Source organism: Phalacrocorax aristotelis, chromosome 15 (genome assembly GCF_949628215.1).
Source record: "Phalacrocorax aristotelis chromosome 15, bGulAri2.1, whole genome shotgun sequence".
In the NCBI taxonomy this organism is placed as follows: Eukaryota; Metazoa; Chordata; class Aves; order Suliformes; family Phalacrocoracidae; genus Phalacrocorax; species Phalacrocorax aristotelis.
Genome location: NC_134290.1, coordinates 2,082,600 through 2,197,220, shown reverse-complemented (window position 1 = coordinate 2,197,220; position 114,621 = coordinate 2,082,600). Strand labels below are relative to the sequence as shown.

The 114,621-nt window shown below is 42.2% G+C and overlaps 3 protein-coding genes across 11 annotated transcripts; 2 read left to right on the top strand and 1 right to left on the bottom strand.

Annotated features, from left to right (window-relative positions):
* The first annotated feature begins 3,886 nt into the window (after positions 1-3,886).
* On the top strand, positions 3,887-20,998 carry TMEM233 (transmembrane protein 233). Its single transcript, XM_075110283.1, has 3 exons — positions 3,887-4,367; positions 11,353-11,487; positions 19,157-20,998. The coding sequence occupies exons 1-3, from the start codon at positions 4,179-4,181 to the stop codon at positions 19,166-19,168; spliced, it is 336 nt and encodes a 111-aa protein (XP_074966384.1). The 5' UTR covers positions 3,887-4,178; the 3' UTR covers positions 19,169-20,998.
* A 7,222-nt stretch (positions 20,999-28,220) lies between these two features.
* On the top strand, positions 28,221-37,415 carry PRKAB1 (protein kinase AMP-activated non-catalytic subunit beta 1). 2 transcript variants are annotated; one of them, XM_075110276.1, is made up of 8 exons: positions 28,221-28,310; positions 29,600-29,774; positions 30,645-30,811; positions 32,536-32,629; positions 33,650-33,764; positions 35,019-35,152; positions 35,653-35,721; positions 35,804-37,415. In XM_075110276.1, exons 2-8 carry the CDS (start codon positions 29,610-29,612, stop codon positions 35,879-35,881), a joined length of 822 nt encoding a protein of 273 aa, XP_074966377.1. In that variant the 5' UTR covers positions 28,221-28,310; positions 29,600-29,609; the 3' UTR covers positions 35,882-37,415. The 2 variants fall into 2 exon arrangements, with proteins under 2 accessions (XP_074966377.1, XP_074966378.1); XM_075110277.1 differs by lacking the exon at positions 28,221-28,310 and adding an exon at positions 28,374-28,392.
* A 3,760-nt stretch (positions 37,416-41,175) lies between these two features.
* Positions 41,176-114,095, bottom strand: CIT (citron rho-interacting serine/threonine kinase). Of its 8 annotated transcripts, none has more exons than XM_075110243.1 (48): positions 114,027-114,095; positions 113,610-113,735; positions 112,713-112,854; positions 111,268-111,443; positions 109,826-109,927; positions 109,478-109,620; positions 108,429-108,522; positions 106,883-107,086; positions 105,517-105,670; positions 97,920-98,100; positions 90,596-90,701; positions 89,581-89,724; positions 88,121-88,240; positions 84,446-84,616; positions 84,154-84,213; positions 83,505-83,558; positions 82,191-82,331; positions 81,682-81,807; positions 78,662-78,757; positions 76,791-76,907; positions 76,270-76,379; positions 73,186-73,360; positions 71,543-71,740; positions 69,273-69,326; positions 61,118-61,315; positions 60,452-60,645; positions 59,807-59,942; positions 59,278-59,382; positions 57,721-57,861; positions 57,464-57,571; positions 56,603-56,765; positions 56,191-56,355; positions 54,795-54,932; positions 54,337-54,517; positions 54,038-54,129; positions 53,643-53,747; positions 52,605-52,774; positions 51,556-51,636; positions 51,210-51,345; positions 49,745-49,884; positions 48,799-48,891; positions 46,967-47,075; positions 46,711-46,839; positions 45,790-45,870; positions 45,095-45,173; positions 44,796-44,978; positions 43,639-43,972; positions 41,176-43,138 (listed from the first exon to the last, which is right to left on the bottom strand). In XM_075110243.1, the coding sequence occupies exons 2-48, from the start codon at positions 113,703-113,705 to the stop codon at positions 43,115-43,117; spliced, it is 6,249 nt and encodes a 2,082-aa protein (XP_074966344.1). In that variant the 5' UTR covers positions 113,706-113,735; positions 114,027-114,095; the 3' UTR covers positions 41,176-43,114. The 8 variants fall into 8 exon arrangements, with proteins under 8 accessions (XP_074966344.1, XP_074966342.1, XP_074966346.1 ...); XM_075110241.1 differs by having other exon boundaries at positions 114,037-114,091; XM_075110245.1 differs by having other exon boundaries at positions 43,639-43,942; positions 114,037-114,091.
* Positions 114,096-114,621: the final 526 nt, after the last annotated feature.

The window sequence follows — 114,621 nt, the reverse complement described above, 5'->3', positions numbered from 1 at the left end:
TGAACCTGCCAGGGGAGGTGCCTCGCTTGACCTCCTTTTCACAAACAGAGAAGGACTGGTGGGAGAGATGGTGGTCGGAGCCCATCTTGGGCTTAGCAGCCATGGTATGACTGAGTTCTTAATCCATGGTGAAGTGAGAAGAGGGGTCAGCAGAACCACTACCATGGACTTCCAGAGGGCAGACTTTGGCCTGTTGAGGGCGCTGGTTGGGAGAGTCCCTTGGGAGGAAGTCCTGAAGGGCAAAGGAGTCCAGGAAGGCTGGGCTTTCTTCAAGAAGGAAGTCTTGCAGGCGCAGGAGCAGGCTGTCCCCAAGTGCCACAAGATGAACCGGCAGGGAAGACGACCGGCCTGGCTGAACAGGGAGCTTCTGCTGGCACTCGGGGAAAAAAAGGAGAGTCTACCGCTTTTGGAAGAAGGGGCAGGCAACACAACAAGAGTACAGAGACCTCGTTAGGTCTTGCAGAGAGAAAATTAGGCAAGCAAAAGCTCAGCTAGAACTCAACCTGGCCACTGCTCTAAGGGATAACAAAAAATGTTTTTACAAATACATTAACAACAGAGAGAGAACCAAAGAGAATCTCCACCCTCTATTGGATGTGGAGGGGAACATTGGCACCGAGGATGAGGAAAAGGCTGAGGTACTAAATGCCTCCTTTGCCTCAGTGTTTAACCACCAGACCAGTTATCCCTGGGGTATTCAGCCCCCGGAGCTGGAAGGCAGGGACGGATCACAGAATAAACCCCCCATAATCCAGGAGGACACAGTTTACGACCTGCTGCGCCACCTGGACACTCACAAGTCTATGGGGCTGGATGGGATCCACCCGAGAGTACGGAGGGAGCTGGCGGAGGAGCTTGCCAAGCCACTCTCCATCAGTTACCAGCAGTCCTGTTTAACAGGGGAGGCCCCAGATGGCTGGAGGCTTGCCGATGTGACACCCATCACCAAGAAGGGCTGGAAGGAGGATCTGGGGAACTACAGGCCTGTCAGCCTGACCTTGGTACCAGGGAAGATTACGGAGCGATACATCTTGAGTCAGCTCACCAAGCATGCGGAGGACAACCAGGGGATCAGGCCCAGCCAGCATGGCTTCATGAAAGGCAGGTCCTGCCTGACCAGCCTGATCTCCTTCTATAACCAGGTGACCCACCTAGTGGATGAGGGAAAGGCTGTCGATGTGTCTGCCTGGACTTCAGCAAAGCCTTTGACACTGTCTCCCACAGCATCCTCCTAGAGAAGCTGGCGGCTCATGGCTTGGGCAGGTGCACCCTTCGCTGGGTAAAAAGCTGGCTGGATGGGCGAGCCCAGAGAGTTGTGGTGAATGGAGCTAAATCCAGTTGGCGGCTGGTCACGAGCGGGGTTCCCCAGGGCTCGGTGTTGGGGCCAGCCTTGTTTAATATCCTTATCAATGATCTGGAGGAGGGGATCGAGGGCACCCTCAGTAAGTTTGCAGATGACACCAAGCTGGGCGGGAGCGTTGATCTGCTTGAGAGTAGGAAGGCTCTGCAGGCCGGATTGATGGGCTGAGGTCAACTGTATGAGGTTTAACAAGGCCAAGTGCTGGGTCCTGCCCTTGGGTCACACCAAACCCAGGCAACGCTCCAGGCCTGGGGCAGAGGGGCTGGGAAGTGCCCGGCGGAGAAGGCCCTGGGGGTGCTGGCTGACAGCCGTCTGGGCATGAGCCAGCAGTGCCCAGGTGGCCAAGGAGGCCACCAGCCCCCGGGCTTGTGTCAGCACTGCTGTGGCCAGCAGGAGCCGGGCAGGGATGGGGCCCCTGTACTCGGCCCTGGGGAGGCCCCACCTCGAATGCTGGGCTCAGGTTTGGGCCCCTCGGGACAAGAAGGGCCTTGAGGGGCTGGAGCGTGTCCAGAGAAGGGCAGCGGGGCTGGGGCAGGGTCTGGAGCACAAGTGTGCTGGGGGGCGGCTGAGGGAGCTGGAGGGGTTTAGCCTGGAGAAGGGGGGCTGAGGGGAGACCTTATGGCTCCCTATAACTGCCTGAAAGGATGTTGTAGTGAGGTGGGTGTTGGTCTCTTCTGCCAAGTAACAAGCGATAGAACGAGAGGAAATGGCCCCAAGCTGCATCAGGGGGGGTTTAGGTTGGATATTAGGAACAATTTCTTCACTGCAAGCGTGGTCAGGCCTCGGACCAGGCTGCCCAGAGAGGTGGGGGAGTCACCATCCCTGGAGGTATTTAAAAGATGTGTAGAGGTGGCACTTCAGGGCATGGTTTAGGAGACATGGTAGTGTTGGGTTGGTGGTTGGACTTGATGCTAGAGGTCTTCTGCAACCTTTATGATTCTATGATTCTATGTTAGACAGTAAGAATCTACATCCTTTCCTCATTATCCAGTTTCAAGTCTCCCTGGCTAATCTCTGCACACATCTTTGCCTTCTCTACAAAGTTGATGTACTTATTCACGCTTTCTTTTTAACACAGGTTCTTATTTACCTGTGAGTGTTGCAGCTACAAGCAGACAAACTCAAACTCATTAAGCCATTACAATGTTTCCCTGAAAGTGTTCTCATGGATTAAAGGCTGAGTGGCCCTGGAAGACGCTGATCCCTTGTAGAGGGTAAGGCCATGGCCTCCATCCCTACTGAAATAAATTCTAAAAGTAATTGTGTGGTGTGATGTGAACTGTGTTTTCTGAGCTTGTCCGGTAACTGTGTTTAAAGTCCCCAGAGAACAAAGATACCAGAGATCTTACAGCTACAAAGAGCCTGTGCCTGAACGCTAATGGGTACATTGGCAAGCAGATGTGACTCTGGCATTTTCCTAAAGACACAGAATCTTTTCTTTTGACATTTTGATAATCAGCAGATTCTCATTCCACGTTATATTCCAGGTGGGCAGCTGACAGATCATTAATGTAATGAAAGTAAAAATACTGCACTTATATTTCTTATGTCTTTACTGCATTGACTGCATTTTATCTTGTAGGATGACATCCAGAAACGCGAAACTGTGGCTCCATTCAAGTCTATTGTAAAACTCCCAGTAACCAAAGTAGTTCATTCATAAAGCTCTAAACATACATTGCTGTTTTCTTAACTTTAATTAATGAAATGCTCTCAGGAGGGGCAAGAGAGAGCAAAATCTGAACTCCAACCTTCATCTGATCAGAAATCTCTCCATTTTGCTGAAGCTGCATGCAGGTATAAAGTTCTTTTTTCCTATATCATGTGGCAGAAACAGACCCTGTTCCTTTCTGGGTGCAGGCTGGCATACTTTCCCTCACCAACTTCAAAACTATGATGGAAGCATATCTTTATTTGTTGGTTTTGGGGTTTGGTTTTGGTTTTGGTTTTTTTTCCATATGGTAGGTTTTGGAAATAATAAAGATTCCCTTCCTTGCTGTCCCTCCTGCATCCCCCCAAGTGGATTTCCCCTTACAGATGTTACATTCAGTAAGGACTGAATCGCTTGCTAAAAATTGGCCAAAACACTCTGGGCCTGAGCACCAAAATGCTTTAAGTCGGTTATTTCCTACCAGGGTTTTTTTGTGGTTTAGAAAGTCACTGGGGTTAGGGGATGACAAATTCAGCCCAGATCGAAGGAAATGTCTTTTCAGACTTTATGCCGCTGGCTGATGGAGCGCACTGACACCGGAGACGACCCAGAGAACGCAGCAAAGTTCTCCCGCGGTACTGCAAATTCGGTGCAAGTCACTTAACTGAACCGCCGCCGGGTCACTGTGCTCGGAACGCCGACGGTTTCCGTTTGGTTTGGGTTTGGTTTTTGGTTTGTGGGGTTTGGGTTTTTTTTTTCGGTTCCTCCCGTGCATAGCCTCCGGGGTTAAAAGCTTTGGCGCAAGAGGAGCCGTCGGCGGGCGGCCCCCACCCCTCCCCTCCCCGCCCCGCCGGGTCCTGTCCTCGTCCCGGGGAGGCGCCGAGCCGAGCCGTGCCGTGCCGTTCCGAGCCGAGCCGAGCCGAGCCCTGCCAAGCCGAGCCCTGCCGAGCCGTGCCGAGCCGTGCCGTGCCGAGCCGTGCCGAGCCGGGCCGTGCCGTGCCGAGCCGTGCCGAGCCGTGCCGAGCCTAGCCGTGCCGAGCCGAGCCGTGCCAAGGCGAGCCGAGCCGGGCGGCTCCCTTGGCTCGGCGCCGCGGCGGGGTCTCGCCTGCCCGGTGCGCGGCGCTGGGCTTTCCGAGCCGCCCGCCCGCCGCGCCGCACCGCAGCCCCATGTCCGCGCTCCCCGCCGGTGCCGACATCAAGAGGGCTCTGGAGAACAGCCCCGAGACCAACATCGAGGATGAGCTGCCCGACGGGCCGCCGCAGCCGCGGCCCAAGAACTACCTGCTCCTCAGCATCCTCGCCTGCTTCTGTCCCGCCTATCCCGTCAACATTGTCGCCTTCGTTTTCGCCGTCATGGTGAGTAGCACCCCGGCGGGTCCCCGAGCGACCTCGGGCTTGGGGCTGGCCGTGTGGCGGGCGACCTCCGGCTCTCCGCGCCGGCCCCGCCGTCAGGGTAGCGGGCTCCAGCCGCCTTTCACCGCTTCTCCCTGGCGTGGGCAAAGTTAGGTGAGGCAGCGAGCCTGAGAGCATCAGCGGCTCGGTCAGGGTGCCCGCTTAGCTGTCCCGGCAGCAGATCTGAAACGTGGAGCGAAAGGCAGTTCAAGTTTTCAATAGCAGGCTATATAAGGGAGGGAGATTTATCCCGGTTGGCGGGATTCGTTACATCTGCGAAGTTGCACACCGGCTCGGACACACTGTCTGTGTGCGAAAGTGGCGGTCAGGGAGCACAAAGCAGATTTGCAAAGGAACAGGTGAGGTTTCTACTTCATCTAATCGAATATGATAGAAAAACCTTTTCCCCACTAAACAGGTTCTGTAGCCTGATAGTATTTGCTAGAATAATGCACACAACAATGATTGTAGGTTGTTGACAAAAGCCCTTATAAAATTGAATATTGAGTACGCTGAGGGAGCAACCGTACTCCTACAAGCGATAACTGATTTGCATAGTCCTTAATAATCCAGCAATCCCATTAACTTCAAAGGCGTTGTTAAAACAGAGTCTTCTTTGAGTTAAAAGTTGCAGAGTCAGATCCAGACTTTTCTAATAGGATACACGACCAGCATAATCAGTAACACTGCAATGTATTTCTATCGTTTAGTGGCTGAAAAGGGTTCAAAACATGTTGCATATTTTCATCCTTTTCTCTCACAGCCAGGCTGAAAAGGTAAGTAAAAATAGAGTTGTTTCCTTCTGCAATTAAGTATAAAAATAATTACCTATATCAAAAATATACTGAAGTACACTATTTTAAAACTAGTAAGACTGATCAGAAATCACACCTAAATATTGGGATATATGTTTAAGCTTGAAAATTACTTAAAGGAGCTATTCCAAAGGCATCTTCACATCTTTTTTGTCCCGGTAAGTATTAGCTGCAATTTTTTTTCTACATGTTTATTATCTTTGTTCTTAACGTAACTGTGCAATGTGCTCTTTTCCTTGATTTGAGAAGATTGGGTTCTGCTGGTACCCAGCATCTTTTCTGTCTGTGGACACTACGGGTGCTATATAAAGTAATGAAAGCTGATGATCTGGGGCTTTGAGCATCTGTTCACTGTGACAGTGCTTTCACCAAAGCACCAGGGTTGCACAGAAGTTAACTGTCAAGGACAGAATTTGGCCTCTAAAGATTTTTGCACCCCATATGGAGATATCTTCACCCACGCCCTAGTTGAAGTTCACGCGGGCTTTTGGAGTCAGGCTTAAGTAACTGTCACCAGGGGATATGTAGAAACCAGGGTGGGAAGAGCACTTCCTGAATGCTAAACAGTCTGTGCAGGTCTCAGCTGCCCACTCCCTTGAAGGGGGGGAAACAAAAACCACACCACTCATCTCCACTGCGTGTGAATGGCTCCTGTTTCAACGTCGTTCTTACCTAAAACCTCTCCTTCTCCATGAAAATAACATGTCCAACTTCTTTTCCACAGCCCGATTCCCCTGCCTTTCAGAGCTGCAACCTGTAACTGCTCCATTAACCTCAACTCCAGGTTCTGCATTTTACCCTACGCTGGCTTTATTTCCACTTCTGGGATCTACATCCTCCCTCTCTTAGCTTTTCTCCTAGAGTTGCTGAGGGTTAACACTGACATACAAGAGGGGGGTATTTTCTTTTCTTACAGAATATACCTTCATAGTCTGCAGAGCTTGCCTGAGATCTTGTGTCAGAAGAGATATAGACCCGTAAAAGTGAAGTTCTTTATAAATTTCCATTTCCTAGAATGGGCCTGGAAGGGAAAGTCCTGTTGGCTTCCTGAGGGGCATGGTTCAGCATCCTCTTTGCCTGTGTCATGTCCTCTTTAAGTGCTCTCAATTCAGACAATGTTTTCACTCCAAAAGTAGAGTCTGGGCTCTAACACACCCCCAAATTAAATGACAGATTTGTCTTCAGTCTCTTCTGCTGCCCCATTTTCAACTCCAGCACTCTTTTCCTCACTTCTTTCTCACCTTTGGGGGCACAAGCCTTACCATTTGAGATCTTACCTCCTTGACTATATTTTTAGAATCAACCTGTCCCGAGTTCTCCCTATTGCAATAATAACCTTTTCTTGTTCCTTACCTCCTTTGTGAATCAAATCTAGTTCTCGTGACAGGGGTAAGAGGATAGCTCGTAGCATGGAAACTTAATGGCATCAGTGTGTCCATATATTTGCATTACAGGAGCAGCCTCTTCAAACTAGTTGCTGGTCACTTGCAGGGGTGAGGATTGCTTGGTAGTTTTAGCAAATGGAGATCTGTACAATTCTTGTTCTTGGCAGTACTCTGCATTTCCAGCCAGGTGCTGTCAGTTCTCCTGCTTCCTCTTGCTTCCAGCAGCTATATCATGTCGCTGTACAATTAGTTGCCCACTGCCTCGCTCAGACTTTCCTTATTCTTTCCCACATAGGTGAGATCACAGGCATCAGGGCAGGAGTGTGGGGTGCAGGTGCCAAATCAGGAGGCTCACATGACAGAAGACACCTCTCTGGTGCAAGGCTGTGGCTAGGCAGTGTGTCACAGAGCTCTTCAGCTCCTGTCTGCAGTTGTGTCTTTTCCCCCTATTGTGAGCCCAAAGAGCACTTAGCTGGCAGTGAACTGGCAGTTGTATCTGAGAACTGGCTCAGGTGGACTGGCTGTATCCGACTCACGGAATCAGAGCTAGAGGGAGGCTATGGGACAGCTCTGAAAAATGCGTCACTTAGATATTTCTGTTCCAGCACTGAGGTCTGATAGTTGAACAAACTTTACTGGCCTTTCTCAAGGCAACCTTCAGTTGTCTTTATTTCAAAGATCTGTTCATCAAGACTAGTCATCTAATTCCATAGAGCCTTAGATTTGTAGCCATTTCAAAACAGTCTCCCAAAAGCTATTTCTCCCTGATTGTTTGCTCCTAACACCCTCTTAATGTTGACACATTTCTGTTGAACCACTTGCATGTTTCAAACAATGTATGTGGCCATGCTGTGACAATCTGGGCTCATCTGCCTCTGATAGTAAGTTCTTTGGCTGCATTTGTTACCCTTGGATTTAGATGCCTTGTCTATAGATTAGTATCCCTAAGCAGAGACAATGGGCAAGAGGGTGGCAGAAGTCATGGGACAGCAAAGAATGGAACTTGCTTTCTGAGGGAGTCACCTCTTCTAATTGGGATCCTAACAAGCCACGTACAATGTGTGGGCTTTGGTCAGGTCAGCGACTAGCATAGTCACCAGTGTTCCTGTGCAGCTGTACTTCTCTTTACTTAGAAAGTTTATTATTTACACAGCTCTTTTTTAAGTAGCTTGTAAGTACCTGGACATCTAATACCATATGTACAGCCTGTACCTGCTTCAGGAGTATTAAACAAGAAGGGTCAGCAGCTGTTCTTAAGCATTTTTGCACAGCCCTTTTCTTTGCTAACTGGTAAGCTTTTCCGCTGCCACAACACTTTCGACCTGTCCCCAGAGACATGGAAGTTGAGTGTTTGTTGGCATGCTGCTATACAGCCTGCAGAGCAAACTCCCCTTTCATTGTGTCCTGCTCATCACCTGCCCGTTTCATTTGCCAAAAAGCAGAGATCAAGCCTGGTTCTGAATTGCTCCCCGAGTCCCTCCTCTTCTTTCTTCTTCCCTGTAAGTTGTTCTCGCGGCGAGGAGTCATACTGAGCCAGCACGTCTCATTCTTCCTTTGATCTGAACTAGAGTAAGTGTCTCATTTCCAGGCACAGCCAAATAAGGTTTGTTACAGCCTGGCTTATGGAAAGCACAGAAAATGTTGATCAGAGAACCTCAGTCTGGTGTGCCCATATTTGTAAGAGATATAGAGGAGGATTTCTGAAGTAATTCAGTATTCTCTCTGCTTTGCCATAAACGGTGCTCTGGGAATGTGGAACAGAAAATGCACATTAAAAGGAATTAATAGTTTGTAGCTAATCCAGCAAATTTCTGTTCATATGAGGTTAAGTTGCTTCATTGTTGAAGTGAGAATATCTTTTATAAATAGATGTGTTTGAACCTGGTGAAGTCACTGAGTTTGCTCAAGTAAATAAGCAGCTGCAGAACTGTGGCTTTAATTTAGTTTATGACTTCATAGTGAGCGAGGTAGAAGAAACATGAGAAATCATATGGTAAAAATATGATTAAAAAGCCAGGTTGAAAATGGATGAAATTTGTTTTAAAAGTTGAACAGACCAAATGTCACATGCAGATGCCCTATTCTGCATATATTGCCTAGCCCTTGGAAACAAACCGATGTAACATTTAAGGCTTTAACAGTTACTGTTGTCTATGGCTAGTGTTGAAAACTGGACGCTTGATCCAAGGGCCCTTTGAAGCTGATGGAAGTAAATTAATTCCAAAGAGCTTTGCATCAGACCCCAACCACTCCCCCAAACCTCTTATTTTTTCTTCAATGCTGTCTAAGTTATGCCATTTAATTTAAACCTCTTAATAAAGAAACTGTTGTCTCCTCCTCATCTCTCCCAAATCCTCCTTTTTATCATTAATGCTGTTTTCCTCCTCTTCATCATGGATTTGTATTAAAATGACATTATTTATTAAAGTGCACAGGGTGAATTATTTATGCGGCACCTGCAGAAATCAGATGGACGTTCTCCAGACTTCCTAAATACATTAGTAAAATTGCACAGTACTGCAAGCTGGTGCTGCCATGTCTCGCTTACAACTGTGTCTCAGTCTTGAGACCACATGTATGCGGAACTGAGTTTAGAGTGTTTGCGGGGCTGCTCTCTGGATGTCATGGAAAGTGAGTCCTTTGATGGGTGGGGAGAGCAACGTCAGGGCTGGGGTGTCAGTGATGCTTCCCCACGTTTCTCCCTTGTAGCCCCAGTCACATTCACAGTTGCTGACAGATGCAGGAGGAGTCAGCCTGCTCAAGACCAAGGCAAGCCATGTTTCTCCTGATGCTCTTTTTATTGACCTTTCTAATGTGTTTTGAGGAAACCTAAGAAAGCTTTTCTCCTGTAGACAAGACTGCTGAAAACAGTGGAGGAACTTAGGTGAGAGGAACTGTGCCAGCCCCCCTTCGTAACAGGAGGCACCATTGGTGGAGAATCAGAGGTGACATGTATTTGTCTCTGTCTCTCATTTCCCACCTCTTCACTCTTTCCCCACTATATCCTTTAAGTAAGTCCCCTAGCCAACCTCAATGAAATTTGAAAGCAGAGCAGAGGTATTAGTGATACTCTTCAGGGAAATAAAATAGAGAAATATTTAGGCATATGTAGGCTTCCAGGAAGAGGAAAAAATGTATCAGTGCTCTCTTTAAGGGCAAGAATGCATCAGCAGCTCAGCCTTTCTTAGACTCTAGAGAATAAGAACCTGCACTTATGCTTGAGATGCAATTCTAGGAATATAGGCTTCATTGCTTTAGGACTGTCTTGGCATGAGTGTTCTTACTGCAGTGCATCTAGCCCATTAACTGCTGTGTGCTCACTAATCGACAGAACACACACAGATAATGACCCTAATTATTTTTCTGCTTGGGGGAAAAAAGGCTCTGCAATGATGCTTGGTATCTTCTGAAGTTCATTCCTTTCCTGCTCTCCACAGTCTCAGATCTTCACTCTGTTGAATTAGCTGTTGTTCTGTCTTTGCTACAAAAAGTAATTCATAGCTAAAGCACTTTTGTAATAGCACTTGGTGGTACCTCAAGCAGTCATTTCCTAAAGACAGCCTGAATTATTTTGTCCACAGAACTATTCATTTGATCAGGTCCCCATATTTCTGCCCCCACAAAGTATCCCATTTCTGGGATACTTCGTAGAATACTCACAAGATACTGAAGAACAGGTTATGACTAACCTAATTCCCCAAGGAAGTATGCTGACATAGTTCAATACTGCAATTTCATAAAGAAATCTGGACTTAATGTCATGGTTTATGAACTCAAACTCTCCTGATCTTACAAAAGAATTCTTAGTAATAAGACTTGATCTTTCTTTGATAGCATCTTATTCTTGGGAAAAAATTACTATCAACTGTGTTAGACTCGTGTACTAGAATACTTCAGTGTCTTTCACTGAATCTTTTTAAAATATGGTCTGATTAAAATAAAAATTAATTCAGAAAATACTATAGACTGTCTCACAAAAGACAAGATCAGCAGTCCTATCACACCTTGCAATCTCTGCGTGTAATAATATAAAGCACCTGCTAGATCATGGCTGGATAACCTCAAGTCTGTTGAGAGAATATCCATGTGACTGATGCATACCTCAGGATGTATATGATAATAATCATCAGTGTGTTCTAAAATGGAAAAGGACAGAATTTCTAGCCCATGAAGATGGCACCAGATGGTGTATTCAGATGATCTATATTTCTCTGTTTTGTTTTGTTCTTCTACCACCAGAAAACTGCCTATTAACTCTTCAAACTGTCTTGAAAAATAAAACATTGGAAAAATAGAAAATTAGTCTGCTTTTTTTAAAGAAGTTTTCCTGTAAAAATGCAGCCTGCTAGCGAAGTGGCCAACTAACAGTTCACATACACTACAAAAATATATCCAGAGATAAAAGCCACTGATTTCTCTAAGTGGGTGGATTAGATTCGATTTGACAGCTCTTATGCTGGTGTGTACAAGAAAACTCATCATACAAATGTAGCTTCACCACTGAAAAGAAAAGAGCTGTAGTTGCAATGAAATGTACTGAAAATGAGTGGAACAGAAAACTGGACTCCCTGCTTGCCTTGCACTGCTGGCAGTGGATGTTTGTTTGCACAAAGCAAATCACCACTTTCTGAAGTCCTTTCTACAGTGCCAACGTGCACAGAACTCAGTGCTGGCTCAGAGCAGTCGCGTTGGTTTGCGTACGGATTTCTCTTTACAAGAAGTCACAAACTCTCTGCTTCTCTTCTGCAGGCTTTAAACAGTTATAATCAAGGAGATATAGAAGGGTCAAAAAGACTGGGTCGCAACGCACTCTGGGTTGCTGTCGCATCGATTATCATTGGCCTTGTCATCATTGGCATCTATTGCGTAGTTCATTTCACAACGGTAAGCAAAATGCTACTAGTTCCGATGCAAGCAGTTCTTCTCTGTGCATGCGCTTCAGAAGAAGAAACTAAAGATTGTCAGAACTATCTACTAATGTTAAAATTTAGAGATGCGTGCATTTTTTCCAAAAGAGCAATTTTTCTTACTTTGCAATTTAGGAAATTCAGTTGTCTGTTGTTAAATGCAAATGACTGTGTCTTAGCAGCGGTGGATTTTCTAGAAACTCTTGCAGCTCCCATAGGTTTTTCCAGTTTAGGCCAGTTGCTTTTTTTGCTTTTCTGCCCCTCAGTTTCACCACCTGCAAGGCCAAGTGCATAGAGATCCTTAGATTTCAGGTAATAGAGTTCCCAGGTGCTAATTTTCAGTCTCGTAATCTGTTTAACAAGTCTTTTACCTTTGCAAGAGGATGACGACAGTCAATTACTATTTTATTGTTTGATATTAAGGAGATGAAAACTGTATCAAAAGTGACCACAAATGTGATTTTGACTTGGCTTGCTGTGGGAGAAGGTCGTTCACTTTCAGTGCTGTGTAATTGCTCTCCCTTCATATACCTGGAACAACAGTGAAGAAGCTCAGCAGACGAATTTCTGTGGTTACCCAGATGGATTATTGGCTTATTTGGAAAACAGGACAAATGTAGTTAGGGTATTGATACCCTTTCTTAAGGTTGTGCAACAGTATGTTCTTTTCTCCAGTGATGTGTACTTCCCATTAAAATAACCAACTTAAATCAGTTCAGTATGGGCTGTTTCGGTTGGAGAGCCTTTCAAAGCACTATACAAGCTTATGTATAAACTATAAACAGAGATCACCTCATCCACCACTGAAATGCAAACATCTCTGGGCAGTGGAATGGAGTACCTGGCTAAACATGTACAACATTTTCAGACAAAAACTTGAAGGACAGGGTGCTGGGCCATCTTGTTTAGACTCTGCTCTTCCTAGAAAGGTTGGACTAGATGATCCCTGAGGTCCCTTCCAACCTGGGATTCTGTGATTCTGTGATATTGAACTGCAGGGGAGTTAGCGGAGATGGGGTCCATTTCTGTATGATATTAGTGGATGGTGCTGCAGAATCAGAAGCTTACTGAATATTCAGTAATTTACCATGCATTTTGCAAGAACAAATCTCTCTTTGGTTCAGCTTGTGTTTCGTTTGTTCAGCCTTCACAGTTTTAAAACCAAGTCACTTCAGGCTGGGTGTGCCAAGTTTTGTAATTGACAGCAGCAGTAAATTCCTCTCGTCGCTTCTACTACCTTACTCATCATTTCTCAGACAAGGATAGCAGCTCAATAAATTTTTTTTAAGTAGGAGGAGAGAAGGGCAGCATGAGGAGTGGTAGACAACACTGACCTGAAGCGTTCCCATTAACCTACCTACATCCAGTTGTAGTCAGCATTTCACTTCCACTACTGTAGGACCCTGTGTGCTGAATGTGTGAATGCTTCTTTGAGCCTGCTGCCAGATATTAGTGGTGGTTAGCATTTTACATCCAGCTAGTGTTTGTAAGCACCTCTCTCTCTCCTACCCTCAAGGAAATAAGCAGCAGTAAATCAGTATAATACAACTTTATGGCTTTTTCTTAAGTTTTGTCTTTTGAGGATTTTTCAAATTGGTTTGGGGTTTTTTTAAAGAGAAAAATCTCTGTGTTAGATGGAAGCATTGCCTGGGGACCCTCATCACAGTGCTGGGATATTAATTTCTGTATTCAGCGAATAGTTTCCATAAGGGTCTCTTGGCCAAATGGTACCTTGAGTTCCGCGAGGACTTGAGGTTTAATGGATTCACCCTGCTGTCTGGCTTTCCAGTCTTTTTGCTACTCCCCCTCTCCCTCTGACCTGTCACCCGCCAAAGAGCCCTTGCTTCTAAAAAAGTGTTTGATGGGAGCAGCAATCTTTATTCTTCTGATGTGAAAATCAGTGAACAGGACCACCCAACTGGCCTTTCCACCCTCCATGCTTAGCTGAGTCCCCTTTGTTGCCTTACTCTTGGACATTTATATTTTATACTAAATTGCCTAACTAATACTAAATAAATTAGGATTGACATGCCACTGGTGTGGATGACATTGTGTGCTCCATGCAGTTATCTCACATCCATTTGTACCTTGGTCATGATTATTTACTAACAGCAACTTTATCCACATGAAATTCATCAGCTACCATATTAGCCAGTTGCTCCTACTGACATTCCTTGTGATGCCTTTTGACCTTCAAAGGCTCATTACAGATTACCATTGGGCATACCCCCTTGTATTGTCCTTCCATATTCTTAGGTATCTCTCCCTAAAGCTTGTGGTTTCCCCTTCTACCGTCCCATTTCTAATCTGTGTTAGTACTTTATCTGTTCTCCCATGACTGCTAGAGCTTCTCACAGAGGGTGTTACCTGAGTATTCACAGACCCTCTGATAAACTTCACTAGCTCGTTCTGATTTATACATGGTTCTGCTGACAGCAGCAAAGATGCAAGGTGTAATGAGTCTGAGGGCTGGATGAGCCTCGGAAGTTCTTCCACAACATCCCAACTCTTTAATTCTGGAAAGCAACAAACCTGAGACATCCCACTCAGGTTGGCAGGAGGGAATCTCTATAAATTGTTACACAACTTTTCCTCTTGGTACAGAAACTTGGTTCAGGCTCAGCTGGCTCTGAAGTCTCCTTCAAAACGACTCCTCACCTTCCCCCAGGGGGCTGGCTACACACGTCCTGGAAATGCAGATCTGTGGGCCAAGAAGCAACCTTCCTTCTCCTGCCAGAAGTCACAAACTTCAGCCCTTCCCCATCGTGGAAGTCTCCATTCAGTTCTTGTTCAAGTGTAGTCTTTAGTTGTTCATCCTTTGCTTTGTGGAGCTCAGGCACTCCCCTCCCCAAAGTCTCTGTGAAGACCCTGTTGGTCTCCTGTTTGTACACCCTGATGATGTGCAGTCTGCTTACCTCCTCCTGAACCCTTTTCCCTGGAGATTCAGCACTTCAGTCAGAGTACAGCTCTGCAACCTGGACGCCCACATCCTCTTTCTGAAGCTCCACCTCGGTCAAGGCATCCAGCAGTTCTGGAGATGGTGCCCTGTGGCTTGTCACCACTGTTGCACAATCCCTAGCAGTCCCTTGCTATCGTCAACATCTGTCTTCTGTCTCCTGTGCAAACTCACAGCTCAATTGCTAAAAACCTTTGCTGCTCTTGAGCGTCTCTCATTGAAACCACTGTGAATTGAACACTCAAATACTTCTCCCTCTCTGGACCCAGATTCCTTCAGCATTCACTGGAAAGTAATTTCATCTCAATGAACGGCATTTCTAGAAAACCAGTTCAATGAGGTCAGTCCCTACTTGCCAAATTTCAGTACCCTCTGAGTATCAAAACCCACATGCTCTATTAAAAATTCCAACCAGTTATCCATTTGTTCTGACATCTCTTCTGTCTTTTCAGTACCCAAACCTACTATGTGTTCCATCTTGTTTAGGAAAGGGGCTAAGTCCTGTGCTTTAAGCAGAGCTGAGGAGGGCTCCCATGGTACTCCACATGCCTCAGTCAGGAAGAAGAACATCAGCCAGGGGTGTTGAGAGTAGAAATGGGAGAAGCTGCAGGGAGAGGAAGTGCAAGAAATTCCTGCTTTGAGCAGTGGCATTATTTCCCCAATAATCTGGTAAACTCGGGAAGAGGAAGACCCTTTCACCTTTCAAGAAAAGGGGACTCTGAGCCCCGAGCTTCCTTGCATGCCTTTGGTTTCTTCAGTTGCAGAGCAACAGTAGCACAGGATTAACAGGAGGCAACACCTACGTCTGCATGTAAGAAACAGCCTTGACTTTTCATTTTGAAGATTTACTCGGTGCTAAGCCAACACGGGGCTTCTACTGCTGCATTGGAGAGCCTCATTTGTCTTTAACACTGGCATGTTATCTTTAGCAAACATACATTAAGAGATATAGTGATACTTATATATATATATATAGCCTGGAACAGAGCCCACCCAACACTTGGGAACCACCTACCTTCTGCAGTCATGACCCTGAATGTAGACAAGGGGAAGCCGTCGCTTGCATCACTGGAGTTAACAGCCTAGCAATAAAACTCGTCTGTCTTGATCAATGTAAACTGGTGCTTTCCTCATTATGCTGAGGAGCCGCTGAGTGTTAAGCTGCGGTGTGTGCTGAATCAGGGCTGTCCCTCATTCCACACTAGGCCAAATTAATTCTTACTCCATTCTGTAACTTTTACCCTCTCCTGTCAGCTTCTCCCGCGCTCCTACCTTGCCAGGTCTGCACGCTGAATTACACTTCCACTGCTTGCTCAGATGTAACTTAAACCGATATTTGTGTTACCAGTGAGTCTAGCCCTGCATATGTGCCCATAGGCATGTTGCCCATCAAGAACTGCAGGGAGAAAAGGGACGTATTTGTCTTCCATCAGGAGACATCACTGTGGGCTGTGTGCCGTAGCCAGCATGGGGCCTTGATATGCCTGGTTAGAGAGTGAACGGCAAGGTACCCAACGACAGGCGACACTCAGCTGTGAACCACATCCTGAATCCTGCCTCTAGCTCTGAGGTTCTTGTCTTAAGGAAGATGTGGTACACAGGTGTGCATGCACACACACACAACGGAGAAGAGAGAGAGAAGGGCTGCACGGTATGAAAAAAACTCTGTATGTGGACAGACAAAATAGACACATTCTCTTCGGTTTGGGAAAGAAAGACTTAGGAATCAGTAGTTAAAGGCAGTGAAATAAACAGTGATTATTTGTTGTCTGTTATGAAGGAGGTGAAGGGGCATCAAAGGAATGCAGCTTAAAACAAGAAGGAGTAATTTTTTCCATGTGACATACAGTGCAGCTGTGGGACTTATTTCTTCTGGTTGCTGTGGATACAAAAAATACAAATTACTTGAAACAGCAACAAGTGAAGTTACCAAAAAAAGCTTAAATGCAAAGATGCAGATATAATATTGGGCTCAGGAATTTCTAAGCTGCAGATGGCCAGAGCTGGAAGGTACTAAAGGGAGAAATATCACCCTGGACATAGCCTTTCCTTATCTGTCCCTTTAGGCGTTTGTAACATATCACTGTCAGAGATGGGATGCTGCAAGGACGGCTGTCTGCTCTGACCCAGTACTGCTATTGTTATGCTCATGTTCATGTTCATGACGCCTGTTAGTAGACTTTCCGCTGACTTGAATGGATTTGGAGTCAGCCTTCCTGTCTCTTCATAAGTATTGTGATCAGCAAAAGCTAATCATTTTGTCAGTGAATGAGGGCTCTCCAGTAGTTCGCAATCTGTGTTTTCAGAGCAGCCTGCAAATATTTAGAGAAAATTCCAAATTCTGTTTTGTTTTGCTTTAATAACACAAGGTGCTTGGTGTCTTTGGATTTCATTTGAGTTCCACTGATGGGATTTAGGGAAACATATTCCTGGGCAATCCCAAACCCTTTTCTTAACTGGATCTCAGCATGTTGTATTCAACTTCACGCTACCATGGGAATCATGCGTTCTCATTCCATTGCTGGGTTTGCTGCATAGCCTGTTAGTAGTCTGAAACAATATGCAGCTTCTTACAGCACATGCTTTTAGACTATCTCTAGTGTCTGAGTGACGCTTGACAATTCTGCTTAGGGCAGAACTAGAGCTCATACGAGTTTTGCTTCCCAACTGAGCCAGAAAGCATATCATATAAAGCCCATGTCTTCTGTGTACCTCTCCAGTGGTTCTCTGCAGTCTGAGCAGGTGGGAGTGAGTCAAGAAGAATGTGGAGAACTACTAAGAGGTGTTAGAGTGAAGTAAAGGCACAAGCTTTTCTGTAGAGCTCTGACTGAGATAGCGACAGTTTTGGTGTGAGGAAGGGTAGTCAAAGTACTGAAGGAAAGGAATGCAACGAACTCCTGCCAATGGACCAGTGTCCAAGACTTTTAAATTCACATCAGATGTTCGTTGTCTTTGTTTATCTTGAACCCCAGGACCACAGGCAGGGTAGAATTATCTTCTGGTATGTGAGAAGGGTAGTGGTGTTCAGTGACTTTGGAATTTGATGCAAACCATTATGATATTTTAATGCTTTCGTAGAGGAGTGTGAACTTCTGACCCTTTCTTTAATCTCACTTGATCTAGAACTTCACCCCAAGGAAGTCATAGAAATACCACCTGTCAGCATGGCTTCGAAGGAAGACAGAGACACAGCCAGGCTGTGCAGAAAGTACTAGCTTATACTGTTTCGTAATCAGTAGGGTATTAAATCAAGTGTATGTGCAGTAATGCAACATTGGTCATTACTAGTAGAAGGAAAAGGAGTCAGCATTTAGACTCTGCACCAGGGACAGATGTATATGTATGTTTTTCTTACTAACTTAGAAATAATTCTTCAGGGGGAAAGGGCAGGCAAGATTATTTTTAATATCTCTGCTGTCCCCTGCCTGAGGCTCTCAAAAGCCTTTACAGCTATTTCACTGATTGCCTGTCTCTCTTTCAGAGACAGAATAAACTGAGGGCCAGCAAGATGACAGCCAGCCTCCAGATCTTTACATTGCCAATCCTGTTCTCTGAACCTTACTACAGGGAAAAAAAAAAGAGTCGAGGAAGACTACCTGCCTTTTGCTGCAGGGATTGACCTGCCAGTAACTGATAGAGCGCAAAGTCTGAAGTCGGGGCATTTCTATTGTCTTTTACCCATACTAATTCTTGGTGTCCACCTAGCCAGTGAGCTCATACCGCTGCTTTTCTATCAGTAAGGGCACTAACTGATTATCTCCTTGATACCCTACCTCTTTTTACTGGATTTGTAAAAATATAAGAGCTTAAAGTCCTCTACCTGTCTATCAAACATGTTCAGTCCACTCAGAGGCTGAGCAGTGAGCAGACACATGTAGATGCACAGATACAATGTGATTACATCAGCCTCATTTCCTCAGCAAACCACATTAAAAATTCTGGTCCAGTTGTTTCATCTGTGCATGGAGGAAATGCACAATAGACTCTGCCTGTTGGAGTCCTGAGTAGCATCCAAGAGACAATCAACAAAGGAGTTAATGCTGTCTGCAGGATATATTTACTGTTTAGTGCCTCATGTCCTAGATGTCTCTTTAAGGAGCTGCTAAAAGGTCGCTGCTTGATGAAGAAGAGCCCAGCATCCAGGGACAAGCCAGTGAGATCAGTACATCCATGGGTAATGTCTGAGACCTAACCCCAACACAAGAATTTGAGGAGACTTCTCAGATCTTTCCGCTCTTAATGCAGATACACAAGAGGGGTTACCCAGTCCTTTTAAAACGTCTGTCACGTATTTCTGTTGTATTCACCAAGTTGTCTGCTGCTGAAAATATTGTTCTTGCCTGACTGTTTTATGTACCACTTCAAGGAAGCAGAGATGCTGTTGACCTCATGAAACTTTGTCAAATAAGAGCCCTTTTTCCTGGCAATGAAAGATCCTAACTTGCATTGATTCAGGTAACCCAGTTTAAAAATTCAGTTCAGATTGACAGATGACCAGTGCCATTAGAAACTTAGCTCTTTGATTCAAAACTGTATTGAACCACTAATCTAGAGGGATGTTTGTTAAGAGAACAAGTGCCACTAATGTGGCATAATGTATCCATTAGATCTGTAGAATTAATAATTTAAACTCAGAAGGCAAACTCTGTCTTTTCCTCCTTTAAAAATATGTATTTTTCTGTCCTTGCAGCATGCTATCTGAAGACCAGGACTGCACTTAGGGGATATCATCATGCAAACCTCAAGAGGGGAAAAAGAAGAAGAGAGGGAAACCCTTCATTCCAGACTGTTAGGTTTGACCCTGCAAGTCTGCAGAGGCATGTTGCTGGTGGATGACCTGGTAGTCCAGTTAGTTCATCAGCACGGTGTGACCAGGTTTTCAAAATTATTTATTTATAAGAAATCTCAGTATAAAGCAGCATTTTCTCTTTTACCCTAATGTATAATAAGATCTTGCCCTAACAGCTCCATTTTCTTTCTCATTTACATGGAATGTATCCTGGATCCATGATGTTCCCTGGCTGACCCTGGCCAGAGAAAGCCCACATATCTGGACTGCTTATAGTGCACAACGTAAGATCTGATGCACAGCCCGCTGAAGCTAGTAGAACTCCTGTTGCCTCCAGTGTGTTTTGGATCAGGCCATTAAGGATTTTTTTTATTACTTTAAAATAGTCTAAACATAACACAATTGTAACCACGGGTTTGTGATTTTATCCTGCTATGTGATTTTATAATGCCGTGGGCATACTCTGACTCAGCGGCTGCTTTCTTCTGTCCTCAGCTTTTAGGTCTTTACCTTGGATTTTTAACCACCTGGGACCGATTTCAATCATTTGATTATTAAGAGATACTCTTCTTCCACAGCATCCATATTTTTCTTAATGATCTATTTTTGTTTTGTCTTTCATTGTTGAACTCCCTTGACTTAGCTCCAGTCCTGCATTAAAGTTGCACTGATCATATTTTCCTCTTTAAACTTCACGTATGTAAAAAGTTCCTATTTTTTATCTGACAAAAGATCTTTTTAAATAGATGTTCTTCTTCATCCCTTTGTTATTTTTCCTCTAGCAAGTCACATAATTTCATTGCATTCTGCTTTGTTCATGTCTTGTTTTGTTTAGTACATCCTCTCATCTTGCTATGAATAGTCCATATATCAATGCAGTTAGAGATGGCCAGACTTTTGTACCCTTATGTAGTTATGTCTTGCTAATCCTAAGATACTACTCAGTGAACAACCTTAGGTTACAGAATTGATGGCTTCTAAATTACAGCAGTTTCTTGATACCTTATGAAAATCTAGCACGGGACAGCTGCTTTTTATTAGCTGAAAACTGAAAGAATGTATTTGTTTTGTCACACAAATATTCCACGTTAAAAGGAGTAAATTCTGGCGAGCATTAAGACAACTGGGTACATCTTCAGTGGTTGTTGCTCCATTTGCTTTAACTGTTACTACACCTTCAAGCAAGCTATGCCGACTTACACTTACTCTCCTTGCGCCAGCATAAATCTGGACGGACTACCCAGAAATGCATGGGAGTTTTGCAGGTGCAAGTGAGAAAAGAATCACACCTGGATGGAGTACAACTACCTATTAAAAAAAAAAATAATCTCCTGGACACCTTTACCTGTTAAAGCATATGCCTGGAAGCAGCATGTATTTTCTGTGCCTTGATATTAGACTTTTAATGTGCTTTTTCACTTTTCTTTCTGCCAAATTCTGTTTTTCATTGAAGTCAGTGATGCATCACCTATCCTTAACTACTCCAGTATAAAACTTCACAAATACTAGTGAAATCAGTTGATTTCTTCAGCATTTGCTCTGATCGAATTTGTCCATGTGGGAATCTTGCCACTGTTTTTGATGATCCCAAGAATTAGCTGTTCTGTGAACTCTTCTTTGGTTTTTGAATACTATTTCAATGGTCTGATATGTCTTGTGGGACTTTTAGTAGCTTGCCTTATTATCTGATATGATAGAACTGTCATTGAGAAGTGGAATAAAATTACTTTTAATTAAAGTCCATTCTGGTATGTGGGAAGTGTCTTTCCTAAGTTTTGTTGCCTCTTCTATTTTAAAGAGTAATATCCCTTTTTCTAACCCCTTGGACAGTTTCAGAATAAAGTGAATCAAAGCAAAAGCAGGATTTCTGGCCTATATGATACCATACAACCGGTCTGTACTGTAGTTACTACATTCAGACGTTGCTGGCAATCAGTTAATGCCCAAAATATCAGCAAGGTAGGCTCTCTGCTTCGTTTTCAAAACAGCATCCAGCAAGAGCGTTGAGGCCTTTTCAAAATGGTCGCTCAGAGGTCTCTTTGGGGCTTTCCAGCCATGAGGGGAGTGGTCAAATGAGGTCACCAAAGGAGGTCTCTCAGCAGGTAACAGAGGTCAGATTTCCACCACCTTGAATTGCTGGCATCCAAGTAAACACCGTCGCGCTGCTGTAGTAATAGTTTTCTACATCAGTGTACTCAAGAATCAAAGTGTGTGCAAAAAGTTTCATCCTCCAGCAAAATATTAAACTCCAGTACTGGAAACTAGACCACAGCCAGCAGGGGAGAGAGATTTCCAAAGTTATTTGGGAACCAGAGGATAGGGGTAGGCAACTTGAAGTATTTTTTGGAAGTGCCTAACAAGGATTTGGATCAATAGGAGCGAGACACCTGATTTGTTCAGATGCTTTTGAAAACCATACTTGAAATCTAACTTGCATCTTGATGCTCGTAAATATCTTTGAAGTCTCGCTCTTAATATAATTGAGAATTGAGCCATTGTGTCTTCAGTGCTTCTGAAGATAAATGTTGCTACCTTACAGTGCTATTGATTGGTATAAAAATAAAGGCTTTATATTAAACCACTTAATGTGACAGAGCGGGGAAAATGCAGCAATTCCTCTAATGTCCTTTAGTGCTTCTGTGTTATAGGTAATCTTATTTTTGCTTTACTAATGTATTGGTATAATTTCTCTTCATTTATTTATGTTTACATAAATTTTCAACCATATTTGAGAAAGAAATGCAGTCAAACACAGCTTGTGCTGCAAATGAATATGGTGCTTGTACAACGAAATCGTCCTGCTGTAGGTGTGACAGGCCCATACAAAGCGAGGTATCAAACACAGGGAAGCTAAATGATGTTTTACTGCCCCAATCAGCAAGTCCCTTGGTGATAGCAGTGGGTGTGGAAGGGAGGGTGCAGTTGTCTGAGAAATTAGTGCCCACTTCATATTTTGAGGGGCACATAGACAAATTTCATTATCTCTGACAGGCTCCGGAAATTACCTGTTCTTCATCATCACGCATCTAGGTTTAGGTTTGGCCCATTATTATTCTGTATTGCACCTACCTTTTTTTTGTAAAAAAGAAAAGAAAAGAACAGCTGTCGTATGTATCTGCTGAATGATGTTATTTCATGAAATAGGGGTGGAAAGACCAGTAAAATGGATTTCAACTCAACACGTGTCCTGGGCAGGTGAACAGAGTCTTCCTTCTACAAAGCTGCTCCAGCCTTCCATTTTTTGATGCAGTCTTCCTGCACGCTGAAGGCAGCAACTACTGCCTGAAGTCCAGCTCTCTTTTCCTCCCTGCATGTATTACAGGCAGAGACAGATGGAAACTTGAAATTGCTGGCCTCAGCTCCTGGATCATGTTAGCATCTTTCGCTTCTTACAGGGCAGCTGCATTCTGCAAAACAGCAGTGTGCATGTATCTTGATATGTAACCCTAGAAGAGGGCTTCTAAATATAAGAGGAGTTTCTTTGCTGCTGAATGAAGGGGGTCAGCCAGATGCTTAAACAACATGCGGTGTATGTTTCAGCAGATTGCACAGCAAAAAAAAAAAAAGTCAAGGGGACAATATGAAATGAAATTCTTAGGGTGCCTCCCTGCACGCCCACCCGGGAGTTTACAGCTTGTGACTTGAAGATCAGCACTGGCTCTTCAATTTATGCGGTTGCAACCACTATCCATGCACGGTGTGGCTCGAGGCTCCAGAACTGTTGCTTTCGCACCTGCATCTTTGGATATGTGCTCACAGTGTGAACTGTGTTCTGCACCTCAGCCTAGAGATAGGTTATATCTGGTTGCTACCACCGTGTCCATCGCTCTCAGAACCAGAACAGATGCATCTGCTGGAACAGTGCGCTAGCATCTCTCTCTAGGCTCATTTCCTTACCTGGACCCTAATTTTGTCAACCAGTTAATTTAAGCTGGATTTTGTTATGGATTTGCATCTGGGTCCTCCTCCCAGTTAGTTTTCACGCTGTGTGCATTGTGTGTGCACACATGCACAAGAGGATGCATTTGAAGTACTGGATTCCCCAAGACAAGTAAGATTTAAATACAAAGAAAGTCACTGGGTTGATTCGGGGCCAAGCTGGTAAGCCACACCCCAGTTACCTGACAGCTGTTCAGGAGCCTTTATAGAACGTGTTGTTTTGTGGAGTGAAGAGTCTCTATCGCCAAACCTTCACTCCTAATAACGGGGTAAACTAAGAGGAGGTTGAAGCGACGTGGAACCTGCCCTGAGACACCTCCAGACAAAGTCAGAGATGTCAGAAGGCCTGTGCAGGGCAGGCTGTGTGGCTGCTGCCTAACCCACGGCTCTTCTGAAACTGAGCCCTCAGCCTTTTCACAGCCAGCACCTTCAGGCTGAAATGCTACTTGACTGTCAGTCTCCTTTTACTATCCTCCCATCTCCAACCTCATTTTTAATTAGTAGGTCTCTGAAGGTGGGCAGTGTTACGCTGGAGCAGAGGAGTTGCAGAGGGATGCACTGGTCTATGAGCGATTTTATGTGTACTCACAATTTTCCGTTTCCCAAGCGCAACGGCATGTTCTGCATGCACAGCAACGGCATGTGTCCCTGAAATGTGAGTGAGCCTTTAAGGAGGCTGCCCGACTTCCTCTGCATCACTCCCTGGCAGCCTGGCAAATGGGCTAAATTCAGAAGTGACCTAAAAGAAGGAGGGGGTTTGGAAACAGATCACTCAGGCAATGTAAAGAGGGAGGAGCAAACTTGGGAGCCCAAGGTAGGAAGGAAGATTGTAGTAAGAAATTTAACTGAAAGGTTTCTGTAGTTAAATTTATCCTGTCTTGAACTCTAGGGTAGTTCTGCTGCTGCTACCACCTAACTCACTCTCCACAGCACAGAAGCTACAAGAAGCACTTGCTCCTGTGTCCTTTATAATGTGATTCATGGCATGTCTGAATTTGATCTACCAGCTCATGACTGAGGATGGTTTTGTCATATTGAGCTCTAGGGCTGAGTCAGCTTCTGCTTCGCTCGTAGTGACCTCTCTTTGGCTAAATAAGCTTGCGTCATGTCAAGGAAAAAGTACTTTGCCACATATTAGTGGATTCATCAGGACTTCAAACTGCACAGTGTAAGACTTTAGGCCACTGCATTTTTTTTTCAACACATACTCTGGGGTAAGAGAAGGGGAAACTCCACTGAAATGAAGGGGTGCACGCCAGAGCAGGCTGTGTGGTAGTGGTGAGCCATGGCAGCCTCGTGTACACACATCTCAACCAGTGTTCAGTGGGGCTTAATTGCATTTGCATTTTAACCAACTCCAGGAGATAATCCAAGGAGTGAAAATGAGATTCTGGCCTACAGCACAAGTGGCTGGTGAGCACCATCCCTTCGCTGGGGCTAGCACAAGAGTTTAGCTTTGACTCTTTGTGCCTGAAAGGTTTGTAAGGCCATTCTTCATGCCATTTAATCGAAGACATACATTCCCCTAACACAGGTCTCTCCTGGCCTCAGATCTATCCTGTTTGGTCCTTAGTTTCTTTGAAAATGAGTCAGCTGCTGAAGAAAGATGGTAAGTGATATCTTCAAGGGGGTAGAATGACTCAGTAGTAAAGGTGTGATTTCACTTGACCCCTCAGCCTGTACAGCACCAGAAGTGCTCTGTCATGATTGTTAGAACTTTGACAGAGTCTGCTGAGTCTCACGACCTTATGAGCGAAGAACCAAAATGCCTTGACATTAATCTCTGAATAAGATGCTCTGTGGGAATTTTAGTAGTCAGCCCAGGTCATGTTCATGTTTATTGAAGAAAGTAGATGTAAGGGAAAAAGGAGCTGACCTTTGCTTGGGCTAGTGACATGGTAAATAACACAGAGACCGTGGTGGCTCTTCATATCCTGCACGTGTTTTACAGGCATCTCCTTTTAAAACCTCACATTGCCCTATGAAGTGGTGTAGCACAGTCATGAGACCTGACGAAGCTTTTAATCAATTACTTTTATCTTGTTTTACGGGTTGTGGATGGTCTGAAAGCGGACTGTGCTTTTTTTTTTTTCCCCAAGATAATTTCTTATTCAAAACTATTTGGTTACATTTTCCCCTGATCCTTTTCCCCTCCAGCCTGCCATCTGCAATTCAAACTGTTGTGATTCAACATACAGTTCCATGATACCACTTCTATATCCTGAGCAGACGACCTTAAATCCTAGAGCATTCACAATGTTGCTGCGATTGCTAATAACAAAATTTCATATTTGTTTTTGTGATGCCTGAATGTAATGTTTACTTGAGTTTTTGTTCCATGAAAATGTGGGTAGTGAACACAAGCAGGGTCCTGAATACACCAGGAGAAAACAATCTGCAGTTTTGAGTTTGTATTTAGCTAAAAAATTTTGCAATATTCACCCAACCTAGCATCACCTTCCTTTGGCTGATGGAAAGCTAATAGCTAAAGGCAAAAGCAATTGAGAGTCTTCCTGAAGGTCATGCTGGCAGTTAACGTCAGAGACGAGAAGGAATTTTTATCTAATTCTTCCTCTCCTTCTCACTGAAAATGCTTACAGTCGCGGTTCTTGGGCAGCCCCCAAAACTGTAAGGCAATGCACACAGCTAAACTGCGGGGGAACAAATTATTCTTGTACCAATGTCAAGAGCGCTTAGCTAAGGTTAGCTTAGTTAGCTAAGCCTAAGTGGCCTGATGCTGTGTCCCCCAGCCGAGAGATATGGCAGTTTAGAAAACTAGAGAGAGTTGTCATGATAAATTCAGTGACAAGTGACTCTGACATTCTCACTAGGGAAGTGAACCAGGAACCTCATTTGTGACACATATGGAAGTCTTGACGGAAGAACGTGAAGTAGCTCCCCGTGTGTTACATCCTCATCTGGCAACAAGGAAAGGTTAAGACAGGTACGTAAAGGGGCAGGAACGAAACGGGATTTTGTAGTCTTCCTTTGGAACGTGGAGGCTGGTCCTGGATGGAGTGGAAGAGGAGTTTTGTGCACTTCAGGTTGCAGTTCTGGGAAGGAGGCAAAAAGTCACAGATGCTGTTAAAGGGAGAAGCAAAACTGGAGGGTTCCAGAAAATCAGTGGGTGGACGAGCTCTGCTAGGCCTTTGTGGCATGTCTTTAGTGAATCTCATGCTTCCCAAATGTGCATCAGCAGGCGCTTCCATCCAGCTGCATTAACAGCTGTAATGGAATTGGGCTCCCCCTCAAGCTGACGGGAGGCAACAATCCTCCAGTGCTCGTAAGGACTGTGCATACAGGCATGCCTGGGAGGAGGCAGGGTGATGGATCTAGAGGGCAGCAATGGTAAGCCCCCCGTGTAAGGCTGGTTCATGGTGTAATGTCATCCGGCCCTCATAAGTCACGGGGACCACGCACCTCACAAAAAGAGTTCCAGGCTGATTGCTCTAGGACTGCACTACACCCCCGTCATGACTGGCAGTGAGGGAAGACAAGAATCAGGGTTGAAGAGAAAGCAGTTTGGGGGAAAAGAGGGAGGAGAAGGCAGGGACAGTGAAGCCCAACCACCAAGAGGCTGAGATGTCTGTGTCCATTGTTTCCATCCTGGCCACAGGCCAGTAACTCCCAAAGGTTTTGGGATGTAGCATACCACGGATGGATGGTTCATCTCTGCGTAGGGAGGAACCATCACATTTTAGTACCAGAACTTTAAATTCAATAACACTTGGACCTACCATAGACTAGCTGCTACAGCCTCGTGAGCTACTAGCAGTCCTTACCCTGTGGTTTATTACCTATCTGTGGTTCTTAGAAGTAACAACCATTGCAAAGAAGTGAGGATGGGTCCCAAAGTGAGTCTGGAAGGCTGTTGTGCCTATCATCACACTGGTCCTGCTGGCCAAGCAATGGACAAGGCACGGCAGCGTGTATCTCCAAACAATGCGGCAGACGGTTCTGCAGACGTGACCAGCACACGCAGAGGCGCGTGCATTGCTGCTGGCCAAAAAAGAACTGGGGAGAACAAAACAATGGGGTTTGGAGACAGTTTAGGAGTGCTAAGTTGTGTGAAATATCAAAATAACAACAGCTGCATTTTATAGCAGTGTAACTCTTGCGAGGGCTGGGGAGGAGCTGCCCCCACACGTTCCCTTCACCCCGCTCTGGCCGGCTGTCCCGTGCCGAGGTATTCTACCCGTGAAAGACAGACTAGGAGCAGCTGTTCCTCAAAATGTGCTGTGGGAGCCAGCCGTGCACTTGTGATTAGGCACAGACAATCCGTCTATCCCGGTGGAATTCTTCCCACAGCATAACAGCGTGCCACAAGGATACACTTCGATTTGGTAGGAATCCTTCCGTCTGCTTGCAGGTTGCTTCGACTGGTTGAGAAAAAACCAACGCTTTCCTCGCGAAGAGAACTGCCGAGCCAGGAACCTGCAGGCCTCGCAACTTCTGCCTGTTAGAAAAGTAGAAAGACAGCAACAGCTGATGAAAAGCAGAGGGTAAAATGAGATAGTGTAATTGGAAATGCTTGGAGAAATATGTTAGAGAACTATATGAGCGTAATTTAATTTGGGAAACATCTATCAGTTAAGGACTTAAATTTCCATCTGTGCTTCCTCAGAGGAAATAGAGCCATGTTGATGGTTTCCCAGCCTGCTGTGACCACCATGGTCAGCATCCCTGCAGCTGGCTCTCGCTCCCGTCTCACAAAGAGAAGAAATGCAGTTACTGCCTCGTTGCAGCATCCCGGCACTCCCTCATCTGCAATTCTCCCTCAGATCCAAAGCCTCCTCTCTTGGTGACCTGGAGAAAAGAGCTCCGAGGGGCAGGCGAAGGGCCTTCGCGCCCTGCTGCCGACCTCACGCCTAAGGCACCGGTGTAGCAGTTGCATTCCGTAGGTGCGGGGCAGCCCTGGTGGGACAGCGGGCCCGGAGCCGGGTGCCCGGGGGAGCCTTCCCGGCCCCGCGGCGCCGGTAACGGGCCTTGCCCGCCGCCCTCGGAACCTGCGCGCGGGGCTCGGGTTCTGCCCGGGGGCGGCCGCCCGGGCACACGCGCGGGCGGAAGCGGAAGCGGCGCGGCGGCGGCGGGACGGCGGCGGGCTCTGGAGCGGGCGGTGGGTTCCTGGGCCGGGCCGGGCCGGGCCGGGAGCTCCGGGGCACCCGGCCGGGCGGGGGCCGGGGCCGCTACGGTGGGCGGTGAGGCCGCGGCGGGTGTGTGTGCGGAGCCCCTCGGCTGCAAGGCCCGGGTTTCGCCGGAGCGAGCGGTCCCGGTGCCCTGGGGCTCTGCGGGGGAGCCGTGCCGTGTGCCGATGGTGCCCGGGGCGGGAGGTGAAACACCCGGGCGTGGCTGGTGGTGGGAGCTTCGGGGCCGTTCGGCTTCATTCGGGCCTTCCCAAAAGTCCACCTCGCAGGATCGGTACCTATAGAAGGCAGGGAACGCTCAAAGCTGTTGCGGTTTCACGTAGCCAGATAACGTTCGTGTGTATACCCATGTCTTTAGCCGCTTATTTACTTCAGTCACGCACCCTGAGACCGGTTTCGGGCCGTGACTGAGCGGAGACCTCTGCAGTTGAAAGCTGGGAAACGTCCGTAACTTGAGCTTGCAGGAAACCAGGCAGCGTCCCGGCCGCGCGCCCGCGTCCCCTGCGCGCCCCGCGAGGCCCCGTTCGCGCGGTTCCCCGCGGCGCCCCCGGCCCCCCCGAGCTGCCGCCCTTCACCTCTCAGCGAGGTGTTGGCACGCGCACCCAGCCTCGTCCCTTCTCCCTGTGGATGCGGCCGCAGCGGCTGTGGGGCGGGAGGAAGTGGGGGGTGTGCCTTGTCCAGCGGGCTGCTGCCCCTCCAGGAGGGAAGCGTGGGCTGGAGGAGGCCTCCAGGGGAGCGGGAGCAGGACCGTGCTGTGCGTGCTTCAGAGCCGCAGCCAGCCGCTGTGAGCCTCCGCAGCAGGTTCCCGCCTGAGAGAGACAACTTTGCTTTCTAGTGAAGTCATATTTCTACGGGGCTGTTTTTGAAGCATTCTGACAGAACGTTCTACTCATGTTTCAACTGGTGTGGTGGAACATTACATGCGTGGCTATTCAGAAGACAGAAGAACAAGTACTTAGCTTGGGAAGCCAATACCAGTGTGCTGCAGTGACAGATACCTGTTTTAGAGTAGCCAAGTCTTGCAGGAATGCTAGGATATTGAACAGTAGCACATTATCAAGAATAGCTAAAACTTCTCATTTAGCGTCTTTGTTTTGACCATGATGTAATTGTAAGGTGCTTGCGCTTTGGGTTAGTCAAGTTTCTTAGGCTCTTCAGCTCAGAAGCAGAGCCCAGGTCTACTGGTGAGCCTGCTCTCCTGCCTACTGGTGTTCTGGCTTCAAACGTACACGTGCTAATCTGGCTTTTCCGCCTCTTTTAGACCCATAAAAATGGGGAACACAAGCAGCGAGCGAGCTGGATTGGAGCGTCATGGACATAAGGCGTCCCGAGGCGACAGCTCAGGAGGAGCAATCAGTACAAAAGAGAGTGATAGACCAAAAATCTTAATGGACAGTCCTGAAGATGCAGACTTGTTCCATTCGGAGGAAATGAAGGTATTGCTGGTTTGTTCTTGTCTTCTAACAGTGTTAGCTTTGGGAATGCTGTCCAGCTGCGGTATTGTTAGCAACTCCAGTAATTCTGTCCTTGAGTTTACACACACAACTATCTCCCTTGCTGCCCACGCAAAGGAGATATTGCATTGATGTTCAAGAAAATCTGAGTGTAACATCATGTTTTCCAGCAACACTTAATTATAAAAAACTAAAATGCAACAGGCTCAAAGCTCTGAGTACAGTGCCCCAGCTTCCTTCGGATCTTCCAGTCACCAGCGATGTGTCACCTCTCTGTTATTTTCCATATTGAAAGATCTGTTAATTGGGTTTTTTGCACAGTATTAGATGGATTGTTAGGAATATCTTGCCATGTATTGTGTTTCATAAGAATATTTAACAGAAAATTACACTTAGATTTTGACCGTTGGACAGAGCTGTTCCCTATAGACAACTCATAATCTTTCTGCCAACTACAAATTTTATGCCTATGATATTTGTATAATCTAACTGCTTCTTAAGTGTATTTCTTCTTAATTATTTTTCTCCCTCTTCTTATATCTGTGTGTTTTGAAAACTTGTGAGCTCAAGTAATTTCTTTTTAACCTATTCTAGGCTGGAGGGAGAGGAATTATTTTGCCTTCCACTCTTTCGGCAAATTTGGAAGGCTTTAACGTCTTTGCAGAATTTGTGCAAATAAATTTGTGAACAGCATCTAGAAATGCAGAGTTCCTAATCTCCCTCTGGCAAAAACTGCTTGTAGACTTGTACCTCGAAGAATAGTGCCTGAGCGCAAAAATGCCTTCAGTAAAATATAGATTGTCTAAGTCTGCTGGGAAAGAATTCCTTTCAGTTAAGACCTTGTGCTTGTAGGCTCCACTGGAGAAAGAAGAATTCCTAGCTTGGCAACAAGATCTGGAAGTGAATGACAAAACTCCCACTCAAGCTCGACCAACAGTCTTTCGCTGGACCGGAGGAGGGAAGGAAGTTTATTTATCTGGGTCCTTCAACAACTGGAGCAAAATTCCTCTGACGAGGAGGTAATAAACTGCTGCTGCTACATTGGTGATATTGCCTGTGGACTGGCAATGCTTAGTGCAGTGAGAAGGGTGGTCAGTCGATAAGATTGGTATCGCACTTGGATTTACCACTTTCCTGCTTCTCTCCTCAAGCCCTTGATGAGAATCTGACTTTTTGATTCTTGGATGGCACAGGAGGAAAGTTGAGCTGTGTGTCAATTTTGAAGGAGCGATTTGCTCCCTAGGCACTGTGCAGGAGTGACCCAAACCAGTCCTTGTTGTGTAGTCTGCTAGCTGGGGTGTCGCAGGTGAAGTGAAGTTGGTTTTAAGCATAGTGTCTCTGATGGCAGATGTATTTTCTTGCCATATCACTGGCTTCTGCCCAGGTCAAAGGGTCCAAATTCTGCTTAGGAAACTCTGAGCCTGGGATACCTGCTGGTAAGCTACATGAACGAGAGAATAAATCTGTGTTAAGGTACCAAGTGCTTTTTCCTGCCAGAGAGCCCTGGAGCTCTCCTTAATTCTGTACCTGAGTAAGTATTTAATTGAAATCAATGTTTTTTCAAAAATGTAAGTAAGTGTAAGAGTCTGAATTTAAATGTTTATCCGAGCCCTGTTGTCTGTCAGCAATGACATATCCATGAAAGATTAGTCTCCTGCCAGTTTCTGGTGTTTCTCATCTCAGTGAGTGGCTACCTGCATTGTCATTGCTGCAGAAGCATCTTAATTTCTTAGGAAGCTTAAGAGAGGAGCATAGTGGCCTGATGAAATGGTATGGGAGGATTCTTCTGTGCGTGAGCAATGTGAAATAAATTGTCAAGATAGGAGCTGGAAGAAAGGCCAGTGGAACATCAGTATTACTGTCATACTCTAAGTAGAAAGCCTGGGAGATGGGAAATGGTGAAATGAATCTGGAAGAAGGCCAAAAATGTCCATTACATAAAAAAAGACAGTTTTGTCTCTTGTCAGATTAGGTAGTCTGGGAAAGAAGGTATTTGGACCTCTTTAGAGGCTGGATATAACTGTGTTACTGAATGAAATATGCTCAAGCAGAAGAGTTCATTATTCCAAGCTGAAATTTCAAATCTAGCTCCGTGGTGGTACGCTTGCGCTCCTTACCTGAGAAGTAGAGAGAGATGCTGGTATTGCATGGCCTGTTTGAATTGTTTGCATAAAATGAACTGTTCCTCAGCTTTTTTGAGATGCTGGTGAAGACTTCCGAAGAATCAGGAAGTTCACAGCACAGGAGTATCAAAATTACAGAGCAGCAGCTATTCAGGCCCAAAGTAACTCAGAAGTATTGAGTTGCTGCTTTCATCTTCTAGTCGCTGTTCATTTATTTCATAGGCATTTGTGAAATGCAATTTATGATGGCAAATTGTGAAAGGCAAGGAAATACGAGTAAGCGGATCTTGTTCCATCAGCGGGAGTCTTGCAGATAAAATGAGGTTTAACGTACTAATGAGTAACGTGAAGATGTGAGGATGACTTTACAAAAGCTCAGTGCCAATTCCTTGATGCCAGGAATGTGATACTAGATGTGTCGGGATTTACTGTCACAGAAGAAATGATCATTAACGTTAGCCTTAGTTTGATTGCATGAGCTTCTCTTACATGTGGCGCTGCCTTTTTAAGTTGTTGCATGTTAAGGAGGCTTGTATTCTGTGTTACAGTGTTTGTCACAGTTTATAGGTTGACACACTCTTTAGAATATTTCAGGGTTGATTGTTTGTCTGAAATTCTAGTCACAACAACTTTGTGGCAATCCTGGACCTGCCAGAAGGAGAGCACCAGTACAAGTTCTTTGTGGATGGGCAGTGGACGCACGATCCTTCAGAGGTAATGTTTTCTTCGGCTCACCGTGTGTAGTCATTGAGGCACCTGAAGATGGGAGACTGGCTGGTTTCTTTACCAGTAGCTGGCCTTTTCAGAGAGAAGGTGTTGCTTACCACAGAAACTGACTTCTTAAGCTGGTGAGAGAGAGATTTCTGATCCCAGCTGGCCTTGGTGGCAGCATCAGACTGACAGCCTCAAAGGACAGGAGATTTTGTAACAAATGGGGACCAGATCTCTTGTGTATTGGTTTATAAGAGACGGTGAGCTTTTCTTGTCTAGTGCCAAACTGTCTTTTAAAGCACTGTAGCATCGCTGACATCCCAAATCTCTCTCTGCTCTGCTTGCTCTCTGTGCCAGAATGTTGCTATTGCTGCTCTAGGTACGTTCATAGTCCGGTAATTGTGCCAAAATCTACCAGGCCTTTTCCTCCTCCTCTGCTATGAAATGAGCTTTAACCCTGGCCTGCCCAGCAGTCCCTACCTGCTTCAGAACTAATCATTCACAGTTGCTGGTTCCAGTCTTCTCGCTGTCTTGGCAAACCTCGCAGAGCCTTGCAGAATTTACCTTGCAGTAAGTTTAGCTCTTAGAACCCTCTGCCCTGGATTCTAGTCTTAGCTTTAGTAGTAAACCAGCAATACCAACCATACCCTGTCCTACATCAGGCCATGCAGATCTTAGCCTGGCTCTGAAAGCCCAGTAGAAGCTAAAAGTAAAGCTTAGCTCCTTGCATCCTCACTGTTAACTTTAGCCTAAACCTGATCCTAGTCTTTTCTGTAGCCCAAGAATTTATCAAGTGCTGTGGGCCTAGCAGGTTCAGCTGACGTGCATCCCCCCCAGTCCTAAATCCTGCCCTTGCCCTTAACCTAACACTATCTGAGAAATTATGAGCTCTTTTCATATCTGGTGCTAGCATATTTTAAAAGCAATCTATCTTGTTCTTGGTAATCCTGATTGTGTGGTTTTGAGAATCTAATAGCCCTGCAAGCTTTTTTATTCTGAGTTTTGTGTCTTGTTTCTTCCCAGCCAGTAGTAACCAGCCAGCTAGGTACCGTCAACAACATCATACAGGTGAAGAAAACTGACTTTGAAGTATTCGATGCTTTGATGGTGGATTCCCAGAAATGTTCAGACATGTCTGGTATGAGCATACTGGTAATTTTATGTCACACTTCTTAGAGCTGTTAAAAATTCCATCTTCCTTTTTATGTGGAGTTAAAGCTCCAGCATAGATTAATCTCCACTTTTGTCAGACCCTGTGAACGTGTGCAGGAATCAGAAATGCACAGAGGAAGAATGTGGAATGCGTAAAGGAGGAAGCCTCTGACAGAGCGACCCAGGTCACTGTAGAGCTGATTAGGAGGAAGTGATGAGTGCTTCATAGCTCTGTTTGCCTGTGCGATGTGAAATGGCTGGTTTTGGGGTGCTCGGTGGTGGATCAGTCTCTGCCTTACAACATCAAACCCATGTTGCCAGCTTAAGCTGCTCCTAATACCGCCTTTCTCTGCTAAGGAGATGGGCTGAGGAGGTTGGAATTTGCACATGAAGAGGTACAAATTAAGTGTATCTTAGTGGTGCTAACACAGGCACAGGAATATGTCATATCCTCTCAGTATAAATGATCTGTATCCCAGAATAATACAAAGATGCTATTTTTGCCATAAGTTTCATACTCTAGTGTAATAGAAGAGAGGTAAGATTTAGCTTGAGTCATCTCTCAGATCAGCCTTGCCACCTGTTCCTTATAGACCTTTGTAGGGACAGAGACCATGATTGAAATAGTACCTGAAATCCTCCTTCAGACCTGTCCTTTGACTCTGAGGCAGAAGGTGCATTTGGTTGGTTTTTGCTGTGTGCCACTTTCCCCTGGACAAAGCTTTTTTGGAGAAGTATGATTTGTGAGACTTGGACAGTGTAAGAAGCGAGGAGGAGGTTCTAGTAGATGCTTCCCCCCACGTGCTGTAACAGCCTTTCCTTGTATTGCTTTTGACTCTGAAGAGCTCCTTCTATGCGCGTACCATGTTTTTAGCACTTCCCTTGGAAGTAACGTTGCGGAGCAATGTTTACTGTTAAGTGTTTGCTGGAGAAATGCTGGGCAGAGATGGCAGCGAAGCTCTGGAGTGCAGCAGGGCCTTCAGAACTCCGCCTCCCACATCTTCACAGCAAGCTTCAAGTCAGACAGACTTTGGACATCTTAAATCCCTTCTGGGGCGGTGACTGATCCTCTGGCACTGCATCAGCTGCTGCAGCTCTTGTACTTACATGCCATTCATTTCTTTTGGCCACGTATTCCTGGATGTGAAAATTGACTTGGAATACCGGTAAAAACATACCTCTAGAGAGCAGATATTCATACAGACTATTTAATAATAAATATTTAACATCTCTCTGGCAGAGTTGTCAAGTTCACCCCCAGGACCGTACCACCAGGAGCCCTATGCTTTTAAAGCAGAGGAGCGCTTTAAATCACCACCCATTCTTCCCCCCCACCTGTTGCAGGTCATCCTGAATAAGGACACGGGCATTTCTGTGAGTACATTAGTTTGTTTTGCTGAATAAGGGCCTTGAGGGTGTGAACAGATGGGGAAAATCTGGGGACAGGCAAGGGAAAAACCTTCGAATAGTTGCTGTGTTGGTGAATTCCTTATTACATGTGTCCAGATGGATCTATCTGAAGTTATTTTTCTACTTCAGTCTCTTCAAAATTGCACAGAGAACTAGATTGCTATTTTACTCCCAGAAACCCTGATCTTCCCACTGCAACACTATTCAAATGTCAGAAGCACGTAAAAAATAATTGAGAACTGAGGTCTGTTTCAGCATCGCAGTGAGGATGCAGAGGGTTTCACCCTCGAGGGATCCGGGGTTGTTCTGAAACTTTGTCTGCGTTTGTTGATGGACGCGGCATAAGAAGCAGTGTGATGAGTTTGAGGGTACGGCTAGTTACAGACAGTGTTGATCACCCATCAGCTGTGAGGAGTAAACTGAGAGTTCTGTTTTCCCGCTGTCTCGCTTTCTTTTTTCCCCAGTGTGATCCTGCTCTGCTCCCGGAACCCAACCATGTCATGTTGAACCACCTCTACGCACTTTCTATCAAGGTGAGAGGCCAGGGCATGTTCTTCACGCTTGCAGCTTTTAGGTAACCGTGTAACGTGCTCACTTGTTTTCCGTCTCCTGTAGGATGGAGTGATGGTGCTTAGTGCTACACATCGTTACAAGAAGAAATACGTGACTACTTTGCTGTACAAGCCAATATGAACATCACAGTGGTTTGTGACCAATTGTTCTGGGCCAGTGCAGTCTCAGAAAAAAATTTGCCTTTTAACCAAATGTACTCCTGCTCTGTGCTGTAGCAAATGAACTCTGATTTCACATTGTTTCTGAGACTTCCAAGTTCTCCTATATTGGCCTTATTTTCCTACTTCAACCTTGGAAGTTCTCAGAGATGGCAGCTTCGTGGCAACTAGACCAATAGCAAGGGTGTCAGTGCCCATTGTCAGCTCAGTTAAAAAAACACTGATTTAATTAGGCTGAAAAATGTGAGGGCAGCAACAGATTAAAGACTTTTAGCGGTGAGGCAGACCATAAGAAACGAACAAGCCAGCCTGAAGTCTAGAAAGTTCAGGATTCTTGTGGAATCTTACTTGACCTCAGCGCTCAGCAAAAGCAAGCCCACTACTGCTTTGTAACTCATCAAACGCAATTATTTCAGTAGCAAGTTCCAAACTTTGATGATCTTTTTGTAGCGGCCTCTTAGGCAAAAATGAGCGGCACAATCACAGACAAGCTCATTTTTATTTTACCGTAGACTGGGGCACGCTGTTTCTGCTGTCAATAGCTCTGTGGTTTTTCTCTTTGTGAGAACGGAAATACATCTTTTCCCCTGTGGAATTTCTGGTAAAGACAATTGTTTTTAATGGCTGGAGTTTTTCTGGATTTACGATTTCTAAATCGTAAATGCGTCTTGAAGTAATCTGGTTTTTTAAACCGATTTCTCTTGCTGTCGCTGATAAGGACTTCCTTAAGCCGGGAGAGGTAGCGATGCGTTCAGATTAGGGATTAGTTCTTCAGTAACAGCCTGAAGGTGGCTGTAAGTCACCTGTATCGCAGTGGCCAAACTTGCCCCCGGTGTAAGCGGTTGGAGCGTTCTTCTGTGCCCGGGGCTCGAGCCAGGCCTCCGCTCCAGGTTGCAGCGTTGACCATGGGTGTAGAATCCCTGGTGCTGCCACCAGGGCCGTGGGGGCCTCTGCAACTCTTTATTCTGTTTATGTTTTCTAAGTGATTATAGTAAAGCCAGGTTGCCTGTACTTGGTACTCGCCGCCTGTTTTATCCCAAAAACAAATGCAACATTAATGCAAAACTGCCTGCCAGCGTGCCTCGGGCCTGCCCTGGAGCAACCAGCTCAGGAGGTGACGCGCCAGGCCCGTCCCGCTCTTTGATTTTTGGCGCCTGAGCGTGCCGGTGACTGTGCCAATGATAACCAGCCGCCGCCCGCCTCGGCGAGGAGCATCTCGCACGAACCTGTAAGGAGTTTGAGTGGGGGACAAAAGCTGCAGCAACCAGCGTTGGGTGGAACCAGCCACAGCGGAAGGGTGGTTTGCCACCCTCGGATCTGTTCACTAGCCTTGTTGCAGTATCCTGAGTAGCTCCGTAGATCTGGGTATAGTGCAATGGTTTTCTGAAAACTCTTTCTTTGTTCTGTGCTGCGGATAGTATTTGCTGTTCTGGAATACGGAATTGCTTTTGTTTTCAGCCTCTTTAGAAACAAATAAAACATTTTCAAGAAAAGTGGGTGACTTTGTCATTTTCTTCCCATCTTTGCCAGCCTCAGCTGCCTTGAGTTGTTACTCTTTTTTAATAACCTGTGATTGCCTGACTGCAGTTTTATGCCTTGGTGGAACGTGCAAGCTTTGCATTCATAGATGCAGTTCGGAACACTTTGTCCACCTGTAGTTAATCAGTGAAGAAGGCGAGGGAGATGTTAGTGCGTATTTGTGGTGTAAAGTGTACAGGAAGAACAAGAGTCCAATTACTTAACAAGCTCCAGGGCTCAGTTCCTTAGGGCTGACAAAGTTGGTATTGCCCTTACCCTCCCCTCAGCTCCTCTCTGTTCCAGCAGCCACTCTTCAAGCAGACCTTTTTTCCCCCAAGCCTTTCTCCTTGGCAGCGTGTAATTGCAGGTCGGATGTGTTTTGTGGTGTCACATTGGAGGAGGCTGGGCGGGAGAGCCACAACCCTCTAAGCGTTATTAGCACTGGAAGAAGCTGGCCTGTGGGGCGGTCGGGGAGGAGGCTGGGGCAGGCGTGCTCAGCGCTAGCACCGGCAGAGCAGCAGGTACTGCTGGTGTGCTCCGCCAGGCGGGGGCGGAGGGTCCTTTTAGCTTGAGCTGGGCTTACATCAGGGCGTTAAAAAAATAATGTCAAGAGCAGACAAGGGAGCGCAGGTTGGCAGAGTTCCAGTTCACTCGTGTAACAGGATTACCTTTTGTTGAAATGTAAACTCAGTGAAAAATGCCTAGATGTTTGAACGCTGGTAGGCAAATGTGTGACCACAGCCATTCCTTGTCCGGTCCCTGCCATAGAGAAACCTGATGCTTAAATAATATGAAATAGTGATGTTAAATGACGATTTCCCCTTCCATAGCGCTGTCGGCACGTGTGCCAGGGCCCGATGCCTTGCAGGGCAATGGTGCTGCAGCAAAGAGCGTGGTGGGCGCTCCTGTGCCGCGTTGGCACGATAAATGGGGTTGTGGTCTGTTACCAGAGCTGTTCAGTGCCCGGGCGGCTCAGGACAGGCCACGTGCGGTGCTGGCCCGGGTGAGCCCTGGTCCCGGGCTGTGCGCGGGCCGGTGGTGGGGTAGGTGCCGCAGCGGGGGCGCGGGCGCCGCGGGCCGAGGCACCGCAACTAAATGCTGCTGGCGGGGCTGCGCCGAGTCCTGCAGGGTGCCCGACACAGGGCACGTGCTGTGGAAGCAAAGGCCGTGACGGCGTTTTCGCAGCCTGTGTTGGCGCCTGGTTGGGAGGCTGCGTGGCAGCAGCGGCGGGGCAAGTGGCGGCAGGAACGTTTCAGCTGTGCTCGAAGCTGAGTAGATGTGAGCACATGGCGGCAGCCAGACATCGTGCCGCGTCCCCTTAAACGCGTTTACTGCCAGCAGGGCAATGATACCACACGGTTCTTATTTGAATGACCTAGAATTATTTTTTTTGCTAGAAGCGCTTACATGCAGCTTGGGGGGGGGGGGGGGGGGGCGGGGGGGGGGGGGGGGTTTGGTTTTTTTAATTGCTAAACAAATTTTTTCACAAGCCAAAGACTAAAGGAGCAGCACCTTTGAGAAGTGGAGCCCGGAAAGGGAGATGAAAGTGTGCAAGGCTTATGGACTTGAGCTCACTTGTTCTTGCTAAGCTTTGTAGATTTTTTGTTTTACTTCCCAATTCTGTATAGGCATGACACCGCAGGCTTTTCATCACTGTTGCTACAGTGGCGCCACAGGACAGAACCAGCTATTTAATTGAAAGTTTTTTGTTTAGTTTCTTTTTTTCCTTGTGAGTTGCAGCCCATAGTGAGGGCTCAGATGCTAACGCGCACTTGGCACAGGGTGGGCTGCAGCTGGCACTGCGCCAGTAGCTTGTGCAGCCCCCCCCCCAAAAAAAAAAAAAAAAAAAAAAAAAAAGAAAAAGGCTTTGTTTGTGTGCCTCAGCCGCCAGGGTGAGGGGCCCAGGCCTTGTGCCCAGCAAGTGGCCCGGCACCACACCTGCGGGCTCACACGGGCAGGGCTGTGCCGGCCCCGGGCCTTGCTCTGCGGCTTGGGGTGAGGGTGCTGCCGGAGGCTGGTGCTCCCCGGCACCTGTGGCCTGGCCTAACGCCCCCAGGAGCCGCAGCCTTCCTCCGGGCATGCCTCTGCACCCCTCAGCCCCCCGAGCCCCTGTGGGCAGAGGGCCGGCGCCTGGCAGGGCGTGGGGCTGGCGCAGGGCGAGGAAGGCCAGTGCGTTTGGTTTGTCACGGTAGGGTGGGTTTGGTGTCTTTTTAATTTTTTTTTTTTTCTAGGTTGTTTTGTGCTTGCCAGGTGAATGAATTAGCTTAATCACGCTGCGGTCCCGTGTTGTGATGGGATGAATCAAATCCCTCCAAAGGCAGAAGCTGGATCAAGAGCTGGATTTATTAGCTCACTTACATTCCACACCCACAGCTCACAGGCTGCGCCGTTATGGATATTCTTGGATGTTGCTAGGAGAGCGCTTTTTTTTTTTTTAATTTATTTAAGGTCGAGGCAGAGCCTTTTGTTACAGTCATTTTTGGGACCCTTGGGTAAGCTGGCCCACGCTGCGGCAGCGCTAACACGAGCTCCCTGCCCTCCCCGACCCCTAACTTCCAGCACAGCCTGGGGTGGCCGCACTGACAGTGGATTTGTGCAGGGTTCTTGGGAATCAAAAGGCTCAATAAATACTTTCTTTTTTTTTTTACTCCACCAGTTTCTGGATTATTTTAGTTTTGTTACAATTCTGATCATGCATCATAGGACTGCAACAATGAGCTTTAAATAAGTATTCTTTGTGCACAGTAAAATAGAAATAAAGGAACATTTAACAAGTTAGCATTTCATCATTATACATCAGATGGTAGGCACAATAGATAAATCAAGCAGCTTGGTTTTTATGTAGAGCACTTTCATGAAGAATGTCATGTAGACCAAAATGTAAGAGGAGCTATTAGTAACCCGCCCACACACCCTCCAACAAGCCCTTTATTGGGGGTAGGGGGCGGGTATGTGCACAAAACCAAAAACACTGAACAGTAGGAGGACAAATTAAGTTACTGTAGGCAGCAGTGTGAATATTAAAAACCTCTTCCTGTGAAAGAATACTTCAGACCCTGTAAAAACTGGTTCAGTTAAAAATAGATGTATTTACATTTAAGTCTGATCTAGCAAGTTTTCCCAGCAGGTGTAAGAGATGTACAGTAACTGCAGGTCGTACTCAATCTGACTTGATCAGTGAATGTTTTGTTGTGGGTTTTTTTTTTTACAGTTGCAGCTATTAGGCCTTAAAGCACCAGCATATTACAGCGGTGGGATGAGTAAGTATCTCCGTCTGCTTTGCTACCAGTACGGCTGCCGGGATAAATCCCAAACCTGTCGTTAGATCACACTCTTGTTAATTAAGATGTTTTTTTTACCCAGCTCGAGAGGTGCGGGTCATTTACCAGGGCAAGATTGCTTTCCCAGGTACTCACACGTGTCTTACCTCCGCCCCAGCACTGGTTAAGTACGTGAGGGCAGAATTTAGCTGTCGGTGTTTGCAGCTGGCTGCTGCTATAGTAAACTATTTGGACAAATGCACCTGTTTTAGTTCATACGAAGATGCTTGCGTTTTGGGAAGCCACTTACGCTACTTGTTCAGGGAATAACGACTACTAAAATACTAAATATTGTCAAGGTTAGCTCTTTGGTAAGCTTTGACGCCTATAGGTTAACGCAGCCTCTAATGCTGGGCGCAATGGTAGGATGGCTCAGTGTTACTCTACGGAGAAGGAAGCGTTCATTTCACCATGCCAGTCAAGATAGTTATTTGTTTTATTTGGTTATTGTTCAACAACAAAGTTCAATACTTTCCAGGTGGAGCGTTGAACTGTCCCTCTGGTTCCCTCCCTTGTCAATAATAAAAAGGTAATGAAGAAAAATCCTGTACTTTGAGAGACCTAAAACCTCATTTATGCTAACAAGCTTCAATTGCAATTTAATGTTACAATTATTTCTTCATGGGAGTGAGGAGGACTAAGCTGAGGCCCCTCCAGCATCTGAAGATGGCTGTCCACAACCACCATTAAAACAAAAAGCTAGTGTTGAAAAACGCACAGTTTACAATAAAAAAGTAGAAACCAATTCAATTCCCTTTTGTTACGAATATAAAGTTTCTTGTAAATATGTACAGTCCTTTGAGCTATTTCTATAGCAGGAAGCATTTCACGAACAAGACACAAAGATATACACTTTCAGGACTCGACAAGCCCCTTTCTGAGGTCTTGAAGATCTTCCATGAGATGCAAAGATTTAAAGACTGATCTCAGCGACCTTTCGAAATATCCAGACCAGGAGACAAAAACTTTCAGCAAGTTTCCTGCCAAATCATCTGATCTAAAATAACCCAACAGACAAGAGAACGGAATACGATATTCATGAAACTCGCCAAAGGACACTGACAAGGCATTTGGATTCTTATGGGTTTCCAGGACAGGTTAGCACAGGCTCGCAAGGGACTAGCAGAGGTTTAAGAGTGTGGCCAAGGGAAGATTGGATGCAGTTTTGCTCTTTCCAGTTGTAAAGAACATGGTTGTTCACTTAGAATGATGCTTTCGCAGATTGAATGGTCAAAACCTGCTTTGAAAATCATTTGCTCTCTGCTTCATGTTCACAGCAAAAGAGAATAGAAAGCAATAAATGGGTCGAGGTTAGATACGCAGAAGCCAAGGCAAAGGTGCTCGCTGTGAGTGTCCTCTTGTGCCGTGACATTTGGTTCTTATTGTACGACAAGGCACAGATCACGGGAAGCGCCAGCCCTGGGCTGCGCGTCCCCCTGGGGAGTGTGGGACCGTCAGGACTACGGTGGCGTTTCTGAAGGGACCGTGTTCACTGCTGAGAGCAGAACCCAGGCGTGACTGTGAGTCTTGTCATACAATAAGGCTTGTTAACTCTTCGTTGCCAAATTTCCAGAGTAATTAACAATTATTTTGCAGCGTAATCTAAAGGTTTCAGTTAATTTACAAGTGAGGTGCAATACACTACTCAGCAAAGCAACCTAAAAGGAGAGAGCAGCCAGTGATGGTGCAGCAGCATGCAGTGAACTGTCATGCAGAAGACCTGAATAAAGTCTTACACCCCAGTAGCTTATAGGTAATGCACTTTGTCTCAGGGCCGGGCACACGGGATCATTTAAAGCAGGGTTCTTCCCTCCCCATCAGAGCTGCTCTAGAGCAATTTTAGTGAGAACAAAATAACTTTCAGAAGTGGCATGTGAACAGACTAAGCGGAAGTCATTTTTCTGGTGTTCTGTAGAGAATATCCAATCACCCCTATTGAGAGACTCGCTCACCTCGGCCCTTCTGTTTCCAGGGCATCAGGAATTCCCACCATGTCTCAGAACTACGCCCAGTTATCTGCTTAAGGGGTGCTAACCACATTAAAGACCTGGGGTGGGACTCTAGTCCCGTTTAATTTCCTTGATGAACTCCTAGGGACTAAAGTGAATACAAAAAGTTCATGAACTGCTTGAAAGGGTAACAGTAGTACAAAGTGCAAAAACAGGAGTGCAGGGAAGTGCAGAGAAATTAACTGAGATGCGAACAATCTTCAGAAGCGTCACGTCTCCCGAGGCAGAGCTAGCTTTGGCCCAGGAATGGTTTCGGCAGCTGGGCAGCAGACATATGGAGTGCATATACTCAGTATATTTCCATTTTTTTCCTGCAGGTCAAGATGAGTAACTTCGTCTAGCTGAGACTTACACTGAAGACTGGTCCCAGACCTGGCAGGGAAATAAAACAACAGTTACAGGTTGCACATATTTTTCTCACATACGCACAGGTGCCAGCAGCAGTACATCACCTAACTGCTGCTGCTGCTCCCGCTGAGCAAGTGCCATATCCCTGCTTGCTTCTAGGTGGCAGAATTCTGACAAAGGCAAGTACTATCAGCATCGCTCAGAATGCAGCAGCCTCCCATGGTCCTCTCTCCAGACATTGTTCCCCTTCAAGTCCTCCATCATTTCTGCTGGTAAATGCACCTTTGCTGTCGGATCTGGAGGACTTTAGTCTGTTCCAGAGTCCAGCTGCTTTTGCACTTACAGAACCAGCACAAGGGAAGGTGTTCACAGGGCCAGTGAGTTACACCACGTGTGCTCTGTTCTTCAATAGAGGTTGGGGGGGATGACATTTTAATTGCTCTTGTACTTTACAGTAGCACCAGCTCTTCTGTAGTACATGCCCTTCCCTGAGAACTGAAAAGTTCTGCAGGCTCCTGACTTACCTTATTGACTTGAGCAAGAGGAGTTCTGGCACCACTCACAGGGATTCGTCCTCGGCTGCTCTCTTCGAACAGTCTTCCAGGGGACCTTTCTCTGCGGGTGCTCAGAAGCCGGCCTGGAGATTTCTCCCTCTCCAGCGGTCGCCCAGGTGACTTGTCCCTCCGCAACTCTGTCCTTCCCTCGCGGTACCGATGTGGTGTGCTTGGTTCTCGAGGGTGGCTTGGACCTTCTGGTGGTCCTGGGCTTGACGCTACCCGCTTGGTTATGTGCTCGTTGTATGTGGGCGGACCTCTCTTGTTAGGGCTGCTGTCATTCAAAAATAATGGACGCGAACAGCTGAGCGACAAAAACCTCACGTTACATTTTCTTTTAGCAAAAAATGTAACTTTCCCCGAACGCCCAGCAGTGTTTAGGTGAAAAAGCATCAGACCTCCCTGAGCCCAGATGAAAAGCGCACAGATAGTTCGATAGCTGAGTACCCACTACATTCACCACACTAGTTAAGTGCCGTAATGAATTGCCAAGGTAAGCTGTGTCTCTGCAACAGGCCGGAGAACTACGCAGTTCTGGATACTGCACCAGCGTACTTTTTCATATAAAAGTACACTAAAATTTGATAGACGCCTCTTCACAGACAAAATTTCCAGTAGCTCCAGGATGTTCAGGCCAGGTTAGGAGGAGCTGCAAGCCTCAATTTCTCAACCCCAGTACTTATTCACCTGTCTGAAGTATCGCCGTTCTGCGGAACGGCCCCAGATCATATCCCAGCTGCCCGACGCTGCCCCCCGGGGCATGCTGTTGTCTAAGAGGAAGGGGCTCTCACTTTAGAGATCGTGACAGTCGATCGATGTTTAGTGTCCTATCAATAGCATCTAAGCTCGCCAAGCTTTGAAGTCACAGCTATATCGCAACATAAAAGTAAACCAGCTGGGGATCGCAAAGCATTTGTGGAGGAGATTTCCCACATTCTCCTACAGAGTTAATGTTTCTTTGCCTTCTGGCTTTTTACTCTTTGTTCTGTTCCAGCATGACAATAGCTGGCTAACGCCAGCCTCTGCGAATGGAACGAGGGCATCGACATTTGGGGGCGAAAAAGCCACCTGGAGCAAAGTTTGCTTACGAGTTGCACGAGGACCATAACGCACAGACTGCATCATACCTGCGTGTAGCAGAAGATCCTCTGTGGTGCTGCTCATTGTTGGTCTCCTTCACTAGATTGCCCTTACAGCAAATCACTCTTAATTTGTCTTGGTAGGAGGAGGCCAAGTAGATAGCTCCAGATGAAATTGCGGGCCCTAGATACCGTGGATTTGGTATCTCCAAGTGGGCTCGTGCGGGAGTTCTGGGTAAAATTGCAGGAAAAAGTTCTTTACAATGACAGCACTGTACCTTTTCCAGGGAAGCACACATATTCTTGCAGCACATGCTGTTCAAAGTGATGAAAAGAGAACAACTTACCCTAGAGAAGCTCGTGCCTGAATCTCAATCACTTCAAGGGAATTGAAGTGGGTCACAAAGAGATAGGGCTCCCTGTAGGCTGAAGGAGCATCAAAGAGGGAGGAAAACCACAAAATTCTCTTATTAAAAATTTCTAAAAAGCATCAGTGAGCACAACAGAGCCTCACAGCCCCTTGGGAAAACTAAGGCAATATATTTTCTGTAATAAGACACAGACAATGTATCTAAACAGGGACATGCAAGTGTAAGGATTTGTTGCTTTGAAACTATCTGTATCTCAAAAATTTTTACTAACCAAAGTATCATGAAAAAGGCATTAAAGCCAGACTATTAAGTGAACGAAATCCCATTAGGTAGTGCGACAGGCCCGAGGGAACCACACTGATGTTATCTATTCTTGGCTATTTCGGAAACTACCAAGCATCATTAAAAATTCCACTAGCCAGTTCAATCTCGGTCAGGCTAGGAGCAGCAAGGAAATATAAAACTTTGGTTTAGTTTTCTTCAAATTGTTTACACTTCAGAAGGCTTGCCATTTGGATTTATAATGATATTAAATCCTATGAAAATCTCCATAATTTCCGGGAGAACTGGGAGAGGGAAGAGGAAATGGAGGCGCTGAGTGACGAACACCTGTCCCATGAGGGTGCTTCCCAGTTTCCATAATGGAGGGACCAACGTCCCTCAACACGTACCAAAAGCTAAGGGCAAGCGATTCCATTTCAGGTCATCCGTCCTACTGCGTCTTCCATAGGAATCCACAAAGACACCAAATTCTGCCAAGAAAAGTAACATCACGTCATCAGCATGTGCCTGGTTTTTATTCATTTCTTTTTGAATGGTCAAAGGCAACTGACCCTGGGCTTTTTCGCAGGGACGGGGTGCTTACTGCCTTGCAGAGCCTAGAGTGCCATGAATTACTCTGACACTGACTCGGCTGGATGCAGCGGTACTTTCAGTTCCAAAGGGTCCTGCACTTCTAGGTCTCTCTATACCAATTAAGGTAAGATGATTATTTAATCCACAGTTGGGAAGACTGAGACTCCTACTGCAACTCAGCCAAGATCACTGCCAATGGGCTTCTGAAGCCCTCCTGTGCATTTCCATGACACTGTCCTAGAGGGCCAACAAGAGCAGCTACACAAAAAATAACGCCGTCTTTTATTTAATCACGAGAAGATTAAAGTCTCGTCTGTCTGTATGGAAACCAGACAAGAATGCCAAAGTTTGAAAACCCCTTAACATTTTATCAGGATGATCAAACACCTGCTTGCACTTAACATCGACTCCAACCCCTTCCCTTCAGGCACAGAAGCCTACTCGTGGCAACCGATCCACAGGCACGGAAAACTTTTTAGCCAGAAGCAAGTGGCCAAAAGCAGCTCAGCAAGTGCTATTTTAGCACCAATGCCCTGTGCATCTTGCTGTTTAAACTACCAGCCATATCTCTTGCAGGGCTTTTAGATCCACAGTCTTCACCAAATCTTTGTTACCACGTTCTAGAAAGTCACCTCTGTTCAGCTTCCCATTACAACAGGACTTGGGTACCTCCTGACAGGTCACATACCAGAGAGCAGAGGCAGCGCTACGACCCCACAACCATGCAGCGCGCTTACCATGGAAACACAGCAGGTACTCCTCCCTCTGCCCCGTTGGGTTCACTTGGATGATACTGACTGGAAAACTGTTGGTGGAAGCAGCAAACACAGCGGAGGCCAAAGTATGGTCGTTTTTATCCAGAAACTCTGCAAAGAGAATGGAGAAAAACAGCCTGATCAGCACCAACCTTTTTTTTCCTAAACTGCTTTCGAAAAGCCCCACCAAAAGGGTCTGTGGAGCCACGTGGTGCGGTCCTGGGGAAGTGCCTCCTACCCTCCAGTGTATACTGCTTCATCTCAATTTCATAGAACTTGTTGGTTCCAATGATGATGCTGTAAGTGGTCAAATGGATGCAGCTGCAAGGCTCAGAGGTTTCAATCTCCTGGAAAAGAGCAGGAAAGTACAGACCAGTATTAGTTCACTAAAACAGTTTACAGATTTTTCTTATTCTGGAAGATGATATATTGCCACATTTACCCCTTTAAAAGGGAAAGACAGCAACCTCAAGGTCACTAACTGTCTCTCAAAAGCAAAGTGTCTCTGCTGTTAACACTTAGGACATCAGCTTGATGCTCCTTGAGCAAAAGGAAGACAAACACACACTCTTCCTTCCTTCTTCGCACAACCTAACACAGATACGTCGTCCGCCGGGATTTGCGTTGTGATCAAGCAGCTAGGATAGCGCTGCAGGCTGGCCTGACACAACACACAGATCCCCAGATCTTCTAAGGACAAGATTCCTTGCGTAATTCCTAGTTTATCTGGAAATTTAGTTGGCAGAACAGAAGAGCATATTCTGGGCTTGCTGCCATCTTGTTAGGATCTAAATTCAGTTGTCTGGAGAACCTGCCTTCTGAAACACGCCTTTACATGCTTTTACAAGCATTTGTCAAGGCTCTTGGCGCCGTGGAGGTGAACGGCAGCACAAGCAGAGGACAGTGACGCCACATCTTCAGGGTTTCCTGCCGGCTGCTGCTCCTCTGCAAGCAAGAGCTGATATCAGCTACAATGCTTTCAGGTGTTCCAAGGTTTGCTGGCATCCACATTGCTTGTGCCAAGATCTTCTCCATCAAACATGCCTTTACTTTCAAGGAGGTCGGCGTCTGAATTACTGTGCCGACTCTGCTTCTTACAGCAGTGCCAGTGTAGCACTCGGTGGGGATAAAAGCCTCAGTCAAGCTGTAAATTGAACCAGTGCCTTCAAAGGAACCTGCAGAAGCTCACAGGAATATGCAGTGTGACCTGAACATCCCTTAATTTGTGAATTGGAAAGGAGACGGGTTTCTGGGTACCGGCCCATTTTAAGGTGGGCAGTGTTTAAACTCTCTGTTCTGAGGAAAGATCCCTATTATTATTTTTTTTTCCTGGACGTGTACGAGCATATAAAAATGTATTTGTGACGTTTCACTGGACATGTCTTCGAGAGGAAGAGTGGGTTAGATGCTCGAGCATTACGTGCCTGCAACGGGCTGCGTGAAGAAGAGTTGCCACTGTTCTGCTCTTCGCACCCGCGCCTGGCAGAAGGAAGCGATGCGCGTACCGGGGCCGTACAGGGTTACGTCATGGGAGGGGTACACGCAGGGGTACACGTGTGAGATCCACGTCTTACTGCCTTGTTTGCTGGCCAGGAGAAAGTACACGTAAAGCAGGGTAAGCGTGGGAAACAGCTGCCTACCCTGTGATGGAATAATACCAAATACCCTTTGATGTTCGCTGGAACAGTAAAATTCAGATACCCGTTTCTTCCTTAATTGCAAAGAAGAGAGAAGTCATTTGTTATGGGTTTCTCCCAGGCCAACAGAGGTGAAGGAACACTGCTGGATAATTAAGAAAGCGGCCTATTTTTGGGTAAATAAGTGAGGGTATGATTAGAACAGAGTCCAGTGGCTCAAAAAAAATAATTTAAAAAAAATCACAGCTCTGTTCTGCATCTCTCACTACAGGAAATTGCTGCCTACTCCAATTTTAATCGGTGCGCGTTGCAATTTGCTGTCATTTTAGCTGACAAACGTGCCCACAAAAAGGTTTAAGATGCTTGCTCCAAAGCAGAGTCTTTGTGCAATATGTGAATTACCTTAGCTACTGAAGGAAATGTCTAAGCTTACCTTTCTGATACAGAACTTGCTCAAGCTCTCATTGTATCGCAGGACGACGACTTTACTGGGCATGGCTGCACAGATACAAAGGCCGTTCTCAACCTGTAAGGAAGATAACAAGCCTAGTTCAGGGCGGCGATACCGAGTAAATTCTAATGCTGAGCATGTGAAATGAATCCGAATACATCTTGCCATGAAAAGAACTTTGCAGAGATAAGCAAGTACATTTTTAATAGGGTAGTTATTGTGAATTAGTGAAATAATGAAAAGCCTCTTCGCATTCTCAAGAGAGATTGTGATTTTGGACTGCTTCTATGATTCCTTTTATACTTGAAAGAAGTCAATAAGAGGTTCAAAGGTTTTCCACAGAAAAATGTTTCATTAAAAGGGATAAGAAATTCACACAGGTTAGGTCTAATTTTTAAACCCCAAAACTGTTACCTTAAACGTCACTTTGAGATGACTGATGTTCAGTTTGTTATCAAAGTGGTCTGCAGAAGTAATTGTTAATGAGAATTTTTGCTGTGGCTAAACGTTCCATACTAAAACTGGGAATTAATGTAAATATCAAGCGTTATCAAATGACGCAAATGCCTGAGTAAATTTGCTAGCCTGGAAGGTATTACATGACATTCAAGGACAAACAGTGGATGGAATTCACTAATTATAAATCTCAAAATTGAAGTCAACTGCGAGGAGGCATATCCTCACATGTTACACTGTGCTACACTCTATTTCTTACTAGGTAGCAGTTTAGGCTATACTGTCATGTCATCCTGACTGAATTTATTCATATTAGCAGTAGATCCTCCATACTGTCTCCAGCTCCTATACTCAGAGAAAGATTTAAGACAAGAATATAGACCTTGGATTTGTTGCCAGTGAAATAAAGATGCTGATTTCATTAATATTAAACTTGGTGCAGCCTAAAGGGGCGTGAGGGAGCGTATCCTACCTTGCCAGCAGCAAAAAGGTGGCACCCTTTGACAGCCTCAAAGACATTTGGTGAGATATCAGGCTGGGCTGGGAGGTGAGACTGAGCTAGAGATTGCTTCACTTTCTTTACGTCCACGAGACACAGAGCCCTTTCTTCTCCTGGAAACAAAAATGGTCACATTTTGTCAAGAGAAAACTCCCTATTCTCTACAAAAGCCTGTTCTGTTACCTAAGCAGCAGCCTATCCTTACAGGCTGTTACTGTGGTAACAGTCACAATGCATCATGCAGAATTCATTCCAGATTATTCTTATTAAAAGTGAAATGGAAAACTTACAAAACCCAACCACACAACAAGGCAGTAAATCTGCTGGGAGGACCACCATTCTCTCTGTGGATTATTAGTGTTGCTAAGGTCTAGCAGATCACAGTAACATGGCCTCATTAGGACGCTATTCAGAATTAGCCAGGAAGTTGTATTTTACCCTTCAGAACTTCTTAAAGTAAAAGCCTCTCTGCGCCAAAAGGACTGACAATGGATTTCCAAGAAGTGCCCTAATAAATTGCGTATCGACAAAGCCCAATCCCCCTCAGAAGCCTAGCGATACGGTAACATAGTCATCTCCTAATTTTGCGTGAGTTTTCTTTTTCCAATTGCTTTTTTCTCTACCACAGAATCCCAGGATGGTGGGGGTTGGAAGGGACTTCTGGAGATCATCTTGTCCAACCCCCTGCTTGAGCACCTTGAAACAAATGCAGCATGGACAGCTTAAATCTTCACAAGCAGAAAAATGCAGAACAGACAGAACAAGAGAGTTTGTTTTTCATTCCTTACAAATGTCATATAGAGGCTTGATAATTTGGGCTTTCAGATGAAGATACACCCTAACGTTCCGCGTGCCTATGTCAGTGCAGGAAGGATTATCTCTGGGAAACCACAGAGCTGGTGTTCCTTTCCTAAGGGAATCTTAAACAATCCCATGAAAGAAGTCCCAATTTTGTTACATGGATTAATGCTTAGGGCAAGAGAGGTTAATGGTTGTTGGCCCCAGGCCCCAGTGATCACATTGTGGTCCTCAAATGGCTACCTATGTTAAAAATAAAGGTTATGCAGTGATTAGGAAGAGAGATGCTCACTGATCAGCTCAACGCTTTTTAAATTGAACTTAAAATGACGACTTGACTAACCCCAAAGCTAGAAATATTTTGTCTGGTTCCTCCCTCCCTCAGCTTTGGAAACCGAGGAATCACTCTCTCCTGAAAGTTCGGCTGAGCCTTCATTCACATATTCATTTACAAGAGAGCTTCAGACAACTCTCTGTTAACCACAGTAGTTGGATCCTGACAATATACTGAGAGAAAAAGAAAAAAAGGCTATAATGAAGCTGAAGGAAAGCTGGGCCCTGGGGCGCCACAGCACTCCTAGCAGCACAAAGCAATTACCATCCCTTTACTGCAGGGCACACACTAACATGCAGCCCCCACCTGCTATCATGAGCAGCTTCTCCAGATCCTTGATGAGGTGAATTTGGAAGACAGCACCCATTCCCGGGATGTGCGTTAAGGAATTCTTCAGTACATTCAGGGCATAGAGACCTTCTTCTGCACCCACCAGCACTACCTACAGTGACAACGGGAAAAAACGGAAAAGAGCACGACATGAGGAGAGCAAGGAATGCTCCAAGAGCAAACTTGGATGATACCGTTTACCAGCAAGGAGACAAACCAAACCAACAAACAAGTGTATAATTACACATATTGCTCTTACGATACCGTTTCCATGAATGAAATAGCCGATACTCAGAGAGGCCCAGCGGAATATGATCATTACCTGGTCACTGAAGGGCATTGTGCAATTTATATCCAAACGGTCTTCACCCTCTAGCTTAAGCAGGGAGTTTCCGAGCAATTTCTGCAAATGACAAAGAGATTTTTTTGTTGTTGAGTTAATCTTTCTCTCTTTCCCTATTACTATTTTAACAGTGTAAGGTCATCATTTCAGACAGGCACAGATTTCTTTATCTCAGAAAGCTAAAAATTATGGGGATACCACCTACAAAGGAATTAGTAAACTTTTATCTACCTGAAACACAGTCAGGCAAACGGATCAGAATCAACCTAAACTCTGACAGAACCTATCGCTGTCCCTATCCTTCCCCTCTCCCCCAGTCTCCTGCAGTGGAGCACGGAAATTTTCCTGGGGGAAGGATTAAAAAAAACAGTCCAGACATTGGTGGCAGCATGTATTTTCCTCAGAGACAAAAGGAATGCTGGCATGAGAAAAGAGGTGATTTCCTGCTGTCAGTTGTTCCCTTCCTCCAGAGCTAACGTTCTAACATGCAAGGTCATGGAATCAAATCTCCCTTTATCAGAAAATAGTTATCAGTGCAACAACCATGGAAAAGGCTATCCAAAATCAAAACAAATCCGTTTAACCTCTTATTAGGAATAAATCTTAAAATAAAACACACACACAAACCCTTCTTCTCCCCCCCAAGAAACAAACCCCCCGACTACATCAGAATGGGAGGAGAAGGGAGCTTTTTGCTTGTTTCTTTTTTTTCATTCGAGGTTTGCTCACTCCATGTGGTACGTTATGAGACTGGATTTAAACCACGTCCTAACTGCTCTTTCATTCGCTGGAATTAGAGAGATCTGGGATCCCCTTACTACACTCCCCAGGTCTAAAGAAGGGTATTGTAATATAAAGCATCAGCCTCACAATGAGCTACCTTCCTGATACTCGTACTGTACACCATAAGGCAGAAGTAATAACTTACCTTCAGTTAAACCTCAGCATGTCAAATACCGAAAAATTATTTTTCAAAACTCTGCTCCCTCCCAGAATATTTTATTATTAAATGAAACTTTTATACTCACAGCATCAGCCTCAGCTTTTTCTCTGGAAACTCTCCCACCTGCCACTACTGATTCCAGTGCTGTGACCCAGCGCTGTTTGTCAGGGAAGCTGGGTGCTAACAGGTAGAGTGTTCTACCAGGCCAGCAAGTGGTGTGTGGATGAGACTCCAATTTTAGGATATATGGCACATCTGAGATGTTATATAGATAGAATAAGACTTAGATTAGTTTTTGGAATATTGTCAGTGGACTTAAAATCAACACCTTTCAGCCTCATTGGAGAGAAGTTGTATTTATCATGTCGTGTTACCATGGCAATTTATACATAGGTTTCTCCTTTACAAGTCCTGTACAGGCTAGCTACTTAAGGCTAAATATTGGCTGGATGTATGCAATGCTGTCTCTACTAAATAAAAATAATCTCTTGCCTTTTATTCAAAAGAGAAAGAAATACCATTGCGGAAAAAAAAGTACAAAAACAGCCACTTGACTAAAGTTTTCCCTGTACTGTTCAAGAAAAATCTGTAAAAATTGGTTATGGAAACCTTTGTTTTTATCAATCTGTATCCTTTAATGTTAAAGTCAAGACATACATAATCTTTTCATCAGTTCTATTCAATACATACAAATCAAAACATCAACATTTTTTTCATCATAAGAGACTGTATACACCCCACAATATTTCTAAGTTAATGACTTTCTGGTTAGAGCACAATGGTGGCAGGAATTATGACACTTCACACTTGATAGAGAGCATTGAGAGAAGAAATTTAAATAAACCGAGTGCTTTTAAGTATGTTACAAAGCTCTTAAAATTTACTTCCACTTGGCTTGATGATTATATTACTCACAGTTCAACTACCATGACAGAAGCAACCGCCTATGTGTAACTAAATCTAGATGACTGACCCATTCACCTAATTCAGATAGAGGTAACCTCAAAATTACACAGTTACAGAGGGAAAGTTAAAGGGAGAAAATTCTGTTCAGCCAAACAGAACGTCAACTGATGGCAAACCAGAAGAAATCCATTTGACCTCATCTACGTAAGGTTCTCACCTGTCTTTGCTGTATTGGTAAGTTCAGTAGCTCCTACAGCTCCATGAACAGTAACGTCACCATCAGGAAGGCAGAGCTCAAATTCCTCCAGAGGCCTCTGTCCGGCTGCGGGGAGAAGGGGGAGACCCGTTAAGAAAGAAGAACAAACAAGTAAATAGCAAGAAAATAACTGTGATAGCAAAATCAAGTGGATACACACTGGATGTTTCACAGCTGGATTATTATGACAAACTGTTAAGGATCTAGAAAAACAACACTGTTGCCTTATTACAGAAGATTTGGCTAAATTACGTATGGCCACAGCCATCAGGGACAATCTTTAAGCCTGTCAGCTCACCAAACAATATCTGAAGGTTAAAAAAAAAAAAGCCTTCTTTCTATAAATGCTAAGTTACCTTCTCTTGCTTCTGCATCATAAATGAGCACTTTCGTTCCCTCCAGGACAATGTACTTCCTGTCCCAGCCCTGTTGCCCACGTTTATTATTCCTGAAGAAAATAAGCACAAAGCCGTGTTGGATTTTCTGCTTGGATTCTGAATAAAACAAGCATGCAACCCCTAGAAATCAAATTTCGGGGGTAATAATTAACCGTAATGGGGATGTACCGATTATCACATTGTAAGGGCCAGGATAACATAAGGAACTGTTCCAAATGTTTCAGCACCTGATACGGCACCAAGATTCACGTTTATACCTTGGCACTTTCATCCATCCTTCAAGACGCAAACTGCTGCTTGGCTCCTTCAGCTGCAGGCCGGGAGAATTCATTTTATCCCGGCAGAACGCTTCAGAGAAGTGCGTGGCATATTCTGCTGGCAGTCCGCAAGTAGCTGGCAGGCAAGTCGAGCATTTTGGGTGACACATCACCTGGCATTCTGACAAAAGGACAGACAAAAACTCCTGTCAAATGACAAAAAAAATCATGACACAGCTGCCTCAACTTCTAACGCACAAACGCCGGCTTTTCCAAGAATCTCCTCCTACTCTCAACCATCAAATGTTTTCTAACGTAGAATGTTTGCACCAACTAGTTTCAAAGTCTTCATACTTGGTCCCTTCTTCAGCTTTCATAGAAAATCTGTTCTAGATGGCTGGCGCTTTTTCATTCTACCGTCCAGTTGCACTTTATTTAGGCACATGCTCTGCTCTTACCAAGACATTTGGATGCTTGCCGCCCAAAGTGCACAGTATCCAGACACACCGCACATTTTGTTGCTCTCATATTTAGCCCCACGTTAAAACGATGTGGGATATTATGATGCATTCGCTCTTTCAGGCGTCGGCTGTACTCTGAAAGGGACAAAATTTATTATCAGGATGAAAACTGTGATAGGGATGAAAATTATAGCGGGTTTTGGCATTCTAAGGCCAAGGTAATAAAAAGTGAGTACGTATCTCTACCAAATCCCCACTGAACACAGGCATTATTTTCCTTTGCAATCTGCAAATCTTAAGCTACGTTACCACCTCGGTAATTACCTTATACAGATGCACAGACTGTGCCGCTTGAGAACAGACTGCAGAACTGAAATGGCTAGTGTTTGGTGTAGCAAGATTATGTCAATCAAAGCATCTAAATTCCAAGTCTGCACTCAGCTCCAATCCTTACAATGTGTTAAGCTAATCTCTCAATTTTGCTCGTAGCTAACAAACCCTTCAACACCTATACTGCTGTAATCAATACACAGCAGGCCTCCTTCACACAGCCTTCATGCTAACGCTCAGTGCCAGCAGACCTTAAAGGACACCTAAAATCCCTGTTAGCAGAGCTACATTGAGCAACGCTTATCCTTCAAGGCATGGTCTTCTACTGAGGAACATGACACCTCCCTGCCAGTGACCTGCCTCTGAGGCCATTGTCCCATGCCAGTGTTACCCATCCTCGTAGCACCCTGTGCTTCCCCAGCTGTCCGTGATGGCTGGACCAGTCTGCGGGTTCCTGCTCTTCCCAGAGTCTCTGGGTTCAACACTCACTCTGCAATACTGCTTAGCTAAGAATAAAGGAGCAGAGCCCTCAATGCTTTCATTTTTTCTGATGATCATCTCCCCTCCATTCTCAAGAATATGGAAGGGTATCCCATTTTTCTAGTTAACAGGATATTAAGGTCATCTTTGACCTGGTGTCTTCCTTTTAGGGCTAACCAAAGCCTTTTCCCTTTAGCAAAAATCTTGAAGCAATCTTTCCACTCAGCAGAACAAATCTGCAGTTTAGACAAGTAAAAATGTTAACTGCTAAGGAAACAGCCATACATCTTTTTGATCAATGCTGAGAGTAGTACAAAAAACATCCTCCTCTAAAAAAAAAACCCCATGCTTTTAAAACAATTCATGCTAATAGTTACTTCCTTGCTGAAGTTTTCAGAAATAAATTATATAATTCAAATAGAGAATTTTAAGCCAAAAACAAAAGCAAAACCTAGCATCAAATATTGCTATACTGAAAAAACCTCTTGGTTTTGAAATAGAAATAAAAATAAAAATAAAAAAAAAGAGAGCCTTGAAATAGTAGACAGAAAAATAGTAACAGGAGAGTTCACCAAGAACCTACCCTCTGGCGTGGAAGATTCCTTCCTGCGACTGGAGGGTGGAGCTAGCAAACTGATCGGAGTAGGCTGATGCTCTGGCGAGCGGACTATGGCAGACATGATGATCTGCTGCCTGGCCGTGGCTGGAGTTGATGGATGAGGGTGGTCTGATATTTTCCGATGAGCAGCTATAGACGAGATAAATGCCACTCATTAACATAACCAATATGAAACAGTAGTTGATACCAGTGGTTCTGTGTAACCATTCAGCGTTTACAACCCGCAGAGAAAAGTGTAGCCTTATTGCATCCTCACAGCAGTAGGTAAGAATTAAACAACATATGTTACTGCTATGGTGGCACACACTTAAAGGCACGTTTTTCAGACCAAAAACGTGCGTCTCCTTCCAGATTCACCTTTTCTGTTAACCCCTACCTTCTTCACGAGCAGATCTGAGTTCAATGCGTGTTTTCTGTAGAGCTTCCTCCAGCTCAGCAGAACGAGCCTTCTCCTTCTCCAGTGCCACTTTCAGCTCATTGTATTGCAGGGGAACCTGTGTGGGTAAAGAAGGGTCCTCTTTCCGCCGACTAAACAGGCCCTAGCAACAGAAACACACAGACAACTCCTAACTCCTAGTAAGAGATGGCTTAAACTAGGCAAAGTGACACTAGCTAGTGGCAGCCCGGCCAGAGGGCCTAATGGTAATTCTGATATGCGTAAGCATGGAGTTTTAGTTCACATTGGCACTGGAGAGAAAATGTTGAGATATGGATTAATTTAAAGAGGGACGTACGTTACCTGTTAGTACTCACACCTTGAGTTTCCGAAAGCATCTAAACAGAGGATCTCAAAATACGTGGTTAAAATTAAATTACTCAATTCAAAATGACAGAACGGCTTACGACACAGATGCGACACAAGTCACATCGCCTGACTGATCAATCCTGTGCTCTAGCTACAAGACAACCACTCTAGATACACAGTAGGTTCGTACACACGTACATACTTACCATTAAAAAAAGAAAGCATGGTTAAAATTCTCTATACCTCCAGCCTCACTGAGGTGTAGCTACTGGGCTGTAACCCAAGTATTGTGGGAACAACAACATACTGGAAAAGCCACAAAGAACGCATTCTGCCTAGTAAAGTTTGTGTTCAGCAACTCCGAATGCTCTTAAATGAGGACACATTTGGGTTACACAAAGAAAGATAAAACAGAATATTATGAATACACAGCACGTAACTAACCACAAAACCATAATTTAATTCCATGCCTCTCAAACCTTTTTCACCCACCTTTTTCTTTTTCGCCGGTTGGTCCATCTTTGCCTGCAGGAAATCAATGAGTTTGGTTTGCTGAGAAATAGTGCCCTCCATTTTCACTTTTTCATGGGAATAGAGAACCTGTGAACCACACAGACTTATAAGAAATTTCATATTAATAGGAGAAACAAAGAGATAACTCAATAGCAGAGCAGAGCTAAAAAATAGTATAAGCAAAGCATCACAGAACCAGTAGATCAGAGTCCTGCCAACCATTTCCTCACCCTCACCTGAATGTTTTCCAGCTGATATTCCAGGTCGCTCCTTTCAGTCTTCAGAAGATCTGCTCGATCTAGAGCTTCTTGCAGACCTTGAGTTAGGCGGAAGATGTGATTCTTTTGTAGATCCATTTGCTGCTGCAGCTTTGCCTGCTGTTAACAGGAAAACAAAGGCCAGGGTTTTGGTTTTGTTGTTTGCTTGTTTTTAAATAATAGCTATTAAATATTATCATTCCTTGTAAAATAGGCATCATTGCAGAGAACTTGAAACAGACAATTCTTTAAAAGCTGGAAGTCTACAACATACTAGAAGCCTTCCTGCCTTTCAGAACACATTATGTCTAAACAAGCACATGGTGTGTTTATATTAATTTGTAGTGACACCATTTCTTTCAACTGCATGCTCAAGTTATTTGCTTTTGCAAGCATTTAAAGTCTTGTAATTGTTATTAAGACTCCATACAGATGAAGAATCTCTCAATTCCCTTTTCTCAAGCTCTCTATACAATCACCAGAAGCCATCTCAGTACTTTGTAATTAAAAAAAATATATAAATCTTTCCTATAAGCCAGGGTAAACTCCTTCCTTTAGAGTCATATGAGGTAAGGAAAATTCTGTCCACTTGTTTACATCTTTGCCTCCAACTAACACAGAAGAGGGCACATGATGAACTGCTCTAATTCTTTCAGGTTTTATACTTCTTTGATGAGAAAATCCCCAAGTATGAAAACCAGTAATGCTCATGTGTTATGAAGCAAGACACAGAAATCTTTCCCTGTCGTCCATAATGAGTTCTCAATTCTAGGATATCCTGTCAGTACCCCAAGTCCACCAAAAGGCTCTAACTGCCCCGTCTAATTGCCTGTAGCCACCCTTGCCCTGAAATCCTCCTCTGCAGCCTCTTCTCCTACTCCCAGGCTCTGGCTGCCTGCATTCAGTGTCTCACTGATACGGTGCAGGTGTGTAACCTTGGGTCAGACTTCCACGAACCAAGCTAAATCATGAAAAAAGAGCTGTGAAAAGCCTCACCTGTGGCCTCCACCCATGCACCCCTCCGCACATTGGCTCCAGGCCTGGTTTTAAGCTATGGTCCTTGCACTTGCTCTGGTCAGAGCTATGCTGTAAGAATGCTGTGCCTGTGCACGGACCCTGCCTTGCAGACCTGACCTAGGATGTGCCTAAGCACTGCGAACTTCTGCAGGGATCACTGGGCTGCTGGCTGAACCTCTTCACCAGACCCGCTCTGCTCTTCTTGTTCTGATACTGTGGGACTGCGCCCACTAGCTGCAAGGTCCCTGCCCTTGCCTTGCTGGTCACCCTTGGCTGCCAGCTCACCTTCCCTTGAGGAGCAGCTCACTTTTACTGCTCACTGACATGGCCGCACACTTTGCAAAGTTTTTATTTACAACTTAGAGCAAAACCTCCAACTGTATTAATCTCCCCAGTTATACAGAAGAAGGATGGCTGTGTAACACTGCTAATTGCACAACCCCTCCTCTCCCCCCGCCTCCCCCCCCTCCAAGAGGGGGAACCGTCTTCTGAAGATAGAACATGAATTTCCAAGCTTACCTCCTCCAGAAGCCTCTGCTTGAGCTCCCTTTCTGTCTCAAGCTTCTGTTGTAAACTGCGTGCGTTCATCTCCAACATAGCATGCTTCTTCTCCAGGTCATTGAGCTAGGCAGGTGGGATAGACGGTCAGAATAACATTGAACACTAATAAATATAGCATTTCAGTGTCTTAAAATACAACTTCACCAAGCACACACTGAAGAAAAATGATACAATTATCCTTACTTACTACAAGGAGGGAAACCAACCAAACAACATTTTGGTATGCCATTGCTCAAATGCGGATATCAAGGTATTGAAGGACTTCACCATGCGCTCCAGGCGTCACAGGCTGCTTTCTGCTTTAGTCTTTTTGAAAGGGAAACACGAGGTCTTTGGCTTGAAGACAGAATTCTATTCTATGACCTCTAGTCTTTTTAATTTGCTCTGACATCTTGAAAAAGCTGCTCAAACCCACATTTCTACAAGTAATATCTCTAGAAAGGTATGTCATTTAATTATGAAAGTCTAGGGTTGAAAAATTACTTACCTTATCAGACAGGCTCTCAGCTTTGAGCTTTTGTTCCTTCAGTGCTTGCTGGAGGGCTAGAATCTCTGCCTTGTGTTCTTTGACAGCTAGTTCTACCACCTGGCGAGATTCAGTAATACGCTGATCTGCTCTCACTCTGTATTAAAATGGAAAATAATGTTACCTAACTCCTTTCTGGGCTTGACCTCTTCCTAGCACACAGGAGCATCAATAACTCTTTCAGGGTTTTGTCTCAAATTCAAGACGTTACTTTACAAAGCCAGCCTGTTTGCTGCAACACTTTTGTATTATACAACCCTGTTCCAGCCCCTGCCAGAGCTACAGCCTCAAAATTTCACGACCCCACAGGAACAGTTAGGAGCAAAGACTATTTTTCCATATAATAAAGTAGAAGATGATAAATCAAGACATCGTATAAACTGCAGTGATAAATTCCACTCCCCACGAATCGCTCGCTTGCAAAGAAACAGAAGGAACAATATCACTGGTGAATGACTATTAACTAATAATCCATTTTTAGAACTATCTCACAAGATTTTATATTTAGTTTCAACTCCCATATCCTATTCTAAATATAATTTTTGTACTAGCTTCTATAGAGCATTTTCATAAAAGTTAATAAAAGGAGGAGGAGGGGGGAGAGACCTGCTCTGTTTCTCAGTATCCAGCATCCTCTGCAACTCTCTAACTCGACATTCAAACTGGGACTTCTCATCGCCTAGAACACTTCTCCATGCTTCCCACTGACGCTCTTTCTCCAAGAGTTCATCATTCAGGGCCTCCAAGTCCATTACTTGCTCTTCCAGCATTGTACATGTTGTCTTCAAGGCCTCCATAGTCTAAAAATAAATCCTCCTATCAATTCTCACATCCCACATCAAGCGTGCACTTTAAGCTTCAGCCTTACCATTTAAATTACAGTACATGCAAATTGGCAGCAAACATAAGCTGGTAAATCACAACCCATTTATTTCAAGGCTTCCATACATTCACTTGTGATTGCCGTTAACGTCAGTTCTCTCTCATTATGAAAATTTTGAGGTGTCGAGGGTCAGAAAATTAAAATGAATAATTCTAAATTACAATATCTTTAGCGTGCAAAATTTCTAAATAAAATTGCATAAAAATACAGTGGGAGATACCAAAAATTTCCATTCATTCAACTGCTCTTGGAAGAAAGGCTTAAACACCGTGGCCCCTGGAAGCATATCCATTCCTTACAGGTTTCCAGATTTAAAACATTTTTTTTGCCTTTCAGGAAATTAGCTAGCTATGACAAAGAGACTGTGATCCAGACTTATCCAGCCTTACTTGTTTCTGACTGGTAAGCTGCATCTCCCTCTCAGTGATCTCTCGGCGGAGATGGTCAACTTCACTTCGCAACTGGACAACCTCATCATTGGCCCCTGAAGCCTCATCAAGTTGTTTGGAGAGGAAGAAATTCTGATTGTTCAGTTCTGCATTGTCTTCACTGAGCTGGTTCAGCTGCTCTTCCAAATCCGTAATCACCTAGAAAGAAAAAGAAATTTAATTACATGGCAGCGAGTACAGCTTTTGGAAAAAGCATTCTCCTCTCACAGAACCATTTATTGCCGAGCAAGGCGACAACCTGGCTTTTAAATTGTTTCAAATTTAAACAAAAGCAATATTGTAATGGTAAATTTTATATAAAGAAGTGTATTTCAATTAAGAATATTTTTGTTTCTTACAGGAAACAGCTTGATTTTTTAAAATCGGGTTTAAAGAATAAATGTGCTGCAATGCAATTTATTATTTGAGAGAGAACTGCCACACCTAAAGCACTAGACTGGGAGTCAGGAGTTCTGTTTGTATTCTCAGACCTGCTGCTGGCTTACGGTGTGCCTTTGCCAAAGCACTTTACCTTTTTTTGCCTCAATTCCCCTTAAATGCAATGAGGCTCACACCTCTCAGAGAGGCTTTCAAAGTGTCATAGTTAAGAAAACTGACCAAGAGGGGCAGTGGGGGCAGTACAATCTGATGAACCTGCCTAGCAATCGTTTATGTCACTGTATGGAACACCATGTGCAACCAGGAAAGCAGAAAAATTTTAAGAGAGATATTCTGTCAGAGTAACAGCATTATGGACGGCAGCACTGGATGTATGAAGAAAGAAAAAAGTGTGGCAGCACAACAGACTAACTGAAAAATCAGTGAAAAGCAAAAATTCAACAAGGACAATAGCCTTGCCTTTAATGAAGCGGAAGCATCCATTTGTTTAATCAGAATAGCATTATACTATATGCTTTAAACCACATTCCCCTTCAATTTAAGAAAAACATGAAGAAGCGTGGCCCATTTTCACAGTCGCATTTAGTTTTTATGAATGAAAGGCCATGAACACTGAATGGATGAATACCCAGCCCTCCTCCTAACTCAAAAACAACACCATTACAACTAAAGAGAAAGGAGCCTCAGTATAAGCTTGAAATCAGCTTAACAAAGAATTTCAGAAACTGGAAAGCTCTATACAATTCATATTCAAGTCTTACAAATATGTTCTAGAGGCATTTTTGCCTAGATGTCAAAGAAAAGTGAATAAGATACTTCGTTAAATGGGAAAAACTAAAATCCCAGAGCACAGTTGGCCACACTTTCAAATTTAAATGTTCCAATTTCCTACACAAGCCAAGGACTTAAATATCTAAAGCAGTAGAGCACAGAGCATATAGCTCTTCTCAGCTATCTGGAAGGATGACAACCATTTCTCTTTGAAAAATCTGGAATGTGTATTTTGGCAGTTTTTTGCCATGCCTCTCCTAGATCTAAATTAGCAGTATTTGATTTTTAAACTCTCAGCAGAAAAAGTCCAACTGACATACCTCCCTGCTGAGTGAAGGGGAGTTCCTGCTACCCATATGTTCGAGGTCAAATCAAAATGATTCATACTTTAAAACACAACATTTCCAATGAAAATCTGACCCGGTGGTTGTTTCTTGAGCACTCTTACTGCCCTGCTCAAAATACACATTTTATTCTGTATCGTACGCGTCAAGTTTTCAAAGCACGCAGACGGTATAGTAAGGATGTGTTAGTGTCTATATGGCTTCAGGGATAAGAAATTAGAAATGTATTTCTACAAGCAAAAAGGAACAAAAGAACATTTGTTTTTGAAGTGATTTAACATCTGAGATTTCTGCTAACCGCCAGATAAGATAATATCTCTTTTTCTTCTACTTGTTTTTATATTTAACCACACCACATATCTAGGCAGGTTTAAGATATATTTTATACATCCATAATTTCTTCCACATATATTTTATATATGAATAGTTTCTATGAAACTTATTAAACTACTTTTGAAATACAAGAAAGCAGAAATGGGGGCAACGCAAAATGGACGGGGTGACATGCAGCATTCATGTGTTGAACTACTTAATTTTTTAAAACTGCCTGTATTTTGAGTTGATTTTATCCCTTAAGGGCTGGAGTTAAGCTTCCATTTGCCTCTATTCTATGTTCTGAGATTTTCTTTCCCTGAATGTAAGTAAAATTAAACTATTTTATATTTCACTGTTACATTTTATCTAGGAGGGTATTTCTGGAAAACTTAAGACAAACAACAAAGCAGTTAAGAAAGGAGGGTTCCAGAAGAAGTGATGGGATCTCCTGTCTTGAATATTTTCCTAACAGTATATTTATTAACAATTACAAAACGGCTTGGCTTAAATTCCAGATATATTATAACCTACATGATGTAATCTATATAGATTGATAGTTTTTAATTTTTTTAAAAGACAAAATTTGTTCTTCTCAGTACAATGTTCCTTTTTTCATGGGGAAAGAGGAAATTTGTTAACAAATCCAACTTTTAAAAGCTATCTGCAGCTACATATAACCCAACAGGGTTACAGAGTTTATAAATACTATAAACCCTAAATAGTAACGGGTAATACCAACACAGGAAAATGGGACATGGTATGATACAAACACCTGTCATGGGAACCAAGAAGATAGAAAACACAGAGCAAAAAAACACATTTGATAGGAAATGTTGTCTTGGGCATACGTACATACAACCTACGCCAGAACCCTGTACCAGAAAACAGTTAGATTTAGGTGGTTTTGTTTTCAGTTAAGGAAATCCCCAGGCAAAAAAAAAAAAAAAAAAAAAGAAACAAAAAAACCCAAACCAAAACAAAATCAAAAACAAACGAACAAAAAAAACCCAACCAAACCACCCCACCCCAAACAAAAAACAACAACAAAACCCCAAACAACCAAAAACACCCAACCCCAACCAAACCAACAACCAACTAAACCAAACCAAACCAACAAACAACCAAGCCAAGAAAAACAAAACCCAAAACAATCAACCCACCAACCCTGAGGTATTCTGGAGTTAAATTTGAAGTATATTAATGGAAAATCTGTAAGAAACACTATTTTATCCCTTAGAAACCCATGCAACAATTACAAAAATCTTCAAATTTAAAGTTTATAGAACAATCAAACACTTGAAAGCTTGGAAGAGCAATTCTAGACAATCTAGGCCGCCACTGTATTGGTGCCACTGTACCATCACTCAAAGAGCAACTGAAATTTTCTCTTCAGTCTATGCCCAACTTCGTCCCAACTAATCCACAAAAGAGATATAATCTAACTACGCCGCACTGATCTTGGCAGATTGTTCACTACATGCCACACCTAAGCGCACAACTTATCTTTATACTGACACAGAAGAGACTATCTCATTTTTAAATATTACAGAGCCACTCAAGCATAACAGCTCTCCAGCAAAAGCGACCACATTCAGCACAGTTCCCTCCCCATTGCATGGTTACAGAAAAGCCGTGTCTGTCTGCTGCGAGGTCGCGCAGGTTCACAGCTATCACACCTGGCCCTACGAACTTCTCTGGGCATGGATCACAAATGAAATATCATCGCAACAAGCAGTTCAGGGCTATGATGATCAGGTTTGATTCTGATACGCAATGTACAAACTTTAATCCATATGCTCCACGTATCAAAACCACAGGCAAAATAACGATGGAAAGGAGAAAAGGAAACCGTTTTAGAATACTAACTGCAGCTCACAAACTTCTCCATAGCCTTATTCCTTCATGAAGGCGTCTCAGTTCTCAGATGCCCCCAATACACACGCAGGAAACGCTAGGACACAGCAAGCGAACTGTTTCAGGACGCGATCAGCAGCATGCTGTTTGGAGTTTAATGCCATTTTTGTACAACTTTAATTCAGAACTTCCAAGCTAATGCACAGTTCTACTCTATCCATTTCCACTCCTCCCCATCCCCACTAATCTTCACCAGAACGCTAGCTGTCAGAAGTAAACAGGAAAAAAAGAAGAAGCTATCCCTCGGCCCCAAATTATTGTGAGGGGGAAGCAAGAGCAGGCAGACTCACTTCGCCTTAACCTGCTCACATTTGGATCCAAGAGACAAAGCTTTTCTAGAAATATCAAGCATCGTAATGGAGCAGAACACCGAGCCTCTGAACGAACACAGCTGCAGCTAGATACCAGTCTGGAACGTCAACCTGTTGGATTGATATATAACAGTGAACTCCTCTCTTTCTTCCCTGTTCCACAGTCAGACAACATCTGCAACGTGAAACATACCTTACCTGGAGATCTCAGTCTCCAAAAACTCATCACAGCTTAGTGTGAGGGACATCGCTCTCGTCAGCAGCTGCAGAGTAGTAGGACACTGCACAGTCTGCATTCCTCTCCTTCCCACGCCAGCCCGCTCTTAAAATATACAGTCTCCTGGACTTCTCTATCCTAGTTCCCAGGAGATGAGCTGCCTCTCACAACCACAAGCCTCATCCTCAAATGATGATGACGTCGTCATCCACGGTGAAGGTCCCATCAACCTTCTTTCACAGCAACACCTCACCGACACCCTAGAAGTCTCTGAGTTTTTGTTAGGCTACAAAAACTACGAAGCTCTGCCTATAATTGGTGCCTGCCATCAAGTTTTCTGTGAAATTAGAATCAGGGATAACCCCTCCCACTCAGCAGCCTTTTTTTTTTTTTCATTCTTTTTATAAAAATTTGACAAAGCCATATAAAAGCTTTTGCCTGGGTATTAGCCTTGTTACAGTGGGCAAGATCCCTTTACTCAGAAACAGAATTAACATCAAAGTATATACCATCTTAGACATAATTTTGGAAGTTCTCAAGAATGCAGATTATTCTTGTATGCCAGCTCATTGAGCCGATGTGGAATTAGGTTCTCAGACTGAAGTCAGCAGGACTTCATGCATGACTAAAATTATACAGGTACCTAACAGGCTTGCAGATTTAATGCCTCAATATCCAATCTCATAGACAAGTGCAGAGTCACACCTGTTAATGCTTAGGATAGGAACACAAGGTTATGACAAAATAACATCAAGGAGAGAAGATAAACCTTGTTTTATTGGTGAAATCTTGAATAAATAGAAATGCAATATCCAATTAGCATTAAGAAATGCCACTCTCCGTGCCAGGGTAAAAGCGACAGCCTGTACCTGAAAAAAACCCAGAAGATTCAGATGGTCGTTCCCTGCAATTGTGTTTTACTAAGCTGAGTGTAAATACTTTATCGGATTCTTTTCTTCTAAATATTTATAGACTCTACCACCCGCTTACTGAATGTTTTATTTTTCAAACAATTCTACTATTATTCAGTTGTATTTTTAACTTCAAATGTGTTGATGATCCAACAACAAGCCATAATTAAGGGGCACTTGGAAACAACTGACAAATATGTAAATTTTCCTATTTAAGATAATGCCTTTTATTTCCACATCTTTTTCTGATTGCCTGGAAAATACTTTTATATCTCAAACGGATCATATTTTGATAGAAAAATTCTTTAAATATAGGGAACTAACCCTCCTCCCCCAACAGATTTGCTGGATGAGCTATCATTGTGAGTTATGATAAAATATTGTTCTTCGTATGTGCCCACATGCACCTCTCTGTGCGTACAGCGGGTACCAGAATTTACAATTTTTATTGTAACTACGTATCCTATTATTTCTCGCACAACTAAGAGACAGAGAAATGCTTGCACTTTCTTTTTGGCCCCCAATAGTAAAAGAGAAATGTCACAAGATGAAACAGTGCAGAGCTATCAGAGCAACCGAATAGAAGTTCACAAACAAGGCAGAAATTACGACCAACAACATAGCAATGGTCTCTATGTACGCACCCCAAAACACAGCAAATTTCAAATGAACAAACAGGAGAACCTAAGAAACGTCTACTTTGTCAGAGATCTCAGCAAAAGGAAGAACAAGAGCGCAAGGAGGGTACAAGGAAAGCAGACACACATTTGAGGTGTAAGCCTTCTCTACAGTCAGAAGCTGTGACCTTCGTGAAGCTACAGAAAGAAAAGAAATACCAAAGAAAAGTATTTTTATCTTTTAAATGCTATGAAAGTACTGAAGTAATTCAATCTTTCAAATTTTTTTCCCTGTCTAATCTTATTTTCATAATTCTTACACTGTTTTGGACTTCTCAGTAAGATTAAATAAAAAATAATTCCATACCGAAGTTTGCCAGACTAGTTCAAGGAGTTTGGTTTCAGCTTAAAAATGGTATCTTTTGAAAACATGCTAAAAGAATAAACCCCGGCATTATCATGCTGTGTAAGTAGCTGCATATTACAATTATTCCCTTGAAGTGTTACCTTATTTTAAAAGGAGTATAAATTCTAATCACCTTCAGTTAGAATCACATGAGCACCAAAAAGCAAAGCCTGCACCATACTCGTCACAATCAGATAAAACTTAAGTGAAACACATCTGGTGAAGGCACCAAAATAAACATTCTCTGATCCCTCACTGTCAACAGCAGATTGTCCTATATTTTCTCTCAGTCTTCCTTGGTAGACAGGATGGACAGCTAGAACCACTCATAACACATAACAAAGTTTCTATCCATGGTCAATTAAATTATACATGCATTTTCCTGGGCTGGAAAGAGAATGTATGATGAGCATGTATTATTCATTTAGGAACTACTTAATTAAGTTCTTATTGATGAGGATGTCTGATCCCACTTATCCCACTGAAGGGCCTTACAACGCACAACGCTTTTAGAAACCCTTTTATGCAGACCCTTTGAAGCTCTCAACATTTTTGAAACGTTATGGGTCACTCTTCGCTGCTGGAGATTGTTCACTGCTCTTACAGAGCCAAAGCATTACTAGATAATGAGTTACAACCTCTGGAAGGCAGCCTACCATGCAGTGAAAAGCAGGTACGAATTTTCCACAACTGTTTTTTGCCTGCATGGAGATCACATAAGCATTTTCACGGGAAGCTGTCATTCTATATGAAGGGCAAGACAGAGCAAAAGAAGATAGCTATGGATGTAAGATACCTGCTAGCACACATGGAGCTAGAGGATCAATCTAAGTAAATAAAGAAGGGAACAAAACAAAGTTTCTTGTGCAGGATTTCTTTTAGATAGAGGTTAACACACTTTGGTAAGCTCTACTTCCTCATTGCTTCATATCAGTATATTCTATGAACAGAAGAATCATCCCCTTGCTTAGTGCTGAAGAGCAACAGAGGCAAACAGAATAACTCTCAACCTGAAAAGGTATTTTGGAAATATGAAGACATGTATATTAGATACTTAGTCCTACAGTGTGAAAAAATAAAGTTTGAGGAAATCACTGGAAGTAGGGATCAAGATTAAAAAACCCAGCAATTAAGCCCTGCTTACAGGGTGGGGAAAGGAGAAAAAGCCTAGAAAGATCAGCAATCAGTGCTGATCCAGAGGACTATGGTCCTTATTCAACACTTCTGTATTTCATGTCATTGGAAGTCAGATGGTCTCCATCAAACATCATAAACAAGTTTGATGATAGCATTAATCTGGAAGAATCTGTTGACAGACAAACCCTCGGACCTCTGTCCTGGATTGATGAAATTAATCTAAAAACATGTCAAAAGATCTCAAGCAATAGAAAGTGCAAATTAAGATCCTAGAGTCTTGTCTGCTCTGTGCGCAGATGACTACATGTCAATCTATTATTTGGAACCATAACATTTCTTGCCTCTTCCAATAGTGTTAAAGTCCTCCTTAAAACCCAGAGTAGCGTGAAGGCTCTTCCACTCTGGCCTAGATCTACAATGCAGCTCAGGAGTTGGACAGGTAGATCCTTTCTTCTTGTGAGCAGAAAAGATCTTCACCTACAATCATTTTTTGCAGCTGCTACACCATTCTTATTAGCTGCACTGCAATGAGATATTTTAGTTTACTTTCTTCTTCAAAAAGAAGAATAGTGCCAATTTCATGATTGGACTAAAACCTCAAAATTGAGGTTTACCTGAACCCTAAGAGAAATCAAATCCAATCCGAGTAGCTCCTACTAACACCTTGAAGCCAGAAGTCCACATTAGGAACTAGTGACATCAAGGATTAAATAAGTAAATTGTTTCCTTATCCTTAATTTCAGAATAATTCAATGATCTGTATTTAATACTCACTGTGCAGCTATTACGAAGGGCTTCAAATTTACGCTGGATTTCATCTCTATGTGCCTAAAGGAGGTAAGAAGTTAATCATCAATTTTTCATACATTAGAATTCGAATCCAACAGCTGTTGCTAAACAAACTGCAGAACAATCTACCAGCAAGCAAAGTTTGGAAGGCAGATGCTGCAGGCTATGAAAGCACTCTGTAGTGGCAAAGAACTGATTAGCAAAAGTCACATCCTACTTAATCAAAATACACTTAAACTCACAATTCCAAACTACTTTAGAAAAATGTACAAACTCAAGAACTGAATTACGTAAAAGGTTCCATCTGAAACGGTCACTAGAAGACACGTTGATTCCATATTAAGTTTGTACATTCTTGACGTTTAAATTTGAGTTGGTTTTACTTCCGTATCCAGATCGGTATTTCCATAAACAATAAATACTGCATACAGTTTAATGCTTGCAAAGAAAAACTATAATGAAGTATTATGCAAGCTATCCCAAACAGCTCTGCCAACCTACCTGAATCCTACCGTACAGTACCATTTAACCCTGAGCCTCTCTAAAAAGCAGTGACGAAACATAATAATCAATTCTTTGGAAGACAGCATCCAAAGTATGGAAAAGTACAAACACTTATTTTAAAGAATGCAGCACTGCATGCACCATTTTACCTCCTAATTTACAAGCAAAGCATGACAAAGCAGAAGTTCTTGTTTCAGCCTCATGGCCTCTCTCAAAATTCATCAAACTGATTTAACAAGCGTCTAATGTCATACGTTATCTGAAAACTTTACACGTGAAAGGTTAGTGCACTAGCACATCCAGCCACCTTTCTTCATTCAGAACGTTTTCCTTAGAGCCAAGAGACTAAACAGGAGAAAACTGTTCAGCAGAAGTCAAATATGATAGCTGAAAAGCTATCTTACCACAACAGGCAATGTGACAAATAAAAAAAGTATATTAAAAAAAAATCCGTAACAGAAATCCTCCCAAGTCCACCGAACTGGACTATCTTACATCAGCTGGTCCAAAAGCACTACCCTTTTGCCAAATTAACTGAAGTGATACCTGAGTGAACACAGGTCATAAATATTCATCTGCTTCACTGGTGGTGTAGGGTAAGGGTACCAAGCACGTCGCCATCCCATTGGCAGTGACATTAGCTGTTAGGCAAAGCTTTCAGCTGGGAGGGGACCGCCCGTTTAGAGCAAAAAAGAAACGATGCCATGTTCTATTCAGTTATTCTGAAGCCTTGATGTTGCTGTTGCTGTACTTTCCCAGCATGTACCCGCTTTAGAACAACTCTGAGCGGACGGTTCGCCCATTCTTCTACCCAAAGCATCAACATAACACGGCACCGATCTCAGCTGAGCCCACCATCCCTTCCGAAAAACAGCAATGGCAGGAATATTTGGAACAGTTGTTTGATCAAATGCCACTGGAGCAAGAGAATGCACATTTTCAACACTTCAAAATAACTGAAGGTCATGTAAGACTGCTGCTCGATGGGGGTTAGCTGGTAGCAGGTCATATACTCCTCCAGTCTCTCCCCCCACAGCCCTGGGAATCTTTTATGAAGGAAATATTTCTTAGAATCAAGCAGTTTGAAAGCATCTTTTTGTACTCAAGAGACAGCAACCAGCAGCATATAATTTAGAATTCCATTTACTGGGGGGGTGGAAGGCAGAGGGGAGGAATTGAACTTTTTTTTCCCTTTTTATCATTCACACACCTCACCAGAAAATGCAAGACACGTGACAATTTTTAATGAAATAAGCATTGGAATAAAATTATGTGCTAACAACACTATTTTCATAGGAATCGGGGGGTGGGTGGGGTGGGGAGGTCCCCACAAATAAGTATCCTCAAAGCACGGTAACAGAAAAAAAAAAAAAACAAAACAGTTATAATCAACAAGTACTTGCAAACTCATGAGATATTATTTAAGTAAATCACAGAGTAAAACTCCTAACAATAATGATTTCATATGCAACTTTCACCTCATCACAAAAGTAATGATGCTCTTACAAACAATGAATCAGTTTTGGCAGCAATGAACCACTACTAGGAAGCATTCACATGATTAAAGATAATAAAAGAGAAAATTTTACATTTTAGCCATTCCTGCCTCTGTCAACACAAGGCACAATTCATATCCTGTTCTGAAAACTAAGAATCAAACAGCATAAATTGATTTTAGCCTCTTTATGAAACATGCACCTGCATCAGTCTAATTTGTATATATAGCTCATAGTACGAATTTTAGCGCTTACCGTGAGAGCTTGAATCTCTTCCTCTGCCTCAGCTGTAGTCTCCTCCAGCTCAGTTTTGGCCTCGCGGAGCTGATTCTCCAGGGCTGTCCGTGCAGCCTGCAGCCCAGTAATTTGAGATTCCCGCTCCTGGAGTGTCAGCTGCAATTCTGTCAACTGCCTTTTCAGTTCCAGCTTTTGTTCTTCATGCTCTAGACCAACCTGAGGAAAAGAAAAGTAGGATCCACATATAAGTTAATAACAAAGAAAATACAGGCAATGTAATCTTACTTCAGACCACGCTTTAAGATGCCATTGCCACGTCTATCCCAAAAATCACATCTTGACAGATTGCTTAATCACTGAGAAGTCAAGGACACAGCTTCGTCTACTACTAAAAACCACTTGTCTGCTTTGGAAAAGGTTAAAAGCAACCTGGCATTTTGAAACAACAAGGGCACATGAATCGTTCCAGCTGTGGCTCCAATATCACATATCAAATATTGATGTAAAATGCGTAAAAGTTGAAGTAGTTTGTGATGAACTTTTCGCTGAAATTGAGAATCTAAGAATCTTTCTTTGACAACCTTTAGGCATAAACATGAATACTAATCCTTATGCGTATGGAAACATTACATACATTTTGCAGTTGACTTTCATATTTCATCTTCCTTTCAGATTCTTTTTAAAGAAACCAACCAGATCATCTGGCTCTGGTTTATTTGAATGGCTTCTGTTGAAGGTTTCCTTAAGGGATATACTGAGGGATAAATGTCATTTCCAGAAATGGATAAGAAATGAACAAGCAGCAGAACAGATCTCTGTGCTCAAAATCAATTCCAAACCTCAGCACCTTCTTCAGGCTCCCTGCTACCCCAAGTGAATCTGTCTGCTGTGCTGCAGATGCGTGACAAGCCTGCCAGAAATCTTACACTGGTCCCAACCAACTTCCCGTCAAACAAGCACTGCTGTTGGTCATCCAACCCTCTCAGCTAAAGGCAAGATTTCAGTCTTAGCTGAAAATTAGAGGAGTGAGACTGGAGAAGGTAAAAGCAGATTTGAAGTGGATCCACCCTAGTTGATACAAAACTAAAAATGAAGCAAAGCTCACATATCTTTAAAAATGCTTATTTTCATATTACTGTTAGGTTTCCTTTCCAGAACATGTCTGAAAAATGTGCGTGAAGCAACAGGGCTCCTGTTTTCTTACAGCAGTTCTGTTGTGTCCTTTGCTTTCTATTCTGTAGGCTCTAAGGCTGTGGTTAAGCTGGTCGTGGTACATAGCTAAGCTTTTGTTCTCTACCCCTTAACCACTCCAGCTGGACAATATTATAAGGATATTGTACAAAAAAAAAACATAAATATGATTCTGAGAAAGCAAGATGATCTCAAAGCTCAGATTCAGTTAGGTCGATGAATGATAAATCCTTAATACTTTTATAGCCTTCTAATGAGCAATCTTTTTTTTTTTTACTTCAAAGGAAAAAAAAAGTACTGCTAGGCCAAACTAAACAGCACTGCTAGGCCAAACTAAATTAATACACCTTAAAATACCATTTTTTTTGACTTATAGAACTAAAACAACTTAATTCTAGTTCTCACTATAATACTCAAAATGGGGTACATTCAAGGAAGTTTTTCTGGAGGGATTAAACCCAAGTTTTCACCTCTCGCAGCCTAGTTTCTAACTCCAGCAGGCGGTTCTTGTCAGTGTGATCTTGATGACTCATCTTTTCCAATTGTTCCTCTAATTTTCGGTTCTGGGCCTCTAACTTTCCAGCTTGTGTTTCCAAGTAGAACTTCTGTTGCCTGAGCTCTGAAATCATCTCCTCCTGGGCTTTCCTGATAGGAGAAAAGCAAAAGTGACAAATCAAAAATGTCCTTAACATGCGTCCTTTCACTGGGGTGAAGTAAGGACTACAAGTTTCCTGTTAAATTCATAGCTTAAATTCTACATCGCAACCAAAAAAAAAAAGTCAACTCTTTATTCCTGTCTGCAGAAGATCCACATACTGGTGTACTCATCAACATACACCCAGAGCACTAAAACGCTATGCTTGCAAGCTGCACAGAAAAATTGATCTTGTACACGGTAATCTACAACAATATTTAAGCTGTGGTTCATTCTTCTCATTTCACCAATTCCTTGTTACATGTTTTTCTGTACAGGAAAAATAAATGCTAAGAAAAGCTGCTTTCACACAATATATTTCCATAAGACAAACCCTATGGTTTAGGGTTTGGGTGGGTAGTGTGTTGTGGCTTGTCTTGTTGGGGTTTTTAAAGTTGTAGTGGACCTAGAACTTGACCAACATTGAAGTGAAGCTTTGTTGCCTCTGATCAAAGTCTTAATCTACTAAGTGAACAAAAATAATTGCTGGCGCTCGTAAGAATTGAGAGCTGGCAACAACTAATTATTACCATAAGAATTTGAAATGGATAGATTCCTAAAAAAAAAGGAGGAGGAAATAATGGTCTTTCTACATTATTTACAATTCCTGGAATCATTCTACCATGCACTGGAAAATTCTGCATCGTACTGTGCTTTCTACTTAGAAGTCTCACAAAGCTCTACATATATTAATGAATTAATATTTTAAGAAGTTCACTGTGAGATAAGCTGTTATTAATCCTATCCCAGAGAAATTATGTGGGTTGCCCAAGATCAAATAGGAAGACTTAACAAAACTAAAAATAGAACTTCAGTCTTCTGACTCACATTTCTGTGCACTGCACACAGAACTGCCCTTTCACCCTTCCGCTTTTTCTAATTTACCTCTACAGATCATTGCCAGCTAGAAGTGTCAAACGGTGTTATTTCACTTCCTCCTGTTTACTGGGCTGTCTTCTCAGGAACCTGATAATCGTTAGTTTCCTCAGATACTGATGGAACAAAAGCTAGCAGAGTTCCCCTCTCCTCTGAAGGGTTTAATCACTAGTTCTCCCCTTCAAACATGCTCAGATTAGCTGTAGCTTTTGTGGACTCAAAATATAGTCCAACAACAGACTTATACATTTTCCCCACCACAGTTCACAAATTAAGCACAAATTCATTAGCTATCTGCATGCCCAATAAAGCAAATTTCTCTTAAAAATGTTAATTCTGTACTATCTTCTACCAATCCTGCAAAATTATGCTACTTGACAGTATATCTCTCAACAATTTATTGTAAGCCGTATGTTAAAACATTACTCTATTTTTTTCCTGTTTTCTATGGATCTCCAGTCAAGTGTCCTGCTCTCAGAGGATGCATCCAGCTCAGCTAAGTCCTTACACTCAGTTCAGCACCAACGCCTGCGACACTACACCTTGCACATGCTTCCCAGGTGCACATTGAGACAATACTTCTGTTTTATATCAGACTGAAAGTAAGTTATGGCTTTTGCTGCCTCAACAAACTTCCCGGGTTATTAACTGGAGGCCATCAGGAGCACAAAGCAACACAATGAAGTTTCTCAGTTATTTCTGTGAATATTTTTGGCTGCTCTGGCTAAAATAACTTGCCAGATATTCAAAATACAACAAAAATTGGAACCATTACACATCTGGAGGCATAATCACCAATGAAAAGGAAAAAACCCAAAGGCACTCTTGCCAAAATTCATCCTTGCTTGATTCTATTCAATATTATAGGTGAATCTATCCAAGCGATTCCCACAGAGACACTCTGACATTGCATTCAGCAGCTGACGGACACTGAAAACCTCTCCGTAGACAGCCAAAGTTGATGATCTCTTAACTCAGTAAGAGCATATACTACTTTAGCCCTACCTTGCGGGATATATCAAACAATCCACCCTTTTTCCTATGCTTGAACTAGAATGCCTTTAAGTCATCTATGAAGGAAAAATGTCATTACAAGGACAAGGTATCTCAGCTAAAATCCACAGCAAAATAAAGTTCAGGCAGACAAAAAGATCTGACACAGATTTCCTCCGTGTTTAATAAATAAGAATTCACCACAAGAACAACTGCTGATCACACAGTGATTCAAGGTGACATCAGATCTTTACCAGTAGTTTACCCCCAAAACACTGAACTATTACACTGGTCATTGGTGAGAACTAAAGAGAGGCTGAAGCCGAGAAGGCAACAGAGATATATACAAGTGCTATCTGGGTTAGGAAGGAAACAAAACTAATTGAAGCAGCATTCTGAAGCTGAAGTTGGCATACCTCCTACTTCACATTACTTCTGCCTGTTTCAGTAACAAAATAGCTCACTTGCAATCAGCAATTCAAAAACATGCAGAAAAACTCTTGGCTTAAAAATCTGGGTTTCTTACTTGTCTTCTCACCCATCAGGGCAGGATGGCACCTTTGTGAAAGAAAGGTGTTTAATGGTTTCCATTTCAACATCATGTAACTGTCACAGGAGCCAAGGAAAATATAAATCTATAGCCATATCTATGTTCAAAAAAGGAATATAAGCTCCTCCAGAGGTATTTTAGACCTTAAAGTTATTAGTATTCATTTAACATGTGTGGTAAACCTGCAAAAGGCACCAGCCTTAGGAAAGACTCCAAAGTAAACATTGTAATACAAACCAATTTTCCTAGTCATGTTTGAGGAAACAAAATACGCAGCAAACCACAACTATTTGAAGAACAAGCATATTTTTGCATCACTGAAAAACAACCAGGGAGCACAGCAAGCCTGCAACCAACCCCCCCCCCCCTTTAAATTAAGAGCACAGATCTTACTAAGAACTGTTCATTAGTGACCAGTATGACAGCAGCTGCTATACTTACATGTTCCTCTGGGTAAAAAGGCTGCTGTTAGCTGCCAGTTTATTGGCCTCAGACAATTCCACTATTCTCTGCTCCAGTGACCTAATCTTCGAATCCATTGCATTGATCATCTGAAATAGAGCAATATGCCCTTGAGACTCCGCAATAGAAGCGATTATAAAAACAATGTTTAAGAAAAGTCTCAACTTTTTCCAGAAACGAAAAAAAAGGAAAAGAAAACCAATTTGGAGCTATTTACAACTGCTTTCTACTGCTTTAATATTAGGAGAAAGCAACCATTATGTTATCAATGCACAAAATGATGGGTATGCAGCAAACTACGTGGCTACTTTTAAGGAAATATTCTTGAAGACACTTTGAATTAAAAAACCCATGTCTTTTAAAATTAGTATTAATCAGTGGATTTCCTTCCAAACAGCTCAGCAGCACTACAAAACCTCAAACAAGATTATCTTGCTTGAAATCAGAGTCTCAGAAAGCTACTCTTAAAACACTTTGATTTCCAGTTCAACTATACATACCGCCTTCTGTTCAGCCAGGACTTTACATTTCTCACGTGCTTCTTCTTCATGTCTTCTAAGCATATTCTCAAGTGCTTCCTTATCTGCAAGATCTTTCTTCATCTGATTTTCCAACACCTAAATGAAGACATTTCTTTTGTCTAAACTATATCTGTTTCACTGGGCAAAGGGCAAGCAGAAAGAAAATTGTCAAGATAGATAGATTTTTTTTAGAGCAATCAATTATATCGCAAGCAAAATTAAACCCAAGATGCAATTGCATGAAATCCATGGAAGAGCAAACTCCAAAAAGGAGCACTCCCTCAGTTAGCTCTGAAGACTGAATTTAATGATGGAATTTTATAGAGACATGGAGAGACTGTAGATTTTTGTAATTATTATTTTAAGTCATATGAACTGTGTTCAAGAAATATTCCAGACTAATGCAGCAGAAAACAGGAAAACTCTATACCCCAAGACGGATAGTAGAGGAAGTAAGGAAGTGCACAGCCTTTGGCTGCCCTGCCAATATGGTTCAGAATTAATTTGTAAATTCCGTAAGTATGCATGAGAAGGCAACTGAGTCCCCAAGAATTCTTCAAGTCTGAGACACCAAATGAACCAGCTAAGGAATAGACTTCTTTCTGTGGCACGAATACCTGTCACTAGGAACAGGACTGAAGTAGCTAGTTGTTACATATTTTTTTAAAAAAATGCGTATTACATATGTATGTCCAGAGCTTTAAATCAGTTGTTAAACTGAAGGTCATTTCCTTCAAAGACAAGTTTTCAAAGGCACAAAGTATGGACACCACAGGATATTTTTTACTGTTCTTAGTTACAAACCTCCCATGTCCTCTTTCATCCCTTTGAACCTTTTTCTCTTGGCTTCCTGGTTCCTCCTCCTAAACCCTGTATCACATGTCCCCGTATTACACTGGCTCTTTTTCTTTTATATCTTTTTCCAATCCCTATCCTCTTTTGTGGTTTTAAGGTCACCGCTTCTCTTTTCCCAACATCTACCTCTGACCTTCTTGCTTTCTATTGCTCTCCTCTCTTTACTGGTTACCACATGCTCTGGTCTGCCAGGAAACCTTCTTGTCTTTTTTCCTTCATATTTCTCCCATAGAAATTCCTTCCCTCCTCTTAACTACTACATCCTCTCACATTTAAGCTGAATTGTAGAATTAAAGTCCTAGGTAAACGTATTAGATAAAGATTGCTGAAAACAGATTATGCTTAGTAGAAACAAAGATTCTTACAAAATGCATTTACTTGCCGACGTACCGCAGGTCCTTTCGAAAAATCCTTAGCCACTGCACATACTCCTATTTCCCAACTTGTTTTTCCTAATTTTAGATGGTGTCTATGATTCTATTTCTAAGTGTTTGTTAAACTCTTATGCTACCCTGGAAAGGACAGAAACAAAGCGGGTGGTTTCTGTGGCTTTTTGGTAGATGGTACCGCTCCAAGAAGATGGCATTTCAGAATGCTGTAGTATTTGCTGAATTGGAAACTTGCAGGTAGGCTGTTGTGAATACTCTTAGAAAATTATCAGTAGGAACTGAAACCTTTTTTAGGATGTGAGATCCAACAGCATTAAGTAAGCATTATTTAGTCAGCAATAGTCAAATTACAATCAACAACTGCCTCCTTGTAGCTCTGACTTCGAATGCCACCTGCTCTAATGCAGTGCCAAAGACAGAGAAGGTACAATCGCATGGACTAGAAGAAAAACTTACTCAGATTTCACTGAGCTCCCTAAACATTTCAGTAGTCGTAAGCAAGAAGGCAACTCATAAGACAAAGCAATCAGGGCCTAAAGGCAACTGTTTTTCCCTGAACTCATTCTACCCACAAAAGCTTGTAGGAAGATAAGAAGATATTTTTACTTTGAGTTTTTCCTCATAGAATTGTTCCTTCTGTTTCAGCTGCAGCTCCAGATGTTGTGCTGCGATCTGAGCCTCACGATGCTTTTCTTCCAGCTCCTAAAAGCAGCAGAGATTCATATTCAGACACAAAGAAATAGTAGGTGCTGCTTGCATGTGTTACACAGGTATCAAACATCCATTCATTCTCTTTTTAAGGCTTCACACTATAAAAATCCCAAGACCAGGGCTGTCCTAGTAAGAAACCATTATGAGAGCTGCACATTTATCAGTTTTAAGCTTTGCATGTTGCTGCTGACCCACCTACTGTAGAGCAGATATACTGCTAAAGATATACTTCCATGGTAGAAATCTCCATTTCCCTGTAGAATATTGCCAAAGATGGGCCAAGGATGTTTTGTGAAAACAAGCAGTTATAACCACTTCATAGCCGCAGTGGCATCACAGGAAGTTCAGATCTATTTTTACCAAGGTCTCTCACTTGTTTTCTCACAGAAGACCTCAATAATGGGGCACTGCTGCCTATGCTTTTCATTCAACATTCATAGACTGGGAATAGTATTTACTTTCCTATATTCCTCAGATGAATGTTGTCAGAACTATAAATTGCTTGGAAAATTAAAAGTGCAGGATGCAATATATATACGGTACAACATACCGGAATATTTTTAACCTCTTTCCTTCACATCACATAGTTTGAGCCATGCACAGTAAGGACATAAATAATTTTGTGTCTCAGAAGTTAGCTGTTTCTGCTGTCTGGCTGTATTATTGGGGATATACATATAATCACCTTTCAACAGGACACCTCGCAAAAGTTTAACTTAGAACTTTATGCTCGTTCATTGTGATATTTGCCACTCCAACAATTTCCTTAGAACAACAGGCAGATCCAGGTCTGTCATTCACTACCACTGGACCGACTCTTGCATAGACAAGTTCAGGTTTTGGGATGCATGCAGGTCTCCTGTCTGCCTTCATTACTGCATAGCACAGGAAAATTTCCTGATTTTTCTAATTTAGCTCTTTTTCATATTCTCTTTTCTGATCTTCCTCATCTTGAAAACATACAAAGAGTTTTTTTGCTCCAGTAATTGTAGCAGACCTCTTTTCCAGAAGCAAGAATCAAAGAGAAGGTTCATCAAAAGTAGGTCATCTACAGTGCCTAGTACCCGACACTTCTGCAAGGCATGGAGATTGCTGATTTTTGCAATTGAAATATGTCTCCCAGCAACAAGAGGGACGACTCACCTCCCCCAGAAGCCCACACGTTTCAGGTCCTGGCAGAGAATCAGACAACCAGATCAGCAGCAGTTTCAAAGCTACAGCATCAGACTGCTCATATTGTAGCAAAAGCTTCACCAGTTTCTGCAGCGGCACTTAACAGCCAGTGTGGGCTTAAAAAGGTAGTCTCTTACCATTCCATTTCTCACTTACTATTCTCTACGTAGTGCTAACTTTGTTATTAGCATCACAGCAATAATCTACACGTTCAAGCAGTAATAAGTCTCTTCTCCCTTATTTCTTACTTCTTATTCAATTCTCTACAGGCAGATGAGCAGGTACTTCTCAGGTACTGCTAGACAAGCGTACATGAAACCAATGCTCTTACTGAACGATTTCAACCTTATTCTAAGCAATTCTGTATCTTCAGCTCCCTTCCTATCTTTCTAAACCAGGAAAAGTCAAAAGTGTCTGAAGAGATCAACTTGAGGGAACAAACAGGGTAGAAGTGCAAAAAAAAGGAAACTATTACCCTGTGCTCCAGATCAGGGCTGCAAGGGACTAGGAAAGACTGTGGTATTTCTTCTTCAATGCCTGTTTGACTTTTTTATAAAATACTTTTGTCTCTCTCCAACGTTCTGTCAGAACTCCATGGAAACTATCTATAAGAAGAGCTAAACATATCCCATGGCGTAAAACAATTAGTCGACATTTCTGCATTCCCTTCCAGTTTTTCCTCCACAGGGAATGTAATCAAAACCAAGGAACAATCCCCAACTATACACAAGAGGCTTATGAAACAATTCGAAGTTTTACGCTATTTCTAAACATAAAGTTGGTTCTGTGCCCAGCAAAACCATAGCCTCCTACTTGCCATGCATTCATGTTATCAAAACAATTGGAAAGAAACAGCACAACTAAAGAACTCTTCTCGAGAGCACTCAGGCATTCTGACGCTGAAGTCTACATACGCAGCTATTACCCAGAACGAGGATAGGGTCACCTGTTGACTCCAAATACGGTTATGTATACGTTTCCATTTGGCCTTCCTCAGGTGTGTTTATGCTCAGGATTGCTACCAATAAAAAGTAATTTTTTTTCCTTATCATATCAGCAATGCAGAAAGAGAACTCATGAGAAATGCAACGTTAATTTATTATTCCACTATCAAATTATGCTTCCTGTCCCAGGGAAGTAAAAGTATTAGAAACACCCTCTGCTTGGGTCACTGAAGACAGATGTACCAGCTCACTATGAAGATTTCATGGGTTTAAAGGGAGAGAAGCAAGATGTTGCCAACAGAGAAGGTATGTGGGTGAAAATGGATTCCTGACAGATATTATCTTTGGAGACAAACAGTTTAGATGACTAATTTCTCTCTGCTTCAAAATATAAGCATTTCAAGTAGATCTGACCTCTAAAATTCCTTCGCAATTTAGGTTAAAAGCTAGATATCAATGTTTTTGTTGTTGCAGTATCCTGTACTGAGAATGTTTTACTTCTGAAACAAACATTATGTAATTAATTCAAATATTACTAAGTTGACTTAAAAGCGCTCCCACTGAGACAACTAGAATTTTAGAGTAGTATTAAGACTAAAGGTACAGCAGTGAGTTTGTAACTAAAGGTGCAAACAGAATTTGAGCACTTAAGCTTTCTCCAGTATGACTGGTACAAGAAACAAATCTCTTTATTCAACAATTTCCATCTTGTTCAATGCAATCCTATGTCTTCTGTTCCTTTCCTACCCCTTTCTTACAAACTCTTACCCTTTATCTTTCAATTTCAGCTCTGCTCACCAGAATTTTTTCTGCCATCTGTTGAATCTGTTGAGATTTAGTTTGAATATCTTCTTTTAGACGGTTTTCTCTTCGTTCCACAGTCTCTAATCTCTTCACCTGATTCTCCAGAGAATGGCGCCGTTCCTGCAGAGCAATTATTAGCTGTTATTTAGGCTAACCAACCCCGCATTACCACAAAGCAATGAGTAGTTTCTAGAAAAAGTCAGCTCAAGAAGTCAATATATGGTTGTCTTTTATATTTTAAATCCTCATCATGCCTCAAAGCCCTTATGGTATCTGCATGTCCTTATTGTCCTTATTGACTCCTCGCTGAAAATAAAAAGCCTCTTGGTTTTCTTCAAATATATACTTTTTCATTAAAAATGGATTAATGTCTAACATCACTTTCCCATGCATAGTTACTACAGGAATACAAACTGTTCACAGTCATCCAGATGTTCCAGGGTTCCTAAACTGACACACGCTCCCAGTAAGTAATTTATTCTAGACAGACATTCTTCACTCACCTCTGCTTCAAGCAATTTCTTCTTCATACTTTCATTAGAATCTTCCCGATTCTGCAGTTTCTCTAACTCCTTTTCAGCTCTCTCCTTCGCTTGACGGATATTCTGAAGAAGTTCAGTTGCCTCTGAGCTAGCTTTCACAGCCTAAAGGCCCAAGGGGGAGGGGGGAGGAAGGTATAATAAGAAAAACACACACAAAAACTTGGTATGCGAAGTTCATAACCTCGAAATGGTCAACGTTCTGAACAAAATTGCTACAGAACCTTGGCCTAGCAGTCTAAAATGAAGACAACCTACAAATATGTGCAGGAACTCAAATTCTAATTTCTGTTACATAATTCTTTACTGTTTCACAAAAAAAATAAAATCCAGGAGATCTACATGTGTGGCTTGCTGTACTGCAAGTTTCTAATTGTCTCTATGTACTGAAAATAAAGTCTACCCCCAAATTCAGCTCGAGTTCTTGGAAAGAACTCACAAAATACTCTTACTAAAACACTAGGAGAATAACCTGTTGGCTTACAGGTAATTTCTCAGAATTAATGAAAGGAGAAAAGGGGACGGGGGATTAAAACATGACTGTTTTGAGATATTAGAAGTTCTATCTCTATACAGTTTTGGCCTCCTATTTGTATTCTAGATCACAAACCCTTGAAAAAGCACTCTCTCAGCAGGTGCCGAGTTTGAAAAGCCCTCTCAGTGGATTATTATGACAACCCCCTTCTTTTCTGCTGAAAGATCCAATAAGAGGGGTTCCCCTACTGTTCTTACAGTGCCTTCGTGAGTAACAGACTGACCACTGCTGCAAACATTAGGTATTATGTATTTCCTTCAGCTTACATTGCTAAGTTATTTTAATTCTGTTGTGAATCCTTACCATTCAACATTTTTACTGTGAAGAACTGAACTGTAAAGTGCTTTTCCAATTAAAACAGAGTATACTGGGAGACGAAACCAAGTCCAACGTGCATTTCACTAGTGAGCTAAAAACATCCGAACCCTGCCTTCAGAAGCAAGGGACCAGCGCATTGCATACGGCATACCCAAACTGGGCTTTTAAATTAAAATTTCTCTACACTACTCCAGTTCTGACTCAGCTTCATTTGTAAAAATAAACACTGCTGACATGTCTCAAGAGCCAAAAGCATATTGAGAACACCAATGATTTCAGATACCAGTTCCCACCCCCTTTTCCTCATCATCCCCCATGCTATGACTAATTCTATTTTTGAGGATAAAACAAAGTGCATCCCTCCTCTACATTAAGGTTTCAGTGGAAAGTCTTGTGGAGATTCACTTTCACCACCCAGACGTTACCTTTGTCAGCTTTTCCTGCAGCTCCTGGATTTTGGCCTGCTGCTCTGTATTGATCTACAGTTGAATAAAAAGATGGGGGAAAGAGTGTCATAAAACCAAAAAGGAAAAAGCGCTCTCTACTTATGACAGCGTATTTATTTTAATTCGCTTGCAAAACTCTTTGTTTCTACCTATAAATTCCAACACACCAAAATGTTCCTTGGCAAAATCTACTCCTACTGGCAAAATTTGCCTACTCCTGGCAAATTTACTAACTTCTGGTTGATTTCATATTTTGGTCACCAAGTAGATTGTTCAGGGTAAGAATACTCATAATTCTTTTTATTTCTCCTTTGCTATTCTTTATTCATAAAGAAAATCCTTACGCATCAAAAACCTAACTCCAAACTCAGATTATACACAATGGCCTCTCTTTGCCTATCTTCTGAACACAATCCATTAAGAACAGGATATGCAGACACAGCTTTATATCAAATCAGAAAGAACAGTGAATCACACCAAGATTAAAAATATATCTATATATATATATAAATAAAATAGGGAGGGATGCGAGGCTGTGCATGCCGTTGACTAGCCAAAGACACTCTTGGTTTCTGCGAATAATATGAAAGACCAAGAAAGCAAATTCCGGGACACCAAAGTAGCTTACCTTCTCCAATTTGGAATACAGCTCTCCTGCTTCATTCTTTCCTTGATCTTTAACCTGCAACTTAAATATAAAATATATAAAAGTCTCAGGAAAAGTTGTAGTACACTGGTCTCCTACCCAGTCATTACCTCATGCTATTTAAACACAAGTTACCCAAAGTATAAATTACATTATTTTGAGTGTACAATTAAGGGACATTTTTTATTAGTTGTACAAACACAACTTGTGTTGTGTAAAACTGCACTAGAAATTTAAGTAAGCATCAGCCCCTCTCATGTGAAGCCTAAACTACCTTTTGCAATTTGTTGTGGCATTCAGTAGCTTTACGTTTGAATTCTTCAGCTGCCAGTCGGGACTCTCTCAACTCCGATTCATACAGATCACTACGCCTGCGAGCTGAAATAAGATCCTCTTCTAATTGATTCATCATCAACCTCATTTCTTCTACTTGAGCTTGATATTCCTGTAGTTGAGGTGGAAGGGAAGGAAAAGGTATTACATTCAAGAGGCAACATGGGAAACACTTGGAGCAGCAGATCCCAGAATACTGACAGCAGGCAAAAGGCGCATTTAAGAATATGTGGAAGAAAAGTAAAGTACAAAATAAGACAGTAAGAGCTAAATATAATAACATATCCGTGGTGTTCTGGTTTAAGTCTTGCCATTTTCAAGTCAACACCTCATAAAAGGTAAAACATTGGCTTTTTGAGAGTAGCTTCACTGCAAAAACACATACAAATATCTACATACAAATGATAAAAATTACTTACATTTCTAATTTCTGAAACAGAAATGTGCCTTTGAGTTGGTGTCTCTACTAAATGCCCAGGTGCTCCCTCAAGATATATTTTCTCAGGCTGATAACGTGACAATTACCCCAGATCTGCACAGCTTGGGTAAAAGGAAAGCAGGAGAAGCAGAGGGAGGGGTAGCGTACTGTGGCTTCTAGCCATCAGCTATTTTCTCTTGACAGAGTTAAAAAGGATCATATTGCTCTGTATGGGAGACAACCTAAAATCAAATATCAACTTAGAAAAACTGTCTAAAAACACATTGCCCATAAAACATATTTGCCTACATACGCAGAAATAACGATTCCCCATACAGGAGACTACAAAATAGGGCATTTGGATGGGGAAGGTAGGAGAACAACACTTGAATTGACTATCCCAATGAGACTGGGTACTCAAACTGAGGCTAGCTCGTGAGATTGCTTCCCGTATCTTTACTGAAAAAGAAAATTGTGTTTATTTAGCATTTACTGAGTCCTGTAAATACACATTTTATTAAAAATTCCTCAAAAAAAAAAAAAAGCAAAAACAACCACCCACACCAAACAAAACACCCAAACCAAAGTATTCTTTACAAAGCTGAGAACAAGCAGAAAACATGCGCATCAAGAGCTAGGAAAAAAGATTATGAAGGACTGGCAGTGGGGGAGTCCATCTTTCTTTCCCATTTTAATACCTTACAACACACCTGACTATCCCCATATTGAAAAGAGTAACTGCCTCATGACAAAAGCAGGTTTGTCATCATTCCTTCCAGACAGCCAGCTGTCTTTAGTTAGACAAGTGATCGCATCAACGCTGACCCTAATGTCAGCCTGTGATTCTCTAGCAACATGGAGAGCTTATGCCGATATTTAAAGAATTGGCCTTTTTAATAGATTGCTTTACTACCCGTTACGGGGAGCACAGCAGAATGGCTCTTTGGTTTTGAATCCCCAGATTGATTCTCCAGTTTGTAAGGCAGACAGGGGGCCTACTCTTTCCAGTTAGTCTCTCTATGGATGATGTTACTTTCTTGCTGGAAAGAATTAGAGCCTTTTTACAATAAGTAAGCATACATTAATGCAAATATTCCTCTCATACAAACACATCCGTGAATAAAAAAGGCAGAATGGTTTGAAGGAATACATGGTCTGCGCAGAAATCATAATTCATTAAGACTTCCTAAAATACTCAGCTGTTGTATCAGCAAACACCTGACCAAAGAATTACAGGTATGACTGCAGTTGCCACTGTGAAAACAAGTGGTTGGGAAGGGAAGAGAACAGGGAGGGAGAAGATAATTAGTAATATTTCAGTATTTCTTGTTTCTTGATGTTTGCACAGTTATCTTTGAATAAATCTCACTGTCAGGTCAGAGGAACAGGCCACATCACTCAAGGTGACACAGAACAGTACCTCTTGCATAAGCACTGGTCATAGTTTAAAAACTATCAAGATGCACTTAAGCACATATTAATGGACAGGCAACGTCAGGGCATATACCTGAAGCGAGTCACATCAGGGTAGCTGCTATATCAATGAGTGAGCCTTTTAAAAAATATAGATTCTGATTTGTTGCAAGTTCATCCATTCATACGGGTCTTCATCAAGCAATGACCAGAACACAGGTTTAGTTAAAAAAGGCAAAAACAAACACATGCCCAAACAAAACAAAACAAAACAAGCCTGTGTTTTTCTGTTCAAGTTCCTGGGGTTACGTTGAACCTACAGTCTTGGCCTGAAAATACCAAATGCCTAATTATTGGGTTTTGAAGATTCTGATTTTCTGTTAATTTGACTCATTCTCTCTCAAGCTTCAAGTTTTCAACAGCAAAGCTCTAAGGGACACTTCCATCTCACCTCCCAGTTCCCTCTGACTTAAAAATAATGATGCAAGTCTTTAATGGCTAAGATCCACCTGCTGGTATGAGTCAGCAAAACCATCTCTGCATATTTTATTGCAGTGTTCTTGCACATGAGCTTCAGATAGCTCAGAAGACCTCCCCAGATATGAAAGTCTGCAGGATATTACAAATTCATTTGTTGACCTAAGCAGCATTTTTATGTCATTGTGAATCTTCCTAAGCCAAATTAAAAGACTCCGGGACAAAATTACTTGCATTACTTTTTTCTCTGTTACGTGTGCCTGTACTGCCTAAGAATCTACTGATATTTATCATCACCAAAAATGTTCCACATTTCAATATTTACAGCAACTTTGCTAGCAAAGCACCAGAACAGTGTGTAATGAGCTTTAGATCCCTTCTATCACATAAAACGGCCATCCCGAAGAATGCTGTGGAAGTCTACGGAGGCCTACTACATCCAGAGGGTTGCTTTTGCATTTCATTGTTTTTTACTCAAGAGCTGCTCATGTCTGAAGAATTATTACCAAGGTTTCTGGGCTTCCTTGTCTCAAACACTATGAAATTAGTCAGTTAATGTTTGTAAAGTGCTTTGAAGATGAAAAACAACAGATAATTGCACAGAATTGTTTGAATGCCATAGCAAATCTTGATTTCTTTTTCTCAGTACAATACATTGCTCTTAATTCATAGACCTGAAGGGGTTCTGCCTTGTAGACCACTTTAAATCCTAATAATGTCCACATCTGTCACCATATTTTCATTGAATTTTGACATATTTTTCCTTACGAACAACTGTATGGATTAATGCATTTTCAACATTGTTCTGGTAGAAATAGATTAAATCAGGAAAAGAACAGTTAGGCAACACAGATTCTATTTTGAAATACTATTAAGCATTTTAAATGGCCAGATAAGAAAGAAGATGAAAAAAAAGGAAACCACAAAATTAAGGCTAGCTCCGTTCTCTCCCAGGTACAGATTCATGAACTTCTTGTGAAATTTGTACAGCTTGACCATTTCAAACGGATAGTTCATTTCTAATGCAGCATATTACTTGAGCACTGCAACTTTCTCCTAAGCTGCTTTTATAGACAAACTACTTTCAGGACAAGGAAAAGAAACTTGAAGTCTGGAGTTTGTGCTTACTTGTAATATACACAAAAGTGTAATTTTGTTGTTCCCATTTTAAGAAACCATGTGAAAACACACAGATTGGGAGTCATCACAACCTAACAACATAAAACATAATCCTGACAACAGAGCTAGAAAATGCCAAGAATGCCTATTTGTAGACAGCAACTCTGCTCCCCGAAGAAGCAGGTATACCTGTTCTTTGATCTCTTGCAGTTTTCGGCTTTGCTCTCTGATATCATGAAGTAGCTGTAGTGCCTTATCATCTTCCTGAGACACCTCCATCCGTGCCTGCTCCAGGCTTCGCTTTAAGCTCTGCAGAAAGTAAAATGTTCAATACATAGTCTTTGGTTTTTCAGACGCTGTATAATAAAGGTCTTTAGCTATACAAACGCCTCCTTGACTGCAGCAAGGCACCAAAAAAAAGAATTTTGAGGCCCCGATGATGGAACCCTAAAGACATTTATGGCCAGTGCTGCTTCTGCCTGGATAGAAGCAGCCCATTTTACAAACACTGTTTACTACACTGAAATCTTAGTTCAAGTCTTTACTTCCTCACATCAGATTTAGGACAAAAACCAAACAGAGATCACAAAAGGCATCCATTACTGACGGCATTCATCTATATTTTATCTAGCACTATTAATTCACAACTGAGATACAATCCTTCAACTTCATGTTACTAACAAGCCCATTCATTTTTCTTGTTGCTGTTAAGTGAGTTAAATCCTTTCATCATCATTAAACTTCTACAAAGAACAGAAGAACTGCTTCTATATCTCACCACATACCTTAACTGCAAATTTTGACAGACCAGTGGCCCTCCTATCAACTGTATATTATTCTTCAACGGAAAGATACAAACTACATTTTATTTACCCAGTAGCATCTGGTATAGGAAAATCACTCAGCCTCGTTTTAAGATATGCTTCCCAACAAACCAACCCATCAGAAATGCTTTTCAATTCCCCCAAACAGTATTGTCTGGATTTTTGTTCTTGGTACAAGAGAGGAAACAGTATTATATCCAGCTGAAAATACAGCAACTATTAACTAGAATGAAAATATCCTCATTGGAATCTTGCCAGGACAACTGGGCAGACGTTCCAGCTCCCATGAAAAATGCCAACTGATCTTTGAAGACACAGTTTTAAGGCCTCATTTTTATACTCTATCTGAAAAATAGCACCTGTCCTAGCATCATCCCAGACATTATGCTGGGGAACTGGATTGGTCTGAACTCAGAATACCACAGATGGAGGCAACACCATTGTTTCCTAATCCTCTTATTTGTCCTTGAAGATTTCTGTCTAGGTACTGATTAGGTCCCATCCTGTTCTGGCTAAGAAACCTGCAAGAAGTCAAACCCAAGCATGTTCTAGCACAGCGAGTAAGACAAACATCACAAATCGTTTCAGCAAGACCAGGACAGCAGTTACTCCTGTATGCTCTAAGCACATGACCACAAAACAAAGTTGGAATAAAATTATCAAGCAAGCCTCTGCAAACAATTCAGGGCTCCATATTCAACAGATATCCTCTCACATCATATTTTCTCTCCATCAAGTACCCCACTGAAACCATGATGGAAGAGAAAGGCAAAGACCATGAGATTTCAGGCCTTCAGAGCTGAAAGGACTGGTGTAAGGGCTCACACTGCATTCTGTGATATAGGTGGCCAGGTCCTGCTCCAGGAGGGATCGCTGGGTCTCAGAGGCTTTCAGTTCCACCTCCTTTTGGCTAAGTACAGCCTCCACCTCTGACACTCTCCGGTGCAACCGCGTCATTTCCTGCTCCATCTGCAATAAATATCAAGAGGTTATAAAGGGGACTTCAAAAGCTTTGTTAACTGCTACTTTCAGAGCCCTGTTTGTAAGGAATTTGTCTCCAAGAGACTTCTAGCTATGTTTCTCCAAATGGTGTTTAAATTCCGATACCATTGTCTCTGCTCCAGGAATGCACAGTTCTTCTTAAGGACAAGTAGTAAGTCTAAGTCACCCCATTCATTCAAGCTGCTTGTTCATATTCAGTCATTCTTCGAACCCCAGTTAGCAAAGAAGACACAATCATTTTTCACCTGACTTGCAGAGATGGGTCACTTTAACCTTATCCCAAATCCATGCTGGACCAGAAGATGGTTTCCCCCCATCTCCTTGTCAGGAGCAAATGGTCAAATCCAGAACAGAGAAGGGAGAAAAGTAATCGAACTCTCATAAAAGTCTCAAACAAGCAGTAAGTTTTAAAATACTCCACCGGATTCCCTTTATTGGAGCACACCAACTGTTATAAGATGTTCACCATAACCAGTGATGTGACAACAGTTTTGTAAGTAGAAGCTGATGAGTTAGGAAGAGAACCTCAGAACAGTACTGTTGTGATTGTGCGTATGATGAAGAGGCACAGCCTGCAGGAAGAAGCAGTCTTCTGTGTCACGCTGAGAAAAGGACTGTTTAAAATCCAGAGCCGCTTCTTGTTAAGATAAAAGTATCTAGAGCAACAGCATGGCCTAAATTCATCTCCCTTTGTACTGGACAGGAAGCCACCTCACTGAAGGAAAAACACTTCGCCCACCACGAGTCTGGATGATCAGCAGCATCTGACAGATCCCCGGACATACAGTGGTTGCAGATTCCTGGAGCAATGGAGATGGCCAATCGTGTAAATAAATACCTTGTGACACTTGTCCTGGGCGTCTTGGAGTTCTTTGCTCTTGAGAAGAAGTTTCTTTTCCATAGAGCTGACCTTGGCTGGAGAATCCACGCTTGAAAAAACAGATCTAAAAGAGCAAAGCCAAACAGCACATGAATATAGGCAAAGGGTACAGAAATCTGCATTTATGCAGCCTTGGTACAGTTAGTGGGTATTTACTTATACCAGGATAAAAGAAAGATGCAGTAATCACAGTGTAACAGCCATGATTTCAGATCAAACATACCATAAAACCTGATGACAGTATAACATTATTAAATAATCCATGTGTACTTCTAGTTACAATATTAATACTTTCCATCAGTGACTTTTATGTCAGAGTGCGCAACAATAAATCACAGCAACATTTTTGCATAACTTGCATGGATTTATAGTGTAACAAAAACAAAGCATAAAGTCAACGCAACCATTTGGAAAGAAATTTTCAGAGGATTGCTTTTTATTTTGTACTTTATTTTTAAACAGGTTTTAAAATTATCACCAAAGTAACGTGCCATAATCTGCACCATAGGAAGAAGAATTTAATATCCTTAGTTACCGTCTGTGAATCAAAACTGAATGGAAAATTTCCTAACCCAATTCATACCATCCATACAAACTCAACCAATAACAATATGCAGTCACACTGCAGAACTTCAGAGTTCTACTTGTGCCTCATGAAGAAAATTACTTACAACTTCACTGTACCATTCAAAACAATTTGGCTCCAGAAACCTGGGGAAAATATTTACATGTTGTTAATCTTTCTGTCTAATTGGGACTCAACATGTAAGAAGTTTACCATTTCTGCTAGTCTAAATTCTTTCTAGAAAAGGATAGAAAGCCACTCAATGTTTTGGAGCATAGTTTTAGTGCTTTGCAGTCTCATATGTGTAATTTGCAACCAAAATATTAAGTACACACATCAAAACGTAATTTAAAAAATCACGTTCTTCCTCCCATAAAATAATTCAAACTAGATATTTAAGCGGTTAATGATGGAACCAGTGTTAACTGATAGATGGAGATGCAGAAGTACAATGAAGATGCTAATAAAAGATCATACAGTCTGCCCACACATTGCTTTCTCCTTCTCCTGGCCACAGTTTGGTATGCAGCCAGTTATCCCCATGGAGAGAAATGAGCTCTGAGCAGATCTCTGCATATAGCCACACACCCACACACAGCAGCACAGTCTCTTCTTAACACCCAGTAAAGTTTGATTCCATCACCACCATTTTCTGAGAAAAAGCTACTCCTTAATCCAAATAGATATGCAGGATAGTCACAGAAAAGAGACACATGGATTTTTATGAAAATGCTGCAGCAACATAACTGTATCAAAACAGATCTTCAGTACCATCACCTTATGCAGTCATTAGGAAACACTGTTTTGATCTGAGCAAACAAACATAGCAAAATCCACGAAATCTGCCTTGAAAGGTCAAACATTAATATTTCTTCAGAAACCTGATGTGGAAAAACTTAGAAGAAAGTATCCTATATGTCAACAATACAGATATGATCAGGACTTAATTAAAAAAAAAAAAATGTTAAAAGTGAATGCTTTGGTAAATCATTCCTTTAGTCCCGGTCCAATCAAGCCGATCCATCAGATCACTGCATTTAAAAATCAATTTATAAAGCGTGTCTATACTCCTACAGAGGAAAGGCAGCCATCTGAGAAAGATGCATATTACATCCCCTAACAGCTGGGTGTACAAATAAGGCTAAAAATGAATAGTTGAGAAAAGCAGTCTAAAAATACAAATTAAGGCTCACATTAACTAAAAAAGACACTAAGGGATCTGCTTTAAAATGTTAATCAAATATATGTAAATAGCTGCAAATCTGTACTGAGACAAGTCTGAAAATCTTTCTGTAAGAAAAATTTAGCTTTACAGGTCTTAACTGTACTGGCTAAGGAATTTTTTTATTTTTTCTTTTCACTTAGTTTCAACATTAGCCATCACCTTTTTACTTTTATTCAAATCTGAGGCATTACCTAAAAAAAGCTCTGGCCAGTTCTCACAGACCTGTTTTTATTTGCTGCTTCCATTTCACCCCCCTAAAGGGGCTAATTTTATCTGTTATTTTTGCTTATTTATTTCATTTGATACTAGAAGAATCAGAACCTAATATTACAGTCACCATTTTGCATTTCAAACATTTCTCGTAGCAAGCCAGCTTCAAGCATCCATATGCACTGCAACACAGGCAGTTGCAGGACTGATTCAGGCAAGATTGCGAGCTCTGCAAAGACACCTCGTTCAGGCAGGAGCGACGGGATGGGACTGAGCACAGGAGCCTGGTGCTGCCCGAAGTTTGAATTTCCTTCCGTGACTGCAGAGGGAGCTGCTCCTCAGGGTTGCTCTCAGTTTTGTAAGGAAAGAGAAGGCTACAAACCAGAAGTACAATCTTTCTTCCTCATCCCTGTCCAAAGGGAGGCAGAAATTCCTTAAAAATATATGCCCTGGTGACACGATGATTTTCCTGCCGTGGAAACGGTACATCTCATACCCAAATGAAGCTGATTTCAGTTAGCATTGGGGACACAGGTTTTAAGAGGCATCCTTTCCCAGCAATTCTTTCCTGTGTACAAATTACATTAGAACAACTTCATGAACATCCATACAACCTTCAAAGTACCAGAAAGGGGGCAGACAGAGGAAATCAAGAGATACGGAATACTGACTAATCTAATAAGCCTTGTCATGGTGACATAAGCTCTCAACGTGGCATGACAAGGTAGAAAATACCCACATTGCTGGGGCACTTATATTCCTCCTCAGTCAGCATCATCTCAGAAATTAAACACATACAATCCAACATCAAAAGCCATGATACAACTCTATCCATTCAGGTTTCACGTAATTAATTGCCACATCTGGATCAATTCTCTTAGCACAACAGAGCAGTTTCTGCTGTTTCCTCTGAAGTTTGAAAAAAAAGAGGAACAAAAGGTAACCAGTACACGTAAGAAAATTGCAATAAGAGATCTAAAAAAAGCCCAAATTCTATAGTACCAAGCACTGATAGCACTAGCTGTGCCAATTTACTTTCAAAAGAAGCACTGCCTGCATGACTAAGAACAAGTTAAGTTACAGCTGACTATCTAGTGATTTAACAGCTAGATCAGCAACAGCCTCAACCAGCAGAACTATCAGAAATGGTGCTAGTTGTGTAAAACCTCCTCCAGTCTTAATGGGGTTGAGATGCAGAAGAAAAAACCATTAGTAGAGGAAAAGCAATAAGGTGATTCTGAGGTATCAAACTCGTACCTTAATGCCTCGTGTGCATCATACCTCATACCTTCCTTTGTCCTTTTGTGACACTCTCATAAACCCCCAACTCACCTGTGCTTCTTTCTTCTCACAACGATTGACACCATCTGTCCTAATCCTGGCCCCCACACAACATGCCTATAATCTCATCCCCCGTCCCTCATGCTCTATTCTTTTTAGCATTATACTCATCTGTACCTTCCGCCCCCTCGTAAATGCTTGCTCAGGCCTAAAAAAACCAACCAAAACCAAACAGTGATACCATCAATCTGTGAATAGAGCTAGCTGAAGCAAAGCATATTTTTGGTATGTTCATCCTCTGCTTCCTCTTTCATCTATCTTTGGTGAAAGAGTTTACCAGAACCCAACAAACTCTTGGAAGAAATCAGTAGTCCTTCTTTTTGGACGAATGGCCCATTTTAACTCTCAGTATTTTATAACGACAATCATGAACCCCTATCAAATTAAACAAAGAAATAAATAAAAATCTTGAAAAATACCGCTTCTTAGCAACCTATAAGCAAAGATTTGGACCATCTGCCAAAGCCTCACAGACCACAGTTCAAGAATTACCAGGATTACTTTTTTTATATTCTGAAAGATAATTTAAAAACCAAAAAAACCCTATATCAGTAACTGAGATTAGGTACTAGTCCCACTGTCAGCCTCGCCTGTGAATATATCTCTAGGTTCTGGTTTATCAAGTAATTTTTATTAACCCAAGTTTTACGTCATTAGTTGTCAGGCCCCTTTAACTCTTTACTCCAGTCTAAGAGAGGACAGAAGCAAGCAAAAGTTTATATCATAAGCTATTTCTTTAATTAGGTATTTTTTTTATTAGATATTTTGGAATACTTTTTTAGGTACTTATTTTTATTAGGTATTTTGGTATATTTGGTCAGCCCTGGATTTATGATGTATATATCTCATGCCTGAGGGCTTCTGCAAAGGACAAGAACAATTTTCTTTCACCACTTGATGCATATTTCTGGCATCTAAGGGTTTTTCTCCCTTGTTCTAAAGCACTGGAGATCAGCCACAGTTAGGGATTGGAAGTAAGGTGGGGCTGGCTTTTAATGGAATTAAACGCTCAGTTGCCTCTTATCTTGTCACAGTCACACACTCGCAGCCAAACCAGCAGCCAAATTTGCAGTCAAGCAGGCATTTCTCCCCCAAATCAAGAATTCAGAGGCCATGATGGGAGAAGTTAGCTGGTCCTTCTCTGCAGCCTGGTCCCAGATCTTAGAATCATGCAGGAGATTTATTTGAACAAATACTTTGCTAGTACAGGGACCTAAGACATAAGCAATGCCCTTGATTTCTTGATTGCTTCCTGCAACACATTATTGTCATGCCTTTTGCTCTTTTGTTAGATCTTACAGTTGTTATAGGGTCACAAATTCTTCCCAAAACTCATGGTATGGGACAACATACAGAACATTTTCATTCAATGGACCCTTCTGAACTACACACCGACTATATAATTTCTGGCAACAGGTCACAGGGACTTAGGGGAACTCTTCTAACCCTACGTGGTTGGGAGAAATAGGAGAATGGAAACGAGAACTGCTTTTATCCTTCCATCGAATTTTTTTGAACGGTCCTTTCTATGAAGTATTTGAAATTCCTAGCTCAGCTATGGCTTCTTACTGTCCAGGGAACAAGGGCAAGAGTATAACCCTAAACTTCATAACTTGACAGCCCTCAAATTAAAAACAATGAAAGTTTCAAGGACCTTGTTAATGGCACTCTGCAGTTGCCTGGCCTAACTGTGAGCAGCACTAGAGGCATTAGAGCTATCATGCTGCAGACACAGGAAAACAGACCTGCATCACTTAGCAACCGTAAGGGTTAGAGTTTTGGACAAAAGATTTTAAGACAAATTCTGGACTGATAAACTTGACGAATTAGGACCTTCCAGAGAAGGCATCCCAAGATTCACAACAGATAAGCCTACCCCCCATTTACTCTTCCCCGTCTAGAATTTTATATTCAAGCTACTGTGGACAGAAACAGTACTTTATTTCCTGAAGTAAAACATACACCACACAATATTCTGTAAGTAAGAAGTTACCTTTATGACACAGTGCTGCAGCAATACTGAGAATAAACTAGTCACTGCATGATTTAAATACAGATATTTTCAAGTCTCCGTACATTCTTCGCTATATTTAAATCACTTTTGAACAAAATGCGAGTATTTACTGCTAAAAATATCAAAATGCATTTACCGAGACCTCATTCAAAGAAAGAAGCCACTAAGATATACTTATATTAGAATTATTTGGGGGAAAATTAAGTACATGATGTCTTTCTGTTCCAGCTCAGAAAAAAAAAAAACAGGCCATACCAAGCAGAAATTTTACTTCAGTCAAAATTTCTCCGGAGCACATTAATCTCTATATTCTCCTGCTGAACCCCTTCCTGTCTATTGTATTTGAATTTTGGTAACTTCAATACACATCTTCAGTACTAGCTCCGCAAAGAAAGCATATCAATCAATCTGCTATATCTATATCACTTTTCAGCCTTCAACCTCCAGCACAGTTACACCACTGTTCCCGAGACTTTACCTCACACTCCTCCTTCAGTTCTATTCCTGAGCCCCGATTGCATATACGTTTTTACCTTACATCTATGGTCATTGTTGAGCCTTTTCTGACTGTCATGAATGGTCATGTAGCCTTGATAGATGAATTGCAGTTCCCCAGGCAGAAGAGATAACACCATAAGTTATTTCACTCCCAAATCAAGATGGATTTTAATCCCAGGTATCTACAGATATAACATTCAATTTTTCTAATTCTGCTGACTATTAGATATTTTCATCAAAAGAATACTTTTTTGGTTGTTATGTCCTCTCCATTCCTTCCTCTTTTGTCATAAAAGCAACTCTGGTGAGGAAGGACAAAGATTCCATATTTATTACTGGCATAACCATCATATAACCTTGATTCACAGTGTGGGCAAGAAGAAAGATGTCAACAGTATCTCCAGATTTGGTTACACACTTACCGCAGAGCAACTATCACAACCAATATGACAAAAAAAAAAATGAAAACTTAATTAAGACAGATTGACAACTAAGTCCCTAAAGGGAACTAACTAGCAGCAATGAACGATGGTTGACACAAAAACACAGCGCCTTAGTGCATTGAGTCACTACCCCAGCTAAAGCCATCGCATTCCTCAGAGGCCTCAGGATACCAAAGTAAGGACTTCTCAACTTAATGTACCGCACTAGTACTTTTTCAATAGCTCTATCATCGGAAACTAACCACTCACCACACCAAATGTTTTATACCATACTATTTATATTCTTCTTTTTCTCCGACTCCATTCTCTCGGAAAGCATGTTTTCTTTCAATTGAACACCATTTTTTCTAGACCTTTACCTTCCTCCACACACACACCCCCTGCATACCTCATCTGAATCTCCAGTCTCTTAACACACAATACAGCAGTCTTCGTATTTAACTTGACCCAACAGCACACAGTCAGCTGCTGCGAAGCTCCTTCTCTTGTTCGCTGACCCATCACTGCACATTCCCAGACTGGTGGAGCTCCATTTCTGTGGATCACTGATTCAGCCTTACACATCCCCAGTACTTGGTGCCTACTCTCTGACCCAATAAAATAAACCCCCCCCCCTTTCCCATCTCCAAACTCCTCAGTATTCTCCTCCTTTCAGGGATCTGCAATACCAGAAATGCAATCACCTACTGCTCCCTGGTTAACAGCAACAACTAATTTAAAGTATTTGAACAACAATTATAACAATAACTGTTTTATAATAAATCTTTCCATTCCCTCCCCTCCCCATCATCCCAGAAATAATCACAGAACAGTAGGACATGCACAAGCCACAGCAGCAACAGATAAAGCCAGAATCTGGCAGCTTCCCTAAAGCAGAGTACAGGCCAGTTAAATCAGCTTTTCCCCATGCACACACCATCCTCACTGTAACAAACCTTCACATTTTTCCAAAGGTCCTATCTACCTAAGCAATAATTCCTACTTACTCTGATCTTAGGATCCCTAATGCCTTGATGAATGAAAACCCCACAAACGGCAAATCTTCACCCGAGAAGCCTGCTGTGTTCAACTGGCACGTAGAGGATAAAACCCGCGAATTCTTCTCTGGTTCATCAAAATTTGAGGTGTCATCATCAGACTTGAGGGTAGGAACGAAGGGGGGAGGAGCTGGTGAAAAAAAGCAAGAAGAAAAGACAAAATTCAACTACAGTTCACTCTGCAACAGTCCCACTCATTCAGTCCTTGCAATGGCACTGCAGCTCCTGCTTTTAATCTTGCTAACACAAGCAGACTGAGCTGCTGCTCTCAAATCGTATTACAGCAACAAGAGATTAACCCTTAAGCTACCAACATGGCTACCACTCTGCAGGCAGAACGTCTCCCACACCGATTAAACTGGGTTTTAGGTTGGGGATTTGGGATTGTTGTTTTGGAGATCTTTTTTTCAGGTTGGGCTTTTTTTTTTAAAAAAAAAAAACCACATACATTGAATCAAATGAAAGCAGCAGGCTAAGAAAATCATTACTGTAATATAGCTAAAAGCAATTCCTTTCTGATTCGTCTAGAAGAAGAAAATGTCTCCAACCTGTCCAATTAGTGACACTACATAAGAATGTAACCTGATCCTTCGCTAGTCAGCTAAGGGCTACATCTACCCTTTAATATTACCAAGAATCTTCCCAGCACGGGCTTCTAATCAACAGCAAACTGGTCTTTCTCCTGGAATATTCTAATAAATTATAGCTACTAGAAGCTAACTGGTCTTTAGGAAGGGAAGAAATATCAGTAAGGTTTTATTTCTCTAAAAGAGCTTGCTAAAGATCTAGAACTCTTGTTGGGACACCACTGCAGTCTGGCTCTGATACAATCAGCTCTGAAGAGAGGTATAAATAGCAGGAATTACAATGTATTTGTTACTATAATTTCTAAACTGGTACCACTTAACTTGTTAAGCAGTTGTTGAATTTCAGCTGATTTCCTCGCGTTTGCTTCAGTTTAATTAACAGAACAAAAGAACAAGTTCTTCTCAATGGTGTACAGCACCCAAGCTACCTGCTGGCTTGGCTACATGTGTGAAAGGAATCAATGCAAAAGCCTGCTGTGCAATTTCTACCTCATTATATCACATTTTCTGAGATTTTTTTTTTCTTAATATTTATTTCATCACTCAGGTCCTCACTCACTGCAAATCTACTAATGTCTTTTTCGCTCTGTAAAGGAGACAGCTCTTCAGTCAGCAGCTAGAACACAGCCCCTCGCCACAAGCTGAGGGAAGTGTAGTGTGCTAAAACCGTTACCATGGATCCAGTATAGATCTCCTGTAGCTGAAGGGCTGATGAGAATTGAAGAACCGGGAACAAACACTACAGCCCCTGCAGTGCAGGCTCCCTGCTCCCCGCTCTCTGCATGCTCGGAGTTTAACCCTACCTGCCTGCATTGGTGACAGATGCTGATGCTTATCTGACTGACACAGGCAGAATGAGTCACGGCTGGAGCTTGCTAGCTCCCTCTAGGTTGCCAAAGCCTTTCACAGCCCGCTTTTTAACTCCTAATTCTCTAGACAAATGCACACTTAAACTACCCACCAGACCAGCATTAATAGCAAAAAAAAAAAAAAAAAAAAAAAAGAAATCTGTCCGTACAAACTGCCAAATCACAACTACATGCGCAGGCTTTGTTAGCAGCTCCCCAAGGAGCCATTCTGCTGCTGCTCCCAAGCAGGGAAGTGAGAAGAAATTCCATGAAGCCGATAGGAGGCTGCTCACATACGGTAGTTCCAAGTGCATTAGAATGAGATAAGTGGGGAAAATACACAAATTAAATAGGTTCTGTAGTAAGCAGTTTTACTTACTGGCTCCAGAACACTTCAATTTTCTGTCAATATCAACCCTTTATTAATTTCTGCTATTTTATTGGTTATAATATAAATTTAGATCCAATATAATGCTGGCATTTATGTACTGTAAACATAATTTTGGAATACAGATTGTTGATTAGGATCTGTATTTTTTTTTAAATTGACTTAATGTCAGGATAATGTCCAGCTACTCTTTCATGTGCTCTTAATGATTAAAAACAGAGAAGAAACAGAAAACAGTCTGTAAGTATATCATCTTCAATGCAAATATAAGCCCAAAGTTACAGTTAATTCATTGCAGAGGAGGATAAGTTCAGGAATTAATATTTTTTAGTTTAGGACCTCTGCTGAAAGAACTTTGCACATCATTTTACGGGAAGGGGTTGCTGTGGGGTTTTTAACATTGTCTTTGAAGACAGATATTCTCTACGAGATAAAGTAATAAGAGAAAACAGCAAACAATTCGCTTCGTCTGGGGAAGTCTAGAATCCTTCTTAAAGAGGTAGCAAAAAACCAATATAGCTGCCTCCTTATAAATGCTGTAACAACCCTGTTATATACTCCTCAGCGTTTGACTTCATCTTTGAAAGAGAGATCCAGTGCCTTACTTCTCACCAGAAATTAGCCAAGATCTTAAGAGTCATCTTCAAGCCCCTGCAATTAAAAGGAAAGTCTTTCCTCTTGCCAAGAATAAGAATTCCTAGTCAAACCACATGCATGAAAGAAAATATAATGTAAATAGGCCTAAGATCAGCATGCACGTGAAGAGATGAAAAGCACTCAATGGGGGAACAATGGATGCAAAAAGATAAAACTCAACGTGAGACAGAGGAAACCTTTGGGGCTGGTGGGAAACTAGGTTAAGGAGTACAGTGTTTTACACTAGAGTTTCCTCTCATATTTCATAAAAGATGAGATTGTGAACATTAGATTAAATAATGAAAAAAATCATTTGCCCTCTGTTTTGCATTCACTGAAAGTCCATGACTAACAGACCAAAACCTCTGACACTTTGCAGTATAACACTGTTACAATATTTGTAGCAAGAAACATTAGCAACTGAAAACTTTTAACAGTCAAGGCACAAAACCACCTCTAGATGTTCAGTAGTTCTGAACTGTCAGCAGTGACTGAACAGGAGAGGCAGAACTTCAGAGGGGCACTGGAGGAAAAGTCACCTAGGAGTAAGAGGATATGTTTTTAAGACAAAAAAATGATCTGCTCCCTCTGACTTTGTTAATTACTTGGTAGATTCTTCATAGTCTTTTATTCCTAAGACTAAGGAGTCCTTTGCCTGATGTCCAAATCATCTACAGAATAAACAGAGTAGGCTTGTAAAAACAAGCTAAAGCAGACGATCCACTTTGTTCTCAAATGTGGGTCACACAGTGACATAATCTCTAGTTAAATTATTATTTCTTGCTTAAAATCAGAGGACTGTCACACAACTATAGTACTTTCAGAACAAGATGAAGATCGGTGGATGCAAATACATCGATGCACTTATCAGTTGCTTCCTTGAAAGAAGAATCCTTTAGCAGAGGTCAAGATAAGCCTCTGAGAACTAAACGGTAAAACCATGCCGTCACATCTGACAAGGTGAAAAATATGCATTTTTCAGGCTCACACAAAAGGGAAGCAAAACTTACTCAAGACAGTAAAGCTGATGCTTCTACTCTGGTATAAAGGCCTCTTTTTGTCTCTGATATGTTAAAAATGAATGTACATGTTCTGTTTACCATTTAAAGTATCTTGTAGAGAACTGCATGTTTTAAAAAAGCCAATTGCTTGCCTAGATACCTCCCCACTTGTGGAAGGATGTAACCCTCTTCCATCTGTTCCAAAGAATGACTTTCAGAGGAAAAGGGGGTGTTGTAGGTTGCTAAGTTTAAAAAGAAGGAAAAAAAAAAAAAGAAGAAAAAACCAGAAGCATCACACATATACTGCAGTACTTTAACCAGTTTATCATTAAGATTAGATAAAACATCTCTTATGGGAAGAAGCTTTTTGGGTTTGTTTTTGGGGTGGGTTTTTTTTCGGTTTGGTGTTTTTTAAACTCTGCACTAGTGTGTGTATTTATGACTAGTTCAAGGAACATTGCCTTAATCGGGCTCTTCCATCCTTTCAAAATATTTTCATGCAAATTCAGAAGAGAGATACTGCATTTCCCCCGGGACAGTGAAAGACATAACTGAAATAGGAAATTTAAAGGAAATACAGACTGTTTCTTAAGAATAAAAATGTGTCTCTTCTTGCTCTACAAGGTGATCTACATATGCTTTCTAAAGAAAAGCATCCACACAGCCTTTTTAAGTCAGTCAGGCATTCCTCTTCCTCAGGTTTTAAGAGGCCTATTTGAGTAAAGTGGTATGGAAGAAAAATAGAAAATAGGAAGTCCAAGTGAGGTAATTTAAGGATGTTTTCTCCAAGACCACTTTAAAAAAAGGCACTGTACTAGTTCTAACCAATCTATACAATATTATCTTAACGCTTTTTGTGTTCTGCCAAGACAATGATCCAACACATGCATTTCTGTTAACAAAAGCGATCTCCGCTTATAGAAACAAGCCAACACACTTTTCTGAAGGCAAGCATTTAAATGAAACATCACAATGTGCTTAACTGTTAACATACTGAATGGCAGCTTTGGGGTCATAAGGATAAGGAGAGTCTTGGACTTACGAACAATGAGATTTGCCTTCCTGCCTGTTTAATAGAAGACGACAGCCTAAAGATTAGTCTTCAAAACTTTCGCAAGTTCTTCTGTTTGCACAAGATGTTAATTCTTTTCTTCTCATATACATAGTTTCCTCATGCAAGTCCAAATACGCCATCCCATTTTCAAAACCTCTTGGACTGCAGTTATGAAACAGTCTTAAAATGAAAGATTCTTTATGCTATACATATATATCGCTTAGATGACGACAATAAGTGTCTTCTGGCCATTTCTCAGCTAGCCTTCAGCAGGCAGATTTTTGGTTCCAAATTACACAGTCGGTGTAATTTATGGATTTCAAATAACAAGAGGTGATTAACAAAATCCCCAAAATACATAGAATGCAACCTTGTTGCTGATAACTCAGGTATGTCACCCCCATTGTCTATGCCTGATTTTTGATACTTATCGAGTACTCAGATGGTTCTGTTATCAACTTTCCAGTTAAAATCCTGATCATTTATCTGAAACACAGACAGAAATATGTTCATTCTACGTAAATAAATTCCAAAAATATTTTCAGAAAATTCTGTCAAGTAAATCAACACAATCTCAAAAGTTGTGTTTTGTTTTCTTTGGTTTGGGGAGTGGGGGTGGAGGTGTCCAGTTTTGGGGGGGTTTTTTAGAAGCCTTCATAGTCATTAAATAGCAGAAATCAACAAATACAGAGAGCAAAACCTATAAATATGTTTCAGCGCAATACGCCAAGGAAGGGGAAATTTCCCTGTTCTGTTTAACTAACAGAGTCAGTTAAACCTGACCTTAGGTTTAATCATGGGATTCTGTTTCTGTAACTTAAGAGCTAGTTCTAGAGACACGTGCTACTTGAACACACAAAAGTTGGGAACTTTTTTAGAGGCAACTGTTCTTTCGGAAGGGGTTTACTGAAAAGTCAAGTGTTTCATAAGTTACCATAACAACAAAATGTAACATTGAAAAACCCGTTAATGACACGTTCTTGACCAAAATTGATGCATTAAGAATAGTTACCCTGTAGTTCCCAGCGTGATAATTTAAATACCTGCAAGGCAAAGGTACCAATTTTTTCCCTACCTTTCTCAGTCCAAAACAGAAATAACATCATTACTTTTATAGACTAGAGGGAAGTCTGACTGTGCTGACACAGAATTTATTTAACAATGACAGAATTATAGAATCATGTAGGTTGGGAGAGACCTTTAAGATCATCGAGTTCAACATTTCATACCCCCAAAAATCTTTCACCAGATTAACTTGAGGGTGTGAGGTTTTTAATCTAAATCCTGTGACCTCTTCCAGCACTCACTAGATTCCTAGTTTTCTCAGGCTCCAGTTAAACACCACTATCAGCAGAGGTCAAGATAAGAACGAAACTTTTAGCTTTTAGATAGCCAGGGTCAAACCCAACAAGGGTTTTGAATAGAATGACAGCGACACTGCCCTGAATAAACCAGCAAATGGAGAACCACTGTGGAGAGCAAAGCACTAGGTGATACATTGAATTTCCTACTAAAAGCAAGACGACTGCTGTGTTTTGTGCTAGTTACAGTGGGGTTTTATGAAGTACGAGACATAACAACAAAGTCAGGGGTCAAAACTGCATGAATCTTCACAGTAGGTAGGCCCGGATATTGCAGAGAGTGATGCAATCCTCCGGCCAGCTGCAAAGAGAAATGGGATTTTTAAAATCCCAAATGATTATTTCAACATTATAATGACATCAGGGCTGCCTACCAGACTGTCTGTCAGTATCACCATTGTCACAGGAAATGGCAAAACACTCAATTAACTTGCGCAGTTGTGTGAATACTGGACAGACGATTGCCAAGGAAACACCAGAACATAAGCTCACGTGCCATTTTTTTTCCAGACCTGAGATAATATGATAGAAATGCAATACAAAAATTTCAGAAACAGAAAGTGGTGGCTTAGGCAGGGTTCCGAGGAAAGAAGGCAGAGTGAGCTGAAGTCCGGGAAAGGCAGGCTGAAATGATGAAAAAGACTCAAGGCTCAATGGCTCTCAAAGGGCAGAAACAATGGAATTTAACAGAACAGCAGCTCCACAAGTTCAAAATTAATGAATCAACAGAAAAGTGAGTAAACATTCTGCGGAGCTGACAGCTGAAGTGCTGAGATAGTCATCAAAAGTAGCAGCACTGGCTTAGCAATTTATCATGGAAAATGGAGCACAATCATTGCTCTTACAGCATATTTGATAAAGAATATAAGGCAGACATGTTCCTTGCCCAGATAATCTTACAGACCAAATAATTTAAAATACTATCCAACACAAGTCAGGCACTCAGACAAAGATCGTTGATGATGTGTGAAGTATTTGCTTTTGCCTTGGAGCTGGTGCCTCAGTACTTCCAAATACTAAATTCCGTTGCTTCCATAGTATTATAAACAATTTTCTGCACAGAAAATTATTTGGTTCACTGATTTTATTCCAATTATAGTAGAATGAACAGGTTTTTGACAAAAAATTAATCATATATTGGCCATAATAACTTTGAGGAAAATCTCCAATGCCCCTGTGACCACTGACATTTTAATCACCTACAGGAGCTAAAAAAAACCCAACAAATTGTAAATGAAGCCAGATCACAAGCAATGATACAGAAAAATCTGGAGATACAATAAAAAATACTAAGATTAAGCCAAAATTAAGCAAATTGAGGTGGAAAATGCCTGAAAGAACATACTGATGCATTTTAAACTGAGGAAAGACATGGAAAGGACCATTTTGATTTTCCAGTCTAGTGCCTGCAGTAATAAGGCAATTGCATCAGAAATTCATAGAGAGTTGTATTAAACTTCATCTTACCTTACAATTTTCACCTCAGAGATGTTAGCATATCCTACCCAAAAACCAAAATGAATTGTTTTGTTAAAAACATCTTCTCCAGGACACAATCCTGTTTCATTAGGGATAATTATTCAGATCAAACGCAATTACTCACACTGTGCCAATTTTCATGTTACCCAGAGAGACATAAATTGTTTATAAATGCAGTATTATTCTACTTACAGTTACGGATATTATTCCAGTCAATTTTAGAAAAAAATGGATGGCAGCAGAGTCCCTCATAACCCAGCCTTTCCTTCTGCCCACAAAGCAGGCTTTGGACCAGATCAAGAAATTCGCTACTAACTTTCACATCCTCTGGGAACTTCAGAAATCTCTGCAATAGAAAGAAAAGGATTTCTGCTCAGTAGGAAAACATTCCCAGAACAGTAAGATTAAGTTTTATTATTCTGAGATATGTCAGGCACAAAGGATAAATATTTATAGCACACAAAGTATTGTGCATTTTTTCCAAACAGGCTTCTCTCTGCATTCCCTGCAGTAAACGTAGGAACACAGGAACAATCCTACCCGATCAGACAAATGCGAGACCCAGATCACCACCTTGTGCTGAACAATGGCCAACGGCATACACAAATGGAAGAGTAAAACAAGACACTTCCCAGAAAACTCTCCCAAACTTCCAAGGATTTGTGGCTTAAGATTTTCTGAACCAGGGACGACGCCTGTGTGTTTGCCAGATCTCAACGGATTCTTCTATGAATTTTTCTAGTCACTCCTTGAACGCATATAAACATTCAGTAGCTGCAAACTTAGGGCAAAGAGCTCCCCAGCATGAGAATGTGCTATGTGAAGTATCCTTTTTTGTCTGTAACATTGTTACTGTTGGCTACTTTTATTTGATGCCCCTAATTCCCATATTAGAAGAGATAATGGGCAACCATTCTTCGTCCACTTCCTCCCAGCTACACTTCTTTTTTTTCTTTCTTTTCTTTCCCACTAACTCCTACTATTCTACGTGCTGCTTTTTGGACTGTTACTAAGAACTAAACTAACATTTGCATAAATTATAACATCAGGATTCTGTTCTTAAGCCCACCACTGGGTACAGTTGGAATACTTTCCCCTTCACATGCATTGGCTGAAATTTATTTACACTAAATTCCACATGATGTTTTAATCACACAGGCACTCAATATCCTCAGGCCTTTCTGCAGCTCTTCACAGCTAGCCTTTGTCTTTACTATCCAGAAACACTTAGTAAGATTCAGGAACTTTATCAATCCACAAGTCATCCTTTCAATCCCTTTTCTAGATTATTTTGGAGATGCTGCAATTATAGTGCCTAAGATGGACAGCTAAATCTCTATTTCATGCATTGCAGATGGTTATTTTTAAACACCTGTTACAAAAAATACCTTGATATCTACAATATGGAGACATATAAAAACACCATAAAGCATATATTCTAGATATTTGATGAACATCACAAAGTAAAAGACACCCATAAGCTTCTCTTTTCAACTCTAAAAGCACGATTTTTAGTTACAGCCTTTTTACCCAAGAACATGGAAGGAGCTGTTTCTACCTGGAAGTTCATGATGTTATTGAAAGTTTTTGCTGAAGTCCCTTCAGTGAATGGAGTCCTTCCATAAATCATTTCATACGCAATGACTCCTAGGGACCACCAGTCACATTCTGCACCATAAGAAGCTTTGCCGTCCCCATTCAACCCCGTCAGCATTTCTGGTGCCATGTAGTCAGGTGTGCCAACAGGTAGGTTGGCATTTACCTAGACACAAAGATGTACCAAGTGAAATTACAGCACTTTCTGTTCATTATGATCTTGGTAATAACACAAATCTTTTTTCTTTTCTTCTTCTTTTTTTTTTTTTAAATGAGACACAATTTTCAGCCCTCCAAGTGAATTTTAAGTCAGTAATTTTAAGCAAGGCTGTTAAGCAAAAAAGTGCAAGGTTAAGAAAACTGCTGATAAACAAACAGAAAGCAAGCTATTTGGTATAAAAAAAAGTCAAATTATCAGAGCTAACTGTTACTAGAAACTACAAACAGCTTCAGTAGGAAAGTGGCATTCTAAAAAGCACAGGATTACTGAACACTGATGTTTTCAGCAGTTTGCACTGCTTCAACTAGGGACATCGTAGCTGAAATTTCAGCGTGTCAAATTTAGACATAAATATTCCCTGCCTTGTTGCATTCTGTGTCATCCCTACCTTTTTACCTTATGTTCATGACCAGCAAAAGTACTAGTATTTGAATTTCTGGAGTGCTCAGAAAACATAATTCAGAAGCCAAAACTGCAATCATTTTTGCACCGAGTGGCATAAAGAATGAAACAAAACGGCTGGCAAACTAACACAAACACCTGAAAATGACTGAAAAGATAAAGTGAAGACAAGTTTAAGAGAAAAATGCAATGCAGAGAAGCACTGAGAAGGGAAGAACAGGGAAGAGAACGCTAAGAGTGACGATAGGAAGAAAATGCTACAAGAAAAAAATCAAAATTGTAAAACAAGACAGGAATCTGGTATAGAACTTCTTGCTTAGATATATTTTAATTTCAAATTATCGCTTGAAATTGTATTCAGTTACCTAAATTTACAAGCAACTTACAAAAAACCTCAACCAATTCACAGCTTTGAATATAGTGCTTTCTGGTGAGTAACGCTCAGAACACTGGAATGTGACTCTCTCCAACCAAGAGCTCCCCGACTTCAAAACTGTGCCACCTTAGTTACAACAAACACAACTTTCATTCCAATTATGAACAATTATAAAACCATGTCCTTCTTTAAACGCAGCACCGAACAGTTGTAAGAGTCTCTAGAAGTACGATTTCACATTGCAGTGCAGCACGATAAGAAAGTCGACTTGCCTTTACCTTACTGGCATATTAAAATTTTAATAACCAAATATATATCTGCTGAGAGCTGCAAAAGATACTGGAGCTCATGTTTGAAAAGCCATTCACAAATGGAAAAATATCACTGTGAACAGACTCCATATCAGACAAGAAAGGCAGAAGCACAAGGTGTAATCAAGGAACAGATATAGTTAGTTTTCCTTTTTTGACTGGACTATCCAAACAAGCCATTTTAAATCCACATTATTACCGTTTTGTTCACTGTCATTTTGGCAGCTGACCCAAAGTCCACCAGTTTAATGTGTCCTGTTCGGTCAATAAGAACATTCTCTGGTTTGACATCTCTGTAAGCAAGAAAAAAGCAATTATTACCTTCCCATACCATTCCCCACTGTCACATCTAGGTAACAGGATATGCCTTTTCAGCTACACTCAACCCTGTGCTCAGTTGCATAAAACCTTAACAAGTGGGTGTCTTATTTCCAACTGCTTTTCTGTTTCCAAACAAATATGAAAGTAGTAAAGTTTTCCTTATTTCATGGAGAGTTAATAATTATTGATAGAAGGTGAAAAGAGAAGGTGGTTTCGCACCTTGACTACCTTCTAACTGAGTTCCAGTGAAGTATTATGTAGCTTTCTTCCCAAACTTCCTCAGAACTTACGCTGTACATCTTTCAAATCCAGGCAGCTACCCCACATTAGAAAGGCACAGCTTGTGCTCTAAGTGCAGCAACTGCAGCTGCTTGGAACATAAAATACTTCATAACATTTCCAAAACCTCAGAATGGAAAACATTTATTAAACACCAACATGATTTGAAAACACGTGCAGTAACAGCCTTCAAGGAACGATATAATCTTTAGAAAACTCTGTGATATTTAACTACTCCAACATCCTATACTGCCCTGTTCGCCAACCAGCACACAAGCTTTAACAACTACACTTGGTTCCCATACTACTTGGTGCTAAAAGCAACAATCTCTGGAAAAGATTTTAATTTTTTATAGTGCAACATTGAGGCTTCTTATTACTAAGCCTTCAGAAAATATATGTAACAATCCTTCCTTGATATTAATTTGAACTTTACATCAAAGTTAACGCCTTTAGCTACAATTATAGTTGGAGTCTGATTAATTTTCTAGTTTTCTCTCCTGATACAGCATGTGAAATACCATCCTGAAAGAGGACGGATTATTAAAAAAAAAAAAGCAAAAAATCAAGAATGCATCGTTCCAGAACACTTTTTCTGGAATGATACTGATCAAATATTATGTGCAGTGCAAAGCAATCTTTACCTACCGGTGTACGTAACCCATCTGATGGACACTGTGAATGGCTAAAACCAACTCTGCGAGATAAAACTGCACCATACTCTCATCTAGCTGGTCCTCATATCGGTTTAAGAGTGACAGTAAGTCCCCTCCAGGCTGATACTCCATAACCTACATAAAATTTTAAAGAACAGATAAAGTCCATATATACAAAAGACACACCATTCAACTCCTCCATATTACATATAAAGCAGTTGTTATATAATGCAGGAAAATTTACAGAAAATGAGCACATTTCAACTGTCACATTGTTCTTCAACTTAACCATGGAAATAGCATTCAATAGAGGAGAAAAGAAACAAACACTAGGCATTACCAAGTAGAGATTTTTCCTGTCTTGAAATGCATATTGTAACTGTGGAATCCACGGGCTGGTGCCCTGAGATAATATACTGCGCTCTTCTTCAAAAAATGACACCTACAAAAAAAGGAAGCGCTCAGTTATATCATGATGAAAATGAGCTAGAATACATTAGAGTCCCCAAGTTTTAGGAAGATCTGAGTCTGTGCCAAAAGCGCACATCACAAAAAAAATTGCACAGAAAATATTAAATGCTGCTTCCTTGTGATGTGCACCTTTAAAGAAAAGCAGTTTCACTCCTTTGTGTTTTTGATTCCCCTCCCACCTTCTGTTGTCTAGCTTGCTTTCAGCTGAATAGTCCCTGCAACAAAGGCCAGCTCCCCTTCCGAACTGGTGAAGCATATACCAGTCTGGAGTGCAATCTTGGTTGACCTCATCTGGACTGGCCCTAATGAAACTAATCTCAAAAGAATCAGACAAGCAAAATAGAAGCCAGAGCAATTATGGGGTAGCAACTTACAGCTAATTCAGTAATAAATTCATTGTACACTACTAAAATACAAGGTTTTCTTGAAAACATCCTGTATCAACTATTTAATTATTTAGATGTGCAGCCAGACATCAACAAATTAATTTTACTAGAGAGATACTGCTAGTGCATTTAGATCGACATTCCCTACTTTCACAGACCCACACTCAACAAGACCAAGCAAGTGTCCTATTGAGGGTAGTATCATACCTTGCTTTCTTGTCAACCTATGCCATAGCAAGAGTAATTTTAGTTTAACTTCACTTCTGGTAGCCACAAACAATGCTGAGGGATCTCAGGAGCAACCCAGCTGCACCAAGTATTGGGAACAACTGATGCAGATATTGCTGTATAAATTCACAAGGTCTTTCATGGAGTATCTGTGTCCTACTTATCATCTCACGTCAGTGAAAGAGTAACTTCTGTTTCTCACCAAACTATGATAACAACCTCCATTATCCCTTTTTTAAGTTTTCAAGTAACACATTTCTCAAGCTAGTGAGAGGCTCTCCATAAAAATCCAGTCACCACAGTTTGCCTTCACACCCACTCTTGACATTCTATGTCGCTCTTTAAAACAAAACCCTTAATGAATAGATTGCCTAAAAATTCAAGCCACCATCAAGCTGATCAATACCAATACAGTATTTTCTTCATCTTTTTTTAGCTGTCTTGCAGTTAGATGGTAAGCACCTTGAGACAAGGGCCTTTTTTTGTTTTGGATGGCACCTCACCCAATAGATTCATGGTCTAAGACAACGGCTTTTAAACGCAGCAAAACTACACACAAATCTATTACTTCACTGAAATGTAGCATGATCCTTCTCAAGATACATTTTTAACTTAATTCTAATAGTGGTGTCAAAAAGGTGAAGTTCAATAAATTGTACATTATCGTTCTACTGTCACAACAGAAAAATATACGTACGTGCTCCTGCGCCAACAAGGACTCCTTGCTCATCACCTTCATAGCGTATACATCACCAGTAACCTTCTCCCTTACTACTTTTACATCTGCAAAGTGACCACAGCCAACCACACTCTTTACTTCAAAATCCTTCACGCTGGGTTGCAGTTCCCTTAATTCAGCTATAGTCTCTGCATCTATGAAAATAAAACACTTATTTTTACATTAGCCAACTGGCATTTCATAATGAACGCGACAACATAAATGGGGAATAAAATGGAACAAAAAAAAATTTAGTTCCAGACTCTTAAGAAATGTTAAATCATTCCAGAATATGCTTCTTAAAAAACCAGTATGCATAAGAACTAGAAAAAGACTATATTAATTCATAGTTAAGACTGAAATATGGTACATACAAAAGAATCAGGAAATGTTAAGACAGTTCCCATAGCAACCATAATTCTGCCCCATTCATAACATCATAGGCTGAGAGCATCTTTTGTTTCTAATTTCTTTCCAACCAACCTTTACAATACAAAGTGTATTCTCTAAATATGAGGGCTTCACCCAGCCGTGAGTTCTACAAGTCAAGTGGCAAGGTTTTCTCCTCTGCCTGTGGGAGGCACTAGTCTATTGTCTAACAAATAACCGTAGACGTGACATTTCAGATATTCAGTTCAAGTTTTGCTTTGACTAGCTTCAACCAGCATGCACTGTGAAAATCAGTTGCTCTCTGTAGATTGTTCTAAAAATTCTTCAGACTAGCAGAAAATTACTCTCTGCTAATAGTATCTAGAAACTGTTGGATGGAGCTATCGTAGGGGGCATGGTAAGTTACTTCTAACCAAACAGCTTTCTAGAGTCTCTCAGTAGAAAAATTGATGAGCCTTTCCCCCCACCCGCAAAGAATCCGAGCACACCATCAGTAAAATATTTACTCTATCAGAAGTTATATTTCTGAAGCACAGAATTACTATTTACAAGCTACACCTGCAAAACTCAGATAACACATGGAATCGAAAACATTACTTCTGGCTGAAAGAGACCAGTATTACCAAGTTCCTTTCTACATATTTTTTCCCTCGTACCTCTAGTCACTGTCCTGCTCTCAACATCTGCATTCCTTCTATTGTGCAGGCTTGGAGCTTTGCTGTACACAGTACTCAGACACTTTTAAAGACAGTACCTCCTCAACCAGAAATACAGTACAGACTAAGAAGGGTGCCCATTTGAGTCACAGCACTTCAAAAGCCACTTGCATTTGACCTTTTTGGACCTGAACAAAGCCCAGCTAAGATTGCCAAGGTCCCCTTTGCAACATTGGGTTGTCCACAAAATGTCTGATGCTCAAAGTCCTGGGTTACAGTCATTAACGAATCAAAGCAACTGAAGCATTATTTAAACATTCCGATTCTTAAGCACCACCTTTTAAAATGACACCTGGAAATTAGTCTAAACAAACTTACACTTCTTGACAAAGTTGCCAACATGTTTAATTTTCATTAAAGCAGGGTTTCTGCATTCTTCAAAAAGAACAAATAAAGAATCAAGGATGCCTTCCCGGGAGAGAGGAGACATCTGCTGTTGAGTCACAAAGAACGGCTTCCCCTAGAAAAAAAAAAAGAAGCAACAGCAGATGGAGTCTCAGACAACAATGAAAACCCTCAAACCAATAACATATGTATGGAGCAGATTATACATTACCCATTTAAAAATCACTATCTCAGAAATTAGACAAATGATGCAGAAGTGTGATGTAAATACATCAATTTGCTATGTCTATCTCTAATGGCTGTTACAGGTATTTTACTTTTAGACAAAGCAATCCTCTAAAGATTGTTAAAGTTCAAATCACAGCTTTCTTGAAACTATCTACATCCTACCGGTGATTCTGATCTGACTGGCTTTATTCTTGACATTGTACTACATGGTTTTTTCATGGTACAGTTTAAGCAATCAGTTTCAATATTAGCTCTAGAAGGAAAAGCTGCTGAAGCTCAGATAATCAACTAGCAGCTGGCTCGGTAAATCCATCTCATGGCAAACCCTCAGTTACATCACCCATGAAAAAACTGCAGATTACAGAACACAGAATATTCCATCTTTATGTGGGAAAATCCACTCAGGCTAGAACATTAACCGATACGCATAAACGTAAGACCAGCTAGTATCCACAGACCATTGTGCAAACCAGATACACGCTTTGAACTTCAACAAGTTACCCCTTCTTTTACCCCTCCCTCCAAAGACCCACAGAGGCATGCTTGGAGTGCCCACACCAACAAGCAAAACTGTATTTTGATACGCTGGGTATGGAGACGGATGAAACCGAGACAGGTAAACCCATGCCAGGTGCTCTTCACCTGAAAGAGAAGATTTAGCCGAGAGATTCGGCTGGCGATGGACTCCGTCGGTCCTGCCTCTACTGGATTTCGGGCACCGCATTTAAATTTCAACATCTTTACGTATTATCTTGTAGAAAAGATCACCTGAAAAAGAGAAGAGAGACTTTCAAGCAGACGCACTTAAAAAGGGGGGATGAGAGGGGCAGAACTGAAGCAACGTTTGCGTTCCCTCAGAGCCGCAGTTTATTAAAGTTAGGAAGCTCGAACGCAGCCGCAGCGTAACAGCAATGACTGTGTTTAATGTTCGGGGAAAGGAGCGGAGAGGGAAGGGCTGTCGGCGGAAAACAAACCCGGAGGGGGCAGAGCCCCCCCCAAACGGCGGCCTTAATGGGACTAGTGGTTAGCGGAGCCGCACCGAATCCCCCTCCAACCCACCTCACTTTACCGCCATCCAAGTTTGAACGGAGCGAAGGGCGTAACCCGGCGACCATCACTTCCGATGACGCGCACCAAGCGCCGCCGTCCCAGCCAATCCCGAGGCCGGTCTGGCGGAAGCGCGGTCGTCACGAGGCGCTGCCTCCCGAGAGGCGCGGCTGAGGCCCCCTGGGGACGTCAGCTGTGCGTCGCCCTGCCCCCCCGCCGCCCCGATTAACGGTTTTAACCGTCGGGTTGGCGGTCTGTCCGTGCGGTCGGCCTGCCGCCGAGGGGCCGGGGCCGCGGCCGCGGCCGCGGCCGCAGGAGGGAAGGGCAGGCCACGGGTTTCTTTGCCAAATTTTGAAAGGCAAAAATGAGTCATTCTTAATAGTTCTGACTGGAGCTGGTTCAACCGTAGGCTAGGCGTCATAGTTGGCAGCATCTAACTGCCAGGTAGGACAGCCAGAGGGGAAATAAAAAGGTTTACAGCAGCTTTACATTTTCCTCTCTAAACCACACGTTTGACCTTTCTGTCCCCAGTGTGTGTGTGTGATACACGTGGCTGTTTTCTTCATCTATAGGGTAGTGAGCTTTCAAGTGAAGCATTGGTGAAGAT

Bases quoted from the DNA above. Each gene is read 5' to 3' on its own strand.
- PRKAB1 (XM_075110276.1), top strand. From the start codon at position 29,610: ATGGGGAACACAAGCAGCGAGCGAGCTGGATTGGAGCGTCATGGACAT. The intron at 32,630-33,649 runs GTAATGTTTTCT...GTTTCTTCCCAG, and splicing joins GGACGCACGATCCTTCAGAG to CCAGTAGTAACCAGCCAGCT. The intron at 35,153-35,652 runs GTGAGTACATTA...TTTTTTCCCCAG, and splicing joins ATAAGGACACGGGCATTTCT to TGTGATCCTGCTCTGCTCCC.
- TMEM233 (XM_075110283.1), top strand. From the start codon at position 4,179: ATGTCCGCGCTCCCCGCCGGTGCCGACATCAAGAGGGCTCTGGAGAAC. The intron at 4,368-11,352 runs GTGAGTAGCACC...TCTCTTCTGCAG, and splicing joins CCTTCGTTTTCGCCGTCATG to GCTTTAAACAGTTATAATCA.
- CIT (XM_075110243.1), bottom strand. From the start codon at position 113,705: ATGTTGAAATTTAAATGCGGTGCCCGAAATCCAGTAGAGGCAGGACCG. The intron at 105,671-106,882 runs GTAGAAACAGCT...TTTCTATTGCAG, and splicing joins ATAACATCATGAACTTCCAG to AGATTTCTGAAGTTCCCAGA. The intron at 51,346-51,555 runs GTAATGATCATA...TTGTCACTGTAG, and splicing joins CAATGCCCTTCAGTGACCAG to GTAGTGCTGGTGGGTGCAGA.